The 144,179-nt window shown below is 35.9% G+C and overlaps 11 protein-coding genes across 16 annotated transcripts; 6 read left to right on the top strand and 5 right to left on the bottom strand.

The window, feature by feature from the left end:
- Positions 1-17,273: 17,273 nt before the first annotated feature.
- LOC130645810 (52 kDa repressor of the inhibitor of the protein kinase-like) lies at positions 17,274-22,128 on the bottom strand. Its single transcript, XM_057451918.1, has 2 exons — positions 21,438-22,128; positions 17,274-21,079 (listed from the first exon to the last, which is right to left on the bottom strand). The coding sequence occupies exons 1-2, from the start codon at positions 21,821-21,823 to the stop codon at positions 18,022-18,024; spliced, it is 3,444 nt and encodes a 1,147-aa protein (XP_057307901.1). The 5' UTR covers positions 21,824-22,128; the 3' UTR covers positions 17,274-18,021.
- Positions 22,129-26,778: 4,650 nt separating this feature from the next.
- LOC130645790 (uncharacterized) lies at positions 26,779-37,210 on the bottom strand. 3 transcript variants are annotated; one of them, XM_057451899.1, is made up of 9 exons: positions 37,144-37,210; positions 32,772-33,052; positions 32,022-32,136; positions 31,861-31,948; positions 31,328-31,724; positions 29,222-31,139; positions 28,469-28,784; positions 28,092-28,197; positions 26,779-27,624 (listed from the first exon to the last, which is right to left on the bottom strand). In XM_057451899.1, exons 2-9 carry the CDS (start codon positions 32,964-32,966, stop codon positions 26,926-26,928), a joined length of 3,834 nt encoding a protein of 1,277 aa, XP_057307882.1. In that variant the 5' UTR covers positions 32,967-33,052; positions 37,144-37,210; the 3' UTR covers positions 26,779-26,925. The 3 variants fall into 3 exon arrangements, with proteins under 3 accessions (XP_057307882.1, XP_057307875.1, XP_057307889.1); XM_057451892.1 differs by lacking the exon at positions 37,144-37,210 and adding an exon at positions 36,838-36,957; XM_057451906.1 differs by lacking the exons at positions 28,092-28,197; positions 37,144-37,210 and adding an exon at positions 36,838-36,957 and having other exon boundaries at positions 27,302-27,624.
- Positions 37,211-45,809: 8,599 nt separating this feature from the next.
- LOC130645837 (homer protein homolog 2-like) lies at positions 45,810-53,783 on the top strand (the record flags this gene model as incomplete). Its single annotated transcript, XM_057451946.1, has 9 exons — positions 45,810-45,916; positions 47,204-47,369; positions 48,732-48,863; positions 49,381-49,545; positions 50,858-50,958; positions 51,072-51,228; positions 51,299-51,403; positions 51,529-51,612; positions 52,432-53,783. Coding segments are annotated over 9 exons (1,188 nt in total), but the record flags the coding sequence as incomplete, so codon positions are not given.
- Positions 53,784-55,411: 1,628 nt separating this feature from the next.
- Positions 55,412-62,792, top strand: LOC130645783 (uncharacterized). The gene is made up of 3 exons (XM_057451880.1): positions 55,412-55,539; positions 57,068-57,956; positions 60,684-62,792. Exon 3 carries the CDS (start codon positions 61,305-61,307, stop codon positions 62,052-62,054), a length of 750 nt encoding a protein of 249 aa, XP_057307863.1. The 5' UTR covers positions 55,412-55,539; positions 57,068-57,956; positions 60,684-61,304; the 3' UTR covers positions 62,055-62,792.
- Positions 62,793-67,732: 4,940 nt separating this feature from the next.
- LOC130645773 (zinc finger and BTB domain-containing protein 11-like) lies at positions 67,733-77,309 on the bottom strand. The gene is made up of 3 exons (XM_057451870.1): positions 77,136-77,309; positions 70,299-70,448; positions 67,733-69,854 (listed from the first exon to the last, which is right to left on the bottom strand). The coding sequence occupies exons 1-3, from the start codon at positions 77,238-77,240 to the stop codon at positions 67,956-67,958; spliced, it is 2,154 nt and encodes a 717-aa protein (XP_057307853.1). The 5' UTR covers positions 77,241-77,309; the 3' UTR covers positions 67,733-67,955.
- Positions 77,310-81,335: 4,026 nt separating this feature from the next.
- On the top strand, positions 81,336-96,362 carry LOC130645742 (zinc finger MYM-type protein 1-like). Of its 3 annotated transcripts, none has more exons than XM_057451832.1 (2): positions 81,336-82,237; positions 93,659-96,362. In XM_057451832.1, the coding sequence occupies exons 1-2, from the start codon at positions 82,191-82,193 to the stop codon at positions 96,126-96,128; spliced, it is 2,517 nt and encodes an 838-aa protein (XP_057307815.1). In that variant the 5' UTR covers positions 81,336-82,190; the 3' UTR covers positions 96,129-96,362. The 3 variants fall into 3 exon arrangements, with proteins under 3 accessions (XP_057307815.1, XP_057307823.1, XP_057307831.1); XM_057451840.1 differs by lacking the exon at positions 81,336-82,237 and adding an exon at positions 92,638-92,915; XM_057451848.1 differs by lacking the exon at positions 81,336-82,237 and adding an exon at positions 93,292-93,433.
- Positions 82,235-87,736, top strand: LOC130645764 (uncharacterized). Its single transcript, XM_057451858.1, has 2 exons — positions 82,235-84,260; positions 85,695-87,736. The coding sequence occupies exons 1-2, from the start codon at positions 84,191-84,193 to the stop codon at positions 86,003-86,005; spliced, it is 381 nt and encodes a 126-aa protein (XP_057307841.1). The 5' UTR covers positions 82,235-84,190; the 3' UTR covers positions 86,006-87,736.
- Positions 96,363-97,389: 1,027 nt separating the features above from the next.
- Positions 97,390-98,321, bottom strand: LOC130612256 (uncharacterized). Its single transcript, XM_057433598.1, has 2 exons — positions 97,637-98,321; positions 97,390-97,450 (listed from the first exon to the last, which is right to left on the bottom strand). The coding sequence occupies exons 1-2, from the start codon at positions 98,107-98,109 to the stop codon at positions 97,390-97,392; spliced, it is 534 nt and encodes a 177-aa protein (XP_057289581.1). The 5' UTR covers positions 98,110-98,321.
- A 7,244-nt stretch (positions 98,322-105,565) lies between these two features.
- Positions 105,566-108,944, top strand: LOC130645732 (NADH dehydrogenase [ubiquinone] 1 alpha subcomplex subunit 13-like). The gene is made up of 3 exons (XM_057451821.1): positions 105,566-105,849; positions 106,805-106,876; positions 108,744-108,944. The coding sequence occupies exons 1-3, from the start codon at positions 105,662-105,664 to the stop codon at positions 108,880-108,882; spliced, it is 399 nt and encodes a 132-aa protein (XP_057307804.1). The 5' UTR covers positions 105,566-105,661; the 3' UTR covers positions 108,883-108,944.
- A 6,848-nt stretch (positions 108,945-115,792) lies between these two features.
- On the bottom strand, positions 115,793-138,031 carry LOC130645717 (46 kDa FK506-binding nuclear protein-like). 2 transcript variants are annotated; one of them, XM_057451810.1, is made up of 8 exons: positions 137,406-138,031; positions 137,238-137,287; positions 133,829-133,903; positions 117,648-117,824; positions 117,089-117,217; positions 116,939-117,004; positions 116,697-116,798; positions 115,793-116,510 (listed from the first exon to the last, which is right to left on the bottom strand). In XM_057451810.1, the coding sequence occupies exons 2-8, from the start codon at positions 137,245-137,247 to the stop codon at positions 116,266-116,268; spliced, it is 804 nt and encodes a 267-aa protein (XP_057307793.1). In that variant the 5' UTR covers positions 137,248-137,287; positions 137,406-138,031; the 3' UTR covers positions 115,793-116,265. The 2 variants fall into 2 exon arrangements, with proteins under 2 accessions (XP_057307793.1, XP_057307786.1); XM_057451803.1 differs by having other exon boundaries at positions 137,387-138,030.
- Positions 138,032-139,930: 1,899 nt separating this feature from the next.
- LOC130645707 (60S ribosomal protein L17) lies at positions 139,931-143,575 on the top strand. The gene is made up of 5 exons (XM_057451791.1): positions 139,931-140,054; positions 140,205-140,431; positions 142,237-142,335; positions 143,198-143,294; positions 143,418-143,575. The coding sequence occupies exons 2-5, from the start codon at positions 140,216-140,218 to the stop codon at positions 143,555-143,557; spliced, it is 552 nt and encodes a 183-aa protein (XP_057307774.1). The 5' UTR covers positions 139,931-140,054; positions 140,205-140,215; the 3' UTR covers positions 143,558-143,575.
- The last annotated feature ends 604 nt before the right edge of the window (positions 143,576-144,179 follow it).

Genomic DNA, 144,179 nt, shown 5'->3' with positions numbered 1-144,179 from the left:
CCCTGCAGGCATAAATGCAGCGAAGCCTGCTTCAAAACCAGATGCAAGGCTTGCACCGAGGTTCAAAAAACCTGCGACGAGTGCACGAGGAATAAGGCTTACGAGCTCCTGCAGACCGGCATGGTTGGTGGTCCCGCGATCGTCTTTTGCAGGTACCACGAGAGGGATGTGACAACCATAAGATCTCACATCTATGACAACCTCCGCAAGTGCAAGACCATTCTCGGATATGACGCCAACATGCTATACCCCAGTACCTTGCTGCAGGACTTCCCATGTGGAAAGGAGAAGTTGATAAAGATGGAAGACCCGTTGAGGGATTGGAGGCTCTGGAGCAATGTGTTCTAGATGGTTCGCTCTTTGGTTTTGCACAAGTTGATATAGAAGTACCTACCGAGCTGCACGACAAGTTTAGCGAAATGTCTCCGCTGTTTGTTGTTAAAGAGATACCCGATACTCAAATACCTCAGCACATGCACGAGTACTTACAACAGACGGGGCGCAAACGTGTTCCAGGTACTAAAAAGCTCTTGGGGTTGATGAAAGCCGAAATGATCTTGTTGTACACACCCGTGCTCAAATGGTACCTAGAGCATGGGCTAAAAGTCACCGCCTGTTACCAGTTCCTCAAGTACTCACGAGGTAAACCGTGGTTCCTGGAAGAGATTGCGGATGCACAACGCCAAGCCGATAAAGACCCTGATAAGCGCATCGCGGGATACACAGCCAAGTTGAAAGGGAACAGCTTCTATGGGAAGATGATCGAAGATCTGGCGCGGCATGCCAACACTAGCTTTACTAGAGACGAAGAGGCGGTAGATGCAGCAATGAGGAGCCTATACCTCGAAGACCTTGAAGAGATCGGGGACGCGTATGAAGTAAGAAGAGGTAAACAAGGGATCAGCATCGATAGAGCCTATCAGTGTGGTATAGCCGTCTACCAACTGGCCAAGTTGCGCATGTTAGAGTTTTACTACGATTTTCTGGATCAGTACGTGGATCGTAGAGATTTTGAATATGTGTACATGGATACGGATAGCGCGTATTTTGCCATCTCTGGGGATGAGCTGCGAGATGTCGTTCGCCATGAATTCCTCGAGCAGTACGACGCTGATGTAAAAAACTGGTTAGTCACCGATAAGTACTTGAGCCGAACAAGAGGGTTATTCAAACCCGAATTCATCGGATCTAGAATGGTTGCATTGACAGCCAAGTGCTATTTCGTCGAAGGGCTAGAAGGCACAAAGTTCTCCTGCAAAGGCATGTCAAAGAGACAGAATGAAGTAACTCGGGCGAGGTATATGGGGGTTTTAAAGGGTGCCCTAGACACTGCTAAGAACGTAGGTTTCCGGGTTCACAAACAAGGCATGGTGACGTATGAGCAAAACAAGCTGGGGCTATCGGCGTTCTATGACAAAAGAGTCGTACATGAGGACGGGGTACATACATCCCCGCTGACGTAAGAAAAGTGGTCAGTTGTCCAATGTTTTTGTGAAAACATCGCTTCACAAAAAGTAACAAGAAATGGATTCCAAAAAATGTACAAAGAGTAAGCGAAACCAACCAATAGACAACTTCAAAATCCAACGCAAAGGACAAAACAAAGGCCAACGAAATAAACAGTGCATCAACCGCCTCGATACCCTCAAGGCGTGGCGGGAGCGCAACCGATGCCACCATGAAGAACTACCAAGACAATGTCCCATATGCGATTTTTCTGCTTATCAGCATGGTCTTATTCTAGTCAGGATTCGCGATGCTCTAAATTGTAACACGGAGATAGCCTCCATAGAGTGCCTGGGGTGCGGCATATGCACCTTTATCGGGCACATCCAAGATCAATTCAGAGATGGGATGAGCTGGAATAACCGGGGGCAGTGGCAATTTGACCATAAAACCCCACTCAAGTATAGAGAGAATGGAGAATACCCTAGCAAAGAGGTGCAACTCGAGAGGCTCCACTATACCAACATGCAGCCTATGTGGATCGCGGATAACCAAACGAAAGGCTGTCGATATATCTCCTCATCAGTATGAAGCGGTAGCAACAAGATAAAACTCATTTGCCTCATCCATTCAAAAATGTTTATCATTTCTGAATGATCAAGAGGTTTTCTGTATGATGCGCAAAAGAGCAAACCGGTGATGGGTGAATTTTCACACAGGTAGTACTCAAGGTGATACCGAATAGATGTATACAAAGCTCGATATATAGTAAAATTGTGGGATCAGGCTTATTTCCTGGCTGAAGGGTAGGGGTGCGCGGGCGAGAGCACGTCCTTAACTGGAAGCGGCCGTCTCGCCCCGGTTTCTCCCACACTGTGCCAGTCGGGAAAAAATTGTGCCAAAATGCCGGTTAAATGTCAGTGCTAGGAACGACCTCTGAAAGTGCTCACTTAATAAAAAGGTGGGTTCGTTAATGCGTAGTACAGGCACGACATTCTGTATAATAGAGTATAAAGAGCAAGTACGCTAAGCCTGCAAAGCAGGACAGCACTGGAAAACACCTCGGATATGGTAAACCAAAGGCTCCGAGTGGTATACTCACAAAATCAAAAACCCTCTGGGTCCAAACAACAACAACAAAAACAACAAACACCCAAAGGGGTTCCCTTGCGACGGTTTTGTTTTGAAAAATAAACATGCTATGCGAAATATGCCTATGCCTCGCTGTACTCCTGCCGTACGTCTTGATCCTTGCTTGCTTCCTTCACTATAGAAGGCTTCTAATAAAGATGTCAGCTCTCGCTGATATATTTGATGAAGTTGATACACCACCCCCACAAGAGCATAAACCCATTGACAAACGTCAAGCCTTGAAGGATGCTATACGCAAAGGGCAAAAGCACTTACTGCCTAAAAGGTGCACCGAAGGCTTTGTCGACAAGGTCTCACCAGAAGCCATCGAGAAAACCCAAGTTTAATCGCCGGCCAACGAAATCCCACGATTTCCCGTAAATCCCGAGCTTGGCCCGTATAGTCATATGTATACAAAGAAAGTACCCACGGAGTAAACTCCTTTCCCGAACGATTTTTAAAAGTATTTTTTCACCCCTAAAACCCATGAGACTTGTAGTTTTCAAAATAGTTTTCGTTTTTGATGAGACCCTGAATATAAATATATAAATATATAAGTGGGGCGTGTAGTGAAGCTCGATAGCGCAGAGGGTCTCAGAGCCGATATTGAAGAGGATCCTATAATTCGCGATAGTATGACAAATTTAGGTCTTCTTGTATATTCTGCTTTTTGTAAATTCCTAACACCTCTTCTAGTAGCTGCGCACACCGTTAACCATTGCCAGCTATCCGTGTCCAAGGTAGTTGAGGGGGAGGTTGATGTAGATCAAGATAAAGATGGGAAACATTCCACAGAAAAAAAGTCTAGACAATCGTGAACTTAGCCGGCTTTGGCTCTATAAGATGCACGGATTAGTGCAGCTGCGCAGGGGATTATGCTGTACATGGTACCAAAATCCTGACACCCCCAGCGGCGCGCTTTCCACCTCATATCTGTGTTTTGGAGATAGAGCCCTATCTTAACCGTATAATGTATGAAAGTAGATATTTGAAAGCCAGCTAGATAGAAGTGATTTTTGTAACTCTCATGAGTTATAAGAAATGAGTGAGGAACAGCCACAAGAAGAGAGAGTCATTACAAAACCAGTAAAGAACCCCGGGAGAGTCGCACAAGGTCACAAGTTGATGGCACTGATGAAGAAGAGGAAGGAAGATCTGAAGCAACAAGAGGGTACAGTAGAATCTACAGTCAAAACCTCTTCCGTAGCAAGTTCTGTACATCAGGGCTATATCTATGGTGCTGGAGGTCTCGTTGCTATACTCGCCTGCGTAGGTGGGGTCTACTATATTCTACGTAAGCTGCCCATGCCCATGCAGCAGCAGCCGACTAAAACCTCAGAACCATCGCCTGACGGCTCTGCAGGATTACACACAGCTCCCAAGCCCACGCGAAAGCCGGATATTGACTTTTTCAACATGAAGGAAACTCTTTAATAAACAGGTCTACAAACGTGACACCGCAACAGAAATAGATAATCGATATGGTGTATGAAACAGTTGTGGACCTAGGGTTCACCTTTGCCTATGCCATGGCTGGGAAGAAATTCCTCGGGATCTCGAGTCCCAGCACCAAGATGGATACTAATGACGTGATGAAGATGGTAGTTTACTTTACAGCAGGTAGAGGTTCAAGAGAGATGGCGGTAGCAAAAGGCTGGATCCCTGCATCTATCGTTCCAAAACCTAAGTAAGCGCCCCCTACAAGGTTCGTGTGTACCCCGGGCACACATGAAGATGGAATAAATGGCTCTTGGCATTGTCAAGGAGCCGCATACTGCTACATTTACAGGTCCTATAAGCTGCGGCAAAACCCAGCTTGTCTTGAACCTTCTCGAGAACGAGTACAAGCACCATTTTCACAATATCGTGATCCTCTGCCCCACTCTCCGCTGGAATAGCATTTACTTGGAGAGATCCTCGCTGTGGGAAGATGACTACGTGTTCCTTATAGATCCGGGAGATCAACTTTTCTATTGGATCGAGCAATTATCGAAGCTGCTAGCGGGTGAAGAGAGCTTGTTCATCGTCGATGACATGATAGCTGATGAAAGCCTGGATAAGCGTCGACAACACCTGCTCGAGCTCGCCATCAGTGGTCGGCATAAACGTCATAGCTTATGGCTGTTAACGCAGTCATACACTGCCTTGCCAAAGAACCTGAGAAGGCAAAAGAAGAAGTTGTTCCTGTGGTACCCTTCGGAGCGTTCGGACATGAGAATGACCGATGAGGAGACGAATCAAATAAATGACTGGGAGGGGATCAAGACTCAACTGAGCAACTCCAAGCACGCTTGTTTATACGTGAGGTTGGAGTACCCCAGGAGTTGAAGCATTTTGCGTTAGCAGTAAGATTTTCGAGTTAGACTGTTTTCAAACACCCCATCTATAAATAAATGTCTAATACAGCAGCAAAATTAAGAAATGAAATTGTGGAAAATGTCCACGAAATGGACAGAATAATTGCCTGTCTAATGGATCTCAGGAAGAGAAAACAGCGAATTGCGATTCTTGAATATGAGTTGATGAAAAAACAGGAAACTGTCGACTACATGAATGAAGATCTTAAATCCCTGGATGAAACTCTCGATGAATATTTCCTGGAAATTGAAGCGCTTCGGGGTTTCGCGCATCTGCTCCCGCTCGGTCCTTACCCGAGTACAGCATCGCCATGATTCCCTTACTACCGTGCAAGTGTTAAAAGATGTGATATTCCCACCCAAAGGGTATGGTTTAAGAGGGCGTTCCCAAACTCTGAGGAGATTGCCGTCATCGACAATCCTAACCGTATGTACACCTTATACAAATTGGAGGAGGAAGTGGGGCCACTTCAAGCTTGTCGACCTAGGTCGAGACGACTTGTACGATCTAGGTGTCCCGGCGTTGGAGGCTTAGGTTACAGTTATGTAAGTCCTGAACTCACAAAACACGCATGATCACGCTGCTTGACCACTTCAGCTGTATGTTAAAAGGTACTAAAATGTCAAAGAAAAAGATGGAGGACTATGTACAGAGCCAACAACTTAGAAACATTTACGACATTCGTGTACCCGTGCTGAGATGCTGCATCAAAGCGGGGTCTACTACCGGGTATTGCTCTACTTGCCTTGAGAATTTTAGATTTAGAAATGGGCCATACTACGAAGGGTTTGTATATCCGGATGATGACGCGCTTTTAGACAGAGTAGCTTCAGGTGAAAAGCCGTGAGCAACAATTCCCTGTGAGAAAGAACATGAAGTGCTCGAAGATTATATTGAGGACCTGGGTCTGCATATTGTTTCCGCCGAGGTAAACAAGTGGGGCATGCTCTGCTACGAGGTCATCAAGGATAAGGACTTGAAGCTCTCGGATCTGGCAGACTTGGGGGGAATTAGTGACATACTCAAGTTTCCCATAGCAGATAGGAAACTAGTTGATAATGAACTTGAGAGCGAACCTGATGTTATCCGTGGTATAGTATACGGGTATCCTTTCTATACCATGCCCCCTTTGGTGTATGTAAGAGACCCTTGTATGGATTGGGAGAATGAACCTTTGGATGTGCTCTTGAAATTATTCTTTACCAAGCCTTAACCTCCTCCGGGGATATCCGAACATTTTTTTTGTATGGGGAGGGTAAGTATTAGGTGAACCTGTGGCTCACATTAACTAATCACGTGCAATTCAAAATCACGATCACCGTCCCTCTCAGTATAATCCCCGGAACCAAAACTGTAAAGATAAAATGTCTTGTCTTGTAGCAGTTGAATTTAACAATACCAAGTTACATACCGTAACCATCAACGGTCGTCCTTGTACTCGTGCTAAAGAAGTAGTACAAGGTGCACTGGAGTATAAAAAAGACACATCTCATACCATCTGCAACCACTGTAGTCAGGAAAATTACGGGCGAACCGGTGAACTGGCCATCCGACTCTCAAAAATACGACCTCTACATCAATGAGGAGGGTATGTATGAGCTGGTGTTTGGAAGCCAGCAGCCCAAAGCGAGAAGGTTCAGGAAATATTGCTGCAACACAATGTTCCCAAAAATCCGTGAGCAACTACAGCTCAAGACCATCGAAGAGCAACGTCAAGCCCTGGCGCTTCTTAATGATGACCTCGAAGACAGGGAACAACAACTTGTGGTGCTGGAAGACGACCTCGAACAAAGGGACGTGGCCATTGCCAACCTAGAAGACGACCTCCAGGAGAGGGACGAAGAAATCTTTGAACTACGAGAAAGACACGTCCCGCACCGTTACCCCTATGATACGATACTCCAGGTGGTTAACAAGAACGATCCTAAAGAGTGTGGAAAGAAAGGTAAACATCGCCACTACATGATACGTTGTCAACGTAGACAACAGGGTAAGAGGATTAGCACGTTAAGAGCAATGTATCCCGAGATGACTGTGAGAGAACCGTCATGTGACGACCCTAACGCCGTGCACGCCTGGAATCGTTTTAAGAATGACACCCTGGGGGCTGCAAACTTTTACAAAAACCACTTTACCCTGCCCGACGATGATACACGTGAGTTGTTCGAGGGAATGTTCGACATTGACATGGCATAAGCGCCACAGCCTTTGTGACTCTTTTGAATCACAAAGACGAGAAATTTACCATTCTTTTACATGCTCTGGAGGTACTTCTACACCCTCCGGTATTAGCATTAACTTCTCCGCCACAAAACTACGCTCAGGCCCATCCGCTAAATAGTATAACAACCTCGTACCAGCCATGATACGGTCGAGCCTATATGTTTTCTTGCTCCGCCAAGCGTCTGTAGCGCGTCTTTTAACATCACCGTGCTCTTCTCCGGGTTGTAGCAGGTAAAGGTAGAGGCCATCATCGGGTAGAGGCTTTTCCTCCGGGTGCTCCCTCACATTCGTAAGCGGGACTTCGTCTAGCTTGATAGCCTTCGAAGGTTTCATGTCGATCATCGCGGTCTTGGTGTTATTGAGACTTTTGACGATACTGTACAAGTGTTTGACCCAAGTGGTACTTTGTTCGCCAGAGACCAACTCTTGAGCATCTTGTGACTTGAACAGTCTCTCCGCGAGTACCTTGTTGTAGCTCTCGACAAAGGCCGTGAAAGTGTGATGCTATTTGGTAGTTGCGCGCTTGATCTCGACCCCTTTACCTTCTAGCAGTTTTGTCACGTCTGATTTGAACTCACTACCGTTGTCGCACTGGAATGTCCTCGGATATTGGAGAGGTCCGGCTTTATAAATGTCTACCAGCATTTCGGCTTTCTTCGTTCTCAATGGTAGCGCGAGGCTACGTCGATGCCTCTGAGTATTTATTTGTAGGTGCTGCCGTAGACTTTGTCGTGGGGCATGTAGAGCAAGTCAAACTGATGCATTTCATTGGGTTTCGTGATGGTGAAATGAGGGTAATCAATGCGCTTAGGCCCTCGAATATGCCGGAGCCAAGCAACTTGACGAGTCAGCCAATGAGTAACTTTCTTCTTGGTTAAACCACTCTTCTCCGCAAGCAGGTTGATCGCCTTGCGTCCAGTCCAGAGATGCTCGGGAATATAGTAGATATTGCGTAAATTTTCAGCTTCTTCGGCCGCAACCATTGATTTTGACATCTTTATTACATGTTAAAATATGTTTTTACATATACTTGTAAGCCACGAAACCCAAAAGGGCGAGGGAACCCACGATGAACGCCAACTCCCCGTCCTATTGTTGCTTCGAAGGTGTGTAGTAGTCTAAGAGTTTGGGAGCCTTTTCAATCGTCGCGATATAATACTCTCTCATGCCTTCGTCAAGCGACGCTTGAGCTCCCGCTGACGAGCATACCAATCAATCTTTGCCTACCTTTTTCGTATCCACTCCGCTTGAGATATACATAACATGTAATATCACCGGTTCCGTCGGCCTCTTTCGTCATGTGCACTGTAATACCATCGCTAAGCCTTTGCAGGGGTCTATCCGAACTGTGCAGCTTGTTATCGATGGATACTCTAAAGTCTATGAAGAGCGCATATCTCTCGTTGAAGAACTGGCCTATTGTCACTGTGGAGTGCGCACCTCCGAACAGTCTCGCAACTTGCTTGAAATGGTCCTTGGGTAGCATGGTGTGACTGTATAGTTCGGTCGGTTGACCTTCCACAGTTATCGCAATCCTCTCAATCTTGGGATTGTAGAACGTCTCGTTTACGCCAGAGTATGGCTTCACTTTGGCAGGGTCTTGAAATAGTAGCAGCACACCCTTTAAAGACCTTGCTGGTGTATCAATTTGGAGATTGTAACTGGTATCCGCCTTTTGCATTTTCACCACCTTGCGGCGGAGTACACGCTCATACGGCAGCGCTAGCCTCAAATACCTCGATACAATGCCACTTGCCAGGCCTTCGTGGTATACCTTGTCAAATTCCAGCGCAATATTGGTAATTTTGTAAGTTGCATCCGCGGGCTTAGCTGCTGTAGAGCCTGACACGGGTGTGCCTTTAGCTTTGATGACTGCGCTATATGGTGCAAAATGCAACACAAACTGCAGTCTATCGTGAAGGCCCGTTTGATAGAATGGCAAGTCTCTCGTCAACTCAAACATTTTGCCCAGGGGTATGCAAAAGGTGTTGCCGCACGCCTTCGTGATGGCCTTCTCTTCATCATTTCCCGTTTTTGCCGTAGATTTCACTTGGAGTTGTCTAGTTGCACCATCCGACTCGCCAATCCCCTCCAGTACCAAGTCGTTTTCGCGCTCAAATTTGGGCAACCAGAGGTCGTGAGTTCAAGGTCAAAAAGGAGCTTGAGGGAGCCGGGGCAAATAACATTATTCATGCCCATGTTGGGAATTTCAACATTAGGTCTTCATTTTGGTTGATTGTGCTGGGTGTGTGCGAACTTTCGCATAGTCCTCGTTTCTGCATATGGATCAAGCTCAGCTCCGTACATGTTTATTAGTAGCTGATTTTCGTTGAATAAATGTCGATTAATCCAGATGAAGGAGCTTTTAAAGGTATTCCAGACATTGACCGCGGAGATGAAGAGAACATTGAGCTCAAGGAGATCCTTACCCCCGTGTAGCCGCTAGAAGATCAGCCTGAGGACATTCAAGGGTCCAGCACTGAGCCCTAAGCGAGTGGGACAGAAGCGACTGAGACAGACACCACGCTAGGTCAACCGGAATGGTTGCAAAGTTTGCTGGAGAAAGAAGGAGACGACACCACGCTAAGTCAATGGGAAAGGGTGAAAAGGTTGAAGGTTGTTAGTTTTTACAAACATCTTGCGGTGGGGTTGAATATGGTGCAAAAGTTAGATGCGATACCTTACGATGAGTTTAAGCTGTACAATAACCAGCTTTTATTCGATGGTATAAGACTCACAAGGGAAAATAATGGTAAATTTAGAATTATTGGCACGACGCTGCTGAGGGGGCTACGACCCATGAATCGCTTGGGGCGTATGGGGTTCGAAGGCTATATTAAACCTATCGCGGCAACGGCCGGGAGGATCTTGAACGATATGGAGCAGATCAAGCAAAAGGGTGACACTATCGAGATGGAGCCACTGCTCGGGAAAGTACTCGACGAGACGAAGAGCTTAATCGAAGATACTTCGTTTGGAGGACCCGAGATCTTCACGGATCGCGAGAGAAGGGGCTCGACCGCGGGATTCAAACGATCCGGGGTCAGCTGAGGATGCTGGAAAGCAAAATACTCGTGAGAGAGAGTGCAAAAAAAGTTGGAGAGGCTCGAGAGAAAGAAGAAGAAGACGCCTGGAATAACCAAGGAACAGATAAAGATTGAGGAAGGAAATATAGCCTTGGCTAGGGAAGAGTTAAAGAAACTGGGGGATGAAAAAAAAGCCATACGAGAGCAACACGGTGTATTGTCCTCCGTGATTCAGAGCCAACTGAATCAAATCAAAGACACTCTGATGAAGATCGCTGGGGATGACACATCACTGCTGGAAAAGCTCAAGATCTTGTTCAAGGAACAAGGCTTGACTATCGCGAGCATCGTTTCCGCCGTTGGCTTGCTCGTATCCACCATTGTGCTCGCCGTCATTGGAGGAGGAGCAGGTGCCGCCGGAGGAGATGCCGCTGGGGGTGGGAAAGGCTTTGTACAAAAGCAGCTGGAAAGACTCGGGAAATTCTATCTAGCCGGAAAAGCGGGTGCCGCTTTACCAGGGATCATTGGCGGCGTGGTGTCGTCCTTTTTCAGAGTTGCGGCCAGATTCGTCGAATTTGCAGCCAAGCACTTGTACATGGCGGTCGCTGCTGTCGTTCGTCGTGGCCTATGTCGGGAGGAAGTGTGGTAAGGATCGTTGAGAGTCTAGTGAGTGTCTTCATCAGGGGTGGCACCACCTCTTACAATTTCTTGCCGAGGTGGTGACCTGGTGGGTTTTAAACCCCGGGGCTGCGCAGCAGCAACGCGGAACGCGGTTCCAGTAGCAGGCTTGTTGTTTAGGTTGATCGGGCGCGATCTAGATGTTGTTGTTGTACCCCATAATTTTACCAATGCGCAGGTTCATATCGGATGGTAACATGTACACGTGGTGCATTACGGCAAAGTTCACTGGAGTCCTAGCATATTGGAGCACCTTTTGAAACTCGGTGATGTCTTGACCTACGTTCTCCTCATGTTGTACCATGGCCTCGAATTTCTGCAGGAGTATCTGTCTCGCTGTGAAGTTGTCAGCGTCAGAGCCTATAAGGGATGCTTTGGCGTCGGCCTGAGACCCTAGTATCAAGACCACGTAGACGCGAATACTCTCGCTAAGCTTTGTCAGACCTTCCGATGTCAAGCCTTGGCTGGTAGGCATGATAAACTTGGCCCAATCGCCGGCTACTTGCGGCCACCATCTACATTGGTGGGAGAGGAGCTGATGGCCTTGAACTTGTACAAAGCATTGGCATCTGCACCATATTCTCTACAAACTTGCGCATATCCAGAGGTGGAGTAAGGGTTCTCGTATTGCGAGAACCCATCGTCGTATGGCATGTGTACCTTCATTCTCGCCAGGATGCGACGCATGTGGTAATACACGTGGAATTTGAAGATGGAGTTGATGAGGGGTACGGAGCCTTTCAAGTGTTTGGCGGAGATGCCCAAGGCGGTGCTTGCACAATGACAAGCAAAGTTCACCTGTTCAATAAGAGCGAGTTCAACATCTATAAAGCGGGGGCCAAGATGAATACCGGGCCGTTGGAAGTCCTCATCTTGATTGAGCAGGGTCTATATTAAATCGAGGATCTTGCGGCCATAGTCAACAGCCAATCTGGGGACAAGATCAAGCTCTTTGTGCTCAGGAACTGAGTCTGCAGATTCCGGGTTAACAAGGGGTACAGTGTGCTAATTGATCAATCACTGCAGGACCTTATGGGTTATGGGGCTGATGCCAAGGTACTGTTCACAGAGGGCGACCATGACAGCCGCTACAAGACCGACGTTCACCAGCGGCTTAGACTCACGTGTAACTAGTTGGATCCGGATTATTCTCTTTTAAATGGTGAGAAATCCAATATACTAGCCCTTCGTCCTATCAAAGAACTAAACGCTTGGGGAGACATGCTTACCTGGAGTTTCGATAACCCCGTGTACCTTCCCCTTAAAGGATCAACAGACAGGTTAGAGTTTATGCTCATAGACGAGTACCAAAACGAAAAGAACCCTCTCGTGGGACTAACGATGCATATTCTTATAGAATAAAATGACCGAGATTGCTAAGCTTTATCCGAGCTTACCTTCTGCACCTCCCGATGGCACGGAGGAGCAGGACACTTCACAAGTCTACAGACTCGGCAAACTCGAAGAAGTCGAGCAGTACCTACGTAGCGAGATTAAAGAGCGGGGCAAGCTCGCTAAAAAGTTCAAAATGCATGGTACGTGGGTTAGATCCACTAATCATGGGTTACTCGCTGTAAGTGTAATAACCAGTGGTGTTGGTATTGGTAGCATGCTATCCGGGATCAGGGTACCACTAGCCGTGGCAATGGGTGGTATCACGATCGCCGTAGGGTTGGGGCAAGCGGGCCTGCGGAATGCGGGGAAGAGGCTAGGTGTCAAGAGTAAAAAGCACGAGGGCATCAGGCTACTAGCAGAGACTAAGCTCAACTCTGTTGTCGATCTCATTAGCGAGGCAGTGGAAAATGGGGTGATCAGCGACTATGAGTTCAGCTTGATTATGCAGGAAAAGAGCAAGTATATGATGCTCAAGGAGCAGATACGTCAACGAACGCGAAAGATCGTAAACTCAATCAATGATAGGGAACGACAGCAGCTTGAAGCGAAGGGGCGTGAAGAAGCGAAGGATGAACTATTGAAAAAACTTTAATCTGCGCAGTATGTCAGCGGTATCTAGAAGAACCACCTGCTCACAGAGTATAATGTTTTGACAAAACACTAAACTATCTCGAGCACTTCTCCGGTACTATAGTCTATCACCAGTTCAACATCATGTACAACACGTCTCTGCTTATCTGCGAGCTCTCTCGAGTACTGTTTGAGATTCTTGTGCCATGCAATTCTGGTACAAGGCTCGCTTTAAGATGTTCCTATACTTGGCTTTGTGGATCACCTCTAAAAGAGCGAGCTTGCTCATACGTGAATAGCCCCTAATCCCCAATGCTTTCGCTTCTTGTTTTAGATCTGGAACCTTCATTGTTCTAGTATGGCTGGGAACAACCATACAAGCCTTGACAAGCACTTACAAGACGGTAAAACCTTCATCTTCATCTTAATCAGAGTCGCTAAGGTAGCTGGAACCAAAACTCGACATCCTTATACTTGCACTCTTCCACGTAGGTCTGAATGTAGTAGTTTTCCCCTTGTTTATAGATGCTGGCGGGCTTGATGATGGCCTTGCACTCGTAGTTGTTCCCCAGTACCTTTTTCTTGTGGAAATTGGTTTTGATTTTGCCCTCCCACTCCTTCAGCTTAGTGCTGAGATATCGCCCTTTTTGCACAGGGGGGTTAGTGAAGCAGTGACCCCCCAAGTACTCTACCTTGGTCAGGATTCTCTTGTAGTTTTCTAGCCACTCAGGGTGGTAGGTGAGATCAAATGACACGGTGAGTGCTGAAGCCTCCGAGTAACGCAAGGCACCATTGGAATGAATCTTTTTGGGTGTCTTGATCAGTAAGGGGCCTAGCTTGTCACCATTTTTATAGGCAATCACGAGGCGTTCATCTTTACCCTTGTTTGCAGGAATAGGGTCGCTTAGTAAGATATTTTGAACGTTTACTTCTTCGATATTTAGCGGGGTTGCCTTGTTGTAAAAATCTCTTGATTTAACAGTCTCATCACCGAATTTGAACATCCTTTTTGTTTGGTGATAAGAGAGTTCAATTAGAGTTCTTCTAAGCAGTCTTGGTACAAGGACAACTTCCGCCGTTGTACGTAATATACAAGTAGTAGCAGGACCAGCACAGCATTTTAGCACGGCGTTTCGACGCCGGGTCTCCCGGCTAGTCTCTTTAATAATAGCCGAATTTGGTCTGTCTGTCCGCGATAGGCGAGTCCCGTGGCGGAAACACGAAATGCGATATATAAAAGACGGGTGACCCCGTGGATTTTTCCACGGGTTAATCTCTTTAATAATAGCCGTATTTTGTCTGTCTCTGCGCGGACCCCCCGCTGAGTTAGAAAATCGTGCTACGGAAACACGAATATCAAATGCGATATATTTTTATCCACTTTGTTGCCACGGGCAACGACTAGTTCATATTATAATATCCGTATACGTCTGTCTGTCTGTCTGTCTGTCACGCAAAATGGTAACTGCAGTAGCGAGACACATGAAATGGAGTTAATAAAGGGCGGGCGAAGGTTACCGACTAGTCAAACAAATACTTTGAAAGTCGAAATAAAACGAATGGCAACCATGTGTGTTATTTACAGCCAACCTCGTCCCCATGACTATTTGCTTCTCAAGGCGCTGCGCTTTCTAATAGTTCTAGCGAAATAGCCCTGGAAGAGGCTGGTCACCGTATCGCATCTGATTGGCCCAACGGTATTATCCAAATTATGCAACCACTTCAGATGGCGTCAACAAAAATCACAAATGTGAGACAAACAAATATGTCACCGAAGATGTGATCTTCGTTGTTGGTGGTTTTAAATCCTTAGGCATTATTCTTTTCTTTTTAATCTCTTTTTCTTCCTTGTTCTTTAAAATGTCTTAGAAAAGGCATTTTTTTTAATATATGATATTTTTTATTGCTAGCTGCCGCTGGCCAGTCCATAGCTATGCATTTATAAATATGGCTGATAGAGAAAGTGAAGTGTTGCATTTATTAATCTCTCGTTGCTAAAGATGTTGCCATCGACACCTAAAAAAAATTATAGACTATCACTTGACAAGAATTTTTTTCAAAAAGTGGAAAGAAAAACCTTTACAGCACAAAATATTCAGAACATGTGGATTAAACTTTCCCGAGTTTAAAGCATTGCCTACAACAATTTGTTCAAAGTGTGATAGGTTTATCAATAAAATGTTTGACAAATAATGTACAACAACAACAAATATATTTACAACAGCAAAAAACAGTAAAAAGATGTGCAGCTTTTTAACCAAGCCAGCAGTTAGAAACAAACCTGTTTCCATTTACTCCTTTAAATGAACAAAACAAAACAGACATAAATCAAACACTAAAATACTTTCCAAAGAACTTGCTAAACAGAACAAACTCAAAACGACTTCATTACTAAAGACTAAAATAATTACCGCACTACAAACAAGGACAATTGATATTATCATTACTACCATAAAAAATAATTGTCCTAAATTAATTGATGCCATTAAGCAACTTGTTACAGATGAAATAAGCACTGCATGCAAAAGCTTGTGCAAGAAAAGTGGTGGCTCTGTCTTGTTTGAAAAAAATTGTGATGAAATGATATATGGTAAAAAAGTCAATTTATGGTCAGAAGTCACACAATATAATCCATTCTTAATTGACATATTGACAGCTGTAGCAGGCAGAAAACAAATTGAGCATGATCTACAGATCTATGTAAAATCTATGTAAAAAATCAGTTAAAAAGTTATGACAAACAATACAAAAAAACTCCCCATCATGGTTAAATTCGATTTTAGTTCAAAAAAAAAAAACAAAGTTGGCTATTGTTTATCTCCTTCATGAATTGAAATTAATTGGAGGAACTTTCAAAATGTTTGAAGCAAGAAGATGAAGGTCTTTATTGTTCTAAGAAAACAGAATCTCATTTAACCACCTTCCTAATGACCACTGCAATGAAAATTTAAAAATTTCCCGTTATAGGTTCATTCCAAGTAGAGAAGAATGGGAAGAAAATACAAAAACATCTGCAATAATCGTTGAAAGGATAATGGCAGAATTCAAATTTTTTAAGGTGACGGTATACCTTTATTGTATCAAAAAAATTTATTAGCCATTTATACTAAAGAAACGACGATCTTCCCAATGGTGAAACCATTTATTTATTTTTCGAAGGGGAATATTGACTTTATCCAAGTAACTAACTTTTTTTCTGATTGGTCTTTCACACCTTAAATTGAATAAGAGTTAAGAGTGAATGTTTTAACACTTATCATCCTCTTGGTTATAACTTTTAAAAATAAATTATATTTCCTTTCCGAAAAGAAATGACCATCTAAATAAAAAACACTTTCATTTCTAAAAATGTATGCCATCCTGTTCTGTTTCTCCAAGTCACAGAAGGTTCTATTTCTATGATATTCTCAGTCATGTCTGAGACGAATAATAAAATTTAAAAGGACAACCTTCTGAATATTCATCGCCTCGGAAGTGTGAAAGTATCACCATCATTATGAGTATGCTTGAAAGGTGTGATATTTTAAAAAACTTTTAAAACACTTTTTTTTCGTATACCATCTATTACATTTCAAATCTCTTTTACAAAACTACAGAAGATCTACAAGGGAGAGTGATACTGTGCTGAAGCCAACGTGTTTATCTAAAAGCATTTTTTTTTATTTTCAAAAAATCAACGATTCTCTAGATATTACATCTTAAAGACGAAAGTTTAAGTTAAAAAATGACTTTTTTGGAAAAAGTAAAATAAATCAAAAACGGGGACTTTGTGGAAAATAATTAAAAAATCGTTTTTACATATATCTATCACGATTCTAAAGAACATCGAATGAGATTTGGAAACGAAATAGTTTTGTAAATGAAGTCACTTTTTTGAAGGCGGGTGTGTTTTAAAAATGTCTCTGTACTTTTCCCGAGTTAAAAAGTTTCAAATTATTTTTATACCATTTGGTAGGTGGTTGAAAATGCTTTTTGGTGATGTATGAATGAATAAACTTTGATTAAGTATCGCTGAAAAAATCGCGATTTAAAAAACCATGCTTAAAAGGTATACCGTCACCTTAAGAAAGTGCCACCAGAGCATATTAATCATGAATACCGTGGGGAAATGAATAAAAAATCAATAATTATTAGCATGCCAATCATCAATACTAGAGATCAACAACAAATTGAGTAACTACATTGTACAAAGCAGGATGCGACCAAAAAAACTCTAGAATCAATCAGTAAGGTATGTAAGCTGTCAATGGTATAAAGCAGATTGTTGAAAATTATGATCATCTGTTAGGATTCCACAATGTTTCAGCACAGCATACAACTCGGGATTCGTTGAGTGACGAAAAAAAAATGGTTGAAGCAGGGGCGGATCTAGGATTTTTTTATGGTTAGGCAAATTTTGTTTTTTTTTCAATTTTTTTTACGAGATACCAGAAGACCAGAAAGAGGTTTTCGAGGTGGTAACAAGTGCTTTTCGGCTACTAAGGCTATATAATAATATAAAATACAAATAAAAGTTTTGATACATAATGCGATAACTACTCCCGTCTTTTTACTATCTTCCGACGTTTTGTATATGCCAGAATAATGTTTTTTATAAATTTGAGGTTAATCTAATAACCAGGCAAACAATTTTTCTTCTTTCTTCTTTCTTCTTCACTTGTATATAAGCAGAAACAGAAGTAATACCAATGGACGAATGAATCTAGCATTGAAATCAAAATAAATGATCAATTGTCAAACAACAAACCATGAAGTGAATGGAGCGCCACTCAACAGATACAATTATTTGCATCAAGACCAGTCAAAATGATAGGGTAAAAGGCTAAAGGTAAAAACAATCATAATAAAAAACACACAAAATTTAGGAAAAACAGAACTTAAGTAATTACGTAAATTGATTGTGAAATTTGGACCTTACTCTGGAGGTGCTTTGTTACAGTCAATTGCTTCCAGGAGAGGCCACAAAGGCAACTCGAGAATTAAAGTTACAGAAAACATTTTTGTCAAAAATAGGTAAGGTAAGTACATAAAAATGTAAGTATAATTTAGGCAATGATAAGGCATATACTAATATAAGTATAATTTAGGCAAAAGAATAGGTATGGTAAAATAAGAGGTACATATGTATATATAATAAAAGAAGTGTTCTACAATAACTTGAAGTAAGGTTTTATGAAGAAGGTAATAATGTAATTCACTTAAAGTTTAATCGTCTATTTTTCAATGAAAATTTCTCAATAACATCAGAAATATTAGGAATGATGTTTTGATGAACATGCATTAAGGCTAAGCCATTTAGTCTATCTGAGTCCATGGTTGTGCGAGTAAATGTTTTTAACCTCTTCATGGCTGAAAATGTCCTTTCACACTCGCAAGAAGTCACAGGTAAAGTGGCTAAAATTCTCAAGGCCACTTTTACATTTTCAAACCCAGTAAAATTGACAGATTTCAATGTGGAGGAAATGTTGTTAGGTATAGGCCCTTCATATGATTTCCAGTAAATTTCCCAAAGTTCCAATTCATGTTCGATAGATTGAACATTGGGCAAGTCTTCTAGATAGAATTGAAAGAAAGCATTGAACCTTTTTTTCCAATCTACATTTTCTTTGATAAGACTCAGCATTTTTTCTGGGAGAATAGCTAGCCCACTATAGCAAGACAATGCTTTTTCTTCAAACCTGCCAGTAAGTTCGGAATGTAAATGATCCAACATAGGTATTGTAATATTCCTTTTATAATGATCAGAAGGATTTTCTGATGGTGTGTTGGATCTAAAAAGTGTTATACCCGAGTTTCGAGGACTTGCCTCAGTAACATGTAGTTCCTTAGCAAGATCAGAAGCTTCTTTGTACCACTTTTCATGGTAGTAGTCAATGTTGTTTCTAACCATGGTAGTACGAGACTTGAGAGCATCTATCATGTGTATACCATCCATGATATCATTTGCTCTGCTTTGTAAAAGCTCAGTTACTTGTAAAGTCATCAAAAAAATATTTTTAGTGATCATAAATGTAGCCATGAAATCAAATGAGGTTAGGACTTTTAAAAAAGGAAGAGCTTTAGAGGATGTGTCAGCATTACAAACATGATTTAAATTTAAATTCATTTCATCTAATGTGTTTACAATAGCTACATAAAGGTCATTAAATACCTCCATACCTTTAATTCTCTCAACCCACCTTGTTGCACAAACATTAAATAATTTATATTTTGTAGCTGATGGACAGTGTTCCTTGATATTACGTTCTAAAATCAACCGCCTAGTTTCAGAGTAATTAAAAAAAAATGAAATGTCTCTAATCTGTCCCATAACATTCTCAACTGCTTGAATGCCACAGGTTTTACAGATTGCTAAATTTAATCGATGGCTATGGCAATGCGTATACAAGGCTTTTCGGTTTATGCGTAGGATTCTTGCTGCCAAACCATTTCTAAAACCTGCCACTGAACCTGCACCATCGTAACCTTGACCTCTACAATCCATTATATTTAGCTGAAGATCTTCTGCGAGACATTTTAGGACAATTTTACATAAACCATCACCTGACAAACCTTCCCCACAATGAACCAGTCTTAAAAATTCTTCCCTAACATCACAATTTTGGTCAACAAACCTTATACAAAGAGAAAATTGCTCTTTGCATGAACTGTCCATGCATTCATCACCAAGAATAGAAAAAAATTTACTGCCTTTTATTTCAAGAACAATTTTTTCAGTGATGACTTCACCAATACAATTAATCAACTCATTCTGAGCTGTTTTTGAAATGTAGGTAGCATTTTTTGCACTGTTGTCAAGAGTTTCTTTGAAAACAGGGTTTGCACGAGCTCTATAATTTAAAATTTCTATGAAATTACCTACTCCCCCAGATGAGTAACTGCCTACTTCAGGATGATAACTGCTATCATCTCTATGACCTCTTAAAGGGATATTTAGTCTTCCACACAACAAAATTGTATCGATGATTGGCTCAAGTTTGGCTTTATTTTCAGAAATCTGTTTACTTATTTGCTGATCAACAAGTTCAGAAATTGGTTTGCTTTTACCAGAATGCTGGCTCAAATATGTTGTAAACAGTGAAAATGTTGCCTGGTGAAGACTTTTTACAGAGCTAGATGTTTTTTCATGGTTTTTGAACAACGTTGTAGCACAACGTTTTGCATTAACAGGCTGTGTTACCAGATTTCTTATGTTTTTTAACAAATTAGGAAACTTATTTCCAAAAAGAACACATGGCAAACAGTAACCACCATCATAAGCAGGTGAATAACAAAGCCAGGTGTATTGTTTTAACCAATCAAATTTAAAGGAACGACCATCTTTAACAGGAAATTTATAGTTATTATCAGGGATGAAAACTTCGTTTATTAATTTAATTATTTCTGAATATTCCATGTTTTGAACTTTATTCATATACGAAGCTATATCGTTGGCTAAGGTTATTTCGGTTGACACAGAAATAATAGAACTTATTGCACCTCCAGAGGATTGCTTAGTTACAGGACTAATACTAGTCACTGATTTAACAGTAGAACTTGATGACATTGGAATATTTTTTGTTTTGGTTGACATATTGACAGCAGGAAATGTTACTGTAGGTCTGTCAGAAGCAATACCTAGGTCATTCATGCCATGTCTATTTACCCAGAAAGGCAATTTTGACTGCTTATTTTTTTTAATCACAGGTTTTGGCAATGGTTGCTTGATTTTTCTTTTTGGATGTACACCACATAATAGAGGCACAAAATGATTATGTTTAAATTCAATTTGTGTCGGTAAAGTACCACAATAACAAAGTAAAATGTGAAGACTTGTAGAAGAAACTGCAGAATCTCTAGGTTCAATATTTTGACTGTAAAGAAGTTTCAATTTTGCGTGACCACAGTCTGGATATAGTGTAATGATGTTCCTCGAAATTGCTGAGGACAGTGCAAGAACACAAACAAAACTACACCACTCAAAGTTTTTTATATTATGCATTGCCTCTACTTTAATTAAAGCATCAGCAGTTTTACCTGAATCTAAAGCAGCATGTGAAACTAAGAGACCACCTAAAATGTTTCTGAAATTGTTAAAATAAACTCCTTTGCCTTTCTCATATGCCGAAATTATAGTGGGATGCTTTATATAAAAGCCACTATTTAAATACAGTTCTAACGATGTCAAAGTTCTTAGTTTTCGAACAAGAGAGTTATCTCCACACAAAAACAAAGATACAGAGCTGTATAAACAGTTACCTGAGGCTTGTGACCTAAAAAAAGTAAAAGTTAAAAATTAAACAAAATTCCCAACTATCACACAAGCAGCTGCTGGCTAGCTATACTCCATACTAAACTTAACAAACTCATCAAAACATAAAACAAGATTACACTTGTCTCAGTTATCTTGTTTTTAAAAAAACAAACTATTCATATGATCGAGGTTATTAATTGAAGCTTTTGTTTTGATAAGAAAGATTTAATAACACGTTTTGTAAGAACATCTGTGGAGGTGGGGGTTAATTATTTCATAACAATCAGTGCTGGTGCTTAATAACTTTTAATGTTTTTCACAAAGAGGTACCTAATACTCAAGACAGAAAAAGCTACAAAAATTATCTAGCTACTTACTTCAAAGCAATAAATTTGTCTTTAGCAAAGGTTGGAATAAAGGTTTCAGCAACTAGATCGCGAAAATACTTCTTTCCAACATTATTAATCCTCTCATTATCCGAAAAGGTAGCTGAATCCAGAATTTCTTTTTTCAATTTTGCATACAACTCATTCAATTTATTCAAATCATTTGACTTGAAAGCTTCTTCAACAGTGTACTCCTGATCAAGGGAATCCATGTTGAAAAAGAAGGACACACCCTTGGCCGCACAGAGATTTATGTAAAACTTACCCGCGGTCGTTTTAGGCGTTTTTCTTCTCGGTTTTAGAATTCTATTCATTTGAAGTTGAAGACCCACGGACGTTTTAGGCGTTTTTTCTTCCGATTTAAGAATTCCATTCATTTGAAGTTGAAAACCCACGGACGTTTTAGGCGTTTTTTCTTCCACCCGTGATTTTCATTCATTTAAAACTTGGAAACCCACGGACGTTTTAGGCGAATCGGTATCTTGCCTAAAATCGCCCCGGGTTTACTTCTTATTGAATTTTTAAAAAAAAACAGTTCCTAACAACGCGCATCCAGGTTGGCGAAGCAAAGTTAGCACTACAAGACAAATTTACAAAAATATTTATTACTTTCACAAGTTATGCTATATGGCATATTTTCCTTTTTTTTGCCCAAGCTTAGGCTTAGGCAATTGCCTAGGCTGCCTAACCCTAGATCCGCCCCTGTGAAGATTAGTTAGCGATAAAACATTTTCATATCACAGGACGGTTTAATTTGTTATTTCGTACTCACTACTAACAATTTATTTATATATAAACGATGGGGTAATATTTTCCGTCCAAAGGTGAAATAAAAAGACTGTGAAATGAATTTCAATGAGAAGCTCTTGCAGGCTAAAAGATTTCGGATTCTTGTTTGTGTGTACTTTTGTTCCCTATACCTATCGAGTTGGTAAGTAGCCTGTTTTGTACAGAACTTCTACTGTTGTTCCGTTATTTGAAATAAATAAGTATTATCCCGTGGTATTATATTGAACTTGCAAAATGTTTTATGTAGTACAAATATACAAAAAGTGATTTTTGAAAATTAACACTTTAACAATACTGCATTAACATGCATAATAAAGAAACGAAAACGTTTTAGCATATCCATTTATTAAATATCATTGCTTGTGGTATAGCGATATTTTGGAAATGTTTTGTTATACCTTTGACATGACTAAAATCCTTATAAGATATCTAGGATTTGACCATAAAGTTGGATCCTACAAGTTTAAAAAGAAAAGAAATAGAAGTAGGCGAAAGAAACAAAAACACACATATCCAAAGTAGAAACCAGAAGTAACCAACAGTAACCAGTAGTAACCAGAAGTATTATGAAGTAACCACCAGAGAACCAGCTGTTTTTTTTAAGTAACCACAAGAGAACCAGCAGTTATTATTAATTTACTCCAGATAAGGCAGCAACAGCGGTGCAAAGGTGTTGTGATTTTTATGCACAACACTTCATGACCTTAAACTACCAAATATGATAAATAAAAGGGCACCTAGTTACCAGGGTTTTTTTCTGATACTTTATGCTCTTGCACCAGCTACTTTCAAGTTGTTTTCCCGAGGTCCAATAAATGGATTCCGCGAAGATTAATTTTCGAAAATATGAATAAAATTCGCGGAATTAGCAATAATTAACCAACTTCAGTTATTTATTTATTTCGCCTAAGGTAATAATGGAAACAAGAAGAACAGAACGAAAATAGTGTTTTCAGGATTAAAGTTCATTCTTTGAAATAAAATGCAACACGTTTCAAGGAAAAAACGTTCATATCGAAAGCATACTTTTTACTTGAACAAAAACCATTTGAAAGAAAAACGTATATTTTCTGCCGGATGCCACGATGTTTCTCCACAACATTTATTAATTCATTCGAACTTTACTTTGTCTACCAAAAGAAAAAATGTCTCGTTTTGGACTCTCCTCCGTACAGTGTTTTTCGTTTAGGCGTAATACCCTTTTCAAAAAACTTTATTGCAACTTTGGTTTAAATAAGAACACAGGAAAAACAGCCTGTCGTTACCTACCCTGTCCAGTTAAAGAATCACTCAGCAATTCTATTTTGCAAAGTAAGTTTTCATGACACTAATAAAAGGTGTCGCTACCTACTAACTGCATTTAGCATAAGAAATATTGATTAAGAATTTTGTTGTAGCTAGCCTAACTGCATTTGGCTACTTTTACTCTTCAGCTAGAAGTAGAAGAGGGTGCCGATAAGCCGCAAAAGCCCGCATATATACGGGCGAGTTCGGGCGACTTTTCAAATAAAATTGGCGGTTGACCCCTGAAACCGCCCGCACTTTCCCGAACTAGCCCGGAAGATTCCCGAAATGCAATTCCTTATAACAAATCATGCGGACATTAGTTGGGAAGAAGGCGCTTGAAGAGAAAGGAGTTAATAAAGTTTATATATAAGTTATTTATAAAGTAAACTTTGTCAAAAACCATCAAAACAGTTCTTTTAAGAACTTCGCTACCACATAGTAAGTTTATTTTAATTTTTATAGTTTTTTTTTAATCATATTAGTGTCTGTCTTTTATTTTTCGGGCATTGTTCGGGCCTATGCGGGTTTTTCGGGCGAATACTTTTCAAAACACCGAACTCGCCCGAAAACGCCTGCACTTTTTACGGCGTATGCGGCTTATCGGCACCCTCGTAGAAGTAGCTAAATAGCTAGCTAAGAAGAGAGCCACAACCCCAACATAAAAATAAATAATAATATACCAAACTTTAAAATAATAAGAGTAAATAAGGCTAGCTACAGCTAGCTGGCTTCAGGAGGATGCTGCCTTGAAATCTACGTTAGCTAGGTAAAATCCTGAAATTGTTTGTTTCAGATTTGCATACGGCTTGAAAACGTGATGAATAATATGTGAAAACATAGACACAATGAAGAGAATATCTTAAACGTTGATAGAACTGAGATTAAGGCAGTTAAATAATTATAATGAATCATTCAAATATTTCTCCTTCTTCAAAAAAATGTTAATTCGCAGCTTGATGAAGAAGCCAGAGTATAACAAATATGCCGTCGCTGAACTCGGTCCCTCGAAAGAAACGACTCGTACCTTAACCCCTAGAGCTCGGTTTAGTTAAACAAAATCCGACTCGTTAAAAAATTTGAAGGAGTATCTAGCATAGCTAATCAAATAATATTAAAATAACAGTCTATAACAATATTTTTGATCAAATTCGTAATGCAGTCTTCATTCTTTTCCTAACTTCCTAACGAATATCAAGATACGCACACAGCTTTAGTAGCGCTGGGTCGCGGGGCCAGGTCGGACTTTTAAAGTCGTGACGTTGCGGCAATCGGTTAAAAAGTCGGGCGGAGAAGAGGAAATTTCTCACCTTCCAATATGACTTTTGTTGTTTATTCTGTATTTATTTATTTATGTAATAATGTGAACATGTAATATTTGCTTTTAACTAAAAAGCTGTTGAATAATTTTATATATTTCCAGAGGTATCTCTTCATAATATACCATAGCCAAGAAGATCTTTTTCAGATGTTATTTTATCAATATTATTTATTATTTTAGCATATGTGTTAGCAGTACATATATCGACAAACAATTGGTCAGCTCTTGTGTTTAATTTATTGATCAATAATTCTGTCAGTAAACTTTTGTTAATGAAGGGTGAAGTTTTCTCGATTTTTTTTGGTTTTCTACTTTCCAAGGATAAAATTTCACAGTTGCAACAGCACAATATTATTTCGAAAAATATTTTTTTGATTCTAAAGATTTTTGACTTAAAAGTTCCACTAATTATGCATGACATCATCTCCTGGATCTATGTGAGTTATTTATTTTGATTATACCAAGATATGATAATGTATATATGTTTTTAGTCATTTAGGTTGATACTTGGAGTATATTGACTTTTGCTGGTTGATTACGTCGACCTGCTCGTCCAATTTCTTGAATGTACGATTCAATGTTGAACGGGGGAGAAATGTGTATAATCTTTGTGACAAATTGTGTGTTGACACGTGCCGTAGTGGCAAAAATTATTTTCACGTTTTTTCTTCTTCTAAAATCCATATTGGACCTCACCCAAAATTCTTTCAAACAACCTGTATATATAGGCACAATATTTTAAATTTAAATAAATAATTGTCATAGGGTAGTTTTGTTTTTTTGTGCTTTAATTTTGTTGCGATAGGTAGTAGCATATCCTTATATCCTGCTAAACCTTAGCTATTACCCATTCTCATTTCTTTTCTTTTTTTAAAAAAAAATGCTTTCCCAATTTGGATTCGCAATTTTCTATTTTTAAAGCTTTTTTTAAATTACTTAATTTTGTGGGTGAAGCAGTTGCAGTCAAAGCTAACACAATACTGTGAGGAAAGAATGATTGTAAAACTGATAAGTTTTAAAATTCTGGACATAAAATTCTTCACTACTAGATATAATATACAGTAATTCATCATTTTTGTAGCTAATTAACATACTACTATGTTATAAGTTTATATTATTTTTTAAATTATATACATGTATTTTGTTTGCCCTCTTGAGAAACTTTATCAAGATTAATATTATATATCTATATTATAGGAATACTATGTTATACAAAGCTAGCTAGTTATACTCACCAAATTTCACACAATGTCTATTACACAAGCCACACAATTTTCCTCATTAAATTTTTGATCATAATATTTTCCTCTCCTGATCTGATAGCAGCGATTCTGGATGTGCAAATAAAATTTAACATTTGCCAGCAACAATGCTTTTTGAAATTTTAAAAATAGAATTCGATGCATCACTCAAACCTTCTTTAAACAGGTTCGTATCACTGGCTATTAGTTTGGTCTTCGAGTTGTAAGAGACGACATTGGTAAAAGTTGATGCACTAACGATTTACCAGGCCTGATAGGCAAAACAGCTATAACGTGGTGTTCTCCTAAATACTCTAAATATCGAACTTGTTTTAATTTTAAAATAAACCAGGGCAATTTGTCATACTTTTAGAAACAATATTCAACCGCTTGAAAATACGTACCATCGTCAAAATCGTAAAAATACGCAGGATGTGCATAAATTAAAAATGAAACCAGAATCTGGTTCATTTGATGCCCACGTGATCAGCCTGTAGCAGCGCTTTTTCGCACCCACGGTAAAAGGTGCTCGGGTCGAGATTGATTTACAGCTACAGGAAAATTAAATATTTAAGAATTTTTGGGTCTTACATTTTGGTCTTATTGCTAAAAAAATTACAATTAAAAGCTTATCTTCTAAGTTCCGACATAGCTGGACGCCCTGTGTGTGCATCATTATCACTAAAAACACAAAATATTTTTATATAGTAGATTATTTATAAACAATTCTTAATACAAAATGATAATTTTTTTACAAAAAAAATATGAAATTTATTGTTTCAGTAACAAAACTGAATAAAATGTGATTAATGTTGATCAAACACGTCAAAACTAATCGGCCATATTATCTCTTGTGCTCTGTTCCATACTCGTACATTGAGAGCGGACCGATAATTGCACCATCAGCTCGACCTAACACGAGATTCGTAGAATGATGCGACGGTGGTGCCGATGAATGCGGTGCAGGCGGTGTGCGAGGACTGCGATGGATACTTGGAGTAGGTTGTTGTTGCAGATAACGGTCGCGCGTGTTAAGCATACGATCGCCCTCCTCTGTTGGAGTTCTACGTTCAAACATAGCGCGTTGATGTTCGTTACGACCAGGAGGTAACTCACTCCTCACACCTGTGTGCGCGTACCGACCGACGTGAAAATCCATCAACCGGTGGTCAGCTTCTGTTTCTTGGGAGCGCATAAATGATTGCACAGCAAGCACGTCGTGTGGTGACAAAGCTGTCTGACGCGTTGGATCGACCATACGCAGACCTTCCGGCACACCGCGAATGAGATCCGACTTTGAACGATGAACTTCAATATAACTTCGACCAAGCTCAGAAACGGGTGTATTCATTGCGTTTAATTTTCTATCGAGGGCAAGTTGGTGATAATGAGCTTTCGATAGTACCTCGTGATTAACGCCAGGTGAAGATCGCTGTAACGCGTCAACTGAACGTGGCGAAAGCGATGTTGTGGAGCGAGGAGGCGATAAGATACTTCGATTTTGTGGCGACGAGAAATAACCAGCAGGAGGAGAAGATATACCCTGTAATAAATAAACGAATAACCAAAACTCGTTAAAAGGCTTGACTATTCTTTTGCTGTTAGCGTAAAATACAAAGAACTAAAAACGAACTTTCGAGAACTATGTTGTTAGACCCCACTTGGGGCAGAGGACTACATAGTCTGTACAGGGTGTTCACTTAATATTAACTGTTTTCCTGACATTTCTGACTCTTGTTTGACAAACGGATATTTAATACTTAAGGACTACCTTAAGAGAACTAAGTTTCACGGGAATTATTATCAAGAAAATAAATTTTCGCGAAAAATAACAGATTTTATAACGATTTTTTGCGGTCAAATTAAAAAATTCTTTGAGACCAGTTCTTATATTTAATCCTTGCCAATATTTTGGAAAATAAAAAAATGGTTGTGACAGAATTGGTGACAGTTCTGACAGTGCGGACACATTACTCTTCGTTGCTTTCAAGGACCTAAATCATCCCTTACCTTGTACTCTTTATATTTCTCGCTACCGTTTCGCGCTTCAGCGGAAACTTTTTCCTGTCGTAAAGCCGTAAATCTCTCTCTATCACCTGCCATACTTTCGTGACTGCTAATTTACAAAAGTGAAAAAAATAATTCACTAATTAAGTATCTGTAGTAAAAAATCATATCTATTTTGAAAGGAAACGAAATAATATGAAGTAACTTGAGGCAATTACAAAAGCTTCAGGGCTTAACCAATTTTTAATAAAAACTGTGGAAGATAAAGCAGAGAAGGAGTTGTGTCAACTCTGCAACAAAATTGAAATAAAATCACGTATTAGTACTCTCTTAATTAAAAACAAGCCTGTACATATACCAAGAAAACATGTTTTGCTTACATTGAGTGCTGAAACACTGGATGACCGTCTGCCGGATTTCTATCCACCATTTTGCTGATAACGGCTCCTTCCAGAGGCATATGAGTCGACCCCTGAATAACACTTGGTCGAGCTACTGGGCTGGCTGAATGTTTTCTTATAAGCACACTTTCAGCAGGACCACGAGATCTAGCGATTTCTTGAGCCGTGCCGATCGGAACTTGGTGTGTTTTTTCGACACGCACTTTTCGTGGGCGACCGCGGTTTTCAGCGGGGCTGGGAATAAGTCTGTTGTCACTGGTGAGTGTAAAACGACCCATTTGGGGCTGTTCTTTATCTGAAACGGCAGAAAGAAAAACTTTGGAAAATCTCCCGTGTTTAAATTCTGGTCAAAGCAACACGTTCTTGTTTCTAAGCAACACCAAATTTTAGTTCAACATTACTTAAATTACTCCTGTTATGCAGGCTAAACTGTTGCTTACTTGTTGGTTGTTAATTATCTACTTAAAAAGACCAAAGGTACGTGTCACCCTGCTCAGTTAAGCCGGTGTGTTAATCGAAATCAAATTTTCGTTTTAATTATGTACGTCGACGTAACAAAACTCACGACTTTTAGAGAAGGAAACTCTCATTTACCTGCTTGTTTGAAGAATAAAAGCCTCGTGCCGCTTATGAAAAAAGCGTGTATTTGCAAAGTTAAAACATAAAGTCACGTCACTTGACAATTTGGTTAGTTGGGTAGTATCACTCACATTTCGTATTAAAATATTTTACCTGATTCTGGCGATGTGTAGCCAGTCGATGTTGTCAAAGGTATAACTGACGTAGGTACTTGTAACGTCGATGACGGTGCAGGCGCTATCGGAATTGGCTGCGTCGAGCGCTTTAACACGATTTTTGAATTTTTCTCGTTTGCCGGCACATTAGTTGGTGTGTACACGTGTAAATTACTTGCCGGTGACGTCTTTGCCAACGGTAGCCGAAAAGAGGAAATACCAGATGTTTGGCTAGCGCTGAGATACTCCTTCGACAAAAAAGGCTGTTGCGTCTCTTTAATAGCATCCGGATACCAAGAACGAATATGAATGCGATCATCTGAAGTTATGGGTGGATTAATCCGCAAGCTACTAGGCGGCGCCAATAGTTTCTCCTCGTTTCGGTCCCGGTTAATTGTAAAAGAGGCGGTCGTCAACTTTTCACCAGAGTCAATTGAAGAAACGTCGAGTTTGCTTGAAGCTTGTCTTGATAGTGGAACGCCTGCACTTATGTTGGGTTGTAGGAAAGTTTTTACACCTGAAGAAGTTATGGTGGTCAACGTGGTGTCAGACTTCCCTGTCTGCGATAACAATCTCTGTTTCAACAAAGACGGTTTCATTTGTATATCAATTACCCCGCTGCCATCCATGCTTGGTTTAGTTTCCACACGTTCTTCTGAGGTGGAGACGGTGTAGGTTTTTTGATCAGCATTCATCAACCCTGCTGGTTTGATGAAATTCAACATGTTCGGTGATAGAGTTTTTTGATCTATGTTCGATGATTTTACCATCTCCTGGATTTGAAGTGCTGGAATTTTAGTTTGCAAACTATTTATATTGACGGCAGCCGATGAAACCTTACTCGCCAATTCAATGAGAAGGAGCGAATTCTCGAATAGCTTTTGCGGTTGCGACTGTGCAGTTTGAAAAGCAGGATTCAGCAAGATGTTGCTTGCAGTAGAAGAAAGAAAGTTTGGTTTGCTTACTTTAGTGTCTCGATCATCTTGAGGATAGGCCTTATGGCAAGCCACAAGCAAGTTTTCTGGAGATACGGAGCGTTCATCCTCGGAACAGTCGACAATGTCTTTGCTAAAGGCTTTGCTAAACATATCTATGGACATTTTCGTCAAGTCTTCCACAATGTGGTTATCGTCGCGCTTAATTTCAACCGACGGCTTCGGCGTCAACAACGGTTTAATCACTTCCTTGCATTCCACGTTTTGATTCTTGTGTGAGGCTAACGCAGCGTCCCTCCCCTGAGCTGGTTGGGAGGACGCTTCGTTTACAACTGTGGTCCGCTTCATTGCTGCTTGTTGTTTTGACAATGCATCAGTCAAACTATCGTTGAGACGTTGGGGTGTGAGATTTGATAAGGTAGGACTATATTGCTGGTAGTTCTGCTCTGGCGGAAATAATTCGTTTAGACTATTCATGCTTTCTTCATGTATTATTGTGTAGCAAGTTCCCTTAGGATGCTGGTCTTCTTTTTTCACCTCGTCCATTATCGGTTTAGAGTCACAGATAGTCGCCTCGACTTGAATCGTGGGCACTTTCAAGCCTTCAGTTGTTGTTTTCTCCACCCTACTCGGATGGTCATCATTACCTTCAACATCGACCGCGAGATCTACTGCTTTTACTTGGACGTTCTCTTTTGCATCGACTTCCCCCTTATTCTCCTCCCCGGTTGCTTCGTTTTCTTGTTTAATGCAGAGCAATGCTTTTTCCGTTTTTAACTTGAGTCGTTCAATTTGCTTCTCGTTCTCCGTCATCTCTTCCTTCTTGTCGCTGTCTTCAGTTTCAGGGATGTCTCCCCTATTTTTCTGGCTTGCTTCATCCTCATCCTCTTCTTCATCCTCATCGTCGTCTCGAGTCTCTTCAGCTTTTTCATCAATTACAAAATTATCTTCCCCACTGTCAGAATCGTCCGACTTGTTTTCCTGACAAAGAAACAATTTTCATTAAATATTGTTTACACTCGCCCACTCATAAATTATTACGCTCGTAATTAAAAGTAATCGAGTTACGGAGATAGATTTAAAGCAATCAATTAACGAGTCAATTTGTAAAAAAAAACAGGAGTGGACAACAGTTATTAAACTTAATAATAACGTTGATAAGCAAAAACCTTTCCAGAATCATCCGTGTTATCATTTTTTCGCACATTTTCATGCACGGTTTTTCGGTGATAAGACAAGCCGTTCTTGTTTTTATATTTTCTCCCACAATTTAATTCTGGACATTCGAAGGAATTTTCACCCCCGTTTTGAACCTTTATCTTATTCTTTTTCGTCGGAGTTTCTTCGCACTGCACGGGGGAGGTGGCTTCGTGACAGTGGCGTTTCTTGCCGGCGTTCCGAGCTTTCAAATTCTTCGACGGCGTCGTAGTCGGGCTTGTGACGGCCTTTCTTTTATTATTACCAGAATCGCTGTCTTCCCCAGCTGTCGACACAGTACCTGTTGGAATTTTAATTTTTCTAATCGGAGGCGGTGCTTGAAAAGAATCAGTCTGCTCTTTTAATATCCTTTAGATAAAAAATAATTTATGAAAAAAATAATAATAAGATATTGATTGTTAGAAGTACTGAATTGTCTTAAATAAAAACTTTAATTCGTTTCAATTCGTAAAGTAATATTCCAAACACAAAAATCTTCACTCACCTGTCAGAAGCCCACTTGTTTTTCTCCACGTCAATCAAAGCTCCGGAGAAAACCTTATTTCTCCAACGAACGTTCAAAACGATTAAACCTGAAAAAAAACACATCAAAGGAGCACAAGAAAGCACGAAAAACAACAACGGTGAAGAATATTTCAGCCTTACCTCCCTCTGTTTCATGGAGAATTACACCATGTAAATTGACACGCGTCCCAGGTGGAGTTGGCGTTTCCGACGGACAACAATCATATTCCACTGAAGGTACCAGATTTATAATGTCCTAAAATTAGCTTTTGGATGAGTAAAGAATGCGCAAAATTAAATTTCCTGTAAACCAAGTTTTTAAGTTGTTTAAAAAACAATGCATCACAAGATTTATTGAGGAAAGCTAAAACACTTTAGCTTGTTGCTTGGCAACAACAAATGCGTGTCATATTAATTATAGAAAATGTTTTTTTATTATTGAGTCGAGGCGTGGGAGTTGAGTCTTTGCTGGGGGTGGCGGATGACACAGAAACGTGATCTGATTTGACAATCTGACAAACCACCAAAGAGGGATGAATGTAAAACGAACAAAAACAATGTGGAATTACAGACAGATATGAAAAACCTTCTCAGTTGATAAAAGGTTAACTAAAAACACTGACCCCCTGCTGTGCGTAACAGATCTTTTTAATGAAAAACTCAATATTGTTAAAAAGCATAATACATCACGGCTAGTTGCTACGCAATCTAAGATGCAATTGTGTACACAATGGATGATGTTTAAATACGTTTCTGTTTTTCTCCTTGAAGAACTATGTCACGTTTTTTGTGATGGCAAGTACGAAATAAAAACACTTTTTATAAATTTCATAAAAAATAATAATAATCTGGATAAATATTTAACTGGATATTTGCACGTCTCCAACCTACCTTGTCTACGTTCATATCTTGAGCGTTTTCATAAGTTGCTTCGTATTCTTTACAGTCACGGGTGCGTTTACCTGATTTCTCCTTTGTGTCTTCACCATCTCCGTTCATACTGATGTTACGAGTGCTGCGCCGTCTGTTTTTGCGCGACTGTGAACTTTTCGATTTTGCGTCCATAGCAAGTTTTTTCGAAGACATGGTAATATGGTCAGTGGTGCAATTGAACAATCATTTGAAATTATATCCACAATTTAAAGCTCACACAATTGGAATTATATACATTTCTAAATGAATTCAAAATAAATAAACGAAAACTTTAATTATAAAAAAAGGGAAAATTTGTATAGATTTCGCACAGAAATTTTTTAACAGATATCTTAAACATTTTACACTAGAAAAAAATAACGAGTGTCATTTGTGTGTGGTTTCACTTTTATATCACGAATACACGGTTATATTGTATGTAAAATAGCGCTTTAAAAACATGATCAACCAATACTAAAGTTCTGGAATCTGTGCAAAAGTTGTATAAATAATTAATAATTAATATTTCTTTTCTTTAAATAAATAGAAAAAATACTCATTTCGTTAGGAGTCTTTTGGAATCAAGACAACTCAGAAATCCAGTGGTGTACTTTACAAAAAAGGTTTTATTCATAAAACACATAAAAATGACAGAACGACTTTAGCACTGAATATTACGAACATTTTGTAATACCTTGTAATAAAAAGCCAAAAAGTCAAAAAGTATGTAATTTAGGGTGAAATACATTGGATTTTACTCTTTAAGAAGTAAATAATTGATGAGAGTATTAACAAGTTTTAAATTAATTTACTTATCAATTTTTAATGTATACAAACCAAGTGTGTTTTAAAAACAGAAGCAATACTCAAAACAAAAATAGAAACTCTCTACGTTACTATGGCAACAACATGGACTAGAAGGGGTCACATGTCAACAACACAAATATCGCTTTTCAGAAATGCAAATAAAAAGACACAGGATAAAAACAAAAAACCCACATTTATTTATTTATTCATTTTACTTGACATAAATTTATCAAACTTATCTAAAGCTATTGTAACATTTTGAAGCACTTACATATATCATAAACATAAAAGGGATAAAAACAACATTTTTTGCATCTTTCGTTTCTTTTTCGATAAAAAGTAAAGAGATGCAGCCCAAACATATTGTTTCTATGAAACTATTAAATTATTAGGTATCACGTTATCACAAATATCACAAAGATTTCCCAACTAACTTAAAACTGAAAAGTTAGATATGTCATGAACATGCGTAATTAATATAACATCATATTTTTCACATTCCAAGGAAAAAAAATTTCATAAGCTAAAACACTACTTAATATCCACAATTAAAAACATTATCATCTGAACTATTTCTTTAAATTACACCAGGGGGTGAACAATTTTTAAATATCATTATGAAGCAAAACAATTTAAAGAATCACTACCCCCTTTATGACATGATTATAAAAAGGTTTAACTAACATCAAGGCTGGGGGCTGTTTGACATGCTTACACTAAAAAATACGCTGTATTGGTATATATATATATATATATATATATATATATATATATATATATATACCAATAAAGCGTATTCAACTATATGCATACATATAAAAGCTTAAGAGATATTTAAAATAAGTTTATTGACTCTATGTTTTTAACTTCTTAAAAATTTAACTGGGAAAATTGATCGTGAAATTCCACAATACAATATATATATATATATATATATATATATATATATATATATATATATACCAATAAAGCGTATTCAACTATATGCATACATATAAAAGCTTAAGAGATATTTAAAATAAGTTTATTGACTCTATGTTTTTAACTTCTTAAAAATTTAACTGGGAAAATTGATCGTGAAATTCCACAATACTAAACATTTTAATTGCACCAAATCAATTCACAAGGGCATGGGAATAATTGAATTTATGTCATCTAATTTTAACAACAAGAAATGTCAAGGAGACAAAGGACCTTTTAAATCCAGCAATTTTTTCATTATATACTACATTATATATCCTTGTATAAAAATTTTAAACAGTAAATCTTGTTACAAAATCACAGTTTACAATAATTGTGTTCTAATAAACAAATGGTTGTCTTACATAATTTTTGCTGATTCATAAGCCAGACTTCAAGAATAATGTTATTTTCATGACAAGAATTAAAGATTTTCAAATTTAATGAAATAAATTAATATTTGAGTGGGAATTTAAAAGTAATGCCATGAATAAAGAACAAATTTATTGCTGTATATACCCATGCAGCATTTCTATGCATTGTGAAAATAAAAATTTTTGTCAGGTTGTTAAACTAAAATTAGGAGAATTAAAGAGGAGTTTTGAATTGTGACAACCTTGCTATCTGTGTAAGAATCCTTTTTGTGGCAAATTTTAGGCTTTAAAGATAGATAGATGTGCATCTTTTACATGGATAGCCTCACAACTACCGAGGGATATACCCTGTCTATTACTTCCAGGAGGGGTCATGGCTTAGATGGGGAGTCCTAGAGTATTTAATGCTCAATTTGAACTACGCAGACCCAATTAGGGTTCGTTCTCTATTAGACAACTCCCTGCAACATCCAACAGCCCACACTGTGTTCCATCTCTCTCACATGGCTTGGGATATATTAGATATATATTAGATATATAATCATTGGATAAAAGCAATAAAAACAAATTATATCAAATCAAACAGAACCTGCGAGCTTGTCCTACCCAAGCCAAAAGTTTTGTTTTCCTAGAGATAATCGTTTAAAGATGTGCATATTTTAAATGGCTAGTCTTACAAATATCAAGGGGTATACCTTGTGTATTATTTCCAGGAGGGGCCATGGCTTAGATGGGGAATTCTAGAGTATTTAATGCTTATGTTGAGCTATGCAGACAACTCCCTGCAACATCCAACATCCCACGCAGTGTGCCATCTTCCCGATTTCCCTCACATGGACTTAGTTTAATCAGGGCTATGGTATACTCTGTGCGGGAGATCGGGGTTCGATTTCTCTTGACGGCGATTCAACATGGGCGAGTGAATGTTACCATAGCCCCGGGTTAACCCAAGCCATGTGAGGGAAATTGGGGAGATGGCACACTGTGTGGGCCATTGCATGTTGCCGGGAGTTGTCTAGTAGAGCGTGGGCCCTACTAATTGGGTCTGCGTAGCTCAAAATGAGCATTAAATACTCTAGGACTCTCCATCTAAGCCATGGCCCCTCCTGGAAATAATAGACAGGATATATCCCTCGATATTTGTGAGGCTAGCCATGTAAAATATGCACATCTATCTATCTTTCTATCCCATATTGAATCGCCGACAAGGGAAAATGAATGTGTATAAATTAGGAATTAAACATTGAATAAAACGATTGTGAGTGAGTTCAGGTAGCTAACTCTTGGCAGGGTTTTTGATAACCTTTGATATTTTTTGACCTTTTTCTAAGCAATTTAAAGAAGCAACTTCAATCAATTCTTCTATCAATTTCTAATATCAAAGTTGTTGCTTATAAAAAATAAGTGTGGGATATTTTGCAATAAACCATTTTTGTTAAACCGTTAAACTTTACTAGGTGACTCTGAAAAAAATTTGTCAGCTAGCTAGAGGATGAAAGAAAAAATTTATATTTTTGACGATTAAAAGCAATCAAATAAAATATGGGAGGCTGTAGCTAGCCAGCTAAAAATTCTAGAGTAGTTAGCTACCTACTTTTTATACTTTCACAAATTGGCAAGTCCTGTAAGTTTTAAACCTGATATCTTTCAGTGTTTGTTACCTTGATAACTAAACCTTAGGCAATATTTTAACCTTTAAAACACTTCCATGAGCATAGCACTAGCTACACATAGCCAGCTAGCTTGTATTCTTGCTTTGTCAGACAGGGTTGTTCGGGGCCAGTGTCCAGACAATATATAGTTGCACAGAGAGCAAATTTACTTGGTTTTTAAATGAAAGGGGTGTTAAAATAATTGCTTAAAAAACAACGGCTAAATACAGTTAGAATTTTAGCTATACGTACCATCATCTAGCGATAATTCCCTTCCGCTGACTATAAAGCCTTCTATAAAACCCCAACTACAGAGTACTTTCTCTGTTAATCGAGGCCAGTGCCAAAACACATAATAGTGCCTACTCTTGGTTAATTTCTCGGGCCTATTACATGTAAATTTTATAGAACTTTTGGGGGTAAAAAACTATTCTTTTATTGGATAAAAAAATATGTTTATATTCATTTTCCAATTACATGTCTTTTTTTATTTAAAAAAAAGCAAACTTTTTGAATGCTAAAAGCAAATGAAATAAACTGTTTATAGTCTTCAATTACCTTTTTTTTCTATATATTACAGCACCCCCAGTCAAAAAATATTGTTCATCCCCGTCTCATGCCGTACAGCTGAATGAAAACAAAAGTTCTATTTAGCAGCCAGGATTTTGAGGTTAAATATTCGTTCATTGAAAGATTGAAGAGCCAATCAAGTTTCCAGAAGCAAATATTATTTTCCAAATAAGGAAAAAGAAACAATAAAAGAATAGTTGAAATGGCAGAGGCTAGTCATGCGTAGAGTTAATCCAGCGAGCACAAGCTATTAATAGTTATGCCCTCCTCCGTCGGTAAGAAATAAAATAAAAAGAATAGATTAAAAAATAATCAACAACGTAAAACGTCATTATTGCTAAATATTTTTTATAAAATTAAAGACAAATGAAAACCTTCGTCACCTAAGCTTATCAATATTTCTTAACAAAATAATTTTTTTTCCTCGCATTTAATTAGCAAATAATCACCCGGCATAAACAAGACACTGGACTAATATCGGGTAGGTTATTCTGAAAAGTCGATTTTTGCCCAAGGGGAGAAGAGTATGGACCCTGGGGACGGGGATGTAAAAAAGAAAGCAACTTTTTTAGTGTGCTAAACATCGCATCAAAAAGGCGAATTTAGACTATTTTTTGTTATTCGATTCAGCATACCTCCATAAGTTAATATAACAAGACTAGTAGGTTAAATTGTCTAATTTTAGAGCTTAGAGTGTTTGGCTCTTAGGGGTCAACAGGGCTGCCCCTTTCACGTTGCACGCTATTTTCAACTTCAAGAAAGTTTTCGGCGGAACGAACAGAAATGCTTTTGAGCACACGTACTTAAAATGTGTACTTTTCTAAGCATATGCTAAGCATTTTGTAAAACCTAGGACATGTTGTGAATTTTTTTTTTTGTGTGTGTATCTGAATTAACCATTATGTAGTGGGATTTAAATTGTAATTACTGATGTTTAAAATTTAAATGCAATATTTTTTCACATAAGCATATTCCAATAAATCTTTTGCCATAAGCATAATCTAAGCAATTTTGAGCCTGAAAAAGTACTTTTTATAAGCATATTTAAGCCTCATCTTGAAATTTCATTTGCTTATAAAATTACATCACGTGAATAGAAAATATTTTTGTCCGTTCTGTTTACACCGGGGGAAAAACTTTTTTATTTGTAGTATACAAATTATATAAAGTTCGCGTGGAGCCTACATTTACTTTGCGCATATAAATGCTTCATAACTTTTGCTCTGCTCGCTCGGTTCCGTGAGCCTTATTGCTTTGCAAACCTTGTGATGCGTCTATGTTTCAAAAATATTATGCACCTCTATCGTTTTGCTTGAGTGAATATGGAAGATTGTTTTGATGCTTTCAGTTAGCTAGCCTATGTTATGTGTCAAAGAAGAGAACCATTGCTATTCCCCAGTTTAAAGGTCCTATTGAGCTACCTACAGAAACCTGAAATTTCTGCCGAACTAGACAGCAGTTTTATGAAGGAATCAAACCCACAACCTCTAAGGCATTAGTCAAGCGTTTGACAGACTGGACAACCCAATCCCTTTGTGTACTATTAGACACATTTTGTGGAGATCAAACCCCTATGGACTTTAAATGTGAATTGAGTGTTGTTCTGAAGCACTGACTGAACTGAATACCGATCCACAAAGTATTTTTATTCTCTTGCCCAAAACCTCCATCCCCAAAGTTTACATGGACATATGCACAGCAAAAACTTTAATGATATAATAGCCTCACAAATATTGAAGAGTTATAACCACTAAGCTACTGCACAACAGATATGCAGATATTGCTTATGGAAAACAAGAATTTTTTATTATATAAAAAATGTGGACAGCAAGTAGGTGTGTATTTGTGTTGTAGTTTTTGTTTAAAATCTCTTTTTTCTCTGTACATATTTTAAAGCTTAGTCAAATGGAGAAAATTAATCTTTCTGAAAAAAACCATGTAGTAATTGCAAAAATTAGGTATGTACTCCTCAAAGCTCTCAAAAGGGGAGACATAACTTAAATCTTCAGACTTGTTTGAGAACAATCTACATGTTTAGGAGAGAAAGAAACAAATAGTTCTCTAAACAGGGTATTATGGCTGGGTGATCAAAACATGAAACAAAAATTGATTCACTCGATGTTCACATAAACATAGGCTAAATAAATAAAAAATACCTGTGATAGAAACATAGACAATTATAAAAACAAGAACTAAGAACACACACAAACTTACATAAAAACTTTATAAAAAAAACACAACTGAAAAGATATATATAGAACTAAATAATAAGAAACAACAATATACAAAAACTTACTAAATCACTTTTTACAAACCATACACCACAGAAACCATCAACAGCATAAAGGATAACACTAACGAACAACACAGAACTAAAAAAACTTCCTTTTATGCATTTTAACATGAACAGCACAGAGACGATAGTCCCAAGGGACACAAGACTGTATTTGATTTAATTAATCATGTTAAGAGGCACCTCGAAGGAGAGTGAAATTCATCATCCATTTGTTGCTACAAACAGCAGCAACACGGTTTGAATTAGCCGGTTGAAATTAGCAATTTATAAATCGAAATACCATCTTTGTGAATTATTCTACAAAGTAAATATGTTAAAACTGCAAATTCCATTTTGCAATCCATTTTTCTGTGTCACCTATTCCCATAATGGTTGTTGCAAAAAAACCATTAACAAGAGATCAATAGCAAGTGACCTACAGTGTGCCCACGACAGACCACAGCTATGATTAGCAATATTTTGCAAACTGACTTCATATTTCTAAATTTAACCCTCTAGTAACAGCAACTATACTTACAGCAGTGCAACAAATTACGTATGCAAGTATGATGTAAATTTCCTTTGTCAGGTTGTGTACAGTTAACACTGGATTTTGTGTTGATTTTGTGTTATATAAGTGTTATAGAATATATATAAAACATTCAGGCTTTTCGAAAGTAGTTTTAAAACTTGAGAAACCATCTTTTAAATTGTGGGTTGTGAAAGTAATAAAATCAAGAAAACCATCAGTGGACTCTATAACTCGAACAGCCACAGGGAATCGGAAACCGTTCGAGTTATAGAGAGGTTCAGGTAATAGAGAGTTGGGAGTTTTCCCAAGTTTTTGTATAAATTTTGTAGAAATGGCCAATTAAGCATGATTTTTCTCCCTTGTATGGAATGAGAACGAAAGCTTTGTATAGGATAACATCTCGACCTTGTAGGCTAAGAACAGACTGAAAAAATAAAAATTAAAAAATATTTTATCTCAACAATTTATTCTTGGAAAGAAAAGACATCCGAAATTAGAGTTTGCTAGGTTGACAATGTGCTGCATGGTACACCGAGTCGGGCAGCAACATCTTTTGGAGCAGTTCTTTTCTCCAACTCCTAACGCTTTGTATTTTATTTTGCAGGACTTGTTTTCTGCTTTATGTTTTTGTCCCAGCAACAGACGCCATGATTGTAAAACTTCAATACCAAAGAATCGTGTTTACGTTTTAATCGAATGACACATGTAGATATGAAACATTCGAATCAGTTAAGACTCTACTTACGTTTACAGAGCCAATACAATGCAAAAAAAACTGCTTGTGTCAATAAAGTTCTATAGATACCATGTCATATAAAGTTCTAGATATCTGATACATGCAACGTCCGAGTTATAGAGAGGAAATAACCGAAGAGACCAATAAAAAAATTCGAGTTAAGGAGAGATTCGAGTTATAGGGGTTTGAGTAATAGAGGGTCCACTGTATTATAATATAAAATATACAATGATAAAATTTGGTATAAAATATTAAGGCACAAACTTAGAGAAAGAGATGATGGTAAATTGAATCATATCAGTGGCGCCGTAGATTGTGGTTATAGCTCTCTTACCCTGTGCGGGAGACCGGGGTTCGAGTCCTCTGGATGGCGATTCAACATGGGCGAGTGAATGTTACCATAGCCCCGGGTTAACCCAAGCCATGTGAGGGAAATTGGGGAGATGGCACACTGTGTGGGCCGTTGGATGTTGCCGGGAGTTGTCTAGTAGAGCGCGAGCCCTAATTGGGTCTGCGTGGCTCAAAATGAGCATTAAATACTCTAGGACTCTCCGTCCAAGCCATGGCCCCTCCTGGAAATAATAGACAGGGTATATACCTCAATATTTGTGAGGCTAGCCATGTAAAATATGCATATCTATCTATCTATCTATCTGTCTATTAAAAGTTGTGACTATTTTTCGATAACTGAGATATGGCTAGAGAGCACACAACTCGAGTCAATTTCGAACATTTTATAACATTGTCAACATACAGTAAATCAAAACAATCAATTTCACAATGAACACCCTCATTTGATGCGAGATTTCTTGAAATTCAAATAGAATATATATCTACTGGTTTCATTATTTTGGGTATGCTATGTAAAGCTACACGATAATAAGAAAACAAAAAAAACGCTGTTACACGCAAAAAACAGTACATAAACAAAAACTTTTGGTCAATATAGCGCGCTGTGGTTTGATTTTGATACCATTCGCCCTCCTTTCAACTTTTCGTTACCACCATGACAGAACGCAGCCCATACCAAATCACACATTTCTACGAATGTGTGAAATAAATCTTTTTTTTTTTTTTTTACAATCGCAACATTAGATGTTAAACAAGGCAACACGTATAACGACGTTAATTTTACTTTGTATAATTTAATATTTCTTTCTTGATCTATATTGCTAATTGCTTATGTTATGTTACATTTATTTTTAAAGTTATATTTAAAGTTATAAAAATTGTAAAGGTAATGTTGTTAAAATTGTGATGTAACATTCATGATAGATGTTGGTTTAAAATAGGATTTGATCACGAGGAAAGTGTAATTTCTCCTTTTTTATCAAATTTCTTTAACCTTTCATAGCATTTTGAGGGGTGTTTTTGCAAATAATGTGTATTTTTATTTTTTGTTGAAAAAGATAAAAGTTGCAAAATTTGCAAAATATTAACTCACAAATAATATTGCTATATCCCAAAATTAATCTTGTAAATAATGTTGTTATATGTCCTGAACATAATGATCAGCAATTTAAAAACCTTACTTTATTGATTTTGCAGAATTTTAGAATTTGAGTAAAAAATATGTACATATAAAAATTTATTTATTTTTCATTCATTTTTTTCCTAATTCACAACATCATGGTAAATTATTACATATTTTGATTACGCAATGAATCGTTTAATGTAAAAACATTGTAATTTTTTTTTTAAACCTTTATCCAACTTTCGTAGGAAAATAAGGAAAATGCAGGTCATGTTAAATGACCCTGACAATTTAAAAGGAGAAAAAACCATCCTACAGACCCTACCTTTGTATATTGTATCATATAGAGATCCAGGATGATAACTCCTTAAATTTCTCTCTCTTGCACAACACAGCAGACAACAAGTAAGACCTGCCCTCTGTTTTGCAAGGAAACGTTCTATTTATAGGTCTCTATTTTGTAGTCCCTTGTATGGATCTGCTATTGTGAAACTATTTTTAAAGCCTCTGAGATGTACAATTAAAAAACTATAATGTTTATGAAATGACATATACATTGTTTAAAGTAAGAAAATAGCTTTGAATTTAAAAATATTGTTTTGCTGCTATAAATTAAATCAAATCTCTAGTCTCACAAAGCTGCTGTAATTTGTTACAATTTGTTTTTAGTGTTTAAGAAAGAATACATTACTTGTCTACTCGAAATGAAAAATGCAAAAGACAGTGAGAAATGAGGTAAGAGAAAATTTTGTATGCAACTTTTATAGCTCGGCTTGCATAATTTGTCAGTCAGCCTGCTCGATGATATTAAGGTGCGAGTCCAGAAATCATCACTTTTCGTAAAGTAAAAAAGCGTAATTTTGATGAGCTATTTCTCAGTTGTTTTTCATAGTCTGATAAAAAGTGACCCATCGCTGGTCTGCAAATTTTATGCTCTTTTTAATGGTTGCAAACATAATGGCTCCCACGTAGCTGTTCGGGCGTAACAAGCCTTTGATCAAGACACGGTTTTCATAGAAAATCAGATGGGGCAGCACAATGGCATGTTACTAAAACGCGAATTTTGGCTTATAAGAACTGTATCAATATAACTCTCAAAATCACGTTTCCCTTAACATCCAAGAGAGCTTTAGTTCAACGTAATGTCCTAAAAACCACCTCAAAAGTTTCTCTGACCTAAGGTTTTGTTTGGATAACATGTTTTATAGGCCAGATACTACATTAAGGAAGACATAGTTTGTAGCATTCATCCTATGGCTTATTACGAACAATAATTATATATACGTATCTAGTGCATGCATGTTGCCCCAAACCCTTTTCTTAACCATATTACAAAGTTTCAGCTAAAAACTGCTGAAGCTTGGTCCGCAAGTTTGAAAGATGCAGTGTGTAATAAATGTTAAATCCTAAGCCAATCAAAAGCCGAGAACAACAATAAAATCAAAGAAATATGGTAGCTGCATAATGTGTTTTCTCGGAGTCAATCAGAAACGGCGAAAATGTAAACATTGGTAAAGCATTATAATATTATCCCCTTGGTTCGCAAGCGAAAATTTCTATTTAAGAAGTATATATATAGCTAGCTGCCTTTTCTTGACAATGGATAAAGATCGTCCAATGAACTAACAAACTTATTATTTCTATTTTTTATCAGTTCTATTGAATGTTTTGATCTATAAAATTCAGTTCACTATCCTCCAGACATGGCATTTTTGTGGTCTTTAAATGAAAGTGATGAATGCATTTAACACTCCCCCTATAATTTAAAAAATACCAATTATCCTCACATAGCTATATAAATATCATATACTCATTATTGTGTTGTAGATGCAAGATAATTATGTTTTATCTTGCCCTGTCCAGGATTTGAACCTGGATCTCTCATTTGTATGAGTGTCATAGCCATTAGACCAACAGGGCATAAGTATGCAAAACTTTACAGATGCCTACTTAACTTTTTCTGTGGATATCAAAATTCAATTTTTTTTATTATACAAGATAGACTGCTGCCTGGATGAAAATTCACCATTAAGTAGTGAATATAAACTAATTCTTTGTAAATTAACAGAATTAGAACAGAATGTAATGTTTAATAATATGGTATATATATATATATATATTACACTTTTAACCTTGCTTGGATTTTTCACAGCTGAAATTTTGAAACCTTATTTGGAGAAACTTTACGATTTTGGGGCTTTTTTACAAAACTTTTAAAAATGACCATTTATATACAAATGTTTAATCTGAATTGTTTATACATTTATATACAAAAGTTTAATTTAAATTGTTGGTTCACAATGTTATCCACTAATTTTTTTTAAAAAACTTTTGACGAGCAAATTCGAAAACTTAGAAATCACAAATTGCAAAAGTTTAACTTTCTACAGATATTTGGAAAGTTTTTCCCAGATCAATTGATTTCACATGACAGAAACCTTTATAACGTCAAGTTCCTCAAAGTTGTTTTATATTTTACAGTAAATATATAGTCCTTTTATCATTAGTTTTTAAACCATGTTTTACATTATATATATACTGTTATTTTATGGATCAAAGTGCATTGCTGATTTTATCACAAACAATTTTTGATTTAACTGACGAAGTGTCAGTAGATGTTCTAGACGTTTCTACAAATTCACATGTGCTTGTAGACCACAAGACTGTAGAACCATTATCATAGACAACGTATCCACATGATAGAACTATCGTATGATTTAAAACCAATGCATCAAACACTTCGTTATTAGGTTCATTCATTGTACACACAAAACAAACGAAGGACAACCTGAAAAAATATATAGCCTGCTTTATAAAATTCTGCAGTGTCAAAGTAATGAAAAATGTGATACAAAAACAGAAAGCAGCAATGCACTTGTCTCACTTTAAACTTTATATGTATATGGCTTAAACACATAAATATAAAGGCATAATATATTATATTATATGTTTTTAAATATGTTTAGGCTGGTTTTAAAATTGGTTGTTCTTATTTTTATACCTTAAAAAGGTAAAGATATAGCTAGCTAGCTATAGCTAGGTTTTGTGACAATTTCTTATATTTGATCTCAAATTTAATAGCTTACTGTGTAGCTAGCTAGGAAAGATGAGCCCTCCAAAATATTAATTTACGGCCCAACTAGTACTTGTAAACAGCATTTAGTATAGATATATGGCAATGTATCTATAGCTAGTTTTGGTCTCCTTTGCCCATCAAGCTCTACTGCACTGCCTTTCTTTTGTTAGTCACTAGTCACAACTGATCAATCCTTAGTACTTTACAAGTACTTTACAAAAGCATCTATCTGGCATCACAAAAAACAGGATGTATACAATGTTCAAAGAAAAGAAAGAGAAGAAGGGGTTAAAACAGTGATACATTCACTTCTTCTTTCCCAGCACAATAATACTATTTTTATCCATTGGCAGCTTGTTTTGAAATACTTGCGTTAGTATAGTAATTTCACAGACCGGAATTTAACAGCAGAATATTGCGCGTTGCCTCACGAATGTTTCAAACATAAAATGCAGACCGACTCGCACCTTAATATCATCGAGTGGTTAGTCACTACCTGTCTATCCTCCTTACAAGCTGCTGATAATAAGCTAGCATTTTTTTGGTCCGTGTTTAGGTTAAAGATATGTCAAACAAAATGGTTGTTGTTTAGAACGCACTTACCATACACTAAGCTGTCACTATAACTATGCTTTTGGTTTAGTTTGTCATTATATTTATAAAGCAAGGTAAACCTATCATAATAGTTTACCTATGTAACAATGCAAATTGTAAAAACTTTTGGTTATCCTTACTAATTTTCAGGGATATACAAAGGCGGTTTTAAGGATACAGTAAATCCCTTTTAACCCACACTCATTATATCTAAAATATTTCCTAATAAAATTTTTTTTTAAAGTACATGTTCTAAAAGATAAATAAATTTCCTATAGGATGGTGTATTTCAGTTATTATATATATTAGAAGTTTCCAGGAAGGAGAAAAACATATTTAACTGAAAAATGCACCCTTGACTTTGACCTTTCATAACTACCTGCAGCAATTTTTTTTCACAAAAAGCACATAGTTAGATTGGTCTTATTTAGATCTCCATCTCTTTGCTCCATTCAAATAATGTGATTCAAATAAAAAACATTGCATTCAAATAATGTGATATTTTTTCTCTCAAGTTTTCTAGACAAATTGTTGATTTTGATGTATATTCGCTAATAAGTTATATTCGACGTTAAAAAAAGTCTACTGTCAGCAACACAGAGTTACAAAAAAAATTTACTTTATGAGAAAAAAATCAAAATCGTGTTAAAGGTTTTATCTTCAATCTGTCAAAAAGTGTTAAAAACTCACGTTGGAATTTAAAAAATGTGAAACTTTTGAATAATTGATTTATTGAGTAGAATGTGTAAAAAAATATTTAAGTGATGTATCCCTTTATTTTAACTTCAAGATAACATCAGTATAAAAATGTGTGAACAAATATTAAAAACCCTGAGAAAATCTTCAGTATAAGTTGTTTAAATATGAGATACATTTAAAAAAAATAATAGTAGTGTTTTCCTCGTTTTACCCTACTTCCTGATTTATTTTTGTAATGTTTTTTTAGACATTTATCAAAAACGTATAACAGAATGAAATTTTTAAATAAGTTTGTTTTGCAAAAAAAAATAATCAGTTAAGGGGGTAACATATTCAGCTTTTGTTCTAAACTAACTCTCCTACATCATCATTCTCATCATTCTCGGCTTAACGAAGTTATTTGGTTTGGAACAGAAGTTATTTGGTTTTGTAAATGGACCTTAATGTAAACACTAATATGTATAAATATTGTTTTTCGTAACTATACATACTTTGGGAAAAAAATCAGTGTTCTGGCTTTTAAAAACACAAGTTGGCCAAAGTAAAAAACAAGTCAAAGAATTTTTTAAATTGAATTAAAAAGTGAGAATGAAAATTGTTGGAATTTTACTAAAGATGCATCAACCACGCATGTACTAACCACGTTTAATGTTTATTTTTAGTGATCAACCGCAGCAGGCGCTCTTCTCAACACAAGCTCACGTGTTTCAAATTGACCCCGACACAAAGAAAAGTTGGATTCCAATCTCGAAACAGGCTGTTAGTGTGGCTTACTATTATGACAGCAACAAATTTATGTACAGAATATTGTCAGTGGATGGTGCCAAGGTGAGACATTTGAAGATTTGTTTGTATGCACTGAGTCAAAGCCCAGAGGCAGACAGAGAAAGACTTGGCAGGAGGTTATAAGGACAGACTTGATGCAGGGAGAGTTGAGTTTAGATCTAACACAGTCTAGATCAGATTGGAAGAGGGTCATTAATATACCCCGTCCAACCCATGCTAGCATGGAAAACGGACGTTAAGCCGAGAATGATGATGATGATGATAATGAGTCGTTTAAGAACAATCTAGGGAAGGGGTAGGAATGCAAGTGCCTCTTTATATGACAACAAGTATACTTTATGTATTATGAGCGTCAGACACATGAGACAGTTGACATGTCAGGCTCATCGATGTATGCATATGAATCCTGTCAAATCGAGTTTTTCCAAGAGGCTATTTAGTTACATTCCATGGTTGACATGCCCTGTGTGCCAAGTACATGTTTTTAAAAACTACAAGGACTTTTATTAAAACACATTAATTGCCTAAACAGCTGATAAAGAGGGCTAAATATTCTTACCAAGATAAATTAAATTACAGACCTCTTTTTTCTTTTTAGCTCTAATCTAGAATCCTGACAAGACAAGAGTCAAATAAATTGCCAGGGGCACATTGAGGCAAAAGCAATTAGTATGAATCTGTTGTGTTGCGTGTTCTCAGTTAGTCTTCAGTTCCAAAGAATATGTCTACCAATTGATTGAAGTTTTGACAATGTCTGCATTCTTGCGTCACTTTGATTAAGCAAATTGGTATTTCATTTTCACCATTTGTACACGTGTCGCCGACACAAAATAAAAAAATTTGGTTAGGCAGCGCTTTATAATCAAGACATTAGTAGCACCGAGGTCCTGTTCAGGCAAGTGAAACTAATCACCTTTGCAGCCTAGATTAAGTTTATTGCCGGAAACCACCCCAACTGTGCCATGTTTCTACTGGACATGTCAAACAAAAAAGCCAAGTATAGTAAACACAAAAGCCTAAAGGGCTTTAGTTACCACAATTGACATGAGCAAAACTTGCAGTTCAGCTCCAGCAAAAGTGTAAAGCAACTCATTTTCTTAGCATGAAGGGAGAGAATGGTACCGATGACTTTTGTCTGATTGAGTAGTTGCCATGCCTATATAATTTCAGAGGTTTTGTTCTGCAGCTTTATTCTTGGTCCCTCGCAGAATAAATAATCTGCTGACAAGCAAACCCGTGGATTTTTTCATGCGGGTAATGACTAGTGTTTGTTATAATAGCAGCGATAGGCAGATACCCATAGTTTTTATAGTATGGGATTATTTTTGTTATAACTTCTTGTTTTATTATATTCCTGCATAGACAGTATCAAAAGAAATACAACCATGGTTAATTTTCTTTCAGGCTCTGATCAACAGCACAATCACTTCTGGAATGACTTTTACAAAAACTTCTCAGAAGTTTGGCCAATGGTCCGATGCAAAGGTCAACACAGTGTATGGATTAGGCTTTGCAACGGAGTCAGATCTAAATAAGGTAATTCCTAGTGACCCATGAAATGTAAAGTTTTCCCTTTTAAAGTTGTCGATTTAAAAATTGGGATGCCCCTTTATCAGGCTCAAAGTTGGTGTTTTACATCGTATAAATATAATTATTGAAAACTTGGCGCAAATTCGCGAATGAACAAATTTTATCTGATTAAATACAAGAGCTATAAGGCCAATCTTAACGCAGCAGGCTGCAGACATATTTTGAAACTTTTGTATATGGATTTTAAGTGAAACTATTTGCGAGGATAGCATGTATATGTTGTTTTTGTCGAATTCACTATTACTTTCAAAATCAGCTTTATAAGATATTTCAGTCGTATTAAAACTACATGACAGACTGAGGAACGACGTAGTTTTGAAAATTCTTTTACAAAGTAAAAACTTCGAAAGATTCAAAGAAGGTATAAAAATAGAAACAGTAGCTTCATTCTCTTCTGTGTTTCAACAACTGATTGTTAAAGGAGAAAACACAGTTTTTTATATATACGGTGTTCTTTTTTTAGTTTGCAGAGAAATTTAAAGAAGTGAAGAATAATGTGAAGTTAGGGACACCGCCTGCAAGTCCACGCATTTCTTCTCACAGCATCTCTTCTGCTCCACACATCAATGGTAAAGTCACTGGTGGCTCTTTGAAGAGCATGTCATCGAACAGTACAGGAAGTTATGAGGTATGTGCAGTGGTGTTTCTGTTGTCATATTTTAAATTTCTTTTCACCTTTGTTAAATAGTTATGGTTTTCTTTCTTTTTTCCCTTTTGTTTGTTTGTTTGTTTGTTTGTTTGTTTGTTTGTTTGTTTGTTTGTTTGTTTGTTTGTTTGTTTGTTTGTTTGTTTGTTTGTTTGTTTGTTTGTTTGTTTGTTTGTTTGTTTGTTTGTTTGTTTGTTTGTTTGTTTGTTTGTTTGTTTGTTTGTTTGTTTGTTTGTTTGTTTGTTTGTTTGTTTGTTTGTTTGTTTGTTTGTTTGTTTGTTTGTTTGTTTGTTTGTTTTGTTTTGTTTTGTATAGTCTTATTCAAATATTTTTCCATTAACCAGGTCCTTAAATCTCGCGATTTTCCCATTGTCTCATAACAGGACTCCTGCAGTCACTGTAAAAACGATGACAGCTAGGAATTCTTATATTATCTATGTCTAGCATAATAGTTTAAATTTAGTTTTTATTCTTTTTTAATTATGATATGAAAAGCGATACACCATGTATGCGTCACTGGGGGTTTCCATCACCTTGCCTGATGTATTAAAAAGTGATTAGTCATTCAATTTTAAAATTTATTCTCATTGTTAATAAACAAAAATAAAAAAAACTTTGCACAAGTGATTCTTTCAGAAGTTTGTTTATTTTTTCTTATTGTCGAAGTGAAAAACTTTTCTTTTGTTGACCACGCGATTAAGTTAACTGAAAAAAGAAAAAAAACTTTTAATTAAAAACTTTTCTCATGAAGCCATGCGAAGTTGATGTTTAGCGTTATATTCACGAGATGAGCAAAGTGGATTTCTTAATGGTCTGCAAGGTATTGACGTGCCATTTTGTTACTGTGAATCATCGTTTTATGAAGTTTCACGTTTTGTTAAGTTGAGTAAATTGGATTTATTATTGTTTTACAAGGTTCTTTTTTATAATTCTCATTTCATAATAAACCTTATATTTCACATCTAGTATATTTATTTCGTATTTGAGGTTTTGTTATTTGGACGAATTGGAGCTTTAGGTTCTTTACGCGAATTTTGTATGTGATTTTAAATTTGTAACAAAATGGCTTCCTGTCCAGTAACAAGATTTTCGTGTTGTTACTAAGTTGCATGGTTTTTAAAATTTTCCAGAGTTTTTTAGGTCAGGCCCTCAACTGTGTTTATTCGTCGTAACAATCCGGCGCACTTGCTCTTTATATTCCTTTGTTTTGTTTTAGATTTATTTATAAATTCTGGTACTTAGATTTTTCTGTAGATATATTTTTTTGTGTTATTTTCATCTTTATTATGTGCAGGATGAAGTGCAGTCCCCAGGAAGTCATCGCTCTTCATCGAGTTCTTCCGAGTCGCAAATGAAGTACGAGAATGATCGCTTAAAAAAAGCACTCGCTCAAAGGTATGTTCGTTCGTTCGTTCGTTATAAACAAACTTTTTTATAACGTTCTCATAAACGTTGGTTTGGTAAATAAATTTCACTTATATTTACCGATTTTCCGGTTTCCGTTTTAGTTCTGCGAATGCGAAGAAATGGGAATCCGAATTTCAAACACTTAAGAATAATAATGCGCGTTTGACAGCCGCCCTGCAGGAGAGCGCCATGAATGTGGAAAAGTGGAAGGAGCAGTTAAATAACTACAAAGAAGAGAATTCGCGACTTCGAAAAAAGGTATACTCCACCGTCGAGTTGTTTGATGCCAGATAAAACAGCAACTTCCCTTACGTTTTTGATTTTTTAGTTAGCCAACAACAGTGGAGGGGGGAAATCCGACTCTTCATCTGCGGTAACGGAACTTGAACAAAAGCTACAAGAAACGAATACAAAATTGCGACGAAAGGAAGAGGTATCAAAGCTTATCTGCTCCGTATTTCTTTAACAAAAAGTGTGAATATTTAACATTGAAATTCAGACCATTCTGTACTAAAGTATTTGAATCGCACGTCCTTTTGAGCATTCTCTTTTTTCTAGGAAATTAATAAATTATCGCAACAAAGTAGCGAAGAATTGCTTTTGTTGCGCGAAAAAAACGCAGAGTTGGCAAAAAGACTACAGGTGGTTTTTTTTTGGTTTTTTTTTTTCACGTGGAGAAAGTAGGCGTGCTTAAAAAATCCTGACTAAGAAGCGAGCTGGCTCGGCTGGGCGGGATCTCGCTACTATCAAGAAGCACATACAAAAATAAAAACGTGTTCATATGACAACCGAGCCAGCCGGCCTTGCCGAGATCTCGCTTGTTTTTACCGAGATCTCGGCTAGGCGGGATGAAAGTTTTCCATATGAACGGGCCAGCCCGGCCTGGCGTGCTGACTCACTTTATTTTTGAGCATGATCAAGATTATTTTATTTGTAAAAAACATTTTTTTTGCCAAAAATATTGAAGGTTTAACTTTTTTGTCAATTTATATAACTATTGGTGAAAATAATAATACATATGCATTGGAACAATAAATATATAAAAACGCTCCAGAAGAAAAACATCATCAATTTTATTGTTGTGTATTTATCGTTGTTTTGACAAAATAATCATTATTTGTAGCCTTCTCATAAAACACATTTTTTTGAAGAATTCCTTGTAATTTAAATTTCCTTTAGAACGCCATATAAAATATATGAACAAACTTTAATGACTATTTTCAGCCCGTCTAACCGGGTCAGCTCGCCTCATATGAACGTAAAAAAATATCAGCACACCTAACCGAGCCAGCCCGGTCAACCAGGCCAGCTCACATCATATGAACAGCCCCTTAGTTAACGCCGCGTAGTAAACTTGTTCGTGCACGAGAAATATTAGTTTATTGACCAACGTGATTTGAATCTGGCGTTGTGATAACTTCACAAGGCAAGCTGTAATGCTCTTAGACACTTGTAATTTAGCGACTTGAAAAAGATCGTACGACAGAAGCTTCTACGGAGGAGAAATTGCAAAAGTTCATCGTGCAGAACAGCAAGCTAAAACACGTGGACGATGTGAGGGCTGAAATGGATTTCAAACTACGAGAGTTGAACTCTCTACAAGAAAAAATGAATGTCTTATTAAAATCTTAATGGTGGCTAACTTTTTTTTCAAAAAACAAATTGAGATTTATGGATGTAGCTGGTAGCACAATGGAGTGGTCGCACGTGTCATATTATTTATAGACACCTTACGCGTTGCCATCGCAAAAACAATTCCGCTTTTGGTGAGCAATTTTAAAATGCAGTTATATTTGTAAGTGAGCCTTTTCACAAATGATGGAGACTGATCGCGGATATAAATAAAAACAAACCTTGGAACAGAACTAGACTGAGCTGGTTGTATTTGTTTTCGGATTGTCACGCGGAAAGTTCTGTCTATAAAGTAATGATATTGTACACAAGGTAGCGCCGTATATATTTTTTATGCCACGTGGAGTTTTTAACTTTTCTGTATTTGATGTATATAATTAATATATTTGCCTGCTTCAACTTAACTTATATGTAGCTATGTTTGCTGCCATACGTTGTATAGCCTGTCACACTTACACACTACGATCAAAACATATCTGTGGAGAAAACACTATCACGTCATGCTGTTAACCGATGGAAAAAATCGGGAATTCGGGCTAACCTTAACAGTTTATGAAGATAACACTAGTGAAAAGTCGCATTACATGCTAGGGAGAGCTACACCACGATATGGTTTTGTATTAGTGTGGAAGTCGTCCATGTTTTAATCGGAACGTAAGATATTTCTCTTATGAAGTAGTTTTTTGTACACTTTCAAAAAACTTTGTTAGTGTCAACAGATATGGCCCCATGTTAAAAGGAAAACAATTTTTTCGTTGTGATAAAACAGTAGCTCTACTTCACGTTCCTGACATTGGTATTTACTGACTTCGTAACGTTGTTTTCTCAGGAACCAACTGTGATGCAGGGACGAAGTGGAGCCAAGTGTGCTTTTTTGGGTCTAGTTGGATGTGGTTGGGGCTGACACGCAAACGGAAATTTTCAGATTTTTTAAAATTTTACCTTTTTGAATTAGTTTAAAACGCATTTCCTGCACAGATTTCTGCCATATTAGTGATGGTCGACCCGGCGTGTGTTACAATGAAATGGGAATTTTTAAGGCGTATGGTGAGATGCAAGAAAATCGTGTTTATGTTATAATAAATTATTTATTCAATCTAACCGTTTTTAATCGTGGGTGTATATACTAAGTTGTATAAACATAGATATATAAATAGTGGAAATATATGTGACTTAAGTGATCCTTTTTGTTGTTAATTAACATCAAAAGGATATCAAGTGTCAATCATAATCTTAGCATCAACTTTTTTAATATACTTTCCCGAAGTGCATTGCAAACATAAATGCGACAATATATTAAGATTTATAGCAGCCTCGCCCCCAGATTTTGTTAGCCTGTATTACACATGCATTTTTTTATTTGTTTTTTGTTTATTGATTTTTGCATGATTTTTTAAGTTTCAAATTAAGATAAGTGTTAAATTGAAACTTAAAAAATCGTGCCTTTGATTGCGACTTTTATTAAATGAAATTGTTAGAGAATTGATGCAATAATGAAACATATTAAGATTATAGAAGATTAACATTAATTTCTAGTTTACTTTTGAGTAAAAAAAGGGCTGGGTATAAAAATATGAAATAATTACCCATTTAATTACCCACATTTAATTACCCACACAGACAAAATTTTAATTGTAATTATCAGCATTCTTTTTTATTTACTATGCCCTTATTATCATTTTTAATATTTTCTATGGATCAGTTTTGGAAACAGTGGCGAAAACAATAGTTTAGAGTATAATAGTCATGTTTAGCATGTAACCTCTACAAAGCCGTCCCGTCAGAGTATCATAGACGTGGGATAGCCCTGGGGACGAGGTTTAGAATGCTTACTTGGTCTCATATGCTCGTTTTGTTTGCATGTGAATTTTTATCGAAAACGAAACCTTTTTAATACCTTGCCAATTTAAGCCTAACAAGAACCCCTGGGGGCTCTAAGAATTTCCGCTCGCTACTAAAATATTTGATGACAACCTGCTAATTCGTTGTGTTATCGTGCCAAACATTCGAAGAGGTTTTGTGCATGAAGCTCTGAAGATAAAGCACACAAGTGACATTATATCTTACAACAAACGCAAACAAAACGAAACGTGTCATAATAAACTTTTTAAAAGAAATTGCTAACAAAAAGTACAGCCTATCATTCATGGTTGAAAGTCTTGCGATTGAAACGTTTATGGTCTTAAACGGCATTTAGTTGACAAAAAATCAAAATTTTGATATCAACATCATGTTTAGCATACTCTTTTTGGGATCTGTGCCAAATTTTGTCAAAAATAAAGTAGTTTTAATTTTTGGACCAATTTTGGCCTAATATGGTAATAATAGGGTAATAAGTTTGGACCGAGGGGTTAAAGTATAAGTCTAGTAAAAATGCAATAAGTACGGCTCGTACCCCCCCCCCCCCACCCCCGGATTTTGACCCCCCCCCCCCCGTCTTTTGGTCCAGATTATACGTCCGCCGAACTTGAACACGCAAGGAGGAATATTGCCGTAAACAAACGGTAGTCGGCATTTTAGACACGTATATTTTACAGACCCAAAATATGCCTTATTTCTTTGTATTATAGCTAATTATTGTATAAATAATTGATTAATTATTTTGCAATTTTGCTTCTAATACTATTATAGTTGTATTTTAATGAAAAATAATAGTATTAAAACGGTTTTCTTCTTTTGAAATAATTTATTGCTAGTCCTGTTTCTAATCGACTTTACTTGTGTATTTTAAGCTTTTTTGTTGCTGTGCTTATTCTGGAGATTTGAGTTGGATTGGAAAGCTCCTGTGTAAGGTACCCTTTTCTAAAGAAATATAGAAGTAATTTGTACAATTATAACGCGCCGAGCTGTGTTTTATTTTATTGTTTCTAAAAAGATGTATATTATCAATTTTAATTGGTTTTATCCAAATCAAGTTAAGGCTTAATCACACGAAAGGTATAGCAAGCTAGCTAGAGCTCTGTTTTGTATAAAAGAATTGAAAGTAATATGTAGAATACATATGGAGAAGCTGTATTACTACCTAACTGATAGCCAGATATAGGAAAACCTGTAGCTAGGGTGCAGACAAAACAAATAGCTCTGGGTGCTAGTGTGAGCCGACCAACCGTTTTTTATCACAGTTTTTTATTTATAATATAAGTAACCTGTTACAGTAATTAAAAAAAATATCCACTTTTGCTATCAAACCAACAACAATGTAATTGTCAATAGGAATTAGTTGTCCATACACCCTCCCTGAGAACAAGGTTTAAAATGACATTAAAACATTAAAACTGTCATTAAACAGAGAGCTCCAAGGATGCCCAAGCAGCACACGTCCTCTAAACGGCGTTGGCATCTTCGAAACTGCTTGTAATTTTAGAGCAAGGGTGCTGATAAGCTGCATATGCCTTAAAACCTGCAGGCGTTTTTGGGCAAGTTTACGTTTAGAAAAAAATTGAAGTATTCACCCGAAAAAACCAGCATAGACCATAAAATAAACTATGTGGTAGCAAAGTTCTTAAAAGAACTGTTTTTGATGGTTTTTGATAAAATTTACTTGATAAATAACTTTTAAACTTTATTAACTCCTTTCTCTTAAAGCATCTTTTTCAAACTATCGTCCACAAGGTATGTTTCAAGGAATTGAATTTTGGAAATGCTCTAGGCAAGTTCGGGAAAATGCGGGCGGTTTTGGAAGACAACCACTAATTTAATTCAAAGTTGCCCGAACTCGCTCTCTTGCCGTTTGCAGCATATTGACACCCTCTTATTTTAGAATATTCTCAGGAATAATAGACCAAGAGAAATTACATCACAGTTTCTTGTCCACCACCCACGTGTGTTTGAGAACAACCCACATAAAGTTCATTATTTTTTGAATTATTTGTGTAAAAATTACTATTTCATTCACGATAAACCATTTGTCAGTCATTTTATTCATCCAACAAAGAATCCTATCCAAGGTGCTTTTCTATTAGTGCTGAATTTAAAAATTGACATGATTCAGCATAGTTTTTAAAAGGGTCTGATTGCAAAATATGATTGCCAAAGTTCAGCACTTGTAATATTTGTGTATTTGTGTACTCAGCTTCTAAAACACAGACAAGAGACATTATAATTTCCTCTGGGTGATTACATTATGTTGGTTGAAAAAAAACCTAAATGATGAGAACCATGTGTTTTTGAATGGGTCTAGGTCAATAAACTTATTTCATTTCCCTTGGCCTTGCATCAGTCAAATTCTGAAAAAATAACCACTTCTAAAATGATTTTGTCAGATTTGGAAACTTTTGGTATGGTTGGAACTTTGCATATAAAATTAGTAAAGTTGCCAAATTGTTTAGTTTTTTCTTTTATACTTTTCCGAATTAGCCTTTATTATTTATGAGATGAAAAACAGCGCTTTCAATTCCATTGACTTGGCCATCCCTTAAAGGCACTGGAAGCTTCACTATATGAAAATGTTTTCTTTTTCTTTTAGATTGTGTACAATGGTAGTGAGTGATGTAATCTTTCAATGCGTGTGGTGAAAAGAAGGCGAAACCGTTATTGTTTTTCTGCCCAAAATTGAAGCTATTTAATAAATCTTGATAAAGTTAAAAAAACTGTTTTGATTTGTTTGTTTTTGTTTTAATTGTTTCCCGTGAGTTTTCGAAATTCGTTCCAGCAGATTCTGTGGCTTCTAGTGCCGGTATTTTTACGTGAAAAAAATACTGTTTTGTTGTAAGGTCATTTACGAAATCGTTAACGTTAGGACCAACTTCTGCGGGTTGTACAACTCGATGTATTACATATCTTTCGGAATACTGCTAAAAGTGTAATTTTGTATTGCACTCTTTACTTTTATCATTCTGTGGGAAAAGGCGGTACAAAATTTTAACACGAGTTATTCGTTTTTCGTAGTTTCGCGTAATCTAATTTTCTCGCACATTTTGAAAAAAATATCCCCGTGCTTAGCTCTCGTTGAGGTCGGACGTATCTAAAACGCTCCGGTCTTGGCGCGCTAAGTCGAAGAAAGAAAAAAGAAGACTAAAGCTTGAAGAGCTCCTGCTTTGACAGCTAAGTCCTTTTTGATTTATTATATATTGTACTGCCTTCTTTACTTCATTTATATCTTTTCATTTCTTTAATTTGTTGTTTTGTAAGTTTTTAAATTATTGTTTTTGTTAATAAATTGTTTTTATCCCAGTCAGTTTTTTATCCATCTATCATCTAATATGGTAGCTTTGCTGTGTTGTGGATTCCTGCTGCTCCTTCTGTGTAACATCGTATCGTAAGGAAATGGGCTTGCCTCAGATCCTTCAAACATAGTTTTGGAAAAGCACATAACCGTAGAATGACCTCTACGACTTAAAAATAACTTTACTCAGGTAGGAAACCCCACATTTACGCTAAAAGTGATTTTTGTGTTCGTTGTATTTTTGAGCAATACAAAACCTTCGTTCAAAAGTAGCTCACCCAACAACAACGAAATGAGTCGACTAGATAGGAGTTTCTTTTCTATCTCTTCACTTGATGCCTGCAATAGAGTTTCTGAAAGCCAGCTCACTCTCCAATTAAAATTAATGGCTTTATCAAAACTTAGCCAAGCAGGCACAAGTATTTCTATTTTTTAATCCTCTTGTCAGGGGACATCTGCCTCAACCCAGGTCCTGTTAAGTATCTTCACTTGATGCCTGCAATAGAGTTTCTGAAAGCCAGCTCACTCTCCAATTAAAATTAATGGCTTTATCAAAACTTAGCCAAGCAGGCACAAGTATTTCTATTTTTTAATCCTCTTGTCAGGGGACATCTGCCTCAACCCAGGTCCTGTTAAGTATCCCTGTTCTTCATGCTTAAAACCTGTGGCAAAAACACACAAAGCACTTTCTTGTGACAAGTGTGGATTATGGGCTCATAAAAAATGTGAGCGTATTTCTGATAAAAAATATCAACAATTTATGAAGACTCCTGAAGATAAACTGTTTTTCGTTTGCAGTCCCTGTCTTTCTCGTAATTTGCCCTTTGCTAATGAGGAGTCATTTGGTGACGAAATTCCGGACAACATCAATATTACTATTGATGAAAACTTTGATTTTGAGGCAATCAGAAATGGGAAGGGCTTAAAAATGGCCCATCTCAACATTAATGGTCTGTCATCCAAACTAGACTATGTTAAACTTCTGCTACATCAAACAAAACTTGATGTATTCTCCATCTGTGAAACCAAAATTGATGACACTATCACTGACAATGACGTTAAAATTGATGGCTATGTTTGTTATAGGAATGATCGGAATAGACGAGGTGGGGGTGTTCTAATTTTTGTTAATGAAAACTTGGATAGCCACCTTTTGAAACACCTTTACTTCGGAAATGTTGAATCACTATGGGTGAAAGTGTGCCTGAAAAAAACTAAACCTATTTACGTGTGTGGGGTTTACAGGCCACCTGGAGGTAGTGATTTGCAGAGTACCGAAAACCTGTGTACTCATTTTAAACAGTGTTTTAACAAGCTCCCAAAAGAAAAAGAAGTTATTATCTTGGGAGATTTTAACTGTAACATGCTTTCAAAATATGCTCTTTCCTCCAAAATAAAGGAATTATGCTCCACTCTTTTCCTAAAACAACATATTACGGAGCCAACTCGTGTTACTGAAAATAGTAGCACTCTTATAGACTTGATACTTTATAACAGTTCTTGTATTTCTAAAACTGATGTCATGGATTTAGGCATCAGTGATCACAATTTAGTTTATGTGATCAGAAAATTCAAAAGGCCAAAATTTGAACCTAAAACATGCAAGGTTCGTAGCTACAAGAACTTCAGTGAAGAGGCTTTTCTGAAGGACCTCAGGAATTTAGACTGGTCATATTTTAATAATTATGATGACCTTGATGAAGCATGTGAGAAACTGAATAAAAATGTTAAAACAGTGACTGACAAACATGCCCCTTTCAAAACACATAGATTTTCTGGCCGTGTTGAGGCATGGGTCACTGATGAATTAATAATAGCCATCAAAGAAAGAGACTTCTTGAAACGGAAAGCATCAAAAAGAAAATCCATCATAGACTGGGAAGCTTTCAAATAAAAAAGGAACCAGGTAATAGGTCTCAAAAATCGACTTAAAAACGAGTACTATAATGACGTTTTGCAGGACTTTCAAAAACGGCCAAAACAACTTTGGAAAACCCTAAAAAAACTGGTTCCTGATAAGTCAGGCAATACTACCTCGATAAAACGAGTAGTCCAAATGATGGTACAGAAACTTCTCACCCAAAAGAAATTTCCAACACATTCAATTCATTTTTTGTCAGTGTTGGTGCCAAACTAGCCTCTAAATTATCTTCTGACACTACTAATGTTAATTCACCTGTTAGCGGACACGACTTTCAGGTTCACACTTCCCTTGGTCAACACGGAATTTGGCAAAAAAGCCTTCCCATTTAGAGCTGCAAAAGTGTGGAATAATCTTCCGGACCAAGTGACCTGTGATGGAAGTCTGCTTTCGTTTAAGACTTCCATCTCTAATGTATTTGGCAAATTCTAATGGAGATCACTTTTTAATTTTTGTTTTTTATTCTTTTTCTTTTCAATTTTCACAGATTATAAATGTTACTATGTTTGATTAAGCTGAGGCAGTCTAAGGTTTATCATTTTTTGTTTCTTTTTTGTTCTAGTGGCCCCCAGTGGAAACAATCCACTAACTATAGGTTTTTGTGATTTTCTGGGCTAGCCACTTTAAATATTTATTATTATTATTAATATCCCACGCACATCAAATACTCGCGCAGTCTATTCGCAAAAATACTGTTTTTGCGCAACGAATTGTTCTGCAGAGCGTTCATTTTCCTACCTCGTCCCCAGGGTTCTTCTATATGATATTCAATTTTGATGTATTTGGGAAGATGTTAGCGTCAAAGAAACAAGAAGCGCTAGGGACAAAGTATTGGATAGTTTAATTTTGCTTGCAGCTTGGGAAATGCTTCGCAACCTTTTTTTTAATTTCTAGTTTTAATTTTGATTCCTTGGCATAATTTCCTGATATTTTTTATAAAAAGAATCAAAAATATTTATTGTAGTGATAAGATGAAGAAAAATCTTTATCTTTTAGTGTTTTCTACGGAAGCCGAGAAGGGACACTGAAAAAAAGAAATCGAAATCAAGAAAAGATAATTCAAATCGAGAAAAGAAAATTCAAATCGAGAAAAGAAAATCAAAATCGAGAAAAGAATATTAAAATTGAGAGAAGAATAAATCAGAAGTAAAAAAAAAAGAAAGCATAAATATCGGAGAAAAAGAAAAAGGTTTGAGAAGAAAATTAAAAAAGAAAATGTATTAATTAATTTCGGTTGACGTGTTATTGTGTACCAAAACATTGATTGCAGATAAAAAATGGCGTACTGTGTAGCGTGTGGATCTGAAGTCAAAACAGAGAATACTTTTTGTGGGAAATGTGGCGCTAGAACATCAGAAAACGATACATCTTGTACTCCATCAAATACGATGCCTTTGAATAGTTTTACCGAGGGTCGAGAAAAATACAGACAGACCTTCTTCAAGCCTGGTACAAAAAAGAGACATAGTATATCATCAACACAACAACATTTGTACCAGCAAAACAATCATCTACTTCTATGATGGGAACAAATATAAGCAGAAGAACAGTTCAAAAGAATTAAAAAAATCAGTGATTATTAATGTGGGCATAGCCTTGCGGGATGAGTATGGAGAGATGAGAGTTGTTCGTGGACGAAGACTTTCTCTAAAAGTATTAGAAGCATCATCTGGAACACTTGCTGCCATCGAAAAACATGGCAACCACAATCAGAAATTTTGTGCCATAGAAGATTGGGTTTTGCTCTATCCAGACTTTCAAGAAGTCATATGTATGCCTGGTAAAAGTGTTTCTTTTAAATTAAATGACTACAAGGAAGACCTTTGTAAACCATATTCCCAAATTTTATTTTACCTGTGTTTGTCATCACAATTTTATCATAATAGCAAAAAAAGTAACAAAATCGATTACATCAATGTTAAAAATACGTCCACCAGAGTTGATAATGGTTACAATTTTTTGACAACAATTGACGATGTAGACCATCCATTCGGTTTACTTAATGATCGAAGCAGTTGCAGTTCTATCCCTTCAACAGAGTATAACAGTACACACAGTGCATTTCCTACACTTGATAACAACATCCATTCAATTGAAAATTATATTGACAATGAACCATCTTTAACAGACAAACTTGAAAACTTGCAGGCGTTTCTGAAAATAGCTGGAACTGTGGAACTTTCAGTGAGGCAGAGAAAAATTTGGCTTGACACACTAGAGAAATTACAACGTTTATATCGTGAAGGTGTTAAACCGTTTACAATCACATTCATTGGTGAAGTAGCACAAGATGGTGGTGGGCCACTTAAAGAGTTCTTTGCAGCACTTTTCGATGATGTAAAAAAAGTATTTATTGCAATCAGGTGATAATGGCTCAACATTCCTGCATGACTTCGAGAAATTACAAAAAGGTCATATCAAATTATTTGGTAACCTAGTGTCATTGGCACTCATCATTGGTTGTGCTGGGCCAAGGTATTTTATGCCTTGTGTTGTATCGAAGCTCTTGGATGGTGGTACAGAAGTTTTCAAAGTCGATGACGTCCCCGATATTGACATTCAACAAAAACTTAAAAATGTATTATCTGCCACAGACAATGCTGCCTTCAAGACAGCTTTACAGCTTTTCCCAGAGAGATATGATTTAGGAGTTACAAAAGTCAATGTAAGTTTAGAAGATAAGTCATTATTTATTGACAACATCATCAGACACTGCTGTTTATCCAGTTGTGCAGAAGAAATTGCCTCATTTTTAAGTGGGTTGGATATTCTTGGAATGTTAACAATTTTAAAAACACATTACAAAGAAAGTGAAATCGAAATTACTATTTCCAAATCATGTCAATCCTCAGATGTATTGAAAATTTACACTACAGTAGAATACACGAGTAATACAGAAGATAAATCACTATGTGAAGCAGAAGAAGACAATGTTACAACTGGACAAATTCTTTAGAAATTTAAGAGCACGAGGGATCGAAAAAAGTCAAAATTATTTGTCTGAACGAAGAAGGGCATGAGTCAAACAAAGAGCATGTAACTTATGTACATCATATACTACTATGTTATATTTCTATGGATGAAAATTATGTTATTAGTTTCAAATGTCTCTTTTCTATGTTCATAGTTTATACACAAAGTTTTGTTATCTGTTCGAACCCTGACCATTGTGCCAATTTTTTGGTGGATATTCCATGTTCTCTGATTGTACTACATATTTAAAATATTCGAAAAATTCAGTTCCTGCCTTCTGAAATTACATCTCTTTGCGATATTAAGTTATGTTTATGATCTTGTGATATCAAGCGTTTTTGGTCATTAGCATTAACTGTAGTTGGCAAGTAAAATAAGATATCTGGAATTCCACTCACACTGTCGTGGCGGGACTTTCGTATAAAGTGGGTATTTCATTGGTTGCGAACCTGGTCTAGTTGAGATTGTAATAAATTAGAAAACACAAACCAAACACATTCCTCATGAATGTGATTCCCCGGCAATAACACTCCTTTCTCTAACATATTCTTAAAAAAAATTATTATCCAACTTGTGAAAGACCGTCGATAGAAGGAGCACCAATTTTCCTTTGATTGGACAGCGATGACCCCATATCTGTGTGCGTTAGCGTCTTGTGTTAAGTAACACTGCATATCAGCCATAACACATACCACAATCTGTTTGAACTAAAAGTGGACAAAACCCCAACTCTTTTACTTTTTCTAAGAACAAGTGAGCAGGTACTAGTCGGTTGTTATTGCTCCTGGAAACTTTCAACCATAAAACTTTTCGCGAGAAACCATCAATACAACCGTGAATGGGTAGACCATATGGTTTAAGTTTATCATACCCATCCACATGCCAGCAATTGTTAGGACCGGGTGATGTGTATTCTCTACGACGTAGACGGCGCGATCTTCTTTGTTCAGTACCATCCGGATCTAACTCTCTTAGCAGTTGCATGACGGTGTCACGTGTAGCCATTATGCCATATGAACATCGAAGTGAATGCCAAAGCCCTCGGTATCCTTTCACTGCAGCTGGACCTTGTAGTTCTTGTTCAATTATACTACGTAAAACTGCCTCGTTAACATTACTACGTCTCCTTTTCAACCCAAGACTTCGTAATCGTCGTTTCAGGGTTCTCGTTGACATTAATGTGCTATGATATATTTTTAAAAACAGAACGATTGCATTGTATGGGAAATGTTTCTCAAAGTAATACACTATCAATTCTCGCTCATCTGCTGTAGCTGGAGGACTGTCTGAGGTAGTACATAAGTCTTTACGTGATACACATTGAGTACAAAATAATAAATCGTCAGAAAACTGCCTACCACACACTACGTACAAAATGACATACTTGTGTAAACAATGGAGAAGAAACCGATCAGTGCCATGCTCGTATCATTTAATTTTACTTATAAATATTTTTATTCCATTTTTTTTGTACTTGTTTTTTCTTTTCTTGATTGGTGAATTTTTTTTTCGATTTCGATTATTTCCTCGATCGGAATTTTTTTATTGTTTATAAAGAAATTTAGTTTTCAATTCAAATTTTATTTTTGAGATTTGAATTTTCTTTTCTCGAACCAAATTCTTTTTTCTCCCTTCAGACTTTCTTTTCGGTGTCCCCTCTCGGCTTCCGTAGTTTTTAATAGTGTGCTCAAAGTTTAAAATTCCTTAAATATATTTAATCTGTATAATAATTAAAGAGAGTTATGCAGAACGAATAAAAAATTACACCCCTACATTATAACATAGGAAACATTTACACTTTAATAATTTATACAAATATATTATTATTTATCATCTATACCTTTTTAATTTATTTCTTTATTTTTTTCGTTTTTATCCTGTTATGTTATGTTATCCTGTTGTCTCTTTAACAATAACTAGACCCAAAGTTTTGAGAAAATACTTTACCTTTAATTTTAAATAAAATATTCATGAGTTATTAATTATTCATAACAATTAAAGGGGGATTTTCACGAAGCGAATTGAGCGGCGAATTCGACGGCGAATTGTATCTGAGCATTCGCAGTTCGATGCAAAATCAAAACAAACAAAACTGCACATGCTCAGAAACAATTCGCCGTCGAATTCGCTGTTCAATTCGCTTCGTGAAAATCCCCTTAGGTGGGTGTAACCATGGTTACATTGTAACCATGCAGGTAAAAGCAAAGGTCTTTGATTTGCTTTTTCTCGAAATAAAATTTTCAGTCGTAACGGTATATATTTTTGTCAAACACTCCCCTCCATCTTGTCGAAATTGCACGAAAACAAGTTTGTTGCGACAATTATAACTTTGGCTACTAAACTTTGCTTTTTCTAACGCAGAAAGTGAGATCAATATCGAGTTATTGATCTATCATGCTTAAAAATAGATAAATCAGTCATAAAACAGCTATTGTAACACAAAATATGCTATATTTTTGGAACCACGTGTTGTTTTGAGTAAAAAAAGCAAAGTATTTTAGAGCTGAATAAGAGCTTCGTATTGATATTTTTTTCAACGAACAAAAATTTTACTGAGGGGAGTGTTCGACAAAATGAACTGGAAGGGTGAATTTTTGTATATAATTTTTTTTCTACTTTTTGGATTTTTTTTATGAAAACATTTTATCATCATTCTAGAGATAATTTATTCGGCTTTCAGAATATATATATTTGCTAAGGTTAATATAGCGAGCAGAGGGGATATTTTAAATATACTGAGTATGTGTCTCAGGGGGTTACCGTATCCGTCACTGTTGGATACGATACAATACCATCCTCCTTTCAGAGGAACGTGAAATCTCAGGGTCGATTTTTTCTCAAAAAATGCTCCAAAAGAAAAAAACGACGGTTTTAAAGATTTTCCTATGCCTTCGGGCGCGGAAATTAAAAAACGGTATTTAGGAGATAAAATTTTATTATCACCATATTCAGCATTTTTTTTTGTTCAGTACCAAATTTTTTAGAAAATAAAGCATTTTTAATTTTCGGACTAATTTTGGCCTAGTATCAAGGTGACGAGAATCATTTTCTGCATGCTTTTTAGTTTACTATGTCTAATTTTGTCGAAAACCAGAACGACCCCCTCCCTGAATTGCAATCCCAGGAACCACCCAGGACACACACGCCAATTTCCACTTTTGTATTTTACCCCATGTGGTCATAAAAAGGTATACAACAATGCACAATAACTTGTCGATTTTTGTGAGTTTGATCAATACTTTTATGGTGAAAAATGATCCGCCAACTACCTTAAGTGGATAAATTTTGGCGAGAATTAAATATGAGGAATTGCGGCGAAATTCGCCAAATTAAATACCCGCCAAAAGTTTGATAACTAACTATTCGCCAAATTAAATACTCGCCAATTTAACATAAGTTACCGTTCGTCAAATTAAATCCCTGCCAAATTAAAAAAAAAAAAAAAACGTTTTTTTTAATTAAAAAAAGAAAAATATTTTTTTCCCAAAAACTTTTTTTTATTGACGATGATGAAGAATAAAATATGTAACTTAAGGATACTGTAAGGGTATAAATAAAAAATTTTTACAAAAAATTTTTTTTTTCAAAAATATGTGGAGTTTGATATTCTCTACCAACTTATAAATATTTAATTAGTTTTCGGTAGTTCGCTTAACACCTGCACATCTTTGAATAGGCTATTGCTGTAAAGACTTAAAATGTCCGAAATTCCCCTCCCTGATGGAGAAACTTAACAAAACTTTGCACACGAGCTCAACGATACCTGCTGCAAATGACTTTGTCACATTTTATGTATATTTTGATTATTTAAAGAAAAAGACAGGTTAAAACACAAAAGAGCGAGCGAAAATTCATTTTTTCACATATTTTTAAATAAAAAACGAACGACGCGCTTATTTAAAAAAATGTGACCAAGTATTGTTGCTATGGTAATGCTAAAGTGATTGATAAATATGACGCAAAAGAAAAATGAAAGGTAGGGGAGTGATTTATATGACTATGTTTTATAAGATCTGGACAATCAATAGGATTTTCGACTACCTACTTTATCAGAATCTCCCTTTTTTCCAAGTCATTATTTTCTCTATATTTTATCATTCCTAATCCGCCAGTTTTGTTTTTGTTTCGCATTTTCAACAACTCGTTTTAGAACATATAGCTAGTATGTTTCACCCTCCAAGGTTTCACATAATTATCTATCTTACTACTACTTGATCTCTTCTATAATTCTCTTTCTAATACTTTTGTGAAACATACTATATTATGAACTGGCTTTCGTTTTTTGTTGTTTTTTGTTTGTTTTTGTTTTATATATTAACCTTTAGCCACATACGAATATCATATGTTAATTCAGGAGAATAGCCATTTTGTACAATTATGGAGCTGAAATATAACCGTTATTATTATTATTATTACTGAATATGTGTCTATACCCTTATGGCATCCTTAATTCTATAACAAATCTTGTGTTACATAAAAGTTTATTCTTATTTTTCATAAAACATTTCAAGACATAAAAATTCAATTCTTTGTGTCATTCGCCAAAATAAATAATTTTTTGTATTCGCCAAATTAAATCCTTGCCAAATTTTATAAAATGTATCATTCGCCAAATTTATCCACTTAAGGTATCTAACATTTTGTTGCGTGAATTGTTTGTTTTTTCCAATAAAGCAAATATTCCGCATAAAATATGGCAGCTCTTTTTAGCACGCTTCGTGGGACGACAATGGACTGAAGAGTAGTTACTACCGCATTTGGGATCACTAAAGTCATCGGTGCGCAGTTCGCAATGTATTGTTTCTTCCTGTTCTGGCTGTTTCCAAAGGGCAAGGTATTCATAGTTCTAAATTCGCTAAAGATAATTAGCAATTTCCAACTGACATTTTCTTCATACGGTTAAATCTGAGCTCACTAACATTTGGGCATTTGGTCTCGTTAATTTCCGTAAAGCACTGCAATCGTGTTTAAAACACTTCAAATAACACCTTAACTGTTCTTCGGAAAGACACGTTAAAACTTTTAGTCAGCAGCATTTACACAGAAATGATGTCATTGAAAATATCTTCGTATATATGAGATAAAACTTTATATTTTACATATAAACAAAAAATATGTTATATACAATACACGTAAATTTGTACATTGTTTTTTGGTTTGTCATTTTAACTTGTTGTTATTTTCGGCGGGTTTTCTTTAAAACCTTACAACAAAAGTATTCACTCACAAATAAAACACTGCAAAGAAGACCGAAAAAATACATGAACGAGGGAGGGCGCACGCCACAAAATATTGTTAATTTGTTCTTTGTTTTTTTATTTTCACTTCTTTCGGCTCTTCATGTTCGACCGTTGTTGTACTATCGGCTGCCGTCTGTTTAATCTTTTGCACTTTATGCATTTGCATGTGTCCGTATAAATACGTTTTCATTTTGAATGATTTTTTGCAAATATGACATGTGAAAGGTCGCCCCTCGTTGTGTCCGTCCAGATGCAGGAGAAGATCACTTTTTTGTTTAAATCTCTCTTGACATGAATTGCAGCAAAATGGTAGCTCAGCATCGTGTTGCCTCATGTGATTTGTAAACAAACTTTCATCAGTAAAATCTTGCAAACAGTGAGGACAGGTGTACACAGCTTCGTTATTACGACCATGTCTCCCCATGTGAAGTATCAAATGGCTTTGTTGACGAAATTTTTTGTTACAAATCTCGCAACAAAATGGTAGATCCTGGGAATGTATCAGCATGTGCTGATTCAGCAAAACGCGTTTCTTAAAGGCTCGTAGACAAACTTCGCATTGATACGAAGTGTGGTCTTCGTGTAATAACATATGCGATTTTAAATCCCGATTGGTTTTAAACATCGCGCTGCATACATCACAAGTCAAAAGGGAGGTATCTGAAGGACTCGAGTGGATTTTTTTGACGTGTTGGCGCGCCAAAGTAATGTTAGCGAATGTGTATTTGCAAATTGTACATGTTCTCTCCTTCAAGATAAACGTCGTTGTCGAACTCTCGGTCGACGCACTAACAAATGTCGGCAGATGTCGGCTAGGTTCAGCGTTCGTGTTTCCAGTTGAAACATAATGTGGTTCATGTTGCCGCAGTCGTTGTGGATGATTTTGCGATTCGAAAAAATCTTGTTGTATATTTTGACTAGATGTAACAGTTTCGGAATGCCTTCGGTTTTTAGTGTGAGCTGTACTATGACAAACAGGGTTTGAGGGGATGGCACTTTGCTCTCCATCGCTGAGACTTGACTGATGTAACAGACGGCGAGGGTGTATTGGTCTAGTGCTTTTTACGGCTTTATCAACCGACATGGAACTATTTCTGTGTTGATTAGGAGAGCGTAAATGATTTGGTGCTGACATTGACATCAGGTCCCGTCTTCGTTTAGATGGAGGAGTAATGTGTACTGATGAACTTGAGGGAGGTCTCCCACGTCCTCTTTTTCGTTTAAGTGGCGACTCGATGGAGACAGTAATTTCCACATCGTCATCGCTGTGTACATCAACAGCATCTGCTGTTTCTGTTCGAAGTTCGACAGTGTTGTTCGATTCTTGAGCCTCATTAAGAGATACTTGACACTGCAGCCCGATAGACCTCATAGGACTTTCAACGCAATCAGACCCGGCTTCATCGTCTGACTCGCCTATACGAGTTTTGTGGTAAAAATTCAATCTTGAACTAACTTCCGGACAAGTACTTGTGCTCGGACTGTTCAAATGGTTCGACGTGGTTGGCTTTTGGTTCGGCTTTTTACTCTCGGTGAGTGGTTTAAAGCTGACATCTGATTCCGATCTTTTGACATAGTTATTACTTGTCATAGACGGTAGAGAAGTTGCACTTTCTGCTTCGTTAGATATTTCTGACAATATTCTTGCTGGGGACGCGGGAGCCATAGCTTTACTGAGTTCTACATGGCCATGCATACGCGTCAAACGTGGAGGGTCTGTTGGTGACAGTTTCTCACTGAATTTCGATATACCATTATCAATCATTTCGCCAGTTGGCTGGTCGACAGAGGGTGTCAAAGCCTCAGATTTCAACGGTGCATGTAAAGCTACTGGTGCGGCGATTGCGCCTTCATCAGGCTTTTTGTTAAAAGGTATGCAAGAATTTGCTTGAGGAAAAACCTTTGTTTCTGTAGATGGTTGAGCAACCTCTTTCTTGATCACCTTCAACCCTTGCTAAAAAATAACAAATATTTCCAGCCTAACGGATAGACGTTTTTCGTTTTTCACCCTTTAAATGAGATTGACAGTACACGATGTAATACTGCATACAATATAATCGCATTTCAAAAGTTACAGTCAATCATACCTGTTCAGATAAGATCACGATCGACTCAAGTTAAAAATCTATTTCTTAGTGAAAAAGTCATATCGATGTTCCACCTACAATCGTGAACAAAACTAATGACAAAGCCAGTTTGATGTTTTAAATATTGGCAAAAAGTTGAAATGGTCAATACTCTACAGCTACCATTGCGTACACGTAATTTGGCCATGAGATTCGTGAAAAATAGTCGTGACAATGGCAACAATTAGCAAGGTGTTGTACCGAGTTCGAACATTTTTCAGTATTACCAAATCAAAAAACATATTTTGAAACAACTTGGTTTGTGTGTATACCTTTAACTCATCTTTTTTGATAATCTTTCCAGATGGGTCAAGAGTTGTTCCTGTCCAGAACTCATTGATTAATCCTTGACACGCCTCTGACAAGTTCTCTTCAGGCTCCCAAGAATCAATCCACTTTACACGATAATACTTCTTCTTATCCTAGAAAATAAAAAACAGAGATTGTTAAGTTAAGTCCACTATTTCTATGCGTTGAGTTGTACATGGAACATTTCTAGAAATAAGCAAATCTACTATGTATCTCACATCACTCTCATCCACAGATGCAGAAAGACACAACACGTTATGGAAGATATTAAGAAAGCATTAGTTCATCAAGTTCTCAATCTGCACTTTTCTTTGTCTTATTTAGAACAAATAAGAATATTAGAACCTTTTCAGGTTCTAATGTTCTTATTTGTGTTTTACCAGAAAAGTTTTTGATGTGAACATGTAAACTTGTATATCTTCATCAAAAAGGTTTTAAAGGATTTGAGAACACAAAAATGATTTTAAGTAAAAATGATTTTAACTAAAAAGAAAAAAAAAACGGTTTAGAATTAATATTTTCTTATTAATTTTAGACTCACTACTTTGTTCTTACTCTGTGGACAAAGAGCATAGTGTGAAAAATTTAGTATAGTATATATACAGAAATTATTTCAAAACGTTTTACACAAAAAATAATATATAGATATAAATAAATAAATAAATAAATAAATAAATAAATAAATAAATAAATAAATAAATAAATAAACTGATTTTGGTATCTATACTAGTATTCTGTAGTGCATTTGGGCATCTAAATTTAACCTAACTCAAAAATATTTCTGAAGTTGAGAAATTATTCTGTATTAAAACGGTTGATTGTTTTGACTGATGTTTTTAACTGGATTGTTTTGTTTATAATGACTATAGCTTAATAATTATGACTCAGATATGAAGATATAACATTCAGCTCAGTGTAATGTAATATTATATTTCAAGCTATTTATTTTTATTTTTCAAGATAGTTAACCTATTATGTAATATGAGAGTCAGGGTCGTTTTGGATGGGGCAGCCACGGTTGAAATATTTATATATATTTAACATAGTCATAAGAAACAGAGAGTTATGATTATGATTTAAAGATATATTATGTGTCCCAACTAGAAAACAGCCTTATGTGGGATTAAACCACAACCAGTTGGACATGAGTCAGACCCTGTACGCTATTAATCCCCATTTGTCAAATACGTTTGTCAATTATGTCTATGTTTGTTCAATTTTTAAGACAGGATTTATGACAAGGTATTTGTATTGCTCATTACTTTAGCTATATAAATTCGCAAAAGATTATATTTAAAGAATTCATGATTTATTTTTCTTCATACATACTTTTTCCTCTTTAGTCTTCTTTTATAGACACTGCATTTGTCCACAGTTAAGCCTGGCCTGTCTTTAATGTTTTTTAAATTCAAAACAGTGTGTTGCCCATGTTACAAGGTTTAACCTTAGTGTAGGAGTCTTCTCTAAAAAATGTCAAGTGTCAACAGTTTGGCTTGTCCCATCTTATGACACAGTCTTTTAAAAGCGTGGAAATTGTTTGTCAATAGTTGGGCCTGTCACATCTTATGACACATTTTCTAAAATTGCAAGAGTCCTTTGTGTAAAGTTGGGTTTGTAACATTTGATGACACGGTTTTTAAAAATTCCTTTGTTGGGCCTGTACCAACTTAAGACCAATTTGCATACATTAGTCTAAAGTTGGGGCCGGGTCCATTCCAACTGCAAATGCAATGACCTGTCTTTTAACGGGCTGTCCTGTCTAAAGACGGGTCAGTCTGCATTCAAAGTTAGGCCAGTGTCCATAGTTGTGTCAGAACATCACTACTTTTAGTAATATAATTGATGTCAATCTTTGTAATTACGTAATGTTTAAATAGCCGATGAAACAAATTACATTTCTTTAGGAGGAAGAAAACATAAGTAGATGTTTTCTTCCTTCTAAAGAAGGGTAGCAGAATTTTGGCCTTGTTCGGTCTTTACAGCCACAGACAAACTTTTTGTATTAATAAGCTATGTTTTATTTATAACTACATTTTGTCCACTGACAACACACAACTATTCTTCATTTAATCCGTCTGTGCGTTCTATACTGAGAATGATTCACCTTCATCATCATCATCATCATTCTCGGCTTAACGTCCGTTTTCCATGCTAGCATGGGTTGGACGGGGTATATTAATGACCGTCTTCCAATCTGATCTAGACTGTGTTAGATTTAAACTCAACTTCCTCTCTATCAAGTCTGTCCTTATAACCTCCTGCCAAGTCTTTCTCGGTCTGCCTCTGGGCTTTGCCCCAGGAACTATCAAGTCTCTACACTTTCTTACCCAATTATCCTCCTCCATTCTTTCCAAGTGCCCCAGCTAATTCAATCTTCTTATCTGGATAACATCTTTAATTCTATGGAGACTTAGCCTGCTTCTTAGCTCATCTGAACTCTTTCTGTCTCTCAGACTGGCATTACACATCCACCTAACCATTCTCATATCATTCCTTTCTAAACGGTCAAGATCTTCCTGCTTCACTGCCCATGTCTCACTACCGTACAACATATCACTTCTTACACAGGCCTCATACAACCTACCTTTTACCTCAATTGACAGGACTCTGCTAGTCAATAAAGGAAGTAACTCTCTAAACTTTTTCCAAGCAGAACCTATCCTGCAAGTAACACTTCTTCCAACACCCCCTTCACTGCCCAACATATCACCTAAGTAACAGAAGTTCTTAACTATCTCTAACGAGCCACTGTCGTACATCATTAAAGCTGGAAATACTTCATTCTCTATAATCTCACCTTTGCAACGCTTGCATACAAACTGCATGTCAGCTCTTAACCTTCCACTAATACTACTGCACTTCTTATGTACCCAATGCTTGCAAATCTGACAAAAAATTGAGTTACTACCAACCCCTTTCCTGCAAACTCCACAAGGCCACTTTCCAACTACAAGGTCACACTTGGATGCAATGCTACTTATCATGACTTTAGACTTTGCTGTGTTTACCTTCAGCCCTTTCTCTTCTAGTCCTTTCTTCCACTTCTCAAACTTTTCAACTAATTCTTCCATCGACTCTGCTATGAGAACCAAATCATCTGCATACAATAACTCCCATGGACAACCTGTTCTGAACTCCATCGACAGCGCTTCTAAGACTAGAATAAACAACAAAGGACTAAGTACAGAACCCTGATGTACACCAACATTTACACTAAATTCATCACTAAGTGAATCGTTAATCCTGACACGACTTCTAGCATTGCTGTACATAGACTGTACCATCGTAACTAGCCACTCATCCACACCTAATTTTCTCATAGCCCACCAAATAACTTTACGTGGCACTCTATCAAAAGCTTTCTCTAAATCTACTAAGGCAAAATAGAGATTCTTTCTCTTTCCTAAATACTTTTCCTGAAGCGGTCTGAGTAAAAATATTGCATCTGTAGTGCCACGCCCTGGAACAAAACCAAATTGCATCTTATCTATATCAATTCTTTCTCTAAGTAACTTATCAATCCCTTTTCAATAACTTTCATTACTTGATCAACCAACTTCAAACCTCTATAGTTACCCCTTTCTAATGCATCACCCTTTCCCTTGAAACAATTCACTATTACACTCGACTGCCACTCACTCGGAATAACACCATCCTTTATAATCTGGTTAGCAAGACTTGTAATAAGCTCAACTCCAATATATACTCAGATGCTTTTACCATCTCTGCAACAATACCTGATACTCCTGCAGCCTTGCCAATCTTCAATTTCCTAATAGCCTCCACTACCCATTCTGTCTTGATCTGCATAGCTGGGCCTTCTACAACATCATCATAAGACAAATTATCCTCGTCCCAATCAAACTCAGTGTTAAGCAACCTCTGAAAATGATTCTTCCAAGCTACCCTTTTCTCCTCCTCTGTGCTAGCCAAAACACCTTCATCATTACGTATACACTTCTCACCTACAATATCTTGATTAGTCTTCTTCATTTGCTTTGCTATCTTGAATACCTCATTGCGCTGGTCTTCCCTTCTTAATACATCTGCAAATCTGTTTCTCTCTGCTTCTGATTTTGCCTTATACACTGCTGTACGAGCGCGACGCTTAGCTTCTAAGTAAATATTTTTACTACCACCTGACTTCCACTCTTTCCAAAGTTTCCTCTTTTCCTTTATACACTGGTCAACCTCATTATTCCACCACCAGGTCTGTCTATGTCTAGCTGGTCCTTTCGTCCATCCACAGGTATCATCTGAAGCTTCTAGAAGACAATTCTTCAAAGTAGTCCAAGTACTTTCAACATTGTCACTATCACATTGACTATTGTAGGCTACTGCTGAACTTTTGCACTAAATTGTCTTGCTACAATCTCTTCCTTCAGCTTCCAGACTTTTCGACGGGGCCTGTACTTTCCCTTGGCTTCTATAACACTCTTCAAGATAATATCACAAACCAGCAACCTATGCTGGGAAACACACTCTTCCCCCGATATAACTTTCACGTCCTTCACCACTTTCTCGTCTGACTTTCTAACCAGGAAGTAATCTATCTGTGTCTTACAACCACCTGACTCATATGTTATCAGCCTACTCTGCAAACCACCATGTCCGCTGCCATTCCAAACTCAAGCAATCTCTCCCCTTCCTTATTTCTGCTCCCAAATCCATAGCCTCCATGCACACCTCTATAACCTTCAGATGACTTCCCAACATGACCATTAAAGTCGCTGCCCACCATGACAAGTTCAGTGTCTCCAAACTTTGATGTGACTGCCATTAACTCATCATAAAACTTATCTTTATCTTCCTCACTGTGTCCACACTGTGGAGCATAAACTGACAGAAAATTGACAATCCTATTACCTATCAAAAACTTTATCACTATAATACGACTATTAACACGCATAACATCTATTACTTTTTCTACCCACTTCTCTGCAACGAATATGCCAACTCCTCCATATCCATCACTATTACCAATCCAAAAAAGCTTATACCTTGCCCTCCTACCTTCCATAAATCTCACTGAAGCTCCTCTCCACCTAACTTCCTGAACACAACACATATTAACAGATCTACGTTCTAACATTTCAACTACTTCACCTGCTCTACCTCTCAGAGTACCAACATTTACACTAGCCATCCTCAACCTAGTGTTATCTACCTTGTGATGTGATAGCTGGGTAACGGTCTGACGATGCTCACATCTGACATCTGTCCTACCATGCGCGACACCTTCACTCCTTAGAGTTCCAGCCCCGTTTACGCAGTTTGTCTGATCATCTATTCTCACGGCCATTAATAAAGAGTTTTGGCAGTGTTTTACAGCTGGATGCCCTTCCTAGCGCCAACCGTTCACAGACCGGACTGGGTGTTTTTTAAAGTGACACCATCACTATGTGGCATTTCATGGGACTTCCACAATCGCCCCTTTAAACTAAGGTATGGTGGAGGACGTTCAACTCCTCTCTTGTCTCTTAAGGAGACCCTTCACCACCTTGATCATGATAAACCAGTATAATCAGAAATCAAATTGAAGTAGAGCTATTGTGTGCGTCTCTAACATACTGGATAGCACTAAGTGTCTTTTCATCCATGGTGGCAGATTTGCTTAGCCGCAGTTGGCTCACTACACTATGCGCAGCATGGGTTTATGTTATCATCCGTTTAAAAGCAATGGTTATCATAGTTTCTTAAAAATCTAAAAGAGAAAAAGAAAGCACCAAAATCAGAAAGGCTCTTGCTGAAAAGGTATAAATTTGCATGAATCAATGGAAATTTTACCTGTTTTAATGTGTATTTTTAAGAAGTTGTTCACATTAACTATATAAATACAGTATACAGACAGAAAATTAAACTACAACCAGAGACATTTTATTGTAGAGGCCAGGTAGGGGATTTAAGATCACAAGCACGCAATTGTATTGAGAATAATCCTACCTAGCTAAAAGTAACAGGTCCTCTGAACTTATCAATGTTTGCTAAAGAATTAGGACTTTTTCAGGATCTTAGGTTACTTGGTTGAATCTAAAATCATAAACAGTATACTAGCTAGCTAGCTATATACATATAGTAAAGATAAGTTATTATCTGTCATTTTAGAAAAAAGAAGATGAAAAAGAGAGGATTTTTATTTAAATTTTATAGTTTTTTCTGTTTTTTTTGTATTTTTTATATTTGAATAACCATTTCCGAACGAAAGTATTGCCATGTGTACCTTTATGCAACCTGTTTTTTGATAAAAGGAAAAGAACAACAAAATGAATAGGAAAACACCTGATGTAGATACCAGTGCAACTGTTTTGGGCAATTATTTCTAAACAGTTTCAATTGCACTGGAGGAGTAGCTAATTCCCACCGTCATAGGTGTGTTTGTTGTTGGTATACTTAATGATAATTGTCACAAGTCAAAAGGGATCTGATGGTTTGTACCATAAGTCGAGTTTCAAAGACCAGCTACGAAACGATTTGTAATATAAAATGTCCAGCATAATAGTGTCATTAGTATAAACAATAGTATAAAAGTATAAATAATAAAATAAATAAGATAGCAAGCCTAACCTACAGCGTGATATATATATATATATAAAAAATTTTTATCTGTGCCTAAACTTAAATTTTTGCATCCATCAGATACTAGCAAATTAATAGCCAAAAAACAAGGGGTCGCTCACATAGTGATTCTTGATTTCTTAGCACCATTTGTACGCTAAAAAATCAAAAATCATCATGTGAGCATCCACCAAATATCATGTCTAGCTAGTGTTGTGTACCCTAGCTAACTAATATAACTTTACCTTCCCCATATATATTCCAACTATCTTTTCAACCATGTAGGGACCTCCACATGATCCTTCTATCATTACATCATTTTCTCCATTTGGACCAACAAACTGGGACATGTTCAGTCTGTTTTTAACTGGCGCAGACGCAATCAGGTCACTCACCAGGCACCAGGCGCCTGTTTAGTAAACCTGTAGCAGTGTGCTCAAACGGGACAGACACACTCGCAAAATCTTGTGAAGCCGAATTAATAGGCCTTCACAAGATTTTGCGAGTGTGTTTAATCATAGTTTCTATTAACTATGGTTTAATATTAAAATGCAATACACCTTTCCCGAGACTTATTCTTTTGATGTGCCGCAATTTTTTCTGTTGAGTTTTATGAAAAACGGACAAAAGATTTGAATTCCTTATCAAAAATGTCATAAACAAAGAAAATTTCGAAACAATGCAGCAAGTAAACAACCTGCTATTCTAATTTAAAGATTTGTGGCATGTCCAACCTCTTTTTAAAAACGAGGCGGGACATGGTAACTTGGGCATTAAGAAGACTTTAACTGTGATATATATCTCCTCCTCCTTGGCGTATCAAGTTAAACTTTTACACATAAATTACACAAACTATGTTGAATTCAAATATGATATTCATATTTTATGAGTTTAAAAAAAGTATAACTCATGGTCCCGGGAAACGTGTATTTCGTTTGACTTTGAGCTTCTTTTTAAATATAATCGTTCCCAATTTTTCCCTCCAAATTTGTGTTGGTCATTTTTAGAATGAGAACTGATTAATTAATGTTTTTTTAGATATTATCAGAATTGATGTTACATTCTGACACAATACTCTGGTGAAAGATCAACGTCACTCATTCTAACATTTTTGCGCTCGAAGACAGAGTAGGCAGCATCAGATAGATACTTTAATCTAATAATTTAATCTCGTATTTAACTTATTAATTTCTTCACTCTACTGCCATCGGTAGAGATTTTCGTTTTACCGATTACCGAAGGTGGTGGTACATCTTGGAAGGTACATGAATTAGGATTTTATGACAGAGAACATCATTCCATTTAAACAGGCCCGCCATGATTTTAAGCCTACAGTTTCTTGACATGCGATGTAACTGTTTCACTTCCCTTACAAGTAAACAAAACAGTAATAACATGCGAGAAAAACAAGAAAAACTCGTTAAAATTACTCTGCTTGATGCTCCTTCTTGTCTTCTCTTTTTTGGCGAAGTCTCTTTCTGAACTTACGAAACAGAGAAGTTTAAAAAAGAACAAACGAAGAGAAGATGCGCCGCGACAAATGATCTCAGTTGCATCTCCGTTCTTACCTTTCTTATAAATCAAACTGGACTTCTATAAATTCGTACTTCTACTCTAACATTAAACCTATAATAACTGTTTATGAGGGCAATACCGGAGAATATTGACCGACGTCAAAGTATTGACCGAGCTTGCGAGGGCAATACGTGCTAGAGGTCAATATTCGAAGGTATTGCCCGAAATAAACAGTTATTATATGGATTATTATCCGGGTACTGCATTTTACGACAAAAATATAACATTATAAGCAGGACGTAGCAACCATGTCTTTATAGCAACTATTCCCAAATTACATGCAAACTAAAAATATATTTTTCTTAAATCGAATATTGTGTAAACATTACAGGTTTTTATTGTAGCTACAACATAGAATTGATCAATCGTTGTTGTACAAGGCTAGTTGCAACAGCAAAGACTTCAATGACAATGTCAAGAGCTCTAAGAAGTCATGTTCTTGTACCAACAGCTCTAACATTTGAATTACTTGCGCATGTACGGCCTGTGAAAAGAAATGATGATAGTGGTGATGGTGAAAAAACAGATGATTAAAAATTCAGTTGAGATAAAAGGATACAATGTCACGAATGAAGATTTGCAAAGACCTCGAGCTCCTTGTAAAACAAATGTTAACTGACCAAGCTGACATCTTTTATCCTGATGATCTTTTGAGAAACAGCTTACTCTTTATTAACTGATTTAAAAACAAAAATTAAGAAAGGAAGGAGGGTAAGTTGTAGTTTTATTGTTGAATCTTCCTGATAGTACCCTTGGGTTTACAAACAGTTAGTTTAAAAGGCATGATATTCATACTGTAATTTTCATTTTCATAACGTAGCAATAAAAATAAGATTGTAACTTAATAATCGCACAAGTGATTATGCGTTTGTTAAAGGAAGAAAGAAGGGGTGATATTATACGAAGTCGTCGCAGCCCAGAATCAGTTAGAACAACTTGGTTAAACACTATACATCGTTGGGATAGTGTTTATAATGTTGTTAATAGAACAAAACGACCAAAACGGAGCAAAGCACACGTTGCGATGTAGATGAAGTTGCTGGTGCGGGAAAGCCAAACAACGAGGTAGAATAAATTGTTGGAGGTTGGTCATTTGTTGCGGTTATCCTTGGAAGGTTATCGTACTATAGTTGGTTGTGAAAGGGAAACGAACCAGGAATGAAGTATCGAGAAAAAGAATGGAAAAACAACAGATAACAGATAACAAGCTAGAGAAGCGAAGCCTGATGATCCGTAAAGGCGAATGATATTGCTTAGATAAAGGGTGCTAACTAGATTGCCACGCTGCCTCTAAAAGAACAGAATTACATTGTAAACAACATGGAATCTTATTACGCGTGCAGGTGAGAGATTATGTTTGCCTATTAATATTGTCTGGGGTGACTAACATATCATGGTTGGGTGAAGACTAGAGAGCCGGAAGGTTTGATCCTAATACAATAATCACCGATTACCCCGGGCTGTACCACAAAATATCGCCCGGGATCTAAGCGCCGACCGAGCTTGCGAGGTCGGTGAATGACTGAGGGCGATATATATTTGGTACAGCACGGGGTAATCGGTTATTATTGTATTTGTTAACCGTCTAAGTTAGATAAAAATAAAAAATAAGAAATTTAGTTTAGTGTTCTTATAATAATATAATTCACTAGCACTACTTTTGTTATTACTCGAGGCCAAAATTCGAAACAGTCCTGTCTAAAAACAAACATTCTATTTAGAATTCGAAATTCCCTATAAGATAAAACTTTGTAAACAAAACATTACGATGTTCGACACGTACAGAATAATGTCTAAAGTTTAATGCGCAGCCAAAATATAGTTACAACGAATATTAAAGTAACTTTTTTAACTAGCTACAATCTCGGACAGTGCGAATGGGATTTAAAATAATTATGACCTCCTCCCCTTCCCCCCCCCCCCCCCCCCCACTAACAGCAACACTGTTGAGACAAAATAGAAAAGACAAAATTGAGACAAAATAGAAAAAGCAATTTTCAGACGATTTGCGCTGCAAACCGTTGAAATGCTACTAACGATTTGCGCTGCAAAGCGTGACAAAATAGGAAAAGTTATTTAGCAATAATCCTTTTCATTTCACACGGTTTGCGCAGTAAACCGTTTAAAATAAAATTAGTTGCAGTATTTGTAGGCGACAGGCATTGTGTTCGTTGATAAATTATATACCAAATTTAAAAATCCTAAATGGTTTATATATATATAGAAAGAAATATAAAGCTATATAAGTACTTAAGTAAGCCTAGTACTTTGTGCGAATACCTTTGTTTTTTATGACCATATCGATTCTTCGAGGCATTGATTCTATGGTTCGAAAGTTCAAAACCGTTTGCTTTACTCTCCTGCAAAACTGTTGGTATGTTTCATGTGTGATGTTCCTATCTTTCGCATCTTTCTTGATCTGTTTACCGATCAAGTGAAAAATGTTCTCAATGGGATTAAGATCTGTCGACCTGGCAGGAATTTTGAACAGCCTGCAGTTTACTTCCTCCATTGCATTTTTGGCTTGTGCACTGTTCTGCAAAGGATCGCCATCTTGTAAAAACAGTTTGGCTGTTGAATTGCTGGAGTTTTGAAAGATGGCTGGAAAATGTTCCTTGATAAAATCGAAACACAATTCACCGTTCAGGCTACCGTGATATTGATGGCATTTGATTATACCCCGGCCATGGTAAATTGCTACCATGAACTTAGCCATCTTACCGCCAACACCCTCCTTTTTACCTTTGGCCGTGCAGTGTTGCGTCAAACTTTCACCTCTCTTTTTCCACGTTCGACTTCTTGTGGTTCCGGCGTGCTGACTAGGGTTAGTCTTGTGCACCCAGCCAGTGCCGTCTAAATAGAACGATATGCCTTCTTTCCAAAAATTGCTCGGCAACCTCTTGCATTGCTTTGCAAATGCCAAACGTCTTTTCAAGTCTGAATCTAGTAATTGTCCTTTACGACGACACTTGCTGAAACGTTAGCCCATGCGATTCAGAGCACGCCTCAAAGTCCTGTTGCTAATTTCTCCTTCAGGTATGCCCGCCTCTCTTTGAATGTCTGTAGAACAAAAATTACCCTCAGTCTTTCGAAGTTTCAGCAGTGCAGCAGTTAACTTTCGTTCGTCCCGCAGTGTGAGTTTTCGATTGGTTTTCTTCATGGGATATTTTCTCCGGTCAGGCCTTTCAGTTTCACCAATGGGTTTCTTACAGTGACGATGTAAGGTCGAGCGAGGATATTGTGGATACATTTCCTGCAATCGCTTTAGCGGCTCGAAAGACGGGGGCAGGGGGTACAAAGCCTATTTATTAGCATTTTTAGCTAACTTTTATTACAGCTGCTCGGTCCAAACTTATTTGTTCTAGTAGACAAAATAATAACCTACCTTTTCGTGAAAAAATATCATTCTTATTTCTTTACCCTGATTTTATATGATTTTTTTTCTATCGAAATTTTGAGAATCTCAATAATTCTCTGGTATACCTCGCGTGTAGCAAACGTGCTCCACAATTTCGCTTCGCTCGCTTCACTCGCGAAGCTCAATTGCTTCGCAATAATTGGCTTAGCTGGCATGCTATTTCTCTTAATACTTCGAGTTGGAAAGCTTGTACCTTTTCTCTGAAGGCACACTATATTAATTTGAACGTTTATAATGCGCAAAAACATGTTATATTTTATGGCGTCATTAAAAAGAAGATTTTAAAGTACCAAATTATCAGCTTGGCATGCTTGGTATCCTTTTCATACAGCAGAAGAAAAGTGAGTTGCGAAGGTATGGATGAATTGAAAGTTATTTTTACGTTTTTTTCTTGGTTTGATGTAGCTAGCTAACTAAATTACTTTGTGGTGCCTGTGGCCACCATGGAAAATGCTGTCATCCTTCAATGGAATCATTACCTAGCTAGCTACCTCGAGCTACAGTCAGAAGAAGAAAATTCATTCCATAAAGTATTAACAAAACTATTTCTTTTTAAATTGTATTATACAATTTTTAAATATTTCCTAAAACTCAAGTTGCTTCTTTTTTTGTTGTATCGTGGAAATAAATTTAAGTCACCAATCCAAAACTAACAGGGGAAAAGATACATGAGGGTGCCGATAAGCCACCAATGGTTAAAAAAACTATAACAATTAAAATAAACTTACTATGTGGTAGCGAAGTTCTTAAAAGAACTGTTTTTGATGGTTTTTGATAAGATTTACTTTATAAATAACTTATATATAAACTTTATTAACTCCTTTCTCTTCAAGCGACTTCTTACAACTGTCGTCCGCATGATGGTATGTTACAAGAAATTGCATTTCGTGAATGCTCCAGGCGGTTTCGGAGGACAATCGCCAATTTTATGCGCAAAGTCGCCCAAACTGCCCTTGTATATGTGTGCGTTTGCGGCTTATCAGCACCCTCTTAAATATACCTCTTCATTCTTTAAGGTATTTGCTCATTTGTGGTTAAAAACTTTTGTACTGTTGTTACTAGCGTCTTTTTACTGATATATGTTCTAAATCTATACTATTTTATCAAACAGTGCCTACCTGGAAGTTCTACTTTGTTTACCTACTTTCGCATGTTGTTAAATTCTTCAAAACTCGAACCTTGCAATAATTTTTTCAAGAAGTGAGCTATGTACGACGTGTGAAGTCACAAATGACCAAGTGGACTTTTGTTCGATAATGGTGGTGACTGTTAATGTAATTATTGTTTTTGGGAGATTAAGTTTGGACATATATAAAAATATTTAAAAAAGATAAAAATATTCAGGGCTTTATCATTTTCTTTACAACCCTATGTTTTTGCATTGTGTTTCATGAGCTTACAATAATGTGGTATAGCTAAGTTATGATACGTAAAAAATACTCTTGAATGACCCTTTAAGAATGTGAAACCACATAATAGACCTTAATCAAATTTTGTGTTTTTCGTAACTTTTGTGTTCAGTATGGTAGATTAGTGTGCGTGTCAACTGGCCAAAAATGCCATAAGTATGAGGGCAAGCTTGGGCAAATTTTTAAATACAATTTGTACTTTCCAAATGAAAAACATTGCTTTCAATTCTGTTGTCTTGGCCACAAAAAGTAGTGATCTATATTTTATGTGGTTATCCTCATTAAAGGGAAACTAAGGTCAAAATTTTTTTTCATAAAAACGTTTATTATACTATTTAAAAAAGATACCTTAAATTTTTTTTCAAAAAAAAATGTATTTTTATGATGATTTTAGAGTCAAAAGGTTATTATTTACATCTCCGTCACGGCCATTTAAATCGGAGGAAACCTAGAAATAAAGTGTGCGCATGCGCCAATTTTTTTAAAATCCCGTACGATAAAATTTGATGTCTTGATGACGTCATAGCTATTGACCTAACTGATTTAAATGCAATTTACCAATCTGTAGGAGGGCTAGCGGGATAAATAGTATTTTTAACCTTGGTAAGAGTGACCACACCGTCCAAAATGTCAATCATTTCAGCCGGATTCGCGCCCAAACAAAACACAAAAAACTTGGAAGCTAGCTAGCCTTATAGCAAATATTGGTCATTTTTGTCATATATTTGCGCTAATTCTACCCAAAAGAACGGTGTAAAATTTATCCTGAAAGTTAAAGGAACTATTCAATGATCTAATTCCAGTTGCAGTTATCTGCTGTACTTTTTTTATACGTGGTGATACAAGATTTTGCAACCACAACTTTTAGTTGAAATTTCACTTTCGTTTTGTCACAAAGATGGCTGACCCAGAGAGTCAACACAATATATATTTAACAAAACTGTGTCGAATTTGTCAGGAGCATACTGGTAAGGTCCTAAGAAATGCCTTATCCGTCACAAAATTTTCTGAAAGAATTGAAAAAGCCTTTAGAATAGACCTAAAAGGGGACATTCCAACAGTACACCCTACTCTTTAATGAAAAATGTGGAAACCAAAAATACAACACCCATATTAAATGTGAAATCATGGTTTCCACATAATTCAAGTGACTGTGTCACATTTGCTAATTGGGGTCTATTAAATCAGGGGTGGAAAAAAAACCAAATCTAAAAGTGTGGGAAGACCACCGAAAGATGGTAGTATGTGGACACGACACATGACTGAGGTGTTATACGGAAAGACTCCAGCAGATATCATACCAAAGAGATACAGCAGAGAGGATTTCTCTTGTAATAAGTCACTGCCAGAATTTATATGCTTTTTGTGCAAGGATATTCTTAGAAGACCTGTAGGGAAAATGCCTTGTGAGCACAACTTCTGCTTAGAATGTTTGGTACCCAATATTGAAGGTAGGAGAGAAACGGACTGGAAATGCCCTCAATGCAAACTGCTTATAAAAAGCAACCAAGTTAATCCATCAAAAAAGATACAAAATCTCACAAAAATGTTATCGACCAAATGTAAAAGATGTGGTCATTTATTTAATTTGGACGAAGAAAAAGAAAAAAAACAGCATGAGGCATCGTGCATCAGTCAATCTCCAACAATCAATGATGCAAAATCTGATGAAGCAGTTTTGCAAATCATCAGAAAAAAAATGGCTAAATCAAAACTTCCAAATAAAAGCATTGTATTCAAAACAGCTGGTAGAGTAAGTACACGTTTTTTTTAAAAAACTGGTTTTGTAAGGCAGGCTCAATGTTTCTTAAAAAATCAACCATTTGAGCCTGGAATGTTTCTTAAAAACCCACATTATTATAAACTATACATATACATAACATATTTCAAATTAAATTCGAACACTGTTTATTCGGCAACAGGCAAACACAGGTGTTGACAGAAAAGGTCTATTCATTATATTCTCCATTCACATACGACATATCGTTTCTCTGGAAACTAGTTATGCTTTCTGGTGTTTCAAAAATGACGTTTGTGTGAAAAAATTTTCTGGGTGGTATATAATGAAAGCTTGAATTATTTTCAGCCATTGGTTATGACTTCAACACCAACACCTACAAAAGAAAGTGATATTGCAAGTACAAAGACCATTCAAAACAGAACCAAATTTTTAAAAAATCAATTAATTGCAACATCTGGAAAAACTAAAAAAGGAATTATTAAATTTGAAAATTTGACGAGAAAATGTTGAATGATTTAGGTACCTTTTTATGAATAACTTTTCCATGTTATGCCAAAAAAAACTACAATCAAAATTCATAAAAGAGAGCTTTATTGCTGGGTGTCATGCATATGTGCTTGAATGTTGCTACAGAGTAATTTGCAGCCTATTTATTTTATAGAAACTGCAATTGAAAACTTCATGAACTATTACCGAAAAACTTGGCCAGATGCGTCGATTACGCCAAAGTTACACATGCTGGAAAATCATGCGATTGATTTTGTCAGAAGATGGGGTACAGCATTTGGTTTTTATGGAGAGCAGGGTGCAGAGAGCATTCATCCAACATTCAACAAGTTGATGGCTACTTATTTTCAAATGAAGCCTCCCACAAAGAGATTGCAAGCAATGATGAACGAACACCTGACACGTGTCCACCCCAGGTCGCAAGTGCTTCGTCCCTCAATTAGGAAAAGAAAACATGAGGAATGACACTAAAATGACACTTAGGCCACCATCAAAATATGTTATGTTTGTGTCCTTAAGTTCCTGCAAAAATGAAAAAATGAGTAGGTCGGATTTTTCCTAGGGATTTTCAGATAGGAGCAATTAAATTTGTTCCCTGGACTAAAAAACAGTATAGCGCTACTCAACATTGTTTGCAGACCCTTTATACCACATAAGCCAACTGATGGCTTGTTCTCTTTTTTTTTAATTTCCAATCAATTATAAAGCACATCAATTAAATATGATTGGATAGATAAAAAGATATCACGGCATCCAAAGGAAAGGAAAAAAAATTCCTGTTTTTTTTTCTTCGACTTGTCGACTCGGGTTTTTATCACTGAAGCAAGTCAGTCGGAGGACGCAAACATAACATATTTTGATGGCAACTTTACTGTACTGTGCGTGGCTACCATGTTATGTTTCTAGGATGTATTTCTAAAATTTATTATAATGGAATTAGATGATAGCAAATATGGCTACTTTGGGTATTTTAAAATTTTTTGGCTACCTTTGAGCTATAATGGTGCTCACAAAAAAAAGTACAGCAACATCACTCCAATCAAAATAAGTTCTCCAAACAATACTCTATCAAAAAAAATTTACCTGATATTCCTAGTTTGGGTAGAACTTGAAATATCGTGTTCGATTTCCTTGCAACCACATTTCCAAGACGAATCCATGTTGTCTTTTTCAGCCATGTGTCACCGCAGCTTATCGCCAAAGGAACTTGCTATTTTGGGCTTTCGTTCATCCGGCATGGTTTATTTCTCTAAAAAAAGCTGACCAAGCTCCCTCTCTTTTCCACGGGGCCTAAAATTTCATGTTTTTTAAAGATATTCTTCGCCGCGTCCGCATCCCTTGAGCGCAAGAAGCCAATTTGGAATTCGGAAACCACGCGTGATTTTTAAAAAACCCGGCGCATGCGCACACTTTCCTTCCATCGACAGATGGCCGTGCCGTTAGAGTACATAAAAAAACTCTACGATAGAGAGCAATGACGTATGATCCGCGAGTGAGTAAGTGAAACCATACTATAAGGTTCGCCTGATTTGATGTATGAAGACATAAAAGATGAATTTTACTTCTTAACTATAATTGTACATTTTGTCTTTACTACTCAAAATGCCAAGTTGCCTGGCATATGGATGTTCGCAAACCACTGGGAGAGTAACTGCTAAAAAAAGTTTTTCATGATCCCAAAGCCAGTGAATACAACTGAGAAACTTCACGCAGCACAATGGTTGCATAATATTGGTACTGGATTGAATGAAGAAGCATTTCCATTTGGGAAAAATAAAGTTGTATGTGAAGACCACTTCCATCCTGAGTGCATAAAAGATGATTTAAAAGGACGTCTAACGGGGATACCATCGAAACGGAAAGAGCTACTTTGTGGAGCAGTTCCAACTATTTTTAAACACAAAACTTACGAATTTATTAACATGGATGGCACTACCGTATTAAAACGTGATTCATCTTTAAAAAGAAAAATGCAGGAAGAATGCCTACATGTGAGTTACAAAAATCATGTTTTTTAATTTCAACCTTTTCTGGTACAACTCTTTTAGCGAACATATTTAATTAGATAGCCTGGTTTCTATATTGTAATTAAAATATAAATGTGTTTCGTAATTTTTTTTAAGTAGTGAAAATAAGTGGAAATTTTATAAAAATTTCCATGAAAAATTCTTAATAAAATTTGGAAAAACGCACAAATATTATTACTAGTATTACTTTTTATTATCATATGTTTTTTTTGTTATCAATGTTAATGAAAACCAGGTTAAGTTTTTTTTCATGCGCACCTGGCTGGACTTTGAAGAAAAATATAAGGGTTGATCTACACTTCATTTTTTTATTCTAGACCGTAAAGAAGTTACTTAGTGAACAGGGGCGGATCCAGTGTACGTCAGCGCCGTCACGCGACTGACATAATTTTTACTAAGAATCGTAAAAAATAATAGGGTACTGTGATCCCGCAGGCCCTGCGTCCGTTGAGCTTTATTTTACGGACCTTCCTCTTCCGTGACTGAGTTGATGGATACGGCAAAAAGCGACTGACATCCGAAGAATTTTCATGCAAATTGATTGGCTTGCCGGCCGAAATAACGTATTCTGATTGGTTTACAAAAAACTGACGACTTTGACCCATATTTACGGTATCCGAAGTGTGATTCAGCCTGTATTTTCTTATAATAATTAAAGCTTTCATAAACCGATATCGTGTAATTAAAATTTCGGACCAAACGAAAGCAATTAGGTGAGCTTTTTCGGACCAAATGAAAGCAATCAAAGGCTTTTCGGACCAAATGAAAGCAATCAAAGGCTTTTCGGACCAAATGTAAGCATGCAGGACTTTATAATGGGTGATCAGGGCGTATTGTTTCTCTTTTCGAGAAAGCATGGCGACTTACGACATGTTTGACCGAATACGTGCTGAAATGAGAAGTAATAATTTTTTGTATATGCAAGAAATCTATGAGAAATCATTAAAAAAAATCAAATTTTTGTGTCACAAAGATCTTTACCAAAGCTTAAACGATGGAACAATATCTCGAAATTTTAATGCAGAGGTTTATTTTCCAAAGTTATTGTGGAGGAAAGACCCAGGGAGTTCTGCAATTGCTTTGTGGTGAGATAAATAATATTCTTTTGTTATCTTCAGGGGCGGATCCAAACCCCGTCAATTGGGTCAAAGGACGGGGTTTAAAAATAACAAGTATAGTTTATCTAATTTTCAAATATTTAGTACTAACCAGTAATATTTGGGGCGTGTAATAATGTATTCATTTGAGCGCTCATCAATATAAAAATTAATAATATTGCCGCCGCTGTTGCTGCCGTGATGGCGGATAGAAAAATATGGACCCCGCCCTGCAGGTTTTTGCCGGAGCAATGAGGTTGTTCTTAACTCTTATTGGTCTAGAGTGCCGGGTTTGCAGGAGAAGAACACCGGCAGGATTTGATTGGTCATTACAGAAGTTTTCTTAAGTTGTGATTGGCTAAAAACAATACCCTGCAAAAGCCAAAATGCTCACGCTGGTCTTCATCTTCATATCTGCCTCAACATCATTGCTCAACATGGCGTTTAGTTCAGTGAGAGATGATGTTTTGAAATTATTTCAAGACGAAGATTTGCAGAAATTGATTGAAATATTTAATATTTATTCTGAGAAATGGATAAATTCAAATAAAAATGTGTTTTTAAACACAGAACAGCTTTATGCTGTACTTTCTTGTGGAGAAATTGGTGTGAATGAAGATGCTTTGAATTATCTTCCTGCATCAGTTTCTTCCAAGAATTGTGTTGCATTGAGGTAAGATTTTATTTTTTGTAATTTCCATTTCTGATTTTTGCTGACCATTTGTTACCATAGTAATTAAGTGTACATCACTATGTCATCACCATGAACTACTTATGGCTAGCTAGCTAGCTACATGTATTCATGGTTTTTGTTTTGATTATTACTCTTGGAGAGCTAGCAACCCTATCTATGGTAGATAGATAGATAGATAGATAGATAGATAGATAGATAGATAGATAGATAGATAGATAGATAGATAGATAGATAGATAGATAGATAGATAGATAGATAGATAGATAGATAGATAGATAGATAGATAGATAGATAGATAGATAGATAGATAGATAGATAGATAGATAGATAGATAGATAGATAGATAGATAGATAGATAGATAGATAGATAGATAGATAGATAGATAGATAGATAGATAGATAGATAGATAGATAGATAGATAGATAGATAGATAGATAGATAGATAGATAGATAGATAGATAGATAGATAGATAGATAGATAGATAGATAGATAGATAGATAGATAGATAGATAGATAGATAGATAGATAGATAGATAGATAGATAGATAGATAGATAGATAGATAGATAGATAGATAGATAGATAGATAGATAGATAGATAGATAGATAGATAGATAGATAGATAGATAGATAGATAGATAGATAGATAGATAGATAGATAGATAGATAGATAGATAGATAGATAGATAGATAGATAGATAGATAGATAGATAGATAGATAGATAGATAGATAGATAGATAGATAGATAGATAGATAGATAGATAGATAGATAGATAGATAGATAGATAGATAGATAGATAGATAGATAGATAGATAGATGTGCATATTTTACATGGCTAGCCTCACAAATATCGAGGGATATACCCTGTCTATTATTTCCAGGAGGGGCCATGGCGTAGATGGAGAGTCGAGTATTTAATGCTCATTTTGAGCTACGCAGACCCAATTAGAGCCCGCGCTCTACTAGACAACTCCCGGCAACATCCAACGGCCCACACAGTGTGCCATCTTCCCAATTTCCCTCACATGGCTTGGGTTAACCCGGGGCTATGGTAACATTCACTCGCCCATGTTGAATCGCCGTCAACAGGAATCGAACCCCGGTCTCCCGCACAGAGTACGAGAGCTATAACCACTAATCTACGGCGCCACATAACCACTAATCTACGGCGCCACATAACCACTAATCTACGACGCCACAAGCTAGCTGGCATGTGTGTGTGTGGAATTAATAATGGTTTTGATTCTTCTCAAAATGTTAAAACTTAGTGTCTTTGCTCTGAGGAGTGAATTCTCTTTAATTTCTCTAAGAAATATTTATTTATTTTTCACTGTTTAGGTCCGAATCATCTGGAAATTGCTTGTTTAGCTCCATATCCTTATGTCTGGTAGGTGATAATAGTTTGACGCAACAGTTAAGGCTACTTGCTTGCATTGAACTTTTTGTCAATTCTGAGTATTATAGTTCTCACCCCAATTTATTTGTTGACAAATATCCATCTTTAAGTCCATCAAATATTTTAGCAATGTCAGTATCTCATGCTGCTGTTGATACTAATTTTAAGGCTGCTGAACTTGTCAAAGCTGAGGCTACTTTTTGTTTGAAAAACATGAACCAGTGGTCTGGTTTTCTCTTTGTTTTGTCATTGTCTTCTATAATTCGCAGAAATATTATGTGTTATTATCCTGATTGTGGTCCTCTCAAATACAAAGAAATATTCAATAAAAAGGTTTTTCCACGGGTGCCAAAGGTTGATGAAACTTGCTTCCATATTTACAAGCTCGTGAGCTTGTATTAAAACGCAAATGTGTCCTACAAGAATGGAAATTTTTGCCTCTCTGAGCACCGACACGGGAGTAGTCGTGTGTTCGAATCTCATCTTGGTAACTATTTTTTATTTTTTTTTATTTTTACTATCTCGCCCGGCGAGGACGTGTTTACAGACTGACCTAACGAAAATTGAAATTTCGAGAAATTTTCTATCAATATTATTGCCTATCCGAATAGCATAATATGTCGTGTCTAACTTCAGCTTTTTATACACTTTTTTGGCGAGGTTGTTTGCGTATATCATACGTCTTGTTTCTTTTGTTATGAAGGTCATCTCATTTCAGATCTTGCTTTTAAACATAATCACTATGTGCCACTTCTATTTACTTCTAAGGAATTAATTTATAAGCCTCTATTTAAGAAGAAATGTATGTCTACCAATGTTTCTGGATTCTTTCAAAAGAAAATTGATTTTAAACCTGTCACCAAGAATAAGCTTATTTTACCAAAGGTATCTCTTCCTCAGCAATTGCCTACATCAAGTCAGGATCCCCAAGCAATAATAAAAGGTACTAATAATACACCTTCAAGCAACATTTCAAATCCTTCTACTTCTTCTGTATCTAATGTTTTTAGTAATCTTTTACAAAATAGTACTAGCCATGAACCTAATTTTTTTCCAAACAATAATAAATCAGTCATAACATCAAAAATAGTTGATTCCCTTCCACAAAATTTTGATGTAACTGATGTTGCATATTACAGACTTCGTGTTAAAGAAGGGATGACAGACAAACAAATTTTCGATCTAATAAATCAGACTTTTTCCCCTTCTGCAGATTATACCTACCCTAAAACTTTAAAACGTCAGTTCCGTTCAAAGTGGTTGAAAGATTACCCTTGGCTTCGCTACTCACCAGCTTATGATGGGGCTTTTTGTTTACCCTGTGTTCTTTTTGGATCAAAGTTCCCTGACAAATGTGGTAAAATTCAAAACCTTTTTTTACAACCTTTTAGTTGGTATTATATTATACTATTGGTATTCTTAAAAAATTAATTTAATGGAAAATATGTTTATCAAAATTATTAAAACACTTATATTAATACTACTTTGTCACTTTGATTGTTAACATATTTCGTGTTCCATTTCCATTTTTTTAGTCCATAGTTCATTTTCATTTAATTGACAACTGTCAAGAAATAGTAGAACATAGTTGCAGGGACTATGGGGTTACTCAGTTGTCATTTTATCCTGCATTCATTTTTATTCATATCAAACCATTTCATTGCAATATTCATTATCATTTAATTGGCAACTGTCAAGAAATAGTAGAACATAGTTGCAGGGACTATGGGGTTACTCAGTTGTCATTTTATCCTGCATTCATTTTTATTCATATCAAACCATTTCATTGCAATATTCATTATCATTTAATTGAAAACTATCAAGAAATAGTAGAACATAGTTGCAGTTGTCAAGTTATCCTGAATTTTTTAAATATAAATATGCCAATGACAACTAAATTTTTCTCTATTTTTTCCTCATCATTGTATCTTGTTATCTTAATTCTTTACTTCTTTTTTATTTGGCTGTCCATGTCTGGATGACATTTTTTGTTATCCTAGGCATGCTGATGAGCTCTGATATTGAGCGAAACGGCCTATTAACATCTATAAATTATATGAGATAATCTTGTTTCTTTAGTTCATAGGCTTCATATATAACAATAGAAACTCAGCAAGAAAGAGAAGCAACCAAACAACATTGTTGAAAAGATGACACGGTAACGATTTTCGTTTTATGCTGTATGAATGACAAATAGCCTTTTTATTTTCAAAATAATTTACAATTTAGATGCAGGAATGTTGTTTTCAGACAATCTAGGATCCTCCAATGTTTAAAAATTTTCTGGACCCTCAGGCCCAACCATGGTGGGGCTTCGCGTGTCACTAATATAAGTACATTTTATGACGGGGTACATCAGAAATCCTAGATCCGCCCCTGATCTTAAACACTTATATATTGAATAAATTATTTAATAGGCCATTCAAAGTTGTTTTCTTTGGCCATCTGCCAAATGATCTTTTGCATAATTGTTTTAATAGCTTTGATTCAAAAGAATTTCGGCAAAACAAAGTAGCTAGCTAGAGATTAAAAGGATCATGTTCATGCTGTTGTGTACAAGATTTTTTGTTATAATATTGCAATAATAACATATAATATTTAAATATATTTTTAAATTTGATTTAATAACTATAGCCTAGCTAGGTAGCTAAACTGTAAAAAAGTTGAACCAATGAAGTAAATATATATATATATAGTAAAAAAACCACAGGCTTTTAAGAACATTTAGAGTGTCATTTTGAAGTGTGGCTATGTATTCTTTATCTAGATTAGCTTTTAAATTAATATTTGCATGAATGTGAAGTTAGTTTTGACAATTTACTTTTTCGTTGAATAAAATAAGTTTGTAAATGGTTGTGACATACTGGTTAATCATGCATGTAGTTTACTATCTTGTTTTAGTTCTGAAGCCACTGGGAATTGTTTGTACAGCTCCATGTCCCTGCTTCTTGTTGGCGACAACACACTGGTTGACGAGCTGCGACATTTAACTTCGTTAGAACTTTTTCTTCACCCTGAGGTATATAGTAAGCATCCTGTTTTAGTTTCTTGCTATGAAAAACATCAAGGTAAGTCATTTAAATCTTTTAATTGTATTTTACATATGAGCATGTCTTTTTCTGCAACTGAAACTGGTGTAACACCAATAGACTTTGTGAGAAATGAAGCTGTTTTGAACTGTACTAACCAGACTTGGTGTAGTTTGCTGTGCATGTTTGCTTTGTCTACGGTAACATCAAAAAACATCTTTTCCTATTTCCCTGACTGTGGTGATGAGAGAGATAAACTTTTATTTAACTGCAAAAATGAACCCATGTTTACATCATTAAACGATAAAGTTACTGATGCTCATATTTTGTTTTGTCTGCAAGGTGTTCATGCAGAATGTGATCAGACTTTTAAAGCCAACCATTTTGTGCCAGTATTATTTCTTCCTAATGGTACCAAAAGGAAACTAATTCAACATTCCAAAAAAATCTTGCCGCAGTCTAAAAAACCCTGTTTGTTCCCAAAAGATGGGAAGGTAAAATCAAAGTTGTCGTTTTGGACAGACCAGCGCAGCGACAAACTTATTTTGCCTACTTGTAAGAAAAAAGACTTACCCCAAATAAAAGAGGAGCACAAAACTGTTGTTGATGTTTCTTCCATGCCTCCTTTCGCTGGTAGTAGTAAAGTTAATTCAGATACTGTTGTTTGTGATAGTGCATTGTCCAATGCACCAGACACAACTACTAGTCATCCTCTGTGTTCATCTTTAAACTATCCTCAAACTTATTTTGATGTCTCAGATTACACAGATAAAGTTTTTCAAATAAAGGATGATCCATTAAAAGTTCATGACCTTATCCAAAATGTTTATAAACCTGATCATTCTTATAAATTTCCGAAAACAAATAGGTCTTTTCGTTTTGAGTGGTTAACAAAGTTTTCCTGGTTATGTTATTCACCCAAGGTTGATGGAGCTTATTGTCTGCCATGTGTTTTGTTTGGACACAAGTTTTCTTCCAAATTAAGTAAAATTAAAAAACTGTTTTCTGAACCTTTTAAGTACTGGCCTGATGCTTGTGCCAACTTTGTGAAACATGAGTCAAGTACTGGCCTTCATGCTTACACATCTGCTACGTTTACTAGTTTTATGGCTAACTATTTTGGTAATTCTCAGCCGATTGATGTGCTTCTTGATACTAACCATCAGAAGAAAATTACTGAGAACAGAAAGAAATTGATACCAATTGTTCAGGCCATTATTTACTCTGGTAGACAAGGGCATGCTTTAAGAGGTCACCGTGATGACTCACAATATCATGGTGAATTAGGAGAATTTTCTGGTGGTCGGGTAGGAAATTTTGTTGAACTTTTGAATTTTAGAGTACAAGGTGGAGATACAGCTCTTGCTGACCATCTTAAAACTTGTCCCAAAAATGCTACATACATTTCTAAAACTACCCAGAATGAATTAATCAACTGTTGTGGATCTGTAATTTTGGATGAAATAATCCAAGAAGTAAAATCAAACACTTTCTTTTCTATTCTGGCAGATGAAGCTGCTGATTTATCTAATAAAGAGCAAATGTCCTTAGTTTTACGTTTTGTTGACAGTAATTTGAATATACGTGAGGAGTTTGTTCAATATATTCATTGTGATGAGGGGCTGGCAGGTAAAGACTTGAAGTCTGTTCTCTTAAAGTCACTTCATAACCTGACTTTAAATATTAAGGATTGTCGGGGTCAAGCATATGATGGTGCAGGTGCTGTTGCTGGGTATAAGAATGGACTTTCTGCCCATATTCTTAATTTAAATAAAAAGGCTATATATGTTCATTGCAACAGTCATCGTTTAAATTTAGCAGTTGGAAAATCTTGTACAATCAGCTTAGTTGCCCATGTGATGGCTAAAATAAAACACATTTCCTATTTCTTTAACTATTCTCAAAAAAGACAGCAATCCCTTATGATTAACATAGATAAATATAGTCCGACTTCTAAAAAAACTAAATTAAAGGATGTTTGCCGTACTCGGTGGGTTGAACGAATTACTGGTTTAGATCTCTTTCAAGAGTTATATGTGCCTATTTATATTACTTTGGAAGAGATGAAATTAAACTTAAATCGACAGTTCAATTATGACACATCAAAACAAGCTGTTGGTTTTTTTCACCAAATAGCTAATTTTGAATTTCTTGTCACTCTGGTGATCACAAGGAACGTATTTGACATAACACTTCCAGTTACTCAATTGCTACAAAATAGAACAATTGATGTTATGGACAGCATAGAGCTTATTCAAACATTAAAAAATGTTCTCCTTCAAACCAGAAATAATGTGGAACATTTTCATGATAGGTGGTATGAGGAGGCTTTCTCTTTGTGAAAAAGTAGGAATTGTGGAGGAGAAGAAGAGGACTGTTGGAAGGCAAACCACAAGAGATAATCATCCTTCTTTTTCAACTTCTGATTACTATAAAAAATCAGTTACTAATCCTCTTTTAGACCATTTAAATAGTGAAATGAAGAATCGTTTTCAACCGTTTTCTCTAAATGCTTATAATGGCCTATGCATTGTTCCAGCAAAAATGGTTTCTTTGATTTCTGGAGGTAAAACAAACTGGAAGGAGAAATTCAAGTCTTTTGTCTCTTTCTATGAAGATGACCTTCCAAATATACTTGGGCTTAATGCTGAATTAGAAATTTGGGAGAAGTATTGGATTGATTTTAAAGGAAATAGACCCCAAACTATTGCTCAAACGTTGAAGTCTATTAATCTAAATGTCTTTGTTAATTTGCATGTGGCCCTAAGAATTTTAGCCACTATTCCTGTCACCACATGTGAATGTGAACGCTCTTTCTCTGCTATGAGAAAATTAAAAATTATACTCGCACTACTATGGTATCTGAACGCCTCAACGGGCTAGCGCTTATGTATATTCACAAAGAAATAGTGCCAGATGTTGATAAAGTTTTAAATAAATTTGCTAAAGATAAAAGAAGACTTGAATTAATATAAATTTTTCCACTATACAATCTAGAACAAATTAATGAATAAATAAATAAATAATTAAATCTTACCCACTCCTAATTGAAAAAAATAGTAACCATTTATATAAAATAAATTCCCTTTCCTCTTGTTTACGTTGTGTCGTTATCTTTCTGCAGGTTCAGCTTGCTCCGGCTGATAGTACCTGTTCTAGGAGCCCCCTGTCATGGGCTTTAATAACTTTCTATTTTTATATCAATTCCTTTTCTTTAACCCCCCCCCCCCCCCTTTTCCGAGTTCGGCTTGCTCCAGCTGATAGCACTCGGTTGATTGGAGCAGACTGTCCATGTCTGGAATAGCTAATATTACGTTATTAGCTGTTTCCTAGGCATGCTGACGAGCCCTGATATTGGGCGAAACAGTCTTAAAATATATGAATTTAAACCGTTGTTTTTATTTTTCCTACACTTTTTTGCAACCCTTTACAAGATTGTTTGTTATTTTGCTGTCCATTCGAAACAAAAAACGTCTCTAACAGAGCTAATAATTTGGACATTAATTAGGCCGTTTATAGTGCGTAGAGGCTCAAAAAAAGTGACTGACATGTTACAAATGCTGGATCCGCCCCTGGTGAAAAGAAACCACACTTTCACAGACATTACATTTCATAGTAATGCACCCAAGCCGTATATTGTCTGTATGCTGAAAAGCGTAGTTGTCTAAAAAGAATATAATATGTTTGTTGTTGTGGAACCTAGGCCTTACAAAATGTTGTATATATATTTTTAAATATTCTTTGACTCACATTCAGTAAACGAACTTTTATGTAGATAAAGAACGCATTTTTTTTTCGCATATGAAGTAATATTTTATATTTGTTTTGAAAGGTAGAATAATAAGCTTACTTGTTTTGAAAAGATTTTATATCCTTGAAATTATTTTGATATCTGCGATGTCTAATGCTTGCTGTCTCTAATACGGTGCGATTTAAACAAAGAATATTATAATCTTTATGCAAGGTAATACATGTATTCTCTTCCAGCTTTTCTCCCAGTAAAGTTGTAAACTCCAAACAACACTTGCATTCTTCAACAGTCATTAACTCGTGTATATCACATTTTTTACACTTACACCAATGTAAGTTTTCTAACCTGCTTGAGTCTAAATCCTCATCTTCGTCGTCGTCTGAAATATCATTCGCAGTTTTTGATGAACAAATGTTTTTCAACTGACTTTCAGTATATTCAGGTTCGTTATCATAACACCCTTTGCAAATACTTTCATCTGTTTCAGAACTATATACTTCGCTATGTTCACTAGCACAACTACTTTTTTCGCTGCTATCCATGACTAAGTGATTTTGAGTCTCGCGGCTCATACGTCATAATTCTGTATGGTTCACGAGGAACCGTGAATGGAGTACACGGTTAATTTCAGAAAACCTTAGAACTTTAATGGGCTAAAACAGCCTAAATAATGAAAATTAAGAGTTAATTTTTTTTTCAATAGTTTATTTAGATGTTATACAACGTTCTTAATTTTTTTTTAATAACATTTTTTTTTGACCTTAGTTTCCCTTTAAAGGTTTTCAGTATATTCGCTACGGAAAGGTAGTTGAGGGAGAGCTTTTACAACAGATTATTTAAAACAAATACAAAAAGATTTAATTAGCTATGGCTAACTAGCTGGCTTATTGTTTTTGTAATATGAGCTTTGAACAGAATTTTCAGCATTGTGGAAGAGTTCTTTCTCAATTAATATTTGTGTTGTTATTAGAAGCAAGAACTTGACATCTGGATAAGTAAGGTGGGCGATGAAAATAAACAACTCTTCGAATGGCTATTAGGAAACAAAGTTTGTTGAGTGAAAGGTCATAGTAAAATATATTAATTGGTATGGTTCAGAAGTGAAAACGACACAAAGTAGTGGTAGAAAATGTATTCTTAAATAGTTTGCAGTTATATTTGGGTTATGGGTTGAGGTGCTAGGGCTTCGTTAAAAATTAAGTACTGAAATAAATTACTGACATTGTAACAGACTAGACAATTGACAAATTACTGACATTGTAACAGACAAGACAATTCGCACTACATGCCTTAGACAACGGACTCTTGAATCTTGACACTACATGTCTATTATGGTGAGTGTTTATCGTAACAGTTGGCACACGGGCTTCTTTTTACTGCACCATATGGCCACTGGCTTCTTTTAGACATTTTGACAACGGACTCATGACACTTGACACATATGTCTTACTATGGTGAGTGTTTATCGTAACAGTTGGCACATGGGCTTCTTTTTACTGCACCATATGGCCACTGGCTTCTTTTAGACATTTTGACAACGAACTCATGACACTACATGTCTATTATGGTGAGGTTTTTATCGTAACGATTGGCCCACGGGCTTCTTTTTCCTGCACCATATGGCCACTGGCTTCTTTTGACATTTTGACAACCGACTTTTGACAGTACATGACAATTAATGACAATTAAACGTTTGTCTCATTATAACAGACTGACATGAACTGACAGGCTCTATACATACAAAATACTTAATTAACTCTATCACTGTCGACAAAATAGACATCTGCACCTAAACCGGCTGACGAAGGAAGCCCAGCACCCCCAAATTTCCCCAAATTGAAAAACCAAGAGTTGACTGATATGTAGTCTTCTATAAGTGCGACATTAGCTACATACTATGATTTAACACAACACGTAATCGTAAATAAATATCTGCAACTAATAAACTGCTGTCATATTGGAAAATATACAAAGAATAGTGCAACGTTTACAGTATCCTTACAGACGTTTGAAACTCAAAATTGTATATGTTAGGGGATTGTAATAACCTACATACTATATATACAAGTTAAACTCAGCTTAAAGCACAGACTTAATGTCCCAGATTTTTGTCAGTCCATTTAACTCTGCTATGCGAGTAGACCATTCTTTCAAAGCGTTGTCTGACAGGTGAATATACCTTCTGTAGCAATCACTACTCCAGCGTCCAATAATCTTAATAGCGGAATCAGGTATCCCGCAGGAAGCTGCAGCCGAAGCACCACCAATGCGAAAACTATGCGTGTTAATGTTAATATTGTTAGGCAAGCTTATTGTAAGAAATGAAGAAACAAACTTCCGGGTAACAAACCTTCCGTCACTAAACGTGAACCAGGGCCCTAGTTTGGTTCCTCTGAATGCTAGGTAATTTTGAGTGGCTCTGTAAGGACAAAGAGAGCCTCCAATTTTTGCTAAGCGAATCTTGCACCCTAGCCTAAACGGATCTGTTTTAGAGCACTTAAGGTTAATTACAGCATTTAAACCACACGTGGAAAAGGACATGTCAGCAGGTGTGAGGTAAGTTTCTGTATCAAAAGTGGACATGGCGGGGCAAACATACTCTGACACCCTTAACAGGCCAAAAAATGCCACTAAGATAAGACAAGTCCACATTGCTTTGTCGTGGTTGGAAAACATAGAGTTTTTTATAAACATTATCATTTTACGCAGATCAGCTGGTGTAATTGGTAGTCTCTGAGAAGCAGAATTTGGATGACATCTTCTAATGCCACGCAAAACATAGTACAGGCGACCCATGTGGGCTATCTTCGTGTTAAAGCCACTGTACTGAACCCCACAAAGATAGACTTTAATAGTGGCAAATTTGACGCGTCTTGCCAAATGTGTCACAAACAGTTGAAGTGTCGATTCTGTCAGAGGAATGGTAGGTACGGATGTAGCTACACAAAAAATTTTAAAGGAGAGATATCCTGACCAATACGTTGCCCTGGTGTTTGTTGAAATGGACGAGTTTAAATAATGACTTAAATCTCTTTGAAGAGTTGTAGTATCGATGAAGGGATTGGTGTTGGATCTGCTTCGGCTTCTGGGCATAGACGTTTGAAGTGTTGTACCTGCAATCGAGACAAAAGATCTGCATAAGTATTGTGCTGGCCTTTAATGTGGCGTACCAGGAGGTTTATATTGTGTTCTGCTGTATAGAAAAATAAAAAACGTACAAGATGCATGATGTTTGGACAACGACACGACCCAGAGGACCACACATAAACAATAGCCAAATTATCTGTGTATAACACTAATTGCTTGTTTTTTCATGCCTCGCCCCAAGAAAAAACTGCTACAACTATGGCCAATAACTCAATGAAGGTGATACTATACTTATGAGTAAGGTTTAAGGCAATTGAAAACCATGCACCAGAAAAAAATCCTCCTATGCCTACTCCAGAAGCATCAGTAAAAAGATTTATGGAAGAGGAGTCTAACGTTTCAGTGTGAATAATAGCGATGTCATTCCAAGTGGGGAGAAACTCACACTACCATTGAATATCCTTGCGAGACTCTGTTGTAAGAGAAATATGATGGTGCAAGGAACGAACTGTAGTGGAAAGATCAATAAGACGTCGTGAGAACATTCGACCACATTTCACAACCTTACACGCAAAAGACAAAGACCCTATGAGAGATAAAAGTTCTCTCTTTGTGCATTTCTTCTTCCCTAACCAATTATGAAGTGAAGATAGTAATTCAGTGAACTTATCTTGTGGGAGACGAACAACAAAATTTACTGTGTCTATTTCAATGCCCAGGTATGTAATTACTTGGCAGGGGCCTACCATCTTATCTGGAGCCAACGGAGCACCAAGCAAGTCAAAAACGTCCTTAATCAACTTTACTATAGCCTGACATATATTTTTAGATAGGGCAGCTGTGATGAAATCATCTAAATAATGTAAGAGATTTTTGACAAAATAAATCCATAATAATATCTACTCTAGAATATTAGCAAAGTTGTTAAAGATTAAAGGAGAGGAACGCCCACCAAAAGGAAGAACTACGTCAAAAAAGTATCTTCCCTTCCACTTACAACCTAATAGGTGCCAATCACTAGGATGCACAGGGCACAGTCTAAAAGCATGCTTTATGTCCAACTTAGCCACGTAACAATTTCTACCCAACCTTTTAACCATTTCAACCGCATCGTCGAATGATGAGTAGGAGACCGAATAGTAATGCCATCGTTAACTGAATGTCCATGTGGTGAAGAAAGGTTTAATACCACTTGCACCGTCCCATCCTTTTTTGGTGCAGCACCCAGGGGAGAAAAATGTAATTTAAATGGTGGTGAAGCAAATGGGCCCACCGTATGTCCCCTATTCAGCTCTTTCAAAATCGTCTCATCAACTTTGGTTTCATACTCTATGGAAGATTTGTTGTTATTTATGCATGACTTCAACTCATTGTCCTGAAAACCAAGTTTGAATCCATATCTAAAACCTGATACAATAAACCGCACTAATGTTTTGTTTGGATGACCAGTCAAGAGACTCTCTAATACATCAACCTTAACCGGGGTTGTGACAAGCGATTTTACAGGAAAGAATTCATTTGGTATTTGGCCTAGAGGACCTGAGTGGGCAATGGAGTGCTGGGTGTCCTGACGATCCACAGGAAAAACACCTGTGAGAGTAGGTGCATGGGGTATATGTGCAACTGAGTCCTCTATTAAATTTAATGCACCGTGGTTGCTGGGAATTACTTCGAAACTGGTGGGGGACATTCCGAAACTGCTGCTCATCAGCCTTCGTAAACCGCCCACTTCGAGTGGGGCATTGGTTAGCGAAGTGCCCTACTTGATTGCAGATAAAACATGCATAGCTCAACCTGCTGGAGGATGTAGATGAAGATGACCCCCAAGCAACAGCATCCCTTTTTGGCAACACAGGAGCGCCTCTAAGGTGCTGGTTGTATAGCAGGTCATCAATAACATCCCACCTCTTGCTGGTATCATTTGCCAGATGTATTCTGTGTAGTTGGTCAAAGGCATATACATATGAAAAAATATACTGGTTGGCAAATTGGGCAATGTACGTCTGATATCTGACTAACTGCTGAGCTAAGTGTGGTGAGTACTGGAGCATACAACTAAGATAATAGCTCCAAGCCAAACTCCACGAAGCATAATCCTTAATACGAGACTTAGTTACGTTTTTTCTACACATAGCTAATGTGGGTGTGCCATCCACGGTGCGCATCCTCATCTCGTACTCACCTCCATCGTCCATGGGCAAGGACGACAAGGACGTTGTTAAGGCATTGAGCGATGGAGGCAATAAATAGTCGAAATTTACATACTCACCGCCCTTAATCTTATCCAAAATTCGCTTAGGAACTGGAGGGAGAGAAATTGATAAAGTTGACCCTACCACCCCCGCAGACAGACCCGAAGTAGCTAAAGTTGAAGCATTAGTAGTGAGGCCAGCAACTGAACGATCTGCGACTGACGCGCCATCTTTAAGATTGGCGTGTTCCACAAAACCGGCTGTGGCGCCGTAGATTATTGTGGCGCCGTAGATTAGTGGTTATAGCTCTCGTACTCTGTGCGGGAGACCGGGGTTCGATTCCTCTTGACGGCGATTCAACATGAGCGAGTGAATGTTACCATAGCCCCGGGTTAACCCAAGCCATGTGAGGGAAATTGGGAAGATGGCACACTGTGTGGGCCGTTGGATGTTGCCGGGAGTTGTCTAGTAGAGCGCGGGCTCTAATTGGGTCTGCGTAGCTCAAAATGAGCATTAAATACTCTAGGACTCTCCATCTACGCCATGGCCCCTCCTGGAAATAATAGACAGGGTATATCCCTCGATATTTGTGAGGCTAGCCATGTAAAATATGCACATCTATCTATCTGTCGGAGATCGCTGGGGGGAAACACGAAAAGATGGCTGACGTGACTGTGGACGGTAAGTCGGAGCTTCCTGCTGTGACATTATTTTTTGTTTTCTGAATTCGTTTTGAATCTCATTCCTCAGAAAAGATTTAAGTTCGTATGTTAAAAGAGTTTTACCTTTGCTTTTTGCTTTTTTAGATGCCATTAAGTATTATTTGAATTGCGCAATTTCAGACCAATGTTAAAAAGCAGCCACTTTCTGAATGTGTTCTGCAAAACGTCTGAACTGTTCAAGAGCAAGAGGCTTACTGTGTTCTACTCCATATTTATACCCCCCTGCCTGTGGTATGGATCTATGGCCTTAAGTAACAAGCTTAAGGCAGTCTATTGTTTCGGTTAAATTAATATAGTGTTGACTATTAGTCATAGGTCACCAACACATTTGTAAAATTAATAATGCAGAATGAAAAAACACTAGTGAACCAGGTTAGCCTTATACTAAGAGTCAATGGAGACACACCTTTCCTTCTGTAACCCCAATTAACATGTGCTAAACTTTTAGTTTAGCACCATTTATTTTTAGATCCAATTCATCAGGAGACAGTCTATACAGCTCAGCATCATTGGTATTGGTAGGTGATAATTCTCTTGTTGATGATTTTAAAATCTTGACATCCATAGAACTTTTCTTGCATCCTTCCTTTTATTCCAATCATCCTTGTTTTCATTTCGCTTTTAAAAAACAAAAGGCAAATATTTTTATATCTGAAAAAAGTTTATTCAGATTTTCCCTTTCCCATATTGTTTGTGATATGACTCTTTCTCCTGAGGAGGCAGTTAAAGCAGAAGCAGTCAACAACTGTACCCCCAAGACATGGTCTCCTTTTCTATCAATACTTGCCTTGTCAACAGTAATAAAGAGAAAAATTAATACGTTTTACCCACAGTTCGCTTGTTACGGTTTCGAACTCTCTTTACACAGTGTATATTGCCACGCCAATCTATTTTATCTGATGAAGATCAGTTAAAAAACTTATTTTGTTATGAAGATATTGTTAAGTCTGGTGTAGACTTCAAGCCCTTGTTCCAGGTTGCAACTTTCTTAAGCGAAAGTCGCATTTTCCTATTTCAGCATGCAAAAAGCAGAAAATTTCTCTTAATTCTTCTTTTAAAGTTCAAACAAAACTTGAGTTTAGCCCTACAAATAAACAATCTATAAAGAAACCCGACTTTCATATCAATAATGACGAAAGTTTATTAAATAAAAGTCTGGAATGGCTCAGAGAGCATTCCTGGCTATGTTATTCACCTATTTCAGATGGATGTTTTTGTCTTCCATGTGTTTTATTTGGGGACAGAATTTCTAAAAGAACCACATCCATTAGAAAACTATTTTCTGAAGCTGTCCATATTCTTATTGTTTTTGTTATGATTGTGTTTTATTTTGCTGTCCATGACTGGTGTAATCATTTGACTCACCTAGTCATGCTGATGAAGCCTGATATTGGCAGAAACAGCAAGAGTTTATTAATATTGAAATATATTCACAATTGTCTCACTTTATTGTAGTTAATCCCTGTTAATTTCAGTGCTTTTATCTATCTAAAATATGACGTGTAAGACGGAGAGTTGATTCTTATAAAAAATGTTCTTAGAAGATTTTCTTATAGCTTAGCGTTTCTTTTCGTCAATTTTATTAATAACTAGATAAATCGGAAGACAATTTTCAGCGATTTTTGTACCCGCAAAGCTCAAATTAGCGCAAGACCCCCAGCTGCTAAACTCAAGATTAGCAATATTTGGACTAAGTCTTGAAAAAGTCTGGATCCGCCCCAATATACAATATATTGTATTTTTGCTAAAAAATCACTACTTTTTGCGCAACGGGTTGTTGTTGATCCGCGGTGAGTTTATTTTATAACCTCGTCCCCAGGGTTTTCTACGTCTATTATATTCAGTTTTGGTGTATTCCCAGATATCAGCTGCAGTAAGATGTTAGCACCTCGCCTATTATATCAAAGAGAAACAAAAAACACTAGGGACAACTATTGGCTAGTTTCAATTTTGCTTGCAACTTGCGTAATGCTTCGCAACCTTTTTTTTAAATTCCTAGTTAATATGTGCGCGGGATATACGGAATGTGAGCATTTTAACGGGTTCGTAGCCCCTTTCACAAAACCTGGAATTACGCTGAAAAACATGTTTTGAGTACAGAATGTTTTGAAAGTGCATTCAAGATGGCGGCAGAGTACTTTCGTAAAATACCGTACAAACAAGACCTTCCTCCACCTAATGGCTATCCAAAACTGAGTTTTGATCGTCATTTACCAAAACGAGGGCCTTCTGGCATTGTTATTATGGCAAGTGGAGTAGCCTGCATGGCTTTTGGGTTTTATTTTATTGCTAAAGGAAATCAAAACCGAAGGTAAGATAAGACTGTCGTTTGTAAGAGCGATTGTTTAGCTACAAAATTCTGAGTTATTAGTGTGCGCATTTGTGGGGTAAAGGATTGTGGAAAAAAGAAAGACTGTGAATGGTTTAAACTGATCCCTTTTCTGAATATAGTTACAACAGAATTTCAGTGTTTTTTGATTGATTTCTTGATTTTCTGATGGCTTGTTGTTTGCTTTAATTCTTAGATCTGGGTTAATATGCTTGAAATTTTTTGATCATTTTTAACAAAAATAACCAGCATATTTAAATTCAGCACCAAAATTTATGGAAACATGCAAATTTTTAAGTTTATACACTAAGTACAACTGCCTCTATTAGTAGCCAAACTTTTGATGTTTTATGAAGAAATCACCATACAAATTAACTGCAGTGAAAATTTTTCATAATATCTAACTGCAGTGAAAAATTTTCACTGCAGTTAGATATTATGATCAAACTCTTATAAAACTTAAAAACTTTAAATTACAATAAATCCTGTTCTAATAATCTTTTGGTATTCTAAATTTCCTATGTTTTATAATTTTTGCTGATAAATCAAAAGTTTCTCAAAAGTTTCTTGTTTATTTTCAAAATTCAATAATGTTAACCTGGATCCGAGAATTTCCTTTCCCTAAAGCTAGGTTCATCGAAATGCGAATAGGGTTAGACAAACCTATTTCCAGACCACAATTTTTGCATTCAAAGTCGGAAGAACTAGAGCGACATAAAATTTTCGTTACCTGTCGTCTTCCCACAGCCAGTACACGAGGGTGCCGATAAGCTGCATAGAAAATCGGAATTAAAATTAAATTCTTGAAAGAACACTGTTAGGTGAAATTTGTACCCTGGGGTAATTGTCCGGCGTCTGTCCACCCTCCTAAAATATTAATATTTGTTCAACATTATTATTTATGCATGTGTGTGTCACATTCTCAATTTATTTATAGGGAGTTAGCAAAAGAACAAAAGGTTGCACGCCTTTCTTTATTGCCTGTGCTACAAGCTGAACACGATCGTTGGTAAGTCCTTTCTGTTAATCAGAAAAACTTAAAATTTATCTGTGAAACATTGACTTAAACAATAATTTTACTGAATAGAAATTTTCATTATATAAGTATACACAAACTATACGAAAGTCTTCTGTCTGACATTTATGTTATAAGATGATTATCCCATGGCTGGTGAATCAAATTTTTTAGGTGAAGGGGGTCACAGCGTGCCCACTTTGTCAGGAATTGTCTGAAATTTCTCAAGTTGACAAAATTTCAGGCAAAAATCTGCAATATCAGCAAGTTCTTGAATATGTCAGAAATTTCAAGGATTAAATTTCAGAACTGTTTTTAAAAAAATTAACTTTTTAGTATGTTCTATTAACTCTATACGTTTTTTAGAGTAAACCAAGGTTCCAATAACTGTGAAATTTATCTGTTCAGTCATTGTTATTGAATAATATAGATATTATCTTGTCATGCACAAGCGTGTTTATTCTAGGCTACTTTTCAACAGCTACAGGCAATGGTCGTAATCATCTTCAACTATTTATTAGTTGAGGAGTTAATTAGAGGATCGAAATAAACTAATTAGATTAAAGCAATTAAAGTAATTCACTTTTTTACCGACCTAGATGGAAGCAATAGACGATTTTCATCATTACGCATGTTGCTTATAAACCGCAGACCTTATACGCCAATCAACAGGCAAAATAATGCAGGCGGTAAGCCCTGGACCAGTCCATTCCAAACTTTATTTTCAGTTAGAGGCATCTTTTGATCTTAAATTAAAGTATAGGTTGCATGTGGTTTAGATTTAGATCATGTATCAGTGAAAAGATGCTAGTAGCCACAGTACAAAAGTTTTTAACCATAATTTGACTTTCTTCACCTTAGGTCTGCATTTATTGCCTGTCGATATTTCTGATATTTTCCGCGCATGCGCGAGAATCACGTAAAAACGTAAACTTTGAAACTTATCAATAGACTGAGATTAAAATCTTTTTTTTGCTAAAAGTTTGCTTTCTGTTATGTTTGTCTAGAATTTTTTTCACTTTTTCTAAATATATATTCGCTTTCCGAAGTAACCATTTTTCTGGAAGTTAATAGGAAATACTATTGATATGAGTATCTATAGGAAATACTATTTATACATGTATTTTTGTCTATACTATTATGGTTTCTTTCACTTTTCTTGCTGTCCAACCGGAATCTCGATCTATGATCTTTTTATTATCTCAGTCAACAATATGATCATTTTTCCAGCTATGGTCTGCAATCTTATTCTTGTCTGCCGGCGTTGCGTACGGGTTTTTTGGCTCTTCATATGTTGTTTAAACATTCGTTTCGTACTTTAATTGCTATGATCTGATTGGTTGATTTTGATCCTTCTGTGAGTATGTTACAATAATAAGATAAAAATTTTAAGGCATCTTTATTTTTCTTCGATAATGCAATAAATATTTTTTAGGTTATACATAGAATCGAAGCAATACCTAAGTTTTCGCGAGAATTAATTTTCGCAAATTTTAAGTCAGTTACGCAAAAATTATTGAGTAACTAGCTATTTGCGAAATTTGTCAAAATTTGGATTGTTCTTCTTTTATATTTTTCCATTCATTTGTAGCTGTAATTTCACACTTATTGGAGTTTTGGTTTATAATTTTAAATTTAATTACAAACATACTAATAGAACAGAAAGATTCTGTGAGAACTGTTTTTGCCAATGTTTTGGAAAATAAAAATAGTTTTAATAAACCATTTAAACCTAAGTTCATGACATGTTGTGAAAGAGGCACTGACTGCAATAAATATTCCTCTAATTTTGCTAATTTATCTTGAATCACGTAAACATCGGCTGATTGTCACGTGCGTATGAAATAATTCTTTTCCTCAGGCTTCTTCGCCGAATGAAAGAAAACTTGGAAAGTGAAAAAATCATAATGAAGGACGTGGAAGGTTGGGAGGTTGGAAAAAGTGTGTACTACACAGACCGTTGGGTAAAACCAAGACCGGAAGAACTTGAAAAGTTATAGTGATGTATCATATTTAAAATATTTTTTTGTGTGGAATAAATTTAGGGTTCGGTGTTTTTGAATTTTGTTAAATTTTGGTGTCAATAGTGAAAATTAGACCTCTGTATTAAGCCACGGGGACACAAGACAATATTTTCAGGCGATAGTAACAAATTTGTGTTAATTACTATCGCCTAAAAATGTTAACTTGTGTCGCCAGAGAAAGTTTTGTTTCTCACAACATTTTTTTGTTACTCGCAACATTATTTTGTTGCCAGTAACAAAAATAGGTTACGTGTATGAATATTTTCCGTCTCGCCACTTGCTACAACAATTCTGATGCAACACTTTTGATGAAAATATTGATGAAATAAGTGTCAACGTCATAAAAATGTGTTTGATCTGATTAAGCTTCCCCTTTTTTATGTATTTAATCTATCTTTAACACAGGGAATTGTACCCGAAAAATTAAAAATTGCTCGAATAACACCAATATTTAAATCAGGAGATCGCACCAATCTTACTAATTGTAGACCTATCTCAGTACTACCTTGTTTTTTTAAAATTTTAGAACGCATTATGTACAATAGTAATTACCAATATTCTGTTGATAATGATATGTTGTACATAAACCAATTTGGGTTTCAAAAAGGTCATTCTACAGATCACGCAGTAAGCGAACTGGTAAATAAGATTTCAGAAAGTTTTGATAAAAATATGTTTACACTCGGGGTGTTCATTGATCTTTCAAAAGCATTTGATACCGTGAACCATAAAATTCTACTATCAAAGTTGCTATTACGGACAGAAAACAATGTATTCCTCACGGTAATCGTACGACTGAACTCAAAAATGTGAAATGTGGAGTTCCACAGGGCTCTATACTTGGACCGCTCCTTTTTTAATATATGTTAATGATTTGCCTTATGCATCGACACTTATAAACTTTATTCTTTTTGCAGATGATACTTATTCTTATTCTACGCTCACAAAGATATCAAAACACTCTTTACTACGGTAAACAAAGAACTGAGTTGTATTAATGAATGGTTTAAAGCAAACAAACTGTCCCTAAATGTAAATAAACAAAATATACGCTTTCTGCAAAAAGTCTAAATCAGACGACTTGCCATTAAAACATCCAGATCTATGTATAAATGAAATTAGCTTAAAAAGGGGAAGCTCTTTAAACTTTTTAGGTTTTCTTATTGACGAAAACCTGTCTTGGAAAAGCCATATACAAACAGTAGAGAATAAGATTTCCAAAAATATTGGAATATTATACAAAGCGAAGCCATTACTAAATTTTATACTTGTCATTTATTCACAGCTACCTAACATATTGTAACATTGTCTGGGCTAGCACTATCATTCTAAACTTACAAAAATTTAAGATACACCACAGCCGAACCGTTATTGAGAAAAATAAGGGCCTTTAGTATCTATAAACTGTTGTTATTTATGCATAAAATTAGATATGACATTGCACAAACCAGTTACACAAGATATTCAATGAACAATTTTAACATTCCAAAGACCTTTCTAGTGACCACTCGATACTCAATATCTTCTCGTGGGCCATTATTATGGAACACAATCTTGAAGACAAAAAAACTATTTGCGTGTTGACGCATTTTAAGAAAACCACAAAACACTTCCTGTTATTTAATGATTTAGATTATCCGCGATATTTTTAGTATCACATTTTTTTAATTTTTTACAACTCTAGAGGTATTGTAAATATTTTTTCTTTACGTTAATTTTAACCTCCTCTCTTTAACCTATCTCAACTAGATGGGGCTTGTTGCTCCAATCATTATTTGATTGTAAACACGAACAAACTTGTACAAAAATTATTATTCATTTATTTTACGCGCGACCAATCGCAATTCAGCAATTTTGCTGAATGATCAAAAGTCAAAAACAAAAATGGGGGAGAAGAGACAATGTGGCGACACAATAATATTTTCGGGCGATAGTAACAAAATTAATTTGTTTCTATCGCCTGAAAAATTGTCTCGTGTCCCCGTAGCTTTAATATTGGTAATGTGGACAGGACAGCTAGCTTTAAATTTCGCTCCCGTAAGCAACAACTCATGGCTTATGAAAGCGAATGAATGGCTCATGAAAACGGTTACCTTATTTGTACTAACTAGTTGTTAGCCCGTGGAAAATCCACGGGTTCGTCCGTCGCAGCTAAGCTACCATTTTGCGTGACAGACAGACAGACAGACGAATACGGGCATTATAATATAGATTTTCAAACTTTTGCGCGCAATTCAATAATGCGCTTCACACAAATATCTGTGTAAATGATCTATTTGCTCTGTCATTGATTGAAGCACTTGATATAATCAAAACACATAAAATTGAAAATACTGTTCGATTTAGTACCATATTCTCAACAAAAGACTTTGGATCCACTGGTAGGCTATCCTTTTAAAGAACATTCTAAACTAAATGCATAATTTGAGACATTCCAGATTTAAGAAAGAAAAAACACAAGGTTTACTGGTCAAGTGATGGAGTAAAGTTTTCCGGCTTGCCATTTGTGTTTGTTGAAACAAAAATTTTGGATTGTCATCACGGAAAAGATAGGAACCTAAATTTGAAACTATCAGTTAAAAAAAAAGAGAAAAGGAACTGGTAAGGTTCACGATTTTCATAGTTTATTAAACGAGATCCGTAGTCTTAGTTTTTTAACAGAAAACAACAGCACACTTACTGCATCAATTCATGCAGAACTTACAGAAAGGACGATGTTCCGAAAGAAAGTGGTGTTCCCTTGCTGCCAAAGAAACAGCAAAAGTTAGATGTGAAATCAGATAAGAAAACTTCGTAAAAATATATGTCACTTCCGAAATTAAAAAACAAAAATCTATTGTTGAAGCAAGTTGGTATGAAAAAAGAAGAATCAATAAAAGCATCTCAACTCAAAATCGCGGTTGAAAATGTTGAGAAAAACGATTGAAAAGATTGAAGTTGAGCAGGTGATACATGACAACAGCTATGATGAACCTTCGTTTCACGCACCAGTAATTGTAGTGAGTGATGATGAAGACGATAACGCCACTACTGAAAAGAATCTTAAAAATGATGTTGCACCTTTTGCAAAAACTGTTTTCTCACATAATGACTTAAAGGACATTTCTGGAAAAAGAATGCTCAATGATAACGTGATAAACGTATTTCAAAATATGATTAAACGAAAGTTTCCAAATGTGGGTAGACTCCAAGACACAGTGCTTGGTCAAACGCTTAATTTCCGCATATATCGTAGCATGCCATTTGTATAGGTATTGCACAATGGAAACCTTCACTGGATTGCTATTTCAACATATGGATGCAAACCAGGTGAGGTTCATATGATGAACAGCATGTTTCGTGGAAAGGTTGCTTATCACACAAAAACGCAAATATGAGCAATTATTAATTGTTGTGAAGATCAACTCAAAGTTAAAGTAATTCCCGTTCAGCAGCAAAAGAACGGGGTTGACTGTGGGGTTTTCGCAGCAGCGTTTGCGTATCACACTGTCGCGACCAAAAAACTTCCTACAGATATCACTTTTGAAACATCAAAAATGAGAAACTATATGCTGCAATGTTTAGCTGCAAATCAAATCACCAAGTTTCCTCAATGTGATAGTCACATAATAGCGCGAAGATGTACGCCCAAGAAAATATCCATCGACCTCTACTGCAGTTGCTGAATGGCATGGAGAGCCGCAGAGAGCTATGTTTCAGACAAGCAAATGGCTGAACGTAGTAACTGTGGAGGACGGTTTCACAGAATGTGTGAACGGATACCGGACTCTGTATTTAGGGTGGAAAATTATAAAAATGTGTGGTATTGTTATTGTTGTTCCACTAATATAAGTAAAAAAGACGGTTAAAGGTAACTTAAATATAAAACATAATCTTCGCTTACTTGTTGTGTATCCCGCGAAAGTCTAAGCTTAAGAGCCTTGGGGATGAGGTGAAGAGGCGCAGGAAGCTTAATTTAACCCAGTAAAATCAGGTTTCTACAAAAAATCCCGTGTACTTTTGGCTACTGTTATTTATTGCTAACCATACAACTTTGGGTTTCCACAAGTGTAAAAACGTAGCTCTAAACTTCCATGAAATGCAGTTATGTGCGGCTTAATGACATATTTTTCTGGATATTTACGAGCATTGTTACATGTTTCCACAGCACAACGATCATTAATTCCCATAACGATAATTATGCTTCAATAAAAACCACAGAACAACAGTACACATGAAAAGCGACTACCTTCGTTCAAGGTTTGTTTTGATTTGAGATACCCTGATTTTCCCATACTGCTTTGCGAAGTCATAAATTTAAAAATGGTAGCACTATCAGTAAAAAGGTCTATAACATTTCCATGACGTGAGACTAATTATTTTTTCAGAAAATGGGAAATATTCATAATGCCCTTACTTCCGTTTTTGATATAGAAGATAAGGGAACAATTTAAACTGTGAAGAGGTTATTACTTTCTAATGACATATTTGAAAAAATATTAACGAAAAAGCAACTTTGGGTTTTATACAGCAAAATCTTGGTCATCATGTAAAAGCTGCAATGCAGTCACACAGATATGCAAACTCGTCCCTAGCGCCTCTTACAGATATGAACTTACAGAAAATAAAATTCAGCTAAAATGTTAACATTGATTAAATATTTGGATTATTAAAGTTTTAATCAAAAAAATCTTGTTTTTGTAGATCTGTGTGTGCAATAAAATGTGGGCTTGTTAAGTGAAAAATAAAAAAAGCTGCATGTCGTTTTATACTGATATTGACCACGTGAGCAAAGAACAATAGAATTAACCAATCAAAAAGCGCAGTCAGAATTCAGACCGAGGAAAAATCGTTTGAGACCTGGCGAATTTTTTTCCACCTTAACTATTTCGATTTCCTAGTGGTAAGAAAAATTATGCTTGGTTTCCTGGCTAACGCATTCACAGTTAAATTGACAAATTAAACCGTCTTCACTTTCTAATGACATTTTGTGAATAATAATAACAAACGAGCAACTTTAAGATTCATACAGCTAAATCTTTGTCGCAGCAGTTTGTCTGCTTCGTACGAGAGGAATGAAAACAAACTCGATGCAATATCTGTGACGTAAAACGCCGAGCTTGCTTAGTTCTGCAAGGTCATATATAAAACTTTGGCTCATTGGGAAAAATCTCATTAAATATTACATCAAGAAAATTGTGCATTTTTAATGCAAATCTTCACGGGACGATTTTTACGACGATCGTCGAATCTGATTGGTCGCGATTTTCGTTGAATTGGTTTCCACTTTTCGTCACAAAAATAGTCGCGAAAATCGTCCGGGGGAGATTCGGCTTAAGGATCGCGTGACGGCGTTACCTCCAGGGCCATCTCCCTGTCCCGATATAAAAAAAGAGACAACAGGCGCTGAAAACGGAGTTGGCAATGCGCATAATCAGACCACAAAACATATGTCAAAAAATGGATCACTGGAGGAAATTTGATGAATGGAAATTAGGCTTTAGTACAAGCTCATACATTTCTTTTGATAAAATCAAGCAGTAAAAAATATAATCCCCAAGACTTGATAAATTATTGTATAAATGTCATACGTACAAATAATATTGCGCCTCAGTGTTAACCCTCAGCAAGAATATAGGTCAATTATTATAGCACGCACTATAAGCAAGAGAGACGAGGCCTTAGTGCACAGTACAGACTAACTTCGATATAAAAACGGTAACTCATGACCACCTACCGTTTTAACGCAACCTAAGGTTCTTCTGTTTCACCAGCCCCACACTTATTAACAGGTCTGACAAAAAATAAATAAATAAAACGATGTTTGACAGGGTGACCACTTTTATTTTCAACTCGAGAAGTCGTTTTATTTTATCACCTCTTAGTTCAACTGATTCGCGAGGTCTCACGATGTTTTGAAATTGGATTATGAACTACGAAGCAAATATTTTATTCGCCTCTTAAAAAAATCCTAATTTCATAGTAGTAAAATAAGTCATGATACCGGCGAAACTTGAGACTTTATTCGCGAAAGTTTGTTCTCATAAAAAAAAAAGAATTTTCTAACTTCGTCGCCAGTTGTTAGAGAAACAGAAAGCCATATATTACATCATGAGATTTAATATAAAATTGTAATTAAAGAGGCTGCGAAACGATTCATTGAGCTCAATCCCTGCACACTTTGAAAAACAACGTGTAATAAACGGACCACGGACAAAAAGTCAAGGTGCAAGAAATGATTTGAACTTTAGAACCACAAAGTCGTCTAAACAACCTGATTATTGACTAGTTACTTCTTTATCATGAAGTTGCTACATTCTTAGATTTATTTTCTAAAAAACGGAAAATTTTCTTTCAGCATTCTTTTTGACGGTAGAATAAGCTACGGTCTGATAAGCAACGGTAAAATATATTAAATATCAGTAAATCGAAAGTTTGTTTTGATGAGGGAACAGATATAAAACGAGATGTATTTGCTAAAAAAATGAAAGGTAATTAATACGTCTAAAAAGATTTTAAAGTCAATGTTGTTGCTTCGACTGGCTTTATGTGCAATAACCTTGTATAATAACCATAGAAACCTATGCAAAAATTTCAAAGGAGCTAGCTAGTTTAAAAAGTTTAAAGGTTATTATATTAGACAACTTGAGTTAAAGTAAGATGCTTATATCGAATAAATTATGCATATCCAGTATATGTAGGGGATTTTTAGTTATATTTGGACCCCCAATATAATATTAAGGACGATTTAAGTTGCTGTTTTTGCCTCAGTGATCATAAAGTACTTCGGTGAGAGCATCAATAAAAGTGTTTTGACTACGACACCTTGATTTTGGCAGCTTTGTAAGTAAGGTCAAGTCAAATTCCAAGCGTTTTTAGGCGGTAACTTTTACACAACCAATGAAAATTCGGAAAACACTATCACTTTTAATATAATAAAAATTAGGTACAGACGACGACGTTTAAAATTGTGGTCATGAATGGTCATAAAGAGTAGCCTTTATCCTCTCCGTCCATTGTGTCGAAAATGTAAAATAGGTCAAGTATCTTTCATATCCGGGGACTATTAGGTAGATTCCCGCTAAAGAAGGCGACCAACTTTATCCAACTTGCAGGAGTCACTCCACTGGTCCCCCACACAGCGGCTGCAAATATGAGGAAAATAAATAACGTGTATAAAATCACGTGTTCATGAATAAGGTTTGTATACGATAAGTGTGTAGGCGCTTTGAAAGGTAAAACCCTGTAGGATTTACAAATTACAGCTGAAGGGGAAGAATTTAATTTTTACATTTTCCTTCAATGGACTGACAAATGAGGCTTCATTGCGACAGGTATAGCTATCCATCTTCAGATAATGCAAACATCAATCTTACGTCTTCACTTAGCTTTTTTCTTCCGCTTTCGTTTCATGGATGTGGCCCCGCTATTGGTTCCAACGTCTAAAACTTTTCTTTTTCTATGCTGTAGCTTGCCATTATTGCTGACGTTAGCATGACTAAGGTTATTATTCACATCATCCAACCATTGCGTTTTTACAGACGAAGATACATGGTTTTCGCTACTCGCGGTCTCAATGTCAGTATTTTCTTTCGATTGGTCATGATTCACCTGCTTCACTTTCCCTACAGGACAAATGATGTATAAATTTATGTAGCAGCCAAACACATCTCAGCCGCTGTCCAGTACCAGTACACAAAGAAAATAAAACATCTTTTATCTTTATCCTACTGCTAAAAAACCCGCTATGAACCTCGTGTAGAAGTCCCCTTCTTGTGAGAAACCCTCCCATTGATGCAAAAAGAAGATACCTGTTATTTCGTCAGTATTTTTGTTTGATGACTTTGATGACGTTTTCTTCATTGTTTTGTCGTCCGCTTCTAAAGATTTATCTTTCCTTTTAAGAAGTATTTCTAAATAAATTAAAAAAAAACATACAAAAATAAATTACTTCAGAAAAAAAGATCGAACGAACGAAAGAACGACCGACCACGCGAACGACCGACCACACGAACGACCGAGCGCGCGAACGAACAGAAACAGGAAAAAATACTTCGCCGCAGTATGTCGTGTTTCGCTTTCTTTTTCTTGAGATTTAGTCCTTCCTCTATCAAACGAACTAAACAACAGCAAAAACAATAGTTTGATTACTTTGCTGGTAAGCATGATATTACCCATCCCATCGTTACAGTAAGTTACACACCTGCATCCACATAATCACTGGAATCCTCTTCATTATCCTCTGTTTCTTCTTCTTCTTGTTCCTCTGAATTTGCTGTGTCTTCGTCCGAGGAGGAAATGATATACTCATGTGGTGTGGGTAGTAGATAACCTAAGTCAATTATCAGGCACTTTATTATTCACCCATGATCGCTTCTTCAGTTCATATTGGTACAGTTACCAATGAGTGTGCTGTAAAAGGAGGCCTAGTGCATTTAAAGCTTCCATTCAAGCTAAGAAAGCCGTGTTAGCACATCAACAACTTAAAAAGCAAACGCTAAAGATATAAATACCTTTCTCATGCTGGTAGCTTATTCCTGGCAGACTTTTTTGCAATTAACTTTCGGGTGTTACATAGACTATAGCTACACTTAATTAAATTTTCTCCAACAAGTTTTTAGCAATCCCACACACTATTCTAGAATAGATTTTTTTTCTCTCGCTTTTTCAGTTCTTCTAGGTGAATTATGCAGCAAAATATTATGTGCGAATTTGCAACGCACAATGTACGTGTTTCACTTCAGATATAAAAGCAATTTTACCAGTTAGGTGCACTTCGCCATCACCTTCTATTGAAAAGGAAACTTCTTCTCCTTCAGTGAAATTTAAATTGAGTGTTTGTTGCGGAATCTTATCTGCTTGTAGTGTGCACAGAACAAATTGTGCTTTGTTTACGTCAACAACGACTGCAACAGGTTCACTTGTAACAGGCTCAAACCCTTAAAAAAAATATATTTTAATCACAATTGGAAAAAAAGATCGGTAAGACTTAATAGTTTGATGCCGTACGAAATATTTCTCTCTCCGTTATAACTTATTTTTAGCACTAATCAAACTATTTTGTTGTTGCCACGCAAGCACAATTCAGTCACGAAGACAAACTCCTTCTAAAGGTCCAAAATGTGTAATACATGGTGTGATTGTAAAAACACATCTACAGCAAACACCACCAAGGAAGAAATTCCATCAAATATTGTAAAATCTCCAATATAGGCAGTAGATAAAGATTTTTCTTGCTAGGCCTAAAATGGGCTTCTAACAAGAATGGATATTGTGTCAAAAAGTGAAAAACGTTAATTTTGTAGTATCAAAATATCTTTCAAACTCAAATACTTTGCAAACTTCAATACATATATTACTACTTCGGCTTTTTACACCTGCAGTAAGTATCTTCTATATAATAATACGCTAGGTGTGTCTGTGTGTCTGTGACAGGCAAAGTGGATGTCTTCATTTTCCTTTGATGTTGCCGAAAAATGCATGTCTAATATGTTAAATTTTCTGACGTTACGACGCGACGAAAATAACACTACTTTAACGTCAATATCCTATATTAAATTAATGAAGCCATTACAGTGCACCTAAAACTTTGAGGCCAAATAACTTGGAAACGAGGTGGTGACGTCAATGATTTTTCACCGCGTGGGTAACTAGGGACCAACTAGGACCAATTTGGGTAATTTTCCCAAACCTGGGTTTCTCGGAATGGACGGGTTGATGACGTCATCGAAAAACCTTCAAACCCTAATATCTCTGCAACCGTTTATCAAAAGTGCATGATCCTATACATTTTCCTGATCAGCGTTTCAAGATCTATGCGATGAAGGCAACATGTATACAAATTTGCAAAAAAAAATTTTTTAGGTTTTGACAGGCCATTGCTGACGTCAGCAAAATTTTCAAACCCTTATATCTCATTAACCGCTCATTAAAAGCACATGATCATATAAATTTTCTTGATCAACGTTTTAAGCTCCACACAATAGAGGCAACGTGAAAACAAGCTTCTGAATTTATTTATTTTGTATTTGCACTGCTGACGTCAGCAAAAAATGTAAAAACAATCTATTTTACCATCTTCCTTTTGCCTGAGTGGATTTTTCCACGGGCCTTATCGACTAGTCTATATAATAATACGCTAAGTGTGTCTGTCTGTGTGTCTGTGACAGGCAAAGTGGATGTCTTCATTTTCCTTTGATGTTGCCGAAAAATGCATCTCTAATATGTCAAATTTTCTGACGTTACGGCGCGACGAAAATAACACTACTTTAACGTCAATATATTAAATTAATGAAACCATTACAGTGCACCTAAAACTTTGAGGCCAAATAACTTGGAAACGAGGTGGTGACGTCAATGATTTTTCACCGCGTGGGTAACTAGGGACCACCTAGGATCAATTTGGGTAATTTTCCCAAACCCGGATCCCCGAATCCGTTTCGGAATGGACGGGTAGATGATGTCATCAAAAAACCTTTAAACCCTAATATTTCTGCAACCGTTTCTCAAAGGTACATTATCTTATACATTTTCTTGATCAGCGTTTCAAGATCTATGCGATGGAGGCAACAGGTATACTAATTTCTAAAAAAATATTTAGGGTTTTGACGGTTCTTTGCTGACGTCAGCAAAATTTTTAATCCCTGATATCTCATTAGGCGTTCGTCGAGACCATATGATTCTGTACGTTATTTTGACCAGTGTTTCAACCTCTACACATTACAGACAAAGAATAAGCAAATTTCGCAATGTTTTTTTTATCTGCACTGCACTGCTGACGTCAGCAATACATCTAAAACAACTTTCTTTTTATTGACCTTTTGCCTAAGTGGATTTATCCACGGGCTTTAAACACTAGTCTATATAATAATACGCCAGTTCCGTGTGTCTGTCTGTCACTTTTGCAAAGTGGATTACATTCTTCAAAATTTTCTTTAACAAATTCTATAAAACATCGCCTATAAAATTGTTCTGTAATTTACCAAACTTTACCGATAAAATAGTATTGACGTCAAAGGAAAGTTAATTAAGATTAGTGAAGCCATTACAATGCACTTAAAACTTTGAGGCCAAATAACTTGGAAACGAGGTGGTGACGTCAATGTTTTTTCACCGCGTGGGTAACTAGGGACAACCTGGGACCAATTTGGGTAAGTTTTCCAAACTTGGGTCCCCGAATCCGTTTCGGAATGGACGGTTTGATGACGTCATCAAAAAACATTTAAACCTTGATAACTCTGCAACCGTTTGTCAAAGATACATGATCATATACATTTTCTTGATCAGCATTTCAAGATCTATACGATGAAGGCAACAGGTATACAAATTTCTAAAAAAATATATTTATTTTGTATTTGCACTGCTGACGTCAGCAAAAAAACTAAAACAACCTATTTTTCCATTGTCCTTCTGCCTAAGTGGATTACTCCACGGGATTTATCGACTATCTCTTATAATAATACAGAGCTTCTGTCTGTGACTTTTGCAAAGTGGATAAAATTTCTTTGATAAAGTCTATAAAACATCGCCTATAAATTTGTTCTGTAAATTAGCAAACTTTGACGTTAGAGCAATATTGACGTCAAAGGAAAGTATATTAAGATTAGTGAAGCCATTGCATTGCACTTTTAAATTTAAGGCTAAATAACTTGGAAACGGTTGGAAATAACTGACGTCATCTCCTGCGTGGGTAACTAGGGACCACCTGGGACCAATTTGAGTAATTTTCCAAACCTGGATCCCCAAATACGTTTCGGAATGAACGGGTTTATGACGTCATCAAAAAACCTTTAAACCACAATATTTTCATAACCGTTGGTCAAAAGTACATGGTCCTATACATTTTCTTGATCAGCGTTTCAAGAGCTATAACATGAAGGCAACGGGTATACAAATTTCGAAAAAATATTTTTCTGTACTTTTATTAGGGACTTTGCTGACGTCAGCAAAATTTTTAAACTCGTAAATCTCATTAACCATTTATCAAAAGCACGTGATTACATACATTTTCTTGATCAGTGCTTTAAGGTCTACACAATAAAGGCAGCGTAAAAACAAGGTTCTAATTTTTTTTGCAGATGGGTTGCTGACGTCATCAAAATTCATATGACGCTCATTTTTCAATTTTATCCTGCTTCAGTGGATTTTTCCACGGGCTTTATCGACTAGTCTCTATAATAATACGCTAGGTGTGTCTGTCTGTGTGTCTGTGACAGGCAAAGTGGATGTCTTCATTTTCCTTTGATTTTGCCGAAATATGCATGTCTAATATGCTAAATTTTCTGACGTTACGACGCGACGAAAATAACACTACTTTAACGTCAATATCCTATATTAAATTAATGAAGCCATTACAGTGCACCTAAAACTTTGAGGCCAAATAACTTGGAAACGAGGTGGTGACGTCAATGATTTTTCACCCCGTGGGTAACTAGGGACCAATTAGGACCAATATGGGTAATTTTCCCAAACCTGGGTCCCGAATCCGTTTCGGAATGGACGGGTTGATGACGTCATCGAAAAACCTTCAAACCCTAATTTCTCTGCAACCGTTTATCAAAAGTACATGATCCTATACATTTTCCTGATCAGAGTTTCAAGATCTATGCGATGAAAGCAACAGGTATAGAAATTTCTAAAAAAAAAACTTGGGGGACAAAATTTTGAAACCCTTATATCTCATTAACCGCTATCAAAAGCACATGATCATATACATTTTCTTAATCAGCGTTTTAAGCTCTGCACAGTACAGGCAACGATAAACTAAATTTCGCCAAAATTTTTTGTAATTGCACTGCTGACACCTATTGCCTAAGTGGATTTTTCCACGGGCCTTATCGACTAGTCTATATAATAATACGCCAGTTCTGTCTGTCTGTCACTTTTGCAAAGTGGATAAAATTTTTCTTTGATAAAGTCTATAAAACATCGTCTATAAATTTGTTCTGTATATTACCAAACTTTGGCGTTAAAGCAATATTGACGTCAAAGGAAAGTATATTAAGATTAGTGAAGCCATTGCATTGCACTTTTAAATTTAAGGCTAAATAACTTGGAAACGGGTGAAAATAACTGACGTCATCTCCTGCTTGGGTAACTAGGGACTACCTGGGACCAATTTGGGTAGGTTTTCCAAACCTGGGTCACCGAATCCGTTTCGAAATGGACGGGTTAATGACGTCATCATAAAAACCTTTAAACCCTAATATCTCTGCATCCGTTTGTCAAAAGTACACGATCCTATATATTTTCTTGATCAGCGTTTCAAGATCTATACGATGAAGGCAACAGGCATACACATTTTTTAAAAAAATAAAGTTTGTGTTTTGACAGGTCTCTGCTGACGTCAGCAAAATTTAATTGACGGTTGTTTTTCTCTGTTATCCTGCCTAAGTGGATTTTTCCACGGGCCTTATCGACTAGTCTATATAATAATACGCCAGTTCTGTCTGTGACTTTTGCAAATACGATGTTTTTTAACAACCGAGTGCGCGAGTTTGTCGATTTTTTTTGTTTTGTTTACATTTGTCTCGCAACCGTCACAAACCACGTGATAGAAAATAAGCAATATAATTCGCTCAAATTCGTACTTTCGAACGGGACGGCATTCGAATAGAAAGTTCCCTTGGTGTAAAAACAAACAAACAGAAAATTGTTTTTAAAGTTCTCGCGACAAAAGGCGAACTTAAAAAAGCGAAGAAAAATTAGTATCGTTTAAAGATAAAGATAAAAAACACATAAACATTTTATGTTAAGTGAGAAGGAGGAATTTACAGGTAAAGTTTTTGTTTTTAAATATAAAGCTGCTGAAAGTGTTTTTAAAAAATGCAGAAAATCAATTCAGCTAATAGGTTACTGAACATAGCTATCAAGTGATGTATATTACTAAAGTTTTACTTTTTACCATATTAAGAAGTTTCTGCATAAATTAAAGTAGTTCGTTAAATAAACTTCGTGCAAAAAAAAAGGAAATATTTCTTATGTTTTCCGTTTTATTTATATTTTTAAGACAACAACAAAGCTAACCAATTTGTTTACAAATTTTGCATAAATTACAGTATATTCAAGTGCGTAACTAATATGCGTGTTTAATTATTTAAAATGCTGTACAAAGATGTGAGAACAATCAATTTTGTAGTTGTTCAAGCAAATTATGTTATACCTTGGAGTAAAGATTATACAGAAAATAGCTTCTAAACATCAATACTCACCGACATCTTTATGTATTTGTCTGTCACTAGACTGCTTTAACTAAAGTATCCCTTTTTTATAGCCTTTATTGAGAGAGTTTACTGCACTACTACTACTACTACTTTTATTCAGAGAACCCTGCTAGCTAGCCGTTATTAGTTAAATTATAAAAGATAACTAGCTATAAGTTAAAAGAGTGTTTTCTTTTTATTACAAGCTCGTGAGCTTGTATTAAAACGCAAATGTGTCCTACGAGAATGGAAATTTTTCCCTCTCTGAGCACCGACATGGGAGTAGTCGTGTGTTCGAATCTTATCTTGGTAACTAATTTTACTTTTTTTTTTTTTTTTAAAAAAAGATAAGATAAGTGTTCAAAAGCGTTATTTAACTAACTTGTAAATTAAAGGTGTTTCCACCAACTTTTTCAAAAATGAATGTAGGCAAAATTAAGGTCTCCTCAAATGCCTGGAAAGTAGTCTGCGAAAAATAAAATTTCCACAACAAAACTTAAGAGGAAAACAAAGACGCTCCACCATATATTAATAATAACAAGAACGAAATTCCTTTTGCTACGCTAATGACACGCCAACGTAGAGAAATATGGTTTCGGAAACACTCCGAAAGAACGTAAATTTTCCGATTCCGTTTGTTGTTAATTTTCTCCGCGCCAAAAGTGCACAGGATTCTTTTTGTCGAAGTTTGCCGTTTGTGACAATTCTGGTAATAATTTTTTTTTAACTGCAGCTATTTTTTTCGAACAATTAAAATTTACTCATACATTATTTTTTATTTTTTTATTTTGCTTTTTCTCACTGAGTGACTTTCTTATTCCCCGTTTTTTTTGTTTGTTTTGTTTGGGGCTTGTGGTTTTTCTTCTTTCTGTCAGTCAGTTTACCCCAGACTGACCCATCAAAAATTGACTATTCGAGGAATTTTCCATTCAAAAAGATCTCACAAATCAATTTTGAAAAATAACTGCGTAGTGCGTAAGAAATATTATTGCCTATCTGATTAGCAAAATGTCGTGTCTAACTTCGTAACAAAAATCACAATTTAATAGACAGCTTCTTGTAAACTTTATTCGCGAGATTGTTTACGTATATCATACGTCTTGTTATGTTTTAGCTAGATACTGCACAAAAAAAGAGAGAAAAAAGTTTATCAAAATCTATGTAGTTGAAACTGTGAGTAAGAAATTCTTTATTTCGTAATTATATATAGCTAGCTAGATAGCATTTCAAAACTGTTGTTTTACAAATAAGAGGATTTTTTTAAATTTAAAATAGTGGTATCAATTTTTAAAATAGAACGGTCAGCCTTAAGTCCCTAGCTATGTATCTATTAATATCTTATTTTTTCTCATTTAAGGAACTGTGGTACCTAATTTGTTTTATTTACTTTAATTAGGATATAATGTCTAATGAGTCTGGAATTAATGACAGCAGTAATACTGTTCGTGGTTTTAGGCTGTTTAATAATTTGGGTAGGTTTGTATTGCAACAACGTGACAATAATCAAGGATTGGTAGGTGCTATTTTGAGGCAACAATCACATATATCCCAAAATTTTGAATTTCCACAGGAAATACAGAGAAATGTAGTGCCACGTTTATCTGATAATGAGGATGTTGCTTTAGCTAGACGTAGGCAACATGGTCAATGCGTCGCATCTTTACGTCGATTGGAATCGACAGGTCAGGCCAATACTAGACGGCATAATGACACTGTTACACAAACTGCTAGGCGTAATGCTGAATCCGCTCAGCAGGTTATAAATAGAAAGCAAGTTGATGTCCAAAGACATGCTGCTGTTCGTGCTCGCCGAAATGCGCCGTATTATAATATTGCACGGCAAAATGTATTGCCTAATTTATATTTTTTAGGTGCTATGGACAAAAAATGTGAGTATTGTCAAGCTTTAAAGTTTGAAAATGAAAATTGTTTCAAATGTTGTCACACTGGTAAAGTTGCATTAAAAAATTTGCTTAAGAAATTATTAACAAATACAGATACTGTTAAGTCAAAAAACTTTCAGGCAAATATACGTAAGTATAATAGTGCAGTTGCATTTGCTTCTTTTGGAGCAAACCTTCGCCCCCCACCTGGCCGTGGACCACCATGCTTTCGTATCTGTGGTCAAATATGGCATCGTGTTGGGGGCCTTCACCCTCCTGAAGGACAAACCCCTGTTTTTAACCAACTTTATATTTATGAAGCAGGTATGGCACTCAACGAAAGAATGGCACGTCAAGAAAATAATGGCTGTCGTGAAGATGTGATGCAAACTGTTCAAGATGTCATGGACATAGTAAGCCCGTTTGCTGCTGCCTATAGGTATATGGCTGAAGTTGAAGCTGAAAAATTAAATCAGGCAGCAACACAAAACCGTGCTCCATCTGATGTACGTATGTACATGAGAGTTGGCAACGACCAAAGGCGCTACAACTTGCCACATCATGATGAAGTTGCGGCAGTATTTGTTGGCCAAGATGGAGCACCTCCTGGAAACAGGGATGTTGTTATCTATCCACGTGGAGGTGATTTACAGAATATTTCCACAATGTCTGCAAACTTGGAGCCCATGGTGTATCCTCTATATTTTCCAAGGGGTGAACCAGGTTGGCATAATAGGATACCTCATGTTGCTGTAGGTGCAATTCGTACTCGCAACACTACTACAAAGTTGCAGTATTATACTTACCGTTTAGCTGGTCGGGAGTATTTCAGCCCGATTCATTATGGTAAGAAATTGTTTCAGCAGTATTGTGTTGATTCTTATGTTAAAGTTGAAGGTAATAATTTAAATTACATTCGAGTAAATCAAACCAACCTTAGTGTTGATAGCTATGAAGGTTTAGCTGACCATTTGATTGCACGAGCTGAAGAGCGAGGCCTTCAACCAGGTCGTGTTGTTGTTCTTCCTTCAAGTTTTCAAGGAAGTCCACGTGCCATGGCTCAAAACTATCAAGATGCTATGGCCGTTATTGGTAAGTTTGGAAAACCTGATTTTTTTCTGACTTTTACGTGCAATCCAAAATGGCGTGAAATTACAGAAAATTTGTTTGCAGGCCAACGTGCACACGATCGGCCTGATTTAGTTTCTCAAGTTTTTAAATTGAAACTTAATGAACTCCTTAAAGATGTTACTGAAATGGGAGTTCTAGGTAAGACTATAGCACATGTGTATGAATTCCAAAAGAGGGGTTTGCCTCATTGTCATTTGTTAATTCTTAGGGATGCAGATGACATAGACAGTGTTATTTCGGCAGAAATTCCTAATCAACAGGAACACCCTGAGCTGTTTGAAATTGTACGATCGTGTATGATTCATGGACCATGTGGACATCTGAATCCTAATTCCAGATGTATGGAAGATGGTGTTTGCACAAAAAGTTTTCCAAAGAACTTTTTAGCATCTACGGTAGCTGAAGTCAATGGATATCCATTATATAGACGTCGTGATAATGGTATACATATCAATGTCAATAAGGTTGACGTAGATAATCGCTGGATTGTTCCATATAATCCATGGCTTTCCAAGAAATACAATGCACATATAAACTTGGAGGCGTGCATGTCTGTTAAATCTGTTAAATACCTCTATAAATATATTTATAAGGGTCATGATTGTGTCAACATTGAGATCAATGAACGTATTGATCATGATGAGGTGCCGACATTTTTAGATGCGCGGTATGTCAGTGCACCGGAAGCTATATGGCGTCTTTTTGAATTTAACATGCACCAACAATCTCATGAAAAGGCTCTGCTGTCCAGCTTCAGATCAGGCTACAAAATTAACAGCTTGGTTTTTGTTAAATGCAGAGAATCATGATGCTCGTCAATATATGTATCCAGATATTCCTCTTCATTTTGTTTTTAATAAGAACAAAGTTTGGAAACCAAGACAACGCAGTCATGGTAAAATTGTGTCCAGAATGTATAGTGTAAGTCCACGCGCAGGTGAGCTTTTTTATTTACGTATGTTGCTATTGCATACACCTGGTGCAACTTCTTTTGAAGATTTACGAACTGTCAATGGCAATGTTGCTGAAACATTTCGTGACGCCTGTTTACTGCGTGGTCTCCTGCAAGATGATACTGAATGGAACAATAATTTGCAGGAAGCTGTTAACTTTCAGATGCCTCGGCAATTAAGGCAACTGTTTGCTGTGATACTTACTCACTGCGAACCTTCTGATCGTTTTACTTTGTGGACAAGGTACAAGGATGTAATGTATGAAGATTATATTCGCCAAATGAACGAGGAAGAGGCTGAGTACAGGCTGCTTCAAGATATTAATTCTGTACTTAGGCAATTTGGTAAATCTCTTACTGATTATAATCTTCCTCATTTAGATGAATTACCCCCAGCTGAAAACATTGATGTAGCTATGGAGGCTGAAAGACCTTTTCAACTAAGGGCTCAACTTACTGACGAACAGACTGCACTGGCTAATGCAGTCATAGAAGCTGTTGTAAATGTTGCTAACAATGCAGCCCAAAACAACCGTCTGTTTTATTTAGAAGGTGCTGGTGGTAGTGGTAAAACCTTTACTTATAATTACCTTATTTCTGAACTTACAGGTAGAGGTTTTCAAGTTGGAATTGCTGCATTTACTAGCATAGCAGCAACACTTTTGAAAAAGGGTACCACCATTCATAGACTACTCCGGTTACCTGTTCCTATTGTAGAGAACAGTACATGCAGCATAACCTCGGTTTCTGCTTATGGTGCAGAATTGCGACAAAAGAGTCTCTTTTTACTTGATGAAGCTTCCATGATTCCTAAGCATGCTTTTCATGCAATAGATCGTCTTCTACAAGATATTTGTAATAATGAGCTTCCATTTGGAGGTAAAGTTGTTCTTTTAGGTGGTGATTTTTCACAGTTACTGCCTGTTGTCAGAAAAGGAAAACCAACTGAAATTGTGGACATGTGTTTAAAAAGTTCTCCATTATGGCACTTAGTTAGAGAATTTCGATTACATCGAAACATGAGAACAAGGCCAGGAGAACAAGAATTTGCTGCATGACTTCTGCAACTTGGGAAAGGTGTATTACCTGTTCGGGAGCAAGAACCTTTTCAAGGTGCAATTGAAGTGACGTCCCAAATGTATTGTTGATACTTTGTTTAGGGATCTTTCACCGGATATTATGGCATCATCTGTGGTACTCACACCCCCAAATGATGACTCACTTCATTAATGATCAGGTGTTGGCGTTATTGCCTGGTGAAGAAAGAGTTTATTTTAGTGCAGATGATGTTGTGTGTGATGATGATGAGGAACGGAATCAATATCCGGTAGAATTTTTAAATAGTATCACACCTTCAGGTATGCCTCCTCATTGCCTAAATTAAAAACTGGTGCCGTTGTTATTTTATTAAGAAACATAAACATAAATATTGGTTTATGTAATGGCACTCGCCTAAATATAAGACGTATTCATGACAACTGTGTCGATGCTGAAGTACTCACTGGCAATGCCATTGGAGATAGGGTACTTATTCCAAGGGTGCAACTTGCACCTTCGAATACAGGTATGCCTTTTGTCTTACGTCGCAGACAGCTTCCACTAAGGCTGTCTTATGCTATGACAATAAACAAGGCACAAGGTCAAACCTTTGAAAAGGTTGGTATATTGTTGCACAGGCCATGTTTTTCTCATGGTCAGCTGTATGTTGCTTTTTCTAGAGCAAGAGCATTTGGTGATGTTCGAGTAGTGTTGTTCCCTCATCCAGGCAAGGATTTTTTAATAGGGAATGTTATACTCAAAATGTTGTTTACCGACAAGTTCTTACGTGATTCCCTGAAGAATATATATGCAAATATTAAATCTTATAACAATTTTGTTTTGGATTTGGAAATCATCTTCAAAACTTTATTTGCACATTTTTAGATGTTGTATTTACTATCCGCCATGTTGTATAGTGTGACACATTTGTGCTGTCAAGAAGGGAGAAGTACACCTCTATAGGAGGGATACGTGCCAGGCAACCTTTGACGCTGGCCTAACCTTATGTTATACAACATGAGAGTAGTTGTACACTTCGTCATTAATAATAGTTTTATGAATATTATTATATAGGGCGTGTCAAAAAACAATAGTACTGACATTGGGTGTACTAATCGTCACATACGTGTATATGGGCGTGTCAGGGGGAAATAGTGCTGACAGTAAAACTACTCTGTGTGGATATTTAAATTTGCATGTTCAAAGTTCGTTAAACGAATGTTTTATTAATTGAAGTATTTTGTATTTCATTAAACCCTAAATGTAATGTAAAGATGCATATTGTATAAGTGTTGTGTTAGACAGGCATCTTTTTTATTTTAGTCCTATGGCTTACCTTCACTTGGTGCACTTCGTTAAATGATTCGCATGTTAGAACGCCCATTAATTAACTTAACTACAAGGGGTACAATATTTGATGATAACCTGCCCATATAATATAAAAACATCTAACGAATCATGTATTTTGTCAAATTAAGAAATTTAAAATATTCATGTTGAAAGAGTAGTTAGTCATTTGAAATACTAACTTAAATGCGATACTTTGAATGCTAATAAATAAATATTAAATACCTTTAACCTATTTTTAAAAATCGTATTCTCAAGTATTGGGACACAAATATTTAAAGCTCAGTTATGGTAAAATTCGAGAAGTTTATGACCGATTTTCACTTATAACAATTGTGAGGAGCAGAATGTTATGAAAGCCACTGTTTTGAAATTTGATATACAGTCTTTTCTTTATAAACAATTTCAATCTAAAAATATCTGTCAAAGCAAAAGGAATTATGAATGTACCACTTTATAATTGTTTAAAGTAATTTTTGCTGATATAAAGTTACCCAGCTAAATAACGTTGAGGCGCATCATAAAAAGTGTTTTTACAAAAAATATTGCTTTTTTTAATTTTTGTATTAATATTTTTACAAGGGTTCGTCGACTTTTGATATAAGTTTCTTCATTCATTCAGTGTAATATAATTATAAATTACATTTCCCGGGAAATCATCCTTGCGCCTAACATATAAATCATAAACTGAAAGCACATGTTTAGTATATTCTGCAATTTCAGTACAAAAAGTATTGAGTAAATTTTAATGTTCCTTTTTAAGGCAATTATTATTTATATACCTGCAATGAATGTTAGGCACGTTATGGATGCTATGGATGTGATGGATGTGAACGCTGATGATAACTTAGGTAAAGCATATCGCTTTTTAATTATTCTTAACTGCATTCTAAATTACTTATTACACTTACTTATTTAAGAATCCGGCAACCTCCTATAAGTATTAAATTCTGAGTTTTTTCTATAAGTTTCCGGGCCACTCTGTTATGCATGTGTTTACGATGGAACAATTATTTATATATGGATTTTTTCGTAAAATTATTTACCTAAATTTGCAAATCATGAATCGAGATCATGAAATCCTTACCTTTACAAAATTATTGACGTTGAATTAATGTTCAATTAATAGTTGTATAAAGATATAAACAATTGTATTCATATCTATATTTAACTTATATATAATAAGTAGATATACAATAGGTAAACATAGGTTATTGAGATTTATTAATCCGAGGTGATTTATATTCAACGACGCGCAGCGGAGTTGAATATAATATCACCGAGGGTTAATAAATCCAATAACCTATGTTTACCTATTGTATATATGTTTTATTATATACCCAAAAGAGATTTCTTTGTTTTGATGTTTTTGTAAAAAGAATTTTCTCGACAAAAAAGTTCCCGCCATTTCACGTGTTTGGAAATCGACCAATCAGAAAACGGACCACTAAGAAACAACCAATCACAGTTAATTACGATAAAAATTAATGAGGCGGAAAGGATAAAATCAAAACATGCGTTTACGAATGTTTTGTCAAAACTATTGTTACGTCACAAGCATTGAATAATACGGGTGGAATACGATTATTTATTCAATGGCTGTTTTTGCTTACGGGTATATAATAATAAAATTTATTCTTTCTTTTTCTTTATATGATGCAATGAATAAATTAAACTTTGACTAAGTTTCTGTAAAAGTGACGAATATAGTTGTCGGGCGAGGGAAACTTCATATGGAATTTTTATAGCTGACTCAAAAATACAGTGAATAAAATATACATGTAAAGAAAACAATGGTTTGTATTTTCTAAACTAATAGTTTCATGCCGCCACACGGACAACAATCTTCAGTAGTAATAAAACCTAACCGTAAAAGTTGCAATACAATGGTACCAAAAATAGACGTAAAAAAAATGTAAAAATGACGTCAGTCGCGTGAGTCGTACGTAGCCAGATAAAATTTGTTCATGTGTCTGCATTTCGCCACAATTTCAGTTCTTTTATTGAGTTCTATATATTATTGAGTTCTTTAATTGAGCAGATTGTTTTATTGAGCAGATTGTTTTATTGAGCAGATTGTTATAAAATTGTTATAAGATTGTAAATAAAATATATAAATATAGAATTTTGAAACAAACGATATTAGGAATACATTGTTAAAGATAACGCCATTTTATTTTCGATCCAGTATCTATACGATGAAGGCAACGGGTAAACAAAGCTCTAAAAAAAATTTTGCTTTTAATCTGCACATTATCTGCCTGAGTGGATTTTTCCACGGGCCTTATCGACTAGACAGGCAAAGTTGATATGCTTATTTTCCTTTGATGTTGCCGAAAAATGCATGTCTAATGTGTTAAATTTTCTGACGTTAAGGCGGGACGTCAATACTACTACTTTAACGTCAATATCTTATATTAAATTAATAAAGCCACTACAATGCACCCAAAATTTTGAGGCCAAATAACTTGGAAACGAGGTGGTGACGTCAATGATTTTCCACCGCGTGGGTACCTAAGGACCACCTAGGACCAATTTGGGTAATTTTCCCAAACCTGGGTCCCCGAATCCGTTTCGGAATGGACGGGTTAATGACATCATCAAGAACCTTCAAACCCTAATATCTCAGCCACTGTTTGTCAAAAGTACACGATCCTATACATTTTCTTGATTAGTGTTTCAAGATCTATGCCATGAAGGCAACAGGTATACAAATTTCTAAAAAAAATTTTTAGGTTTTGACGGGCCATTGCTGACGTCCAAAATTTTTAAACTCTTATATCTCATTAACCGCTCATCAAAAGCGCATGATCACATAAATTTTCTTGATCAGCATTTTAAGCTCTACCAATAGAGGCAACGTGAAAACAAGGTTCTAAATTATATTTTTATGGATGGGTTGCTGACGTCATCAAAATTTAAATGACGCTTCTTTTTTGTTTTTATTCTGCACAAATGGATTTTTCCACGGGCTTTATCGACTAGTCTTATATAATATACGAAGTGTATGTGACGGTCATAGTGGATATCCTCAATTTCTTTTGATGTCGCCAAAAATTTTCTTTGAAGTCGCCGAAAAAATTATGTCTCAAATGTTAAATTTTATGACGTTTCGTCGCGACGTCAATAACACTACTTTATATATATCCTATATATTAATTAATAAAGCCATTACAGTGGACCTAAAACTTTGAGGCCAAATAACTTGGAAACGAAGTGGTGACGTCAATGATTTTTCACCGCGTGGGTAAGTAGGGACCACCTAGGACCAATATAGGCAAGTTTCCCAAACCTGGGTCACCAAATTCGTTTCGGAATAGACGGGATGACGTCATCAAAAAACCTTCAAACCTTAATATCTCTGCAACCGTTTGTCAAAAGTACATAGTCCTATACATTTTCTTGATCAGCGTTTCAAGGACTATACGATGAGGGCAACAGGTATACAAATTTTTTAAAATTTTCTTTACAGTTTTGACAGGTCATTGCTGACGTCAGCAAAATATTTAAGCCCTTATATCTCATTAACCGCTCATCAAAAGCACATGATCATAAACATTTTCTTGATCAGCAGTTTGAGCAACGTGAAAACAAGGTTCTAATTTTTTTTGTGGATGGGTTGCTGACGTCATCAAAATTGAAATGACGCTCTTTTTTCATTTTTATCCTGCCTAAATGGATTTTTCCACGGGCTTTATCGACTAGTAAATACATAATATAGGCCAGGTAGAAGAGGCCATTTTTTAGGTACAAATTCTATTTTATTCCAAATTTACACAATAAAAGAGCTATAACTGATGGTTACAAATATTCGTTCCAGAACACATGAAAACCATCAACCCTGTACAAGTGGAATTCACTCATTGCAAAACCCTGTTGATTCATAGTCTGTTGATTATTAAAACAAAGATTGTTCAAATTTAACATTTCAATGTCAGCATTTCAGCAATGTTCAGTTCAGTTCAGTTTAGTGTTTTTAAAGGCGAATGTAATCATTTGACAGATTTCTGTTTCACAATTCGCCGCCTTAAAAAGCACAATACACATTTGTAGCTACTTACCCACCAGCTCTTGGGCAAGACCTGTTGGGTAAGTTTAAGAAAGAAAACAAAAAGTAGACATGACAGACTTTTTACTTTTCTTTGAGTTGGCCTATGTTTCTTTTCCGTGTCGAGAAAAAGTTGTAATGTTGCTGCACAAAAAACAAAAACAAAAATTAATGTGAAGAAATACAGTTAGACCTTGACTATAATTTCGTATAATTCGACAAAAGTAAGCATATATTGTGAGCATTTTTCAAAGTTCAAGTTTCAAAATATTACTGATGTGTATACATATCGCCAATAAAAACAACATCAACAGTTGCTATGTTTACTACAACTTTCACCTACCTAGAGCTGCCATTGTAACATGAAATGAGCGTTGGAGAACTTGGGTATACTTCTTCCCAGATTCTAATGTAATGCCTAAAAAAATAGAAAGGAGCCCAGGTGATTTTATATTAGCATGTAATTAGATGCATTTTTACACACTTTTTTTCTTGCCTTAGTGTGTGTGTTTTTCAAGTGTGATATTGGTACAGTCAGGTCTTCTGAGTTTATGATACGGCTTATAGAATACACCACCTTCTGTGCAACATACTATTTCGAGAACATACCCATAGGTAAATATAAACAACACCGACATAAGCCACATATATGCCTTTAAAAAGAAGGTTTTGCTGAAAATTACTTTCTATGATTCATATACTGTGCTTCCATAATATCTGTAAGAATTTAAATAATAGCTATTTAACCTCCTGCTTTTTTATGTGTGGGCATGTAAAAAAATCCGCAAAATTTTGTAAACTTTTGTATAAGGGAAAAAAGAAAAACTGGCAGGTCAAGATGAAAAAGCTATGTATCAGTGAAAAAATTGGAAGATGGGTCTATTCATTCAGTGTTGTAAATCGGAACTTTTCACTGTCCTATCATGAGTGCCTTAATTGATTATTGACATTGATAAAAAAGTTAAAGAATCATTTGTAAGATCTTTTGCTGATGATACTTGAGCATGTTAAATGTTAAAATATTCACGATGCCACTTGTTGACAAATTGACCTAAACAATATATATAAAATGTGCTGAAAAACAAAATATTGTTTAATAACTTTAAATGTCCAATGATCTTTTTTGTAAAGAACAGATTCAAAAGATGGGGTTACACTAAGAACAAAAATGCGGAAAATATCAGCTTCGTCGAAACCATTGCAAATTATGGCCGGATTATTTTGTAAATGGGCATGTAGGCCAATAACCCAATTAGTGTAGATAGGTTTCGAAATTCACAACCTAACAGAATATTGTTAAAATTAGAAAAACCAAAATTTTCAGACAGAAAAACTTTAACAGGCACAAATTTCAGACGGAAAAATTTCTGGACCAAAAAAAATATGAAAATTTTTTTCTAATGATCTATAAGAAACATGTCAGTTTGGATGCTGCGTACTTTCCAATCCAGGAGAAAAGATGTTTTGCTGACTGCTCGAAAGACTTTGGTCTTGCCAATGTATGATTATTGTAGCCAGCTTCAGAGAGGAGCTTCAGTGAGATTTGTGGAAGGTAGGAGGGCAAGGTATAAGCTTTTTTGGATTGGTAATAGTGATGGATATGGAGGAGTTGGCATATTCGTTGCAGAGAAGTGGGTAGAAAAAGTAATAGATGTTATGCGTGTTAATAGTCGTATTATAGTGATAAAGTTTTTGATAGGTAATAGGATTGTCTCTTTTCTGTCAGTTTATGCTCCACAGTGTGGACTCAGTGAGGAAGATAAAGATAAGTTTTATGATGAGTTAATAGCAGTCACATCAAAGTTTGGAGACATTGAACTTGTCATGGTGGGCGGCGACTTTAATGGTCATGTTGGGAAGTCATGTGAAGGTTATAGAGGTGTGCATGGAGGCTATGGATTAGGGAGCAGAAATAAGGAAGGGGAGAGATTGCTTGAGTTTAGAATGGCAACGGACATGGTGGTTTGCAACACATCATTCAGTAAGAGACAGAGTAGGCTGATAACATATGAGTCAGGTGGTTTCGAAGCATTCAGGTTCTAAATGCCAAGAACATATAAAATCCAGAGCCTTTTAGCAAGGTACCACTTATTTTTATATTATGTAGCTATTTTTTTCAGAGCTCTTTATTTTTTTGGCACTGGGAATCTGATTAAGAGACCATCCGATTTTTTCTTTCATTATTATCTTCGTCTTTCGTTGACAGCTTTTCGTTCTCTACCTCCTTATTTTCCTCCCTCCCTGTATCTTTTTCTGTCTATTTATTATCGCTACTTCGATTTGTACAGCCAATGACAGCACAGTTTGGCATAAATTTATAATTTAAATAATAAAAATGTATAGACAAAATACTTCTTTATGCGATTACATCTAATCCCACCACTGAATTTTGTTTTTTGAACTATAAAACGTCATAATTTCAACTCGACCCAGCCTTTGTAAAAATGTAAAGGGGTCAATATAGGGAGGTGTTTTTACGCGTGTTTAACACAGATTATTTCAGTAAAAAGAGGGTTTCACTTGAAAAGAATTATGGTATATATCAGTTTTTTTTTCTTTTATGACTATTGACTATGAAAATATAATTTTTGACCGAACTTCCCCTTTAATAAACACCATTTTGTATATGCTAAGAAAGTGTGAACTAAGTCTGTTTCAACTTGCTAGCTGGCCTCTATTTTGTGGTAAACCTATTCTGGCATTATGATTTAGCTCTAAAACTTGAAAAAAAACACTGTCTAAGGAAACAAATCATGGATTCTATAGCAATTTAAAAACATGACATACATACTTCAGGAAATTTAACTGCACCTAGGTAGCTGGCTAGAAAAACCTGGGTAAAATTTAGATTTGTTTTATATATATTTTAAAAAAAATGGTAGTTAACACCATTGATAGTTTGAGGCAAACCATTATGCTGTTGTTTATTTCTTCCAGTTTTTTTTGTTGTTTAAAACTCCTGTGGTCTATTGGTAAGTTTCTTGTGGAGAAAATTCTGTAAAAGATCCAGGTTTATACGATTGAATCACATACTCTTTTTATATGACTCTTGCCACTTTACATCAAGTCGAATTCTCTGTAGCTTAGTGGTTATGTGGTGCTGTAGCTTAGTGGTTATAACTCTCGCACTTTGTGCAAGAGACTGGGGTTCAATTCCTCTTAACAGTAATTCAATATGGGTGAGTGATTGCTAACATAGCCCTGGGTTAACCCAAGCTATGTGGGGAAAATTGGGGAGATGGAACACTGTTTGGGTTGTTGGATGTTGCACAGAGTTGTCTGGCAGAGCTGCCAGAACCTAGTTGTGTCTGCATAGCTCAAAATGAGTATTTCTTTTACTGCCAGCGGAATAAATGCCCCAAATAATACAATTTATGCCCCATTAAAATAATGTGTGCAGCTATATCATAAAAAATAGCCCTTATTTTACTACTGTCAGAATAAATTACCCTATTTACACTGCCGGCAGAATAAATCTAAATATTCTGCTGGCACTATAAATGTCCCAAATATTCTGCCAGAGTTGCCTGTCACCAAAATAAATGGTCCTATACTATGGGCAGAATAAATCTATGAAATATTCTGCCAGTAGTTACCTACTAGCAAAATAAATACCCTCACTTATTCTGCTGGTACCGGCAGAATATCCACGTTCTATAATGGTACACAGGTTCTGTCCTAGCTTACTGCAATATAGTTACGAAATAGCTGGAAGAAATTAAAGCTGGGCATAAATTAATAAGTTAACTTACCCCAAAACATGTTTGATGATTATAACACATTTAATTCGAACCTTTTTTAACTAAAAAGAACAGGTTTATTTTTATAACTAGTATGTAATTTTAAGATGTAAAACAATAATTCTAATACGGTGGAGAAAATGACTGCAAGAAAACATTACCTCATACACAAATCCTTACTTGCAAATGGGTACTCTAGACAAACCATACATGAGTTCATAGTTCAAAGCCTGATCAAATTCACTATGCTTACTTCTTTTTCTGTGAAGAGGTGTATTTTATAATATATGATCTCCAAACAAATTATTAAGGTAATGCGTCGCTACAATAGCGTTTTTAATAAATATAACAAAAACAGTGAAGAAATAATTGAATTATTAATAACTAAATAGGAAGAACATAGTTTTGCTACACGACATAATAAACATAACATAACATAATATAACATCTTTAATTCTACGGTGACTTAGCCTGCTTCTTAGCTCATCTGAACTCTTTCTGTCTCTCAGACTGGTGTTACACATCCACCTAACCATTCTCATATCATTCCTTTCTAAACGGTCAAGATCTTCCTGCTTAACTGTCCATGTCTCACTACCGTTAGTTTGCAACATTAATTAATTTATGTGCTGTCTGTGACAGTTTCTTATTTATTTCAATACGCACTTAATGCTGGATGTTCATGCTGCAGGTCAGGCTTGCTATCTTATTTATATTATTATTTATACTTTTATACTATTGTTTATACTAATGACACTATTATGCTGGACATTTTATATTACAAATCGTTTCGTAGCTGGTCTTTGAAACTCGACATATGGTACAAACCATCAGATCCCTTTTGACTTGTGACAATTATCATTAAGTATACCAACAGCAAACACACCTATGACGGTGAGAATTAGCTACTCCTGCTGCTGGGCATCCAGTGCAATTGAAACTGTTTAGAAATAATTGCCCGAAACAGTTGCACTGTATATATATATATATATATATATATATATATATATATATATATATATATATATATATATATATATATATATATATATATATATATATATATATATATATATATATATATATATATATATATATATATATATATATATATATATATATATATATATATATATATATATATATATATATATATATATATATATATATATATATAAATAAGAAAAATAAAATAAATATATGAAAATGTTGCCTTTTATTTCAATATCTAAATCTAGAAATGTAGCTTTGGTTCCATGATGTTGGACTTTCAGGTGTAGTTCTGGAGGGTAAATGGTGTTGTGACATCTTAGGAAATATTCTCCATTATTTATTGTACACAGATCATCGATAAATCGTTCTGTGTTGTTGTATTTATATGCTCTGGGAGAACCCTCAGAGATTAATTTTTGAACAAATTGTTTTTCTATATCTTGTTTAAAGACGAGATTGCCGATGGTAAAGAAATATTTAGAGATCAAGAATGAAAGATGGTCTTTTAGACCCTGTTTGGTGAAAAAATGATTGCTAACGCCTTTGTTTGTCCAATACACGGACGTATTTGAAAACCCGTTTGTTTTGCTTTTTACAGTCGAAAATGAAATCAATTATCTGTGATAATACATGAATTAAAAGGTTGTGAGGTATGTTGGTATATAGGGTGCTGAAATCAAATGTAGAGATGTTTTTCGTGTTACCTCGTGTATTTATTTTTATATTTATTTATATATCAAATGTAGAGATGTATGTATCCCTATGTATCTATACTTCAGTTAGTAGACGTGATACGTAGAACTTTTTGCAAAGGCAAAGTTATTAGCGGCCTTTTCTATTGGAACAATTACATAGTGTTGCTGAAGATTTTTAAGGTAAGATAACACCTCAGGGTCTTGAAGGACAGGATATGTTTTCATTGGATGATATTTATTTTTAAGAAGTTCAATTTTTTGTTTGACTGCCGTTAACACGCTTTCTTTCCATGTACTGAAATTAGATGCTTCCTTTTTTGTCTTATTAGCCATTTTATCTATGCAGGAATCAGGGGCAGTTTTAATTTCAATTAAAGTTTTGGAAAAATTTATAGTGAGGTGCTCTCTAAAGTTTGGGCCCTTTGTCAAAAGTTTTCTAAGTTTTTTTGTTTTCCACTATCCTAAGGTCTCCTGTGATGACGTGCTTATGATGAGGGTCACAAAAGGAAGAGGTGTGACAACTGCACGGTTCGCTGTTTGAACAAAAGGAAACTTCATCATCTATGTAGATAGAGTTAACGGTTTCCTTGTAATTTAAAATTTTATTCCTTATGGTTGTCCCTAGCTTGTAGGTAACAACAGGAATATTGTCCTTATCTCTAAGTTCAGATGGAAGGAGTGACACTATAGTGGGACGCCTAAATATTTTATATAATATGTAAAGAGGAAGAAACAAACAAACTATTTCACTCAAGGCAACTTAAAATAATATAAAATACTATAAAATAAAGAAAGGATAAAAATAGAGTAAAAACTTAAAAAGTAGCTATAGGATTGATACAGAAATCATAAATTAAAGAAGAAGTATTGAAAACCAAAATTAAAAAGGCATTTTCATCAGAATTTCTAAAAAATGAGACATGAAAGACGATAGAACACAGAAGGTAAAAGAAGAAAAAGAGACGAAAAAACTCTCATGTTTATGTTCCTGAGTGGCCATATTGGTCTTGCTTAGTTTTCTATTTCTGAGAATTAAAAACAAATAGCATGGGGTAAGCGAGACTAACGCGAGCTCTGGTCAGCCATCTTTGTGTTGGTTGGAATTTGTAGTTTCTTTTACAGGCTTGTAGGCCCGAGTAAGGTATGTGTTTAAAGTTATGCTAGCATCTGGTTATATCAGTACAATCGCTTTATTTTGTAACGATTTATTTGAAGTAACGCTATTCATAATGCTTATTCTTTTCACTATTTAAGTGATTTTACACAATTTCTTTTATAATGTGTTTTTAAGCCGGAGCCAAAATGGGAAAGTACTCAACTGATCCCGAAAACCCTATTAAATCATGCAAAGCTCGTGGTTCTTACCTTCGTGTACATTTCAAGAATACACGTGAAACAGCTCAAGCTATCAAGAAGATGCACATTAGAAAAGCTTATCGATACCTTAAGGACGTTATAGCCAAAAAACAAATCATTCCATTTAGAAGATTTTGTGGTGGTGTTGGCCGAAAAGCTCAGGTAAATTTTGAATACATATAAACAGTGTAAGTGTATAAAGAGTATATTAAGAAGAATAGTGCTTTTGCATTACTCTAATTTTAGCTACTGTTTAATGCAATTTAACCTAATTCTTAGCCAGTATAATATGTGAAAAAAATTTTCTGATATTTATTTAAAAAATTATCAACTTTGAATTTAGCAACTCTGAATCTTGCAACTCTGCTCGCCACATAACTTCACGGTTTTGACTATAAGCAATCCCTTAAAACCTCTGTGAAAATATGCAGGGTTGAGCTGTACAGCATAAAATTGTTTGCTAGATTAAACAGGAATCTACAGGAAATTTGTGATATTGTTGGTTCTAACCAGCAATCAATCATGAAACACTGCAGTATAATAATTGTAAATTTTTTGTCAAGGTAAATGTAATATCTTTTGCTCTCTTTCCCATGATTTACCAACAATCTAGTCCTTAAATTATTTGCCATGTTGGTGCCATATCTGCAGGAAATTTGTGATATTGTTGATTCTAACCAGCAATCAATCATGAAACACTGCAGTATAATAATTGTAAATTTTTCGTGAAGGTGCATGTAATATCGTCTTGCTCTCTTCTCCGTGATTTACCAACAATCTAGTCCTTAAATTTTTTCCCATTTTGGTGCGATATCTGCAGGAAATTTGTGATATTGTTGGTTCTAACCAGCAATCAATCATGAAACACTGCATTATAATAATTGTAAATTTTTTGTCAAGGTAAATGTAATATCTTTTGCTCTCTTTCCCATGATTTACCAACAATCTAGTCCTTAAATTATTTGCCATGTTGGTGCCATATCTGCAGGAAATTTGTGATATTGTTGATTCTAACCAGCAATCAATCATGAAACACTGCAGTATAATAATTGTAAATTTTTCGTGAAGGTGCATGTAATAACGTCTTGCTCTCTTCCCCGTGATTTACATACATTAACCATTCTTCATGTCAGAGTAAAACACAAACAGCATTTTGAAGTGTAAAATAATTTTCAGAAATTAATTTCCACTTTACCTGTTTCATAAAGACCTCTGTTAGAAACTAGAGCAAACTTGCTAGGTAGTCCTTTACAAAATGCTTAGCATGCATGTTCAAACTGCTTTTTACATATAATTAAAATTTTCTGATAATTATAATGATAACTCATACTGGTGTTAAAAAAAGTTAATTTTTGCATATACAGCTCTCAAAATTAGCCAAAAAATATGTTGGCATATAATTAAAACAGCAGTGCAAAGCATTGTATATACCATTATAATCAAAATACAGATGAATTTTAAAGGAGTGGTCCCACTAAAAATGAAAAAAAAAATTTATCTTATTTTATCAGGGATGCTTTATTAATATAAAAAAACTTTCTTTAAAAAAAAGTCTTTTTTTTTCTTATTCCGCCCTTTTTACAATCCTGTTTAAATAGCCATGACGTCATGGTCGTCAATGAATTTTTTGTGTTAAGACAATTCAGCAAATAAAATGATATTCTAGAGAATCCAAGATCGCAATTTCATAATAATTACACATATATATATTTTTTGTTTATTCTTCCGAGTAAGGAACATAGACACCACCATCTTCACGGAAAACTTGTCTTATTTTCCAATCAACACGCAGCGATATAACTCGGCAATTGCCTTTTCCAAGTCGTTAGAAAACGAACCAAATGAATTGCTTGTAAGCAGCAACTCTCTTTCTTAGATGATTTGTACTAACTTTAGAAAAATGTCAATTTTATGGTATTTTGGGAATTCTTGATCTAGTATTTTTAAATGAAGTTGTTTTTTTCCAGGCAAAAGCTTTTAAGGCTTCCCAAGGTAGATGGCCAGTCAAAAGTGCACAATTTTTACTACAGTTGTTAAAAAATGCTGAAAGCAACGCTGATGTTAAGGTATGTATTCTTTCAGTAAAGGCTTTTACTTGCTATTTTTTCAAATACTTACTATTAGTTAACAAAATAATGACAAAAAAACATTAGTTTTTAAATGAAATATGGAAATAATTCCTGTAAATTTACCATTTTAACTTGTCTACTTTCTGTATCTACTTTCTGAGCATGACATACTAACCAGAAGATTAACTTTCCTTTATCTTTTGAAATTTTGAACACTCGTACCTCAAATAAATGTGCCTGAATAAGTACGTTAGGGAAAGAAATCCTGTAACAACAAGGGGAGATAGACAATTTACTCAGTGGGGGAGATAGACAATTTACTCAGTGCATAGGTGGAAATGCTTAAAAGACGATGCAAGTTACCAGGCAACAATTGTCTATAGTGCACTTTTGCTTGGTTGCTAAATGCACGCAGCAAATACACCTTTTTACTCATCCCTTAACATCGCTGTTCAACTGCGTGTAGTTTTTATGAATTTTCATTTAGTGCGATTTTACTATAGCACCAAGGGCAGAATTTTAATGATTCTAACCAGAAGCAAATGAGAACGCCTTCTCTGTACAACTCATGAATGCTCAGGACAAAATCTCTTGTTCAGAGATAAATTTCCCATGGTTTGGGTTTCTCGTATGTACATAAATTCTGTATCGCATTACGGTATCTCCAGCTTATTTCAATTATGTATAAATATGCTGGTCGTTAAACGGATGCTAGAATATTACCAATGGTCCTATATCGTTTAGTTGAGACGATGTTACCGTTTTGACTTTGGAAAGACATGGGACATTCTATTCTGGAACGGAGATTAGGTACTGTGAATTTGTGTATCAAATATTAACGCAGTAACATTGTTTGTAGGGGTTGGATGTCGATTCTTTAGTCATTGATCACATTCAAGTTAACCGTGCGCCATACATGAGACGACGAACATATCGTGCCCATGGTCGTATCAATCGTAAGTAAAATTACAATTATTATTCATTGATTGCTACTCTGTAACTTTATTTTAGGGTTTGAACTGTTTTTATCGTGGTACAACTTCACGAGAGATAGTAATTTTTAACTTGTTATATTTCAGCATACATGTCCAGTCCATGTCATATCGAGATGATTGTGTCTGAGAAAGAACAAGTTGTTCCACGAGCTGAAGAAGAGGTGGAAGTAAAGAAAGTTTCCAAAAAGAAACTTGCCCGAGAAAAATTAAAAGCAAGGGAATAAAATGAGTGAATTATCCAATATTTAGTCGCTTTCGTCTCGTGTCTTCCTGCGCGTGCATATTACCGTTACGCTAACGTTTAAACGTGTAATGGCTTGCCTTCACAAATTCGATCGAGGGTTAAAATTTAAATTTTGCTAAGTGTATTAATAAATTTTCGCAGAATATCGCGAAATGTGTGAGAAAAGCCTCCCAGTTATCCCGAGTAAAATACCGCAAGCAAGCCTATCTAGGCCATCAAGGGCGTCCATTATTATCCATGAAAGGTGAACTAACGAAAAAACATGCGAAAGAATTTTAATTTTCCCATTCGTGTCCAAATTTTATTCCCCAAAGTCGATAATTACGTCATAGAACCATTATCGAACAAAACCAACTTGGTTCGTACATATTTTTTTTATTTGTGACGTCACTCGGCGTGCATAGTAATAGAATTTGTAAGACGATAATGATTCGGTCGCTTTTTCGTCTTCTCAGAGTAATTGAATTTAATCGGAAGGTGTGATTGTTGAAGAAGACGAGCTAAAATCTAGTAGAAAAATGTCCTCGTAGAAAAAATAATTTTCAAAAACATGAGATTGTTTATTCGGAATGCGTTTGTTTACATCCCCGCGAAATGACATC

The sequence above is a fragment of the Hydractinia symbiolongicarpus genome, chromosome 1, assembly GCF_029227915.1.
Source record: "Hydractinia symbiolongicarpus strain clone_291-10 chromosome 1, HSymV2.1, whole genome shotgun sequence".
NCBI lineage: Eukaryota > Metazoa > Cnidaria > Hydrozoa > Anthoathecata > Hydractiniidae > Hydractinia > Hydractinia symbiolongicarpus.
This window is presented reverse-complemented; position numbering and strand designations above follow the sequence as displayed.

Excerpts from the sequence above, each read along its gene's own strand:
- LOC130645810 (XM_057451918.1), bottom strand. The coding sequence starts at position 21,823 with ATGAATGGAATTCTTAAATCGGAAGAAAAAACGCCTAAAACGTCCGTG. Across the intron at positions 21,080-21,437 it reads GACAAATTTATTGCTTTGAA|GTCACAAGCCTCAGGTAACT; the intron begins GTAAGTAGCTAG and ends TACTTTTTTTAG.
- LOC130645790 (XM_057451899.1), bottom strand. The coding sequence starts at position 32,966 with ATGTCTTCGAAAAAACTTGCTATGGACGCAAAATCGAAAAGTTCACAG. Across the intron at positions 32,137-32,771 it reads AAGATATGAACGTAGACAAG|GACATTATAAATCTGGTACC; the intron begins GTAGGTTGGAGA and ends AGCTAATTTTAG. Across the intron at positions 31,949-32,021 it reads TCTCCATGAAACAGAGGGAG|GTTTAATCGTTTTGAACGTT; the intron begins GTAAGGCTGAAA and ends GTTTTTTTTCAG.
- LOC130645783 (XM_057451880.1), top strand. The coding sequence starts at position 61,305 with ATGAGAGTTGTTCGTGGACGAAGACTTTCTCTAAAAGTATTAGAAGCA.
- LOC130645773 (XM_057451870.1), bottom strand. The coding sequence starts at position 77,240 with ATGTCCCAGTTTGTTGGTCCAAATGGAGAAAATGATGTAATGATAGAA. Across the intron at positions 70,449-77,135 it reads TTGGAATATATATGGGGAAG|GATAAGAAGAAGTATTATCG; the intron begins GTAAAGTTATAT and ends TTTATTTTCTAG. Across the intron at positions 69,855-70,298 it reads TCAAAAAAGATGAGTTAAAG|CAAGGGTTGAAGGTGATCAA; the intron begins GTATACACACAA and ends GTTATTTTTTAG.
- LOC130645742 (XM_057451832.1), top strand. The coding sequence starts at position 82,191 with ATGCTTGGTATCCTTTTCATACAGCAGAAGAAAAGTGAGTTGCGAAG. Across the intron at positions 82,238-93,658 it reads AAGAAAAGTGAGTTGCGAAG|TTCTGAAGCCACTGGGAATT; the intron begins GTATGGATGAAT and ends ATCTTGTTTTAG.
- LOC130645764 (XM_057451858.1), top strand. The coding sequence starts at position 84,191 with ATGGCTGACCCAGAGAGTCAACACAATATATATTTAACAAAACTGTGT. Across the intron at positions 84,261-85,694 it reads AATTTGTCAGGAGCATACTG|AAACTGCAATTGAAAACTTC; the intron begins GTAAGGTCCTAA and ends TTTATTTTATAG.
- LOC130612256 (XM_057433598.1), bottom strand. The coding sequence starts at position 98,109 with ATGAGCCGCGAGACTCAAAATCACTTAGTCATGGATAGCAGCGAAAAA. Across the intron at positions 97,451-97,636 it reads ATAAAATCTTTTCAAAACAA|ACAACTACGCTTTTCAGCAT; the intron begins GTAAGCTTATTA and ends TATTCTTTTTAG.
- LOC130645732 (XM_057451821.1), top strand. The coding sequence starts at position 105,662 with ATGGCGGCAGAGTACTTTCGTAAAATACCGTACAAACAAGACCTTCCT. Across the intron at positions 105,850-106,804 it reads AAAGGAAATCAAAACCGAAG|GGAGTTAGCAAAAGAACAAA; the intron begins GTAAGATAAGAC and ends ATTTATTTATAG. Across the intron at positions 106,877-108,743 it reads CAAGCTGAACACGATCGTTG|GCTTCTTCGCCGAATGAAAG; the intron begins GTAAGTCCTTTC and ends TCTTTTCCTCAG.
- LOC130645717 (XM_057451810.1), bottom strand. Across the intron at positions 117,005-117,088 it reads CAGTGATTATGTGGATGCAG|TTCGTTTGATAGAGGAAGGA; the intron begins GTGTGTAACTTA and ends GCTGTTGTTTAG. Across the intron at positions 116,511-116,696 it reads AAATACTGACGAAATAACAG|GGAAAGTGAAGCAGGTGAAT; the intron begins GTATCTTCTTTT and ends TTTGTCCTGTAG.
- LOC130645707 (XM_057451791.1), top strand. The coding sequence starts at position 140,216 with ATGGGAAAGTACTCAACTGATCCCGAAAACCCTATTAAATCATGCAAA. Across the intron at positions 140,432-142,236 it reads GTGTTGGCCGAAAAGCTCAG|GCAAAAGCTTTTAAGGCTTC; the intron begins GTAAATTTTGAA and ends GTTTTTTTCCAG. Across the intron at positions 142,336-143,197 it reads AAAGCAACGCTGATGTTAAG|GGGTTGGATGTCGATTCTTT; the intron begins GTATGTATTCTT and ends CATTGTTTGTAG.